The 123,686-nt window shown below is 47.9% G+C and overlaps 6 protein-coding genes, 2 long non-coding RNA genes and 1 pseudogene across 20 annotated transcripts; 7 read left to right on the top strand and 2 right to left on the bottom strand.

Moving 5' to 3' along the window:
• Window positions 1–3,410: 3,410 nt before the first annotated feature.
• Window positions 3,411–4,170, top strand: LOC129011508 (large ribosomal subunit protein uL30-like; annotated as a pseudogene).
• A 3,562-nt stretch (window positions 4,171–7,732) lies between these two features.
• On the top strand, window positions 7,733–19,219 carry GSTM4 (glutathione S-transferase mu 4). Of its 5 annotated transcripts, none has more exons than XR_010126203.1 (11): window positions 7,895–8,248; window positions 8,562–8,637; window positions 9,065–9,129; window positions 9,440–9,521; window positions 9,622–9,722; window positions 10,671–10,766; window positions 10,857–10,967; window positions 16,879–16,951; window positions 17,032–17,179; window positions 17,980–18,097; window positions 18,927–19,219. XR_010126203.1 is itself a non-coding variant. In XM_054471644.2 (8 exons), the coding sequence occupies exons 1-8, from the start codon at window positions 8,213–8,215 to the stop codon at window positions 13,107–13,109; spliced, it is 657 nt and encodes a 218-aa protein (XP_054327619.1). In that variant the 5' UTR covers window positions 7,733–8,212; the 3' UTR covers window positions 13,110–13,559. The 5 variants fall into 5 exon arrangements, 1 of the variants encoding a protein (XP_054327619.1); XR_008497093.2 differs by adding an exon at window positions 13,020–13,127 and having other exon boundaries at window positions 7,896–8,248; window positions 17,980–19,219; XR_010126205.1 differs by having other exon boundaries at window positions 7,873–8,248; window positions 17,980–19,219.
• A 706-nt stretch (window positions 19,220–19,925) lies between these two features.
• On the top strand, window positions 19,926–27,280 carry GSTM2 (glutathione S-transferase mu 2). The gene is given in 9 exon segments (XM_054471504.2): window positions 19,926–20,014; window positions 20,279–20,354; window positions 20,776–20,840; window positions 21,136–21,217; window positions 21,318–21,418; window positions 23,266–23,318; window positions 23,320–23,359; window positions 23,450–23,560; window positions 26,742–27,280. Coding segments are annotated over 9 exon segments (654 nt in total). The 5' UTR covers window positions 19,926–19,978; the 3' UTR covers window positions 26,832–27,280.
• A 10,669-nt stretch (window positions 27,281–37,949) lies between these two features.
• LOC129024124 (glutathione S-transferase Mu 1) lies at window positions 37,950–44,712 on the top strand. 5 transcript variants are annotated; one of them, XM_054471308.1, is made up of 9 exons: window positions 37,950–38,054; window positions 38,463–38,551; window positions 38,812–38,887; window positions 39,315–39,379; window positions 39,691–39,772; window positions 39,871–39,971; window positions 40,920–41,015; window positions 41,103–41,213; window positions 44,174–44,712. In XM_054471308.1, exons 2-9 carry the CDS (start codon window positions 38,516–38,518, stop codon window positions 44,261–44,263), a joined length of 657 nt encoding a protein of 218 aa, XP_054327283.1. In that variant the 5' UTR covers window positions 37,950–38,054; window positions 38,463–38,515; the 3' UTR covers window positions 44,264–44,712. The 5 variants fall into 5 exon arrangements, with proteins under 5 accessions (XP_054327283.1, XP_063520514.1, XP_054327036.1 ...); XM_063664444.1 differs by having other exon boundaries at window positions 37,973–38,034; XM_054471061.2 differs by having other exon boundaries at window positions 37,984–38,054; window positions 39,691–39,778.
• A 12,399-nt stretch (window positions 44,713–57,111) lies between these two features.
• Window positions 57,112–62,869, top strand: LOC129030288 (glutathione S-transferase Mu 5). Its single transcript, XM_054475469.2, has 8 exons — window positions 57,112–57,377; window positions 57,648–57,723; window positions 58,151–58,215; window positions 58,526–58,607; window positions 58,703–58,803; window positions 59,989–60,084; window positions 60,172–60,282; window positions 62,368–62,869. The coding sequence occupies exons 1-8, from the start codon at window positions 57,342–57,344 to the stop codon at window positions 62,455–62,457; spliced, it is 657 nt and encodes a 218-aa protein (XP_054331444.1). The 5' UTR covers window positions 57,112–57,341; the 3' UTR covers window positions 62,458–62,869.
• Window positions 62,870–70,399: 7,530 nt separating this feature from the next.
• Window positions 70,400–82,312, top strand: LOC129030277 (uncharacterized). 2 transcript variants are annotated; one of them, XR_008500602.1, is made up of 4 exons: window positions 70,400–70,853; window positions 73,328–73,468; window positions 80,582–80,620; window positions 81,708–81,745. It is a non-coding gene; the product is annotated as an uncharacterized LOC129030277 (long non-coding RNA). The 2 variants fall into 2 exon arrangements; XR_010126198.1 differs by having other exon boundaries at window positions 80,582–82,312.
• On the bottom strand, window positions 80,617–83,992 carry GSTM3 (glutathione S-transferase mu 3). The gene is made up of 8 exons (XM_054475438.1): window positions 83,852–83,992; window positions 83,470–83,545; window positions 83,066–83,130; window positions 81,926–82,007; window positions 81,732–81,832; window positions 81,296–81,391; window positions 81,097–81,207; window positions 80,617–80,811 (listed from the first exon to the last, which is right to left on the bottom strand). The coding sequence occupies exons 1-8, from the start codon at window positions 83,897–83,899 to the stop codon at window positions 80,713–80,715; spliced, it is 678 nt and encodes a 225-aa protein (XP_054331413.1). The 5' UTR covers window positions 83,900–83,992; the 3' UTR covers window positions 80,617–80,712.
• A 9,684-nt stretch (window positions 83,993–93,676) lies between these two features.
• On the bottom strand, window positions 93,677–107,507 carry EPS8L3 (EPS8 signaling adaptor L3). Of its 4 annotated transcripts, none has more exons than XM_054475402.1 (19): window positions 107,406–107,507; window positions 105,301–105,355; window positions 105,077–105,141; window positions 103,257–103,415; window positions 102,816–102,965; window positions 102,640–102,695; window positions 102,102–102,244; window positions 101,894–102,009; window positions 101,522–101,636; window positions 101,380–101,441; window positions 101,059–101,133; window positions 100,594–100,742; window positions 96,714–96,795; window positions 96,283–96,317; window positions 95,592–95,790; window positions 95,251–95,379; window positions 94,873–94,946; window positions 94,255–94,387; window positions 93,677–93,999 (listed from the first exon to the last, which is right to left on the bottom strand). In XM_054475402.1, exons 2-19 carry the CDS (start codon window positions 105,329–105,331, stop codon window positions 93,988–93,990), a joined length of 1,785 nt encoding a protein of 594 aa, XP_054331377.1. In that variant the 5' UTR covers window positions 105,332–105,355; window positions 107,406–107,507; the 3' UTR covers window positions 93,677–93,987. The 4 variants fall into 4 exon arrangements, with proteins under 4 accessions (XP_054331377.1, XP_054331386.1, XP_054331408.1 ...); XM_054475411.1 differs by having other exon boundaries at window positions 102,102–102,241; XM_054475433.1 differs by having other exon boundaries at window positions 95,592–95,700; window positions 102,102–102,241.
• A 9,931-nt stretch (window positions 107,508–117,438) lies between these two features.
• Window positions 117,439–119,668, top strand: LOC129030282 (uncharacterized). Its single transcript, XR_008500603.1, has 2 exons — window positions 117,439–118,538; window positions 118,703–119,668. It is a non-coding gene; the product is annotated as an uncharacterized LOC129030282 (long non-coding RNA).
• The last annotated feature ends 4,018 nt before the right edge of the window (window positions 119,669–123,686 follow it).

The following is a 123,686-nucleotide window of genomic DNA, read 5'->3' as shown; positions in this document are numbered from 1 at the left end:
AAAAAAAAAAAGGTAAACAAAGTGAGACAAACTCCCAACTGGTAACAAGTGCTGTTGAGGAGAAATTGGAACTTTTGTACACGGTTGGTGGGAATGTAAAATTGTGCAGCCACTATGGAAAACAATATAGAGGTTCATAAAAGAATTAAAAATAGAACTACCAAATGATCTAGCAATCTCACTTCTGGGTATATATCCAAAAGAATGGAAGGATCCCAAAGAGATATTAGCAGTCCTTTGTTCATTGTAGCATTATTCACAATATCCAAGAAATGAAAACGACCTAACAATGAGTGAATAAAGAAAATTTGGTATGTACATTCAGTGAAATATTAATCAGTCTTAAAAAGAAGGAAATTCTGCAATATATAACACTATGGATGAACCTGGAGGACATTATGCCAAGTGAAATTAGCTCATCACAGAAGAATAAATACTGCATGATTCCACTGACATGGGGTATCCAAAATAGGCCAACTCATACAAGCAAAGTAGAATGACGGTTTTCAGGGGATCGAGAGAGAAGGAAATTAAAACCAATCCAACTGTCCATAGACAGTTTTTTTTGTTTTGTTTTGGTTTGGTTTTTTTTTGAGACGGAGTCTCCCTCTGTCGCCCAGGCTGGAGTGCAGTGCCGCGATCTCGGCTCACTGCAAGCTCCGCCTCCCGGGTTCACGCCATTCTCCTGCCCCAGCCTCCCAAGTAGCTGGGACTACAGGCGCCCGCCACCATGCCCGGCTAATTTTTCGTGCTTTTAGTAGAGATGGGGTTTCACCGTGTTAGCCAGGATGGTCTTGATCTCCTGACCTCGTGATCCGCCCACCTCGGCCTCCCAAAGTGCTGGGATTACAGGCGTGAGCCACCGTGCCTGGCCATAGACAGTTTTTAAAAAATAAACTTAAAGCTTGAAACTCACCAGATCCAGACAATTAAATACCAGGCCTCTCAAAAGGTATCAAAGAACCGAAACTCACCAGATCATCACATCCAGGCAATGAGATGCCAGGCCCCTCATTCATCATGATTGCTTCCTTAGCCCTCCAGAATTCCTGTTTTCCCATACATAGTAACATTTTTTCTCTGCTATATAAACCCCTAATTTTAGCCAGTCAGGGAGATGGATTTGAGACTGATCTCTCATCTCCCCTACTGCAGCACTCTATTAAAGCCTTCTTCCTTGGCAGTAATCATCTCAGTGGCTGGCTATCTGTGCAGCAAACAGCAGGACTCAGACTGAATCCCTGGTGTTTCGGTAACAAAATGGAGAGTTGCTATTCAAGAGGTATAAAGTTTCAGTTATACAAGATAAACATATTCTAGATATCTGCTATACAACACTGTGCTCATAGTTAACAATACTGTGTACCTGTGTACTTAAAAATTTGTGAAGAGAGTATGAGGCAGGAGAATAGGGTCTGGAAGCAGGGAACCTAAGGCTGATTCACACTGAATTTCTAGAACTAAATCGAAAGGAAAATCCCAACTTTCCATGCCTAAGTAACAAAAGGACCAGAAGCTACTCCCTTTGCAAACCCCCTGCTTTTCTGCTCTGCAGATGGAAAATGGACAGTTCCTCTGATTGGTTGCTTTCTGCAGCCAATCACATATTTGCATAGAAGTGTAACTTTGTAACTTCACTTCAGCCTCTGATTGTGGACCACTATTCATTTGCATGGGGTGAACACCAAGTGGCCAATGGCAAACTTCTAGGAGGTATTTGGACCCCAGAAGATTCTGAATCCGGGCTCTTGAGCCCCTATGCTTGGCCTGCTCCCACCCTGTGGAGTGTACTTTCATTTTCAATAAACGAAAATTTGTTTGCTCCTTGCTTTGTTTGTGCGTTCTGTCCAGTTCTTTGTTCAAAATGCCAAGAACCTGAACGCCCTCCACTGGTAACAAGCAGATCTCATTTTAAGTGTTTTCATTACAACTTAAAAAAAAAAGCTTTGTTACCTATTTGTATATTTATATATCTGTGTATGCCTAAATGCATACAAATAAAAGAATATTAATAGAGCCTTTATTATAATCTCTTAGAAAATTATGTACCAAAGGAGTAAAATTAGGATTTGGCTCTGTCATGTAAAATGACTCGGTTGTTTTACACCCAGATTACTAGAGGTTCTTTTTTTCACCAAATTATTCTGTTAACTTTCAGTGTTTTTCACATGCTCTTACAACATCTTGTTAGAAATTCCCTTGGATAGCCCTTACCTTATTTTATTTGTTCATATTTTAAAATGCTATCACAGACCTAAATTCACCCTTCAAGTAGAGACCACTTCAGAAATTAAATCAGCTCCAATGACTGAAATAATTACCCGCATCTGGGTCTGCTGGCTGCTAAAGTGTAAAAGAGTAAGCATATACACTAATGGCAGATGCACTTTTGGGGAGTCTGTGAATTGGGCATGCTTTGGAAATGAAGAGTTTTCTAACCTCCACAAAAACCTGCAAAAATTGGATGACGGATTAAAAATAAAACTTTCAGCTGCTTTGCTGTTACCTAAGGAAATAGCTGTAATAAAAGTAGACCACCATTCAATGCACAAAGACCCAGAATTTCTAGTAATACTTTAGCCGGCCACCATGCTAACCCAAATAGCATCACCAAGATCAATGCTCCTGCAAATCACCCAGAAAAGAGGGGTCTTGGAGGATTCAAAGAGGCCATTTTTAACTGTCAGAGACAAACCCCTGATTCCCGAAAGCAGAAAAGTGAAAAAATCTGGAAGTGGGAAAAGTTTGGATGTTCATGGCAAAAGAGATTATTTGATGCTCTCAGGATAGCTGACACATAATGCCAAATGGTTTAAAGTTGAATTTCAGAAAAATGCTTTGTGATATTACTCATAATAGCAGGGATAAATTGGCAACAATACTTAACCAACATTGGTGGGAGTAATTTTAGAGGTATTTCCAAGGATATTTTAAAAACTTGTCCTACTGCCAACAATGCGATCCTAGTAAATGCAAAGGTGGGATATGAACAAGAACTAAGATCTCGAGGGCCTTTCAGACCTCCAATCACTTTATACAAATGCCTCCTGAAATGGACTATAAATATGTTCTGATTATTTTGGGTTTTTTTTTTCTCCTTCAAGATGGATTAAAGCTTTTCCTTGCTGGAGAGTTATGGCTGTTAAAACTGTGGCAAAAATTTCTGCTTGATTTTGTTTTCCAACCTGGGAATTTCCACTTATTTCTCTAATAATGACAATGACACTCATTTTACTGGTATTGTTATTAAGGAACTCTTTAAAGTTTGCCTTTTACCCAAAAACTTTGCTGTCCTTATCATCCACGGTCCTCAGGAAAAACAGAGAGAACTAATGAAATTTGACAGCTAAGATGAACAAAGCTCCCTTAAACTCCAATGGTCTAAAATCTTCTCTCTTCCGGCTGGAACCATGGAGGGTGTCGAAGAGAAGAAGAAGAAGGTTCCTGCTGTGCCAGAAACCCTTCAGAAAAAGAAATTTCGCAGAGCTGAAGATCAAGTACTTGAGAAATAAGTTTGCCCAAAAAATGCTTCAAAAGGCAAGGAGGAAACTTATCTGTGAAAAAGCAAATAGGCAGATGTACAGAACTGAAATTTGAATAGCGAGGGGGGCAAGAAAAGCTGGCAACTTCTATGTACGTGCAGAACCCAAATTGGCATTTGTCATCAGGATCAGAGGTATCAATGGTGTGAACCCAAAGGTCCAAAAGGTGTTGCAGCTTCTTCGCCTTTGTCAAATCTTCAATGGAACCTTTGTGAAGCTTAACAGGGCTTCAGTTAACATGCTGAGGATTGTAGAGCCATATATTGCATGGGGATACCCAAATCTGAAGTCAGTAAATGAACTAGTCTACAAGCGTGGTTATGGCAAAATCAATAAGAAGAGAATTGCTTTGACAGACAACGCTTTGATTGCTTGATCTCTTGGTAAATATGGCATCATCTGCATGGAGGATCTGATTCAAGAGATCTATACTGTTGGAAAAGTCTGCAAAAAAACAAATAACTTCCCGTGGCCCTTCAAATTATCTTATCCACGAGGTGGAATGAAGAAAAAGGCCACCCATTTTGTAGAAGGTGGAGATGCTGGCAACAGGGAGGACCAGATTGACAGGCTTATTAGAAGAATGAACTAAGGTGTCTTCCATGATTATTTTTCTAAGCTGGTCAGTTAATAAACAGTACCTGCTCTCAAACTGAAAAAATAAAAATAAAATCTTACCTCTAGCTTCAGTGTGTATAAGATCAGGCCCTTCTGGGACCCACAGGTTACCTCCTTATGAATTAATACAAGGCCAAGCTGGGTGCGGTGGCTCATGTCTATGGTTTTAGCTATTCAAGAGGCTGAGGTGGGAGATTGCTTGACGCCAAGAGTTTGAGGCTGTAGTGCACTATGATTGCACCTGTGAATAGCTACTGCACTCCAGCCTGGGCAACATAGCAACACCCTGTCTCTAAAAAAAAGAAAAAGAAAAATGGCCTGTCCATGTATTTGAAAATTTCACCACCAATCTTTGATTTGGTCCTATTACAAGTATGATGAAATATGATTAAGAATTGCAAGGGCGTCATAGAATACCTTCAGCTTTATCATCAACAGATATGATCTGCATTTCCAAACAACTCACCTATGATTCACAACAAGAGATTTAGTGTTCTGGAAAAGACCTGAGATTAACTGCCTTTGATCCTCGAGGAAATGGACCTTATCAGATACTTAACAACTGACCCAGCAGTAATATTCCAAAGTATGGATCCTTAGGTAAGTTATTTCCTAGCTCAAAAGACATACAATATTTCCTCCTGACTCTTGGACACCCATTCCACTGGAAATCTTAAACTGAGATTCTTAGGTATGCTCCAGAAGATGCTGACTTCAGAGGTGGATAGCTTCTGCCCAGCACTTTGGATAAGGATTAACATTCTGACTCAACACCCTTTCCTGGCTATTATTCTACTTTGAAGCCATCTAAAATATTAATGTTAGCTTCCTATTTTCATCCTATTACTTCTTTTTTTTATTTATTTTATTTTTTTTAAAGCCAGGGTCTCACTCTGTTGCTCAGGCTAGAGTGCAGTGGCACAATCATAGCTCACTGCAGCCTCAGACTCCTGGGCTCTAGTGATCCTCCCACCTCAGTTTCCCAAGTACCTGGTATGATGGGCACAAGCCACTGTACCTGGCCCCTCATCCTGTTACTTCTGACCTCTTATGTTCTCTATCTACCACTTAACACAAAACAAAATTTTCTTATACTTTTTTTCCCAGACCATTGCTGCCACTCTGAATCTAACAACCCTGCTGACAAAAATTTTATAGCTGTCCTTTTAAAAACTTCACAAGGCAACCTCCCTTTAACTGGCTCCTTATGGTAATTATGTTTCACTCACATCATTCATCCCAACCTTCAGTCTTGCAACAATTGTGCTTAGACTTCATGCCAACAAATTGCTTCTGCTGAGGCCATTACAAGGCCAATGGATCAGGACTAATATTGGGTCTATTCTGGCTACCATGGTTGTTTGCTTTCTTCAGAGACATCTGAGCCTGCTTTACAGAAACTATTTAATTCCACTCAAGGAATCTGTCCATCTTGAGGAACACAAAAGTGACTCATTCCTATTGTAATAAATGATACTTAATACCAGTATAATCAGTGCTCCACTAAAATCCTGTTTCTTACATGACATCAGGCTCATTCTGTCCACTGCATAGTAACTTACCCTGTGATTCCAATGAATTGTTAGAGATTGCCAGATATTTAAAACTACCATCCCACCAGGAAATCATGTTTTCTTAAAAAAGATATCCAGAAGTGCCCAGGCGCGTTGGCTCATGCCTGTAATCCCAGCACTTTGGGAGGCCGAGGGGGGCAGATCACCTGAGGTCGGAGTTCGAGACCAGCCTGACCAACATGGAGAAACAGTGTCTCTACCAAAAATACAAAATTAGCCGGGCATGGTGGCACATGCCTGTAATCTCAGCTACTCGGGAGGCTGAGGCAGGAGAATTGCTTGAACCCGGGAGGCAGAGGTGATGGTGAGCCGAGATCGCACCATTGCACTCCAGCCTGGGCAACAAGAGCGAAACTCCACCTCAAAAAAAAAGAAAAAAAAAAGAAAAGATACCCAGAAGCTTCTAAAATGAGGAAAGCACAGATAATCTGGTAGACCATCCAGGAAGGATAATTGATTTCTCTCATGCAAGATGCAATTCCCATAGTAGGAATAAAACAAGATATATGCAGCAAAATTTGACAGAATTGAAGGGAGAAATAGACAGTTCTACATTAACAATGGGAGGCTTTAAAACCCCTCTTTCAATTATGGAAAGGCTGAGACGGAAGGTAAGTAAGGAAATGCAGAATGTGAACGCACAATGAACAGGTTAGATCTCACAGACATGCAGAAAATGACCTGACAACAGCGTGCACATTCTTCCCCAGGGCACCACTTCCGCCTCCCTCATCCCCGCTGCTCCCGATCCCCGTCCACAGACCCACTCCCCCGCTGGTGTGATCCTCGTGGCCACTGTGGCCCCTACTTTGGGGATCCTGCTGGTCCAGTCCTTCCCGCCTTCCGCAGAGCCGTACTCCTCCTTCTGAAGAAGCCACCTGGGGCCTGGGCCCCGTCTTCCTGGCTCCTCAGAGTCCTTGCAACAGCAGGCACTGCTTCTCTCTCCTGCACTCAACCCCTCTCCCACTCCACTGCCTCTCAGTGTGCAAAAACACTAAGAAGTGTCCCGTATTTTCAAAATCTCTCCCCTGTAGTTCCCACCTGACTTCTAGTCGTAGGCGGCCAAAGTATAGTGTCTTTGAAGGATTGTTTTATTCCCAGTGCCTGGAATATGGTAGGATCTCAACAACTGTTGTTTCAATAAAGGAATGACCAAATGGGTGAATACTAATGTAACAATATCAGTTCTGTTTCTTTCATAATTATTATTCTCATGAGTGTTAGCTTTCTTAAAAAATCATTTTCACAATTGAACCTAGATATTTTCTCTTTTCCAGCTCAAGATGGATAAACTCAGAATGACAGGCCAGGCATCGCGGCTCATGCCTGTAATCCCAGCACTTTGGGAGGCGGAGGCGGGTGGATCACTTGAGACCAGGAGTTCAAGACCAGTCTGGTCAACACGATGAAACCCCATCTCTACAGAAAATACAAAAAAGTTAGCAGGGCGTCGTGGCGCTCGCCTGTAATCCCAGCTGCTCAGGAGGCTGAGGCAGGAGAATCGCTTGAGCCCGGGAGGCGGAGGTTGCAATGAGCCGAGATTGCACTACTGCACGCCAGCCTGGGCAACAGAGCGAGTCTCCGTTCTAAAAAAAAAAAAAAAAAAAAAAGACTCAGAATGACAAATTCTTAATGTCTTAATGTATAATGAGAAGTATAACTACTCAGAAGTCCAAGCACTTCTGTGTGCATGGTGCTATCGCCTTGCTGTAGGCAAACCTACATGGGAATCCACCTTGACACACAGGCCACTTCCTGAGCCTGGACCCAGTCTCAGAGCTGGGGAACTGGCCCAATGCAAAAGGGTCGGGAGCATCTGCAACAGAGACTGAGCTCTATCAGCTTCGGTGACATAGCCTCCATTCACGCTCCCCAACTCAGCAGAGAGAGCACACCATCAGACTTCTAAGACTTAGTAGCCAAGAAGTGTTGAATTAAACTCTCTGAGACCTCTCTTTGGTCTGACCCTGGCAGCTTCAGTCTCCCAGAGCCTGTGGGAACTCGGCAGCCGAGAGGCTGAAGGCTGGGCGACGTCCGGAGAAGAAGGAACGGGGGAAGAACTTTCCTCTTAGGATCTGGCTTGACTCTCACCCGCACAGTCAAGTCCCTGGGGACCCAGCAGAGGTCCGAAGCGAAGCGGGGCGGGGCGGGGCGGGGCTACGGAAGCTGGCGAGGCCGAGCCCCGCGTAGTGCTTCCTTGACCTTGCTCCTTGAACACTCGCATGTGGCGGTGGATCTTACTCCTTCCAGCCAGTGAGGATCCAGCAACCTGCTCCGTGCCTCCCGCGCCTGTTGGTTGGAAGTGACGACTTTGAAGATCGGCCGGTTGGAAGTGACGACCTTGAAGATCGGCGGGCGCAGCGGGGCTGAGGGGGCGGGTCTGGCGCTAGGTCCCGCCCCTGCGTGCCGGGAACCCCAGAGGAGGTCGCAGTTCAGCCCAGCTGAGGCCTGTCTGCAGAATCCACACCAAACAGCATCATGTCCATGACACTGGGATACTGGGACATCCGCGGGGTGAGTGACGGTCCGCTGCACGGTGGGACCGGGCGCCGTGGGCGGGGAAGTGCCGAGCGGCTGGGGACCGGCTCTAGGGACGGTTCCCTCTTTAGGGCTATCTCTCACGGGAGGGCCTGTGAATGCCTGTGTGTGTGTGTGTGTGTGTGTGTGTGTGTGTGTGTGTGTGTGTGTGTGTGTGCGCGTGTGCCGGGGTGGGGGGGGTGAGGGGGGGGTGCAGTGCAGTGTAGACTAGGGGCTCACCTGGTGCAGAGAAAGTCACCAAGTCAGGGACCCTCCATCTCTGACACGACCTGCGGGCCATCTCTCCCAGCTGGCCCACGCCATCCGCCTGCTCCTGGAATACACAGACTCAAGCTACGAGGAAAAGAAGTACACGATGGGGGACGGTAATAACACCCTTGTGTCCGGGCTCTGCCCACTCCCGCTGAGTTGGCACCAAGCAACCCATGGTGGCCACCTGTGGCTGCCTCTGCAGGCCTCCCCTGCTGGAGCTGCAGGTTGTCTTTTCCCTGAGCCCCGGTGAGGGAGCCCTCTGGCCTTGCAAGGCAGAATGCTGGGGCGGGATGCTGGGCCCCCTGTCTAATTGGATTGGGTATCCCTCAGAGCTTCCCTAAACCCTGGAAGCCTTAGCTGTGTGGGGTCCAGAGCCCTCAGCGGGATTCTTTTTCCCTGAACCCTGGGATGTGGGACTGAGTGGTCAGATTCTAGATCCACCTGTCTCAGGGGTCTTGCCACTGGCTCCTGGGGAGGGTCCCCGGGAAGGAGGGCTGGGCTCTGGGGAGGTTTGTTTTCACTTCTTCTTCCCCACCGCAGCTCCTGACTATGACAGAAGCCAGTGGCTGAATGAAAAATTCAAGCTGGGCCTGGACTTTCCCAATGTAGGTGCAGGGGAAGGGGCGGTTTTGGGGGAAAGTGCGACGTGTCTCAGACTGCATCTCCTCTCCCCAGCTTAGAAGTGTTAGGATCAAGAGTCTTCTGCCCAATTCCTCTCACTCCTGGCTGTCTACACAGCCCTTCCATGATGTTCTGTGTCCCAGCTCATTTGTTCATGTGACAGTATTTCTATCTCAGGCCTGCCATGAGCCGCCTCAGTGAGTGCCCGGTCTCCTCTCTGCCCTTGCATATGGGAAGGGGATGCTGGGGAGCCTGGTGGCCCAACTGAGCTTCCCCGGTTTCCCATCTATCCAGCTGCCCTACTTGATTGATGGGACTCACAAGATCACCCAGAGCAACGCCATCGTGCGCTACATTGCCCGCAAGCACAACCTGTGTGAGTGTGGGTGGCTGCAGTGTGTGGGAGGCAGGTGGCCTCCTCCTTGGCTGGATTGGGGTGCTATGCTCAGAGTGAGTCTGTGTTTTGTGGGTGGCAGGTGGGGAGACAGAAGAGGAGAATATTCGTGTGGACATTTTGGAGAACCAGGCTATGGACGTCTCCAATCAGCTGGCCAGAGTCTGCTACAGCCCTGACTTTGTGAGTCCCTCCCTGGTCTGGGCCAGAAGCCAGACTTCTTGTATTCCCATCTACTCTGGTCCTATTCACAATTTGAACTCCTCACTGCTATTGATCCTCTGAGGGTTCCCTGTACTGTAGCAGAGTGACTGTCATATCATTAAACTTATAAAATAAAAACTTGAAATCAGTCCCCACCAATCATAGGAAGTCCATACACCCCAAGCTAGAAATGCAGTTCCTAGACAATAAAGTCATGTGTTCAGAATTCCCTTCACCTCTGACCCCTGACCTCTGCCACGGGCCATCTAACCCAGCTGGTTCATGCCATCTGCCTGTTCGGGGAATATGCAGACTCACACTATGGGGTAAAGAAGTATGTAGTGGGATGTAATAGCACCCTCCTCTGTGGAATTCCGTGCTATTCTTTTCCTAGTGCTTCTCCCTGACATGCACAGGGATGAGTGCATTTTCCTAACAGGCAGCTCAGGGGCGGCCAGAGGGTCTTTGTTCCTCTGTCTCCTTCCACGCAGGCTGTCAAAATCTCATCTCTCCAAAAACTACTCAATGTCCATTGTATTATTCTGCCACTGCACTAGGAGGAACTTTCAACTTCTTTCCCTGAGCTCCTTTAGTTCTTTGTATCCTTGATTCTGCTTGTGTCTGGGTCCAGAGCCTGCCAGGTACTCAGGTGCTCCTGGGCTGACCCAGAGGAGGGTGGTTGGGAGGTCAGTGGGGACAGATTCGGGGATGGTGTTGCATTCCTCTCTGCCTTCTCATCACCACAAAAGCCTCCAGCTACCCATTTGGAGTGTAATAAATGCTGATATGTCCAACTGAAGCCATTTCCAGCTGTGGGGAAGATGGCTGCTTGCTCGTGGCCAGCTGGGGCCATACACAGCCCTGGGGAGGCCGCATCTGTGCAGGGAGCTTGTGTCTGAGGGTGGTGACAGCTGTTTTCTGCCTCAGGAGAAACTGAAGCCAGAATACTTGGAGGGACTTCCTACAATGATGCAGCACTTCTCACAGTTCCTGGGGAAGAGGCCATGGTTCGTTGGAGACAAGGTAATGGGGGCATGTGATGAGGACACTAGAGATTTGCCATTCATCCTATGTTACAGAGATTCCAGCCCACACATTCTTGGCCTTCTGCAGATCACCTTTGTAGATTTCCTCGCCTATGATGTCCTTGACCTCCACCGTATATTTGAGCCCAAGTGCTTGGACGCCTTCCCAAATCTGAAGGACTTCATCTCCCACTTTGAGGTGATGCCCCCATCCTCCTTTCTCTTTGATGCCCCTTGTTCCGTTACCTCCTTTCAGATGCTTTCCCAGTCCTGGGTCTGCATAAAGAATAACTTGCATTTATTGAGTGCTGGCTTCATGCCAGGAACCTTGCCCAGCACATTATACCTATCGGGTGGAATTTGAACTTTACAACGTTCCTACAGGGTGACAGAATTATCTTGCCCATTTAGAGATAAGAAAACTTAGAATGAGAGGGTCAGGCCTTTGCTCAGGGTCCCAGAGCCAGTGGAGGCTGTGCTGGGCTCCCTGTGAGCCTCTGGATCTATGGGTGGCAGTCAGGGCTCTCCCTTTTGTGACAAAAGAAAAAAGCCTCAGGCCTCATCCAGCCAGGATTTCACAGCCCAGGGCACTTTGGAAGAGGCAGAGAACCTTAGGAGCATGGATGCAGCTGGCAATAGTAGGACTGACACACCGTGGCATTGATGTCGAGTACGAAACCCACAGGCAGTATTCATAGCTATTCCCAGAAGCTTTGCATGATTGGACCCCCACGTGGGGAATCCTGAGAGCCAGAGCTGTGGCCAGAGCTGGATTAGGGTACATATGTGGGTGCCCCTGTTGAAGGAGTGTGTGTTGAAGTGCTCTGTGCTGGGGCACTCTCCTTCTTTATCTTTTTTCCTCTCTGTTTTCCCTCCAATGTTCCAAGTGTTCCCCCTGTGAGATGAGTAGCATACTGATTTTACTCCTATTCACCGACCTTCTCCTCTGCATGAGGCAGGGAGTGAGGCACAGTGGGAGATGCATAGATGACCGTCCCGTCCTGGAAATGAGTGCAGTGAGAGGCCTGCAGGCAGAGCAGCCTATGAGGTGTGTGGCACCACCTGGGTGCCAGGCCCGGGGCATGCCCCTCACTCACGGGGAACCATCCCTCACCTGTGCTGAATTTGTTTGAGAGCAGCAAATCCTACTTTAGTACAGATGTGAGAATTTGAGGCATTAGTCCAACAAGTTTTTCAGCCTAGAATTTGTTTTCCTTTCCCACTACCCATCAAGAGATCTGGTTACTCAGCTAGTTCCCATCAGCTCTGGCTCTGGTCTTGGCTGAGTGGCCTTGGGGTTACGTAAGAGGTAGTGGGAGGGGAGGAGAGCTGAGGGCTACAGCATATGGTCCACGTGGGCTTGGCCCTTTGGGAATAGGCAGCCCTGGATCTCTCTAAATCCTTAGAAATTACACAGCCATTTGATCCTGGGAAGATCGTGCAGAGCGCACCTGAGTGTCATACAGCCTGGTCTGAGGTAGTGGGGTTGGAGATGAGGTGGGTTGGGGCACAGTGGTATTTAGCTCAGGTACCAGGTGGGGAGGTTTAGACTTTCTGCTTTAAAAGGAATGATTAGAGCCTGGTCTGGCGTTTCTTTTGCTGGTCCAACACACCTTGTCCACTTTCATCCAGGTTTTGCCGGGTCGTGGGTGAGATCTGGGCTCTCTTCCAGGCTGCACAGACATTTTCAGAGGTCCTCTCTGTGTGTGCAAACCTAGGCAAGCCAGGAGCCTCCCTGTGAAACAGGAGAATGTTGTGTAGTCAGAGAGCGACAGGACCTCCTGAGGGATTTGGGGGAGGATGGGAATTTGACAGAAAGATGCCGGAACTGGAGAGAGACAGAACCAGGCTACGTTGCAGCTCTGTCCCCCTTACTAGCTATTTGAGTGTGAGGAAGTTACTGAACTTCTATTTCCCACATGAGAAATGATGATAATAGATTCGACCTTGCAGAGTAGTCGAGTGGATTTTCTAAGCCTGTGTTGTAATTTCTCTTGGATATAGAGCACCCAGCACAGTGTAGAATCTTCATAAGTGTTAGCTGTTATTATGGTATGACATTAGTTCAAGGAAGTTGGAAGAGTTAACTCCGCAGATCTGGGGACCCTAAGAGGCTGTATGATGCCTCAGCACTTGAGCCCACGTGGAAAGGCTGTGGCCAGGGCCCTGACCTGCTGTGTCTGCAGTGGGGTTGTCTCAGCCCTCATGGGCAGCTGACCTTGAGTTCTGGCCTTATTTTCCCCCCTCTCAGGGCTTGGAGAAGATCTCTGCCTACATGAAGTCCAGCCGCTTCCTCCCAAAACCTCTGTACACAAGGGTGGCTGTCTGGGGCAACAAGTAATGCCTTGAAGGCCAGGAGGTGAGAGTGAGGAGCCCATACTCAGCCTGCTGCCCAGACTGTGCAGCTCAGCTGGACTCTGCATCCCAGCACCTGCCTCCTCGTTCCTTTCTCCCGTTTAGTCCCATCTTTACCCCCAAGACTTCATTGTCCCTCTTCACTTCCACTAAACCCCTGTCCCATGCAGGCCCTTTGAAGCCTCAGCTACCCACTTTCCTTCATGAACATCCCCTCCCAACATTACCCTTCCCTGCACTAAAGCCAGCCTGACCTTCCTTCCTGTTAGTGGTTGTGTCTGCTTTGAAGGGCCTGCCTGGCCCCTCGCTTGTGGAGCTCAGCCCCGAGCTGTCCCCGTGCTGCATGAAAGAGCAGCATTGACTGGTTTACAGGCCCTGCTCCTGCAGCGTGGCCCCTGCCTTAGGCCTACCTGATCAAAATAAAGCCTCAGCCACATTTGCTATAGTCTTGTCTTATTTGCTCCTGGCTGCCCAGACTGTGTCTGTCACTGCCTCTTCCGAGGGACTGGCTGGTGACCCTGGCAGTAGCTGGGTTCATAGAGATTATGATGGGCTTAGTAAGGTGTTTCCAACTTTTTTTTTTTTTTTTTTTTTTTTTTTTGAAACAAGGTCTCCTGCTTCCCAAGGTGAAGGGCAGTGGCGGGATCATAGCTTACTGCAGCATCCAGTCCTGGGCTCAAGAATCCTCCCACTTCAGCCTCGCAAATAGCTGAGACTATAGGTGTGCCACCACACCTGGCCACATTAAAAAAATCTTTATAGAGATCGTGTCTCTTTATGTTGCCCAGGCTGGTCTGGAACTCCTGAGCTCAAGCGATCCTCTTACCTTGGCATCCCAAATTGCTGGGATTGCAGGTGTGAGCCACCACGCCTGGCCCTGTTTCCAACTTCTTGATCCCTTTTCTGACCACCTTAGAGCAGGAAGCGACATAAAGTGCTCTATAGAAAGGGTGCCTCTTTCTGGGCCTAGATCTTCATTTATTTATATTTATTCAGTGTTATTCAGTGCTTTCCATGGTTAGGCAGAACAAGGTCTCAGTGAGTACGTCTTAGATGCCCAGAGGTGGTGGAATTCCCATCACAGAGAACCAGGATCCTTCTGTCTTCCACACTGACTGACTCCATCACAGCTCTTAGATCTCTAGGACCCAAGCTCTACTGTGAGCTGCTTCACCGGAAGGTTTTCCCACTCAGCAGTTCCCAAGCTGTGTTACCACAAATAGTTGTTGATTTTTTGGGTCAGGAATTCGGGTAATGCTCAGCAGGGAGAACTTATTACAAATCCACAAAGGTCTCCTCTCCAAAAACTATATATCCAAAAATACAACCCATTAAAAAATGAGTCAAAACTTGAACAGGCATTTCCCAAAAATGAATATCCAAATTGCTAATAAGCTCATGAGAAGGTGCTCAACATCATTAGACAGCAGAAAGTTAAAAACCCATAAGATCCTACTGTATCCCCACTAGAATGGCTGACATTGAAAGGACTGACAATTGTTGGTGATTTATGGAGTAACTGGAACTGTCATGCATTGCTGGTGGGAAAGCCATTTTGGAATACTGGCACTGTCAACTAGAGCTAAACATACATCTACCCAGGACCCAGAAATCCCGCCCTATAGGAATGAGTCCTAGTGGATTCAAGAGCCAGGTATAATGATGCCAAAAGCAGCTTTATTTTAAATAGCCAATAACTGAAAACAATCCAAATTCCATGAATAGAAGAATGAACAAATAAACTGTGGTTTATCAACATAATTCCATCATTCATATAATGGAATACTTACTCTGCTATAATGAAAATAAACATGCTAATGCTATGTGCAAAAACATGGATGGGTCTCACAGACGTGTTGAGTAAAAGGATCCAGACAGGAGAAAGGACACACGACCTCATTCCATTTACACGAAAATCAGGAGAGGGAAATGAGTCCATGGTATCAGAGGTCAGATGATTGGTGACCTTGGTGAGAACTGGAAGGTTGCCTATTGAAGCGGCCTGGTGGAGTGCTGTAAGTTTCCTCTCTTTATCTGGGAGGTGATTCCAGAAGAGTATACAAGTGGAAAAGCTCACAGAGTAGCACACTTAAATGGCCTGTGCACTGTATGTATATTACACTTCAATGAAAAGCATGCTTGGCCAGGCGCGGTGGCTCACGCCTGTAATCCCAGCACTTTGGGAGGCCGAGGGGGGGTGGATCACGAGGTCAGGGGTTCGAGACCAGCCTGACCAACATGGAGAAATCCTGTCTCCACTAAAAATACAAAAATTAGCTGGGCATGGTGGCGGCGCCTGTAATCCCAGCTACTCAGGAGGCTGAGGCAGGAGAATTGCTTGAACCCGGGAGGTGGAGGTTGCAGTGAGCTGAGATCGCGCCATGCACACTCTGGCCTGGGTGACAGAGCGAGACTCCGTCTCAAAAAAAAAAAAAAAAAAGAAAAGCATGCATTAAGGCCTGTGCACTGCATGTGTATTACACTTCAATGAAAAGCATGCACATATGTCTTACATTATTTGTGTGCTTGTGTTGGTTTGCCTTCCCTCATAAGATGTCAACGTCCTCAGGACGTGTTTTTGTCTCTTCTTGTTCACTGATGTAACAGGTGTTTGCATATCACCTAGGACAGTCCCTGAACATAGTAGGTGCTCACTGAATAGTTATTAGGCAAATTATAGGCTCTATCTTAATGGTGTCATTTCAAATTCCCTTTAGATTTTTATTCATGCCTACTTCTTTGGATAGGTGAGATTGATGGGCACATACACTCTTAGGTTCTGCAGTTTTTTCTCTTTAACATTTTACCTAAGAATCTGTACATGTTGGCAGTCTATATGCATGCCTATTTCTAACATTTAATGGCTATCATTACTTTCTGTGGATAAATTATAGTTTGCCTAGTCATTCTTACCCTATTGGGCATGTGGATTTTTCTAATTTATTTATTTTTAGAACAGAGTGATCATGTTTAAACTAACTCCTTCTCTGGTTTTTGGGTACTTTATTTGAGTTGGTCCCCAAAGGCAATTACTAAAAGGCAAAAGGTGAGAATGGTGTTATGGTATTATCATAGATAAATTGATTGCTCTCCAGAGAGAATAGCTTTTTTTTTTTTTTTTGATATGGAGTCTTACTCTGTCACCCAGGCTGGAGTGCAGTGGCTCAATCTCAGCTCACTGCAACCTCCGCCTCCTGGGTTCCAGCAATTCTCCTGCCTCTGCCTTCCGAGTAGCTGGGATTACGGGCACATGCCACCACCCCTGGCTAATTTTTGTATTTTTAGTAGAGACGGGGTTTCACCATATTAGCCAGGCTGGTCTCGAACTCCTGACCTCAGGTGTTTTGCCTGCCTCAGCCTCCCAAAGTGCTAGGATTACAGGCGTGAGCCATCACGCCCGGCCCAGAGAGAATAACTTAATTCATGGTGCCACCTGCAAGGCACATGGATCTTTCTGCACTACCTTAGGTACTTGAGGGATTGCAGTTTCATCTTATGATATTTTTATAGGTTCATAAGAATACCTTCAAGTTTTCTACCTTCACCTTTTTTGTTTATTGTGTGTGTATGTTTCTGCCAATGAATCACAGTCTGTGAATCTACCTGTCCTTGAATCTCCTGTATAAAACTCTCTGTTTACCCATTCTCTACCTGTGGTTTAGTCAATTCCTGGAGAAAGGTTAAAGAATGATCTTGTGGCAGTCAAGACCTTCTTTCTAATAGGCACAATGTAATTAATTGTGATTCTGTTCTAGGTTTCCTGTGGCATAATGTGATGGTTAATTTTCTGCGTCAACTTGACTGGGCTACAGGATGCTCACATGGCAGGTAAAATTATTGTGTTTGTGAGGGTGTTTCCAGAAGAGATTTGCCTTTGAATCAGAAGATTGAGCAAATATTTCCTTCAGCAATGAAGGAAGTATCCACCAAACTGTCAGGGCCCAGACAGAAGAAAAACACAGGAAGGTTGAATTTGATCTTTCTGACTGGGACATCCATCTCTGCCTATCCTGGGACATCCACACTCCTGGTTCTCTGGCCTTCAGACTTGATCAGGTACTAACACCGTCACCTCCTACCCCCACCTTTGTTCTGAGGCCTTTAGACTCTGAATGATACCGCTGGCTTTCCCGCTTCTCTGTCCTGCAGTCGACAGATCATGGGACTTCACTCCAAAATTGTGTGAGCCAATTCCCATAATAGATAGATAAATTTATAAATAAACTCACAAATTTCCTACAGGCTTATCTTAGTGGCGTTACTTCAAATTTTGAAGAACCCTGACTAGTACACATAGCAAAAAACAACGACAACAACAACAAACAAAAACACACACACACAAACTCATCATCAATGAGTAAGTTTTAAAAAATCAAGCACAAGATAAAACGCTACAGCATATCTATTACCTGGGGGCTTTTCTATATGGAAAGCACTTTCTGAGATGCCTTGCAGTAAACTCCAAGGAGATTTTCAAGGAAGATACCCTCTTTTCTCCTGGTAAATCTCCCTGTTGATGATCATTATTTTAAAGGCTCCAAAGATCAAAACATCTGCTTGCACATTTTGCCAATTCATTTTGGGTGAGGGTCTCTGGCAGGCTTGGAAGGATGGGTGAACAGCGGGAAGGGGGCTGCCTCTGGTGACTAGCGTCACTCATATCCATGTCTGTGGCAGTCATCAGGTGCTTATTATATATTTGACTTTTGGCCACCCCTATGGGGGTGTTAAATGCAGGGAGAGTCCAGTCAAGTCATTGCAAATTGGCAGTGACTTTTGGGACCTTTCTACACACGATAGTCAGTCAGGTAGATACCTTCTTTTAAAATTTGACTTATTACTTTTTTTTGACACAGGGTCTCACTCTGTCACCCAGGCTGGAGGGCAGTGATGTGATCACGGCTCATTGCAGCCTCGACTTCTCAGGCTCCAATGATCCTCCCACCTCAGCCTCTCAAGTAGCTGGGACCACAGGTAAAGGGCCATCATGGCCAGCTAATTTTCATATATTTGGTAGACAATGTTTCACCATGCTTCCCAGGCTGGGTGGATACTTTTCAAAAATAAGTTCAGTTCATCCTGCCTAGCCTTGCTCCAGCAGCTCTAGAGGAATTACCCACTCTGGTGCTGGGCTCAGGCTGCCTGGCTCTGGAATAATGTGCTCAGAGCTGCAGGGGGTGCCTGCTGTCTGACTGGCAGAGAGAGTCCCATACTCCCTACCCTGTACCCTGGAAGACCAGGCTGCCCAGCCTGTCCACCTGGTAGACCATTTCCCTGCCCAGTTCTCCTTCTCTCATTCCTGATGTGCAGCTTGATGCCTGCAGGGACTGCGCCAGCTGAGATTGTCTCTAGGTCCTCGCTTCTGCCAGCTGGTGTCCAGGGAAGTGGGTCCTCTGGTCTCCTTCCTGCCACCAGAATTTTGAGGACCTTGTTTCTCCCACTGCAACTTTTGACCCATTCCTGGGTTTCTTTTTCTTTTTTTTTGAGATGGACTCTTACTCTGTTGCTCAGGCTGGAGTGCAGTGGTACAACCTCAGCTCACTACAACCTCCGCCTCCCTGGTTCAAGCGATTCTCCTGCCTCAGCCTCCTGAGTAGCTGGGATTACAGGCACCCGCCACCAGGCCTGGCTAATTTTTTTGCATTTTTAGTAGAGTCGGGATTTCACCACGTTGGCCAGGTTTTAGACTAGGGTTTCTTCACCTCAGCAGTACTGTCATTTTGGAGGGCAGAATTATTTGTTGTGGGGCGCTGTCCTGAGCATTGCAGGGTGTTCAGCATCCTACCCAAACTCTACACACTAGATGCCATGGGCGCTTCCCAGTGGTGACAATTAACAAAGTCTCCAGACAGACCTACATGTCCCCTGAGGGGCAAAGTTACCTCCACTTGAAGACCAGTGGTGTCCTGGATGGATACTAATATTAAAATAATAATAATAATAACAGAAATCATAATATAACTCATGTAGTTAAGGTAAGTCCTTTTTGATGGAACATTTGTTTCAGTTAATATTATTTGTGTATGTCTGTCCTGGTAGTTTTTTTTTTAACTTTTTATTTTGATTTAATATCAGAGTTTGAGAAATTTGCAAAAAGAATGAATACAAAGACCTCTGATTGCCCCAGATTCTAACGTTTCCACATGGGCTTTCTCCTCCCTCCCCGAGTCCCCCAGCCCCTGCTCCCCACCTTTCTGTCTCTCTCCTCACCCAGCAAGCTCCCTAAGAGCACAGCACCACTTATGACAAAAACATCATTTCTTTTCTCTGAGGCAGCATTCCTGACGTTTGGATTTAGGCTGATAAGTGACAGTGAGTTATAATCATCCTTGCCTGTGTTGTCCTTCCCATGTTAGGTCTGTCATGCCATGTATGTCCGCAGTTTATAACAATCTATATCATACATTGAAAAGTTTTGAAAACTTATCCAGTGAATCCCTGAGCACCAAATGTTCTTTTGTGTTATTTTTCTTTATCAGGCTATTATTACTTTATTCAGAATCTCTCTTTCTTTTAGAGAGAGCCTTTCTTTCTTGCCTAACCTAGAGTGCAGCGGCGCGATCATAGCTCAGTTCAGTCTTGAACACCTGGACTCAACCAGTTCTCCCCCGCCCTGGGCTTCTGGGCGTCCTGATCTCTCTCGTGAAACCCACGGGGCTGGGAGGTGGGAGGGGATCCTACTCCTTCTAGCCCCGTGAGCGCGCTCCGGGCCTCCAGATTGGCCCGTTTCGGGGGCAGGGCGGGCCGTGGGGCGGGGACGTAGCAAGGCTCCCCCTCTACCCTCTCTGGGCCTCTCACAAAGGCTGAGCCCCGCCCTGCTGAGGCCTGTCTGCAGAATCCACAGCAACCAGCACCATGCCCATAATATTGGGGTACTGGAACATCCGCGGGGTGAGCGAGGGTCCGCTGGGCGGTGGGACGGGTGGTGCGTGGAGACGGGGAAGTGTGGAGCAGCTGCGGGACGGGCTCTAGGGACGGTTCCTCTTCAGGGCTGTCCCTGACAGCAGGGTCTGTGCTTGCCGCGTGTGTGCGTGTGGCAGGGGTCAGGGGGGTGAGGCAGGAAGGAGAGGAGGAGACGGGGCTCCCCCTGTGCAGAGTCGTCACCAAGTCAGGGACCCTCCGTCTCTGACCCGAGCTGTGGGCCATCTCTCCCAGCTGGCCCACTCCATCCGCCTGCTCCTGGAATACACAGATTCAAGCTACGAGGAAAAGAAGTACATGATGGGGGATGGTAATGGCACCCTCGTGTCTGGGCTCTGCCCACTCACACTAGGTTGGCACCAAGCAACCGATGCTGGCCACCTGTGGCTGACTCTGCAGGCTTCCCTTGCTGGAGCTGCAGGCTGTCCCTTCCCTGAGCCCTGGTGAGGGAGCTCCTTGCAAGGCAGAATGCTGGGGTGGGATGCTGGGCCCCCTGTCTAATTGGGTTGGGTGTCCCTCTGGACTTGCCTAAACCCTGGAAGCCTTAGCCGTTGTGGGGTCCAGAGCCCTCACCGGGATTCTTCTCTCTGAACCCTGGGATGTGGGACTGAGTGGTCAGATTCTAGATCCACCTGTCTCAGGGATCTTGCCACTGGCTCTTTGGGAGGGTCCCCGGGAAGGAGGGCTGGGCTCTGGGGAGGTTTGTTTTCACTTCATCTTCCCCACCGCAGCTCCTGACTATGACAGAAGCCAGTGGCTGAATGAAAAATTCAAGCTGGGCCTGGACTTTCCCAATGTAGGTGCAAGGGAAGGGGGGGTTTTGGGGAAAAGTGCGACGTGTCTCAGACTGCATCTCCTCTCCCCAGTTTAGAGGTGTTCAGATCAGGAGTCTTCTGCCCAATTTCTCTCACTTTGGCTGTCTCCACAGCCCTTCCATGATGTTCTGTGTCCAACGTGACAATATTCTTATTTCAGGCCTGCCATGAGCAGGCACAGTGAGTGCCCGGTCTTCTCTCTGCCCTTGCTTATGGGAAGGGGATGCTGGGGAGCCTGGTGGCTCAACTGAGCTTCCCGGTTTCCCATCCATCCAGCTGCCCTACTTGATTGATGGGACTCACAAGATCACCCAGAGCAACGCCATCCTGCGGTACATTGCCCGCAAGCACAACCTGTGTGAGTGCGTTTGGCTGCAGGGTGTGGAGGGACCGTGGCCTACTCCTGGGCTTGGCTGGGCTGTGATGCTGAGAGTGAGTCTGTGTTTTGCGGGTGGTAGGTGGGGAGACAGAAAAGGAGAAGATTCAGGAAGACATTTTGGAGAACCAGCTTATGGACAACCGTATGCAGCTGGCCAGACTCTGCTATAACCCAGATTTTGTGAGTCCCCCCGAGTCCCCCCACACCACCCCACCCCACCCCCAGTGTCCCCTACCCCACTCCCAGTCTCCCCTTTCCCTGCAGAGTTTGTGTCCAAAATTGATTCCTTCTGGTGAGTTCTTGGTCTTGCTGACTGTAAGAATGAAGCCGCGGGCCTACGCGGTGAGTGGTAACAGTTCTTAAAGATGGTGTGTCCGGAGTTTGTTCCTTCAGATGTTCAGATGTGTCCGGAGTTTCTTCCTTCTGGTGGGTTTGTGGTCTTGCTGACTTCAGGAGTGAAGCCACAGACCTTCGCAGTAAGTGTTACAGCTCTTAAAGGTGGTGCGTCTGGAGTTGTTTATTCCTCCTGGTGGGTTCATGGTCTGGCTGGCTTCAGGAGTGAAGCTGCAGACCTTCATAGTGAATGTTACAGCTCATAAACGTAGTTCAAACCCAAAAAGTGAGCAACAGCAGGATTTATTGTGAAGACTGAAAGAAAATACACTTCTACAGCCTGGAAGACAACCTGAGCAGGTTGCTGCTGCTGGCTGGGGTGGCCTCCTTTTATTCCCTTATTTGGCCCCCACCCACATCATGCTGATTGATCCATTTTACAGAGAGCTGATTGGTCCATTTTACAGAGTACTGATTGGTCTGTTTTACAGAGTGCTGATTGGTCTGTTTTTACAGAGTGCTGATTGGTGCGTTTACAAACCTTTAGCTAGACACAGAGCGCTGATTGGTGCATTTACAATCCTTCAGCTAGACAGAAAAGTTCTCCAAGTCCCCTGATTAGCTAGACACAGAGCACTGATTGGTGTGTTTACAAACCTTTAGCTGGACACAGAGCACTGATTTGTGCATTTACAATCCTTTAGCTAGGCAGAAAAGTTCTCCAAGTCCCCACCTGACCCAGAAGCCCAGCCAGCTTCACCTCTCATTTTGATCAGGAGCCAAGACTGTGGTCCTGCCAAATACACGGGTCCTGTTTTCCATTTGAACTCTTTAGTGCTACTCATCCTTCAGGCTATTTCCTATACTGCCACCAGAGTGACCCTCAAACCCCAAAGTCGTGTCAAATAAAACCTCTAAATCAATTCCCCACCAATCTACTTACAGAATCCTGACTCCCCAGGGTATGAATTCACTCTCTAGACAGTAATGGTTACTTCCAGAATCCCCTCCATCTCTGACTCATGACCTGTGCTTTGGGTCATCTCTCCCAGTGGTTTATATCATCTGCCTGCTTTGGAATACACAAACTGTGAGGAAAACAAGTGCAAAACAAAGGAGTAATGGCACCTGCAATTTTGGTGTCTTCCGAGTGCTTTCTTGACATACACTGAGATCAGCGAATTTTCCTAACAGGCAGCTTAGGGGCAGCCAGAGGCTCTTTTTCCCCCTCCTTTCTTCCACTCATCCTTTGAATATCTCCTCATCTTTCCAGAAACCACTCAATGTCCATTGTATTCTTCTGCTGCCCTACTAGGAGAAACTTTCTACTTCTTTCTCGGAGCTCCTTTAGTTCTTTGCATCCTTGATTCTGCTCATATCTGGGTCCAGAGCCTACCAGGTGCTCAGGTGCTCCTGGGGCTGACCCAGAGGTTGTTGGGAGGTCAGTGGGGACAGATTTAGGGACAATGTCACATTCCGCTCTGCCATCTCATCACCTCAGAAAGACTCCAGCTACCCAGTTGGAGTCTAATAAATGCTGATGTATCCAGCTGAAGCCTGGGCACTGACCCAGTTCCAGCTGTGGGGAAGATGACTGCTTGCCTGCGGCCAGCTGGGGCCAGGCACAAAACTGGGAGGCCGCATCTGTGCAGGAAGCTTATGTCTGAGGGTGCTGACAGCTGTTTCTGCCTCAGGAGAAACTGAAACCAGAATACCTGGAGGGACTCCCTGAAATGCTGAAGCTCTACTCAGTTTCTGGGGAAGCAGCCATGGTTTCTTGGGGACAAGGTAATGGGGGTGTGTGATGGGGACACCACAGATTTGTCATACTTCCTATATTATGGAGGTTTCAGCCCACATATCCTTGGCCTTATCCAGATCACCTTTGTGGATTTCATCGCTTATGATGTCCTTGAGAGAAACCAAGTATTTGAGCCCAGCTGCCTGGATGCCTTCCCAAACCTGAAGGACTTCATCTCCCGATTTGAGGTGATGCCCCTGTCCTCCTTTCTTTTTATGTCCCTTATTCCTTTCCCTCCTTTGTGATGCTTTCCCAGTCCTGGAGCTACACAAAGAATAACTCACATTTATGGCCGTGCGCGGTGGCTCACGCCTATAATCTCAGCACTTTGGAGGCTGAGGGAGGCAGATCACCTGTGGTCAGGAGTTTGATACCTGCCTGCCCAACATGGCAAAACCCCATCTTTACTAAAAAAAAAATACAAAAATTAGCCAGGCGTGGTGGCGAGCACCTGTAATCCCAGCTACTTGGGAGGCTGAGGCAGGAGAATCACTTGAACCCGGGAGGTGGAAGTTGCAGTGAGCCAAGATCGTGCCACTGCATTCCAGCCTGGATGACAGAGTGTGACTCCATCTCAAGAAAAAAAAAAAAAAAAAAAAGGAGCCGGGCGCGGTGGCTCACACCTGTAATCCCAGCACTTTGGGAGGCCGAGGCGGGTGGATCACCTGAGGTCGGGAGTTCGAGACCAGCCTGACCAACATGGAGAGACCTCTGTCTCTACTAAAAATACAAAATTAGCCGGGCGTGGTGTCACATGCCTATAATCCCAGCTACTAGAGAGGCTGAGGCAGGAGAATCGCTTGAACCTGGGAGGCGGAGGTTGCCGTGAGCCAAGATCGTGCCATTGCACCCCAGCCTGGGCAACAAGAGTGAAACTCCATCTCAAAAAAAAAAAAAAAAAGAAAAGAATAACTTGCATTTATTGAGTGCTGGCTTCATGCCACGAACTGTGCCCAGCACATTATACCTATTGTGTTGAATTTGAAATTTACAACATTCCTACAGGGTGGTAGAATTATCTCCCCCATTTTAGAGACAAAGAAACTGAGAATGAGAGGGTGAGTCCTTTGCTCAGGGTCCCAGAGCCAGTGGAGGCTGTGCTGGGCTCCCTGTGAGCCTCTGGATCTATGGTCGGCAGTCAGGGCTCTCCCTTTTGTGACAAAAGAAAAGCCTCAGGCCTTGTCCAGCCTGGGTTTCATAGCCCAGGACACTTTGGAAGAGGCAGAGCACTTCAGGAGCACGGATGCAGCTGGCAATAGTAGGACTGACACACAGTAGCATTGATGTTCAATACTGAACCCACAGGCAGTATTCACAGCTACACCCAGAAGCTTTGCACAATTGAACCCCCATGTAGGGAATCCTGAGAGCCAGGGCTGTGGCTGGAGCTGGATTAGGGTACCTATGTGGGTGCCCCTATTGAAGGAGCTTATGCTGAAATGCCCTTTGCTGGAGCACTTTCCTTCTCTACCTCTCTTCCTCTTTTTTTTTTTTTTTTTTTTTTTGAGACGGAGTCTTGCTCTGTCACCCAGGCTGGAGCGCAGTGGAGCAATCTCGGCTCACTGCAACCTCTGTCTCCTGGGTTCAAGTGATTCTCCTGCCTCAGCCTCTTGAGTAGCTGGGATTACAGGTGTGCACCACCATGTCCGGCTAATTTTTATATTTTTAGTAGAGATGGGGTTTTGCTATGTTGGCCAGGCTGGTCTCAAACTCCTGACCTCAGGTGATCCACCCACCTCAGCCTCCCTAAGTGCTGGGATTACAGGCGTGAGCCACTGAGCCTGGCCTCTTCCTCTCTTTTTTCCCTCCAATGTTCCAAGTGTTCCCCCTGTGAGATGAGTAGCATGCTGATTTTACTCCTATTCACTGACGTTCTCCTCTGCATGAGGCAGGGTGTGAGGCACAGTGGGAGATGCATAAATGACAGCCCCATCCTGGAAATGAGTGCAGTGAGAGACTTACAGGCAGAGCAGCCTGTGAAGTGTGTGCTGAACTTGTTTGAGAGCAGCAAATCCTACATTACTACAGATTTGGGGATTTGAGGCATTAGCCCAACAGGCTTCTGAGCCTTGAATCTGTTTCCCTTTTCCACTCCCCATTAAGAGATTTGCTTGCTCAGTTAGTTTCCATCAGCTCTGGTTCTGTGGTTCTGGTCCAGGCTGAGTGGCCTTGGAGTTAGGTAAGAGGTGGTGGGAAGGGAGGGGTGGAGGAGAGCTGAGAGCTATGGCCCGTTATGTGCCAGGGTCAAGCCTGTCACCCAGGCTGGAGTGCAGTGGTGCGATCTCGGCTCACTGCAACCTCCGATTCCTGGATTCAAGCAATTCTCTGCCTCAGCCTACCGAGTAGCTGGGATTACAGGTGCCCGCCACCATGACCGGCTAATTTTTTTATTTTTAGTAGGGATGGGGTTTCACCATGTTGGCCAGACTGGTCTCCAACTCTTGACCTCAGGTGATCCACCCGCCTCGGCCTTCCAAAGTGCTGGGATTACAGGTGTGAGCCACCGCGCCCAGACGGATCTTTTTGAATACCTTATCTGGTCATTCAATCCTGGTAAGATTGTGCACAGCACATCTGAGTGTCATGTAGCCTGATCTGCAGCAGCAGGGCTGAAGATGCCATCGGTTAGGGCACAGTGAGATTTTGCTAAGATACTAGATGGAGAACGTTGGACATTCTGCTTTAAGAGGAATGATTAGAGCCTAGTCTCCCCTTTCATTTTCTTGTGCACTGCCACTCCCCATTCCACTTCCATCCAGGTTTTACTGAGACATTGGGTGAGTGTGTTCAGAGCCCCTTTGTTCTGCTGAAGGTCCCTTCTGTGTGTCTATACCCAGACAAGCCAAGAGCCTCCCTGTGGAAAAAGAGACTGTGCAGTCAAGGAGTGACAGGGCCTGGTGTGAGGGGTGGTGGGGCAGAAGAAGAAGAGAATTTGGCAGAAAGAGGCCAGAACTGGAGAGAGACAGAACCAGGCTACATTGCAGTTCTATCCCCCATACTAGCTATTTGAATGTGAGGTAGTTGCTGAACTTCTGTTTCCCACATGAGAAATGATGATAATAGATTCAGCCTTGCAGAGTAGTCAAGTGGATTTTCTAAGCTTATGTTGTAATTTCTCTTGGGTACAGAGCACCCAGCACAGTGTAGAATCTTCATAAGTGTTAGCTGTTAGTGTGGTACAACATTACTTAAAGGAAGTTAGAAGAGTTAACTCTGCAGATCTGGGGACCCTAAGAGGCTGTGTGATGCCTCAGCACTTGAGCCCACGTGGAAAGGCTGTGGCCAGGGCCCTGACCTGCTGTGTCTGCAGTGGGGTTGTCCTCATTGAGAGCTGACCTTGAGTTCTGGCCTTATTTTCCCCCCTCTCAGGGCTTGGAGAAGATCTCTGCCTACATGAAGTCCAGCCGCTTCCTCCCAAGACCTGTGTTCACAAAGATGGCTGTCTGGGGCAACAAGTAGGGCCTTGAAGGCCAGGAGGTGGGAGTGAGGAGCCCATACTCAGCCTGCTGCCCAGGCTGTGGAGTGCAGCTGGACTCTGCATCCCAGCGCTGCCTCCTGGTTCCTTTCTCCTGTTTATTCCCATCTTTACCCCCAAGACTTTATTGCCCCTCTTCACTTCCCCTAAACCCCTGTCCCATGCAGGCCCTTTGAAGCCTCAGCTACCCACTTTCCTACATGAACATCCCCTCCCAACATTACCCTTCCCTGCACTAAGGCCAGCCTGACCTTCCTTCCTGTTAGTGGTTGTGTCTGCTTTGAAGGGCCTGCCTGGTCCCTCGCCTGTGGAGCTCAGCCCCGAGCTGTCCCCACGTTGCATGAAAGAGCAGCATTGACTGGTTTACAGGCCCTGCTCCTGCAGCGTGGCCCCTGCCTTAGGCCTACCTGATGGAAGTAAAGCCTCAACCACATTTGCTGTGTGTCTTGTCTTATTTGCTCCTGGCCATCTACCCAGACTGTCTGTCTGTCTGTCACTGCCTCTTCCAAGGGACTGGCTGGTGATCCTGGCAGTGGCTGGGTTCTAAAAGATTCTGCTGGGCATAGTAAGGCACTTAGCAATTCTTGCTCCCATTTCTGAGAGACTCAGAGCAGGAAGCCCCATGAGGCACTGTGGAAAGGATGTCTCTTTTTGGGCCTGGATCTCTTGATTCCTTCATCCAGCCTTATTGAGTGCTTTCCATAATTGCACAGAGCTTGTGTCTCATTGAATCGGGACCGCAAGGGGGTGGAATCTCCATCAGAGAGAACCAGGGTCCCTTTTACCTTCTCCACTATATGACTGCATCACTTCTGTTAGGTCTCCAGGACCCAGTCTCTATTGTTTTTCTCAGGTGGCTCCCAGGTACCCTCTCCAGGCTTGCTGCACAGCTGTCATCAGGACGTTCTCTCTGGGTTTACTTCCTCTCTTTCCTGGGTACCTGTGAGAGAAATGTCTTTAGTCCTTGCATAACTGAAAGTGTCTTTACAGGCTTACTGAATACTCTGGCTGATGATTTAGTCTGTTCTCACACTGCTAATAAAGACATACCTGAGACTGGGTAATTGATAAAGGAAAGAGGTTTAGAGGTCTCACAGTTCCCCAGGGCCTGGGAGGCCTCATAACCATGGCAGAAGGCGAATGAGGAGCAAAGTCACGTCTTACATGGCAGCAGGCAAGAGGGCCTGTGCAGGGGAACTCCCACTTATAAAACCATCAGATCTTGTGAGATTATTCAGTACCATGAGAACAGTATGGGGGAAACTGCCCCCACGATTCAGTTTTGTCCACCTGGCCCCCACCCTTGACACCTGGGGATTATTACAATTCAAGGTAAGATGTGGGTGGGGACAAAGCCAAACCATATCAGCTGGGGATAGAATTCTATGATGAAAACCTTCAGACCTCTAATAGATTTACTCACTCTTTTCTAGAATTGAGCATTTCTGGTGAGTAGGTGGATGCCAGTTCTGACTGCATCCTTCGCTTTTTAAAAATTATCATTATTGCTATTATTTTGAGAGGGAGTATTACTCTGTTACCCAGGCTGGAGTGCAGTGGTGTGATCTCGTCTCACTGCAACCTCCCCTTCCCAGGTTCAAACGATTCTCCTTCCTCAGCCTCCCGAGTAGCTGGGACTACAGGCGCGCACCACTGTGCCCAGCTAATTTTTGTATTTTTTGTTTTAGAGACGGGTTTTGACCATGTTGGCCAGGCTGGTCTCGAACTCCTGACCTTGTGATCCACCCACCTCGGCTTCCCAAAGTGCTGGAATTACATGCGCAAGCCACTGCGCCTGGCTGTATCGTTTGCTTTTTTACTTAAGCTTTTTCTGTTTGTCATTCTGAGGTCTATAATTCCAAAGGCTGCTTGGGGATCTATAGGTTGATCTCTTCCTGACTCACATCCTTGCAGGAACATTCTAAGCATAGGCTTCCTCCACCCTGACAGCAATCTGCATTGCCTCTTCTTGAAGTAATTTAAAATCTCACTGGAGAGTGAACTGCTTCAGAGTAAGATTCCCATAGCTTAGCAGTTCCCAAGCTGTGATACCAGAAATAGTTGTTGAGTCTGTGGGTCAGGTATTCACGCAAGGCTCAGCAGGGAGATCTTGTTACAAATCAACAAAGATCTCTTCTCCAAAAACTATATATCCAAAAATACAACTCATTAAAAAATGAGTCAGAGTTTCAACAAGCATTTCCCAAAAGTGAATATCCAAATGGCCAATAAGCTCATGAGAAGGTGCTCAACATCATTAGACAGCAGAAAGTTAAAAACCCATAAGATCCTACTGTATCCTCACTAGAATGGCTGACATTGAAAGGACTGACAATTATTGGTGATTTATGGAGTAACTGGAACTGTCATGCATTGCTGGTGGGAAAGCCACTTTGGAATACTGGCAGTGTCAACTAGAGCTAAACATACATCTACCCAGAACCCAGAAATCCCGCCCTACAGGAATGAGTCCTAGTGGATTCCAAGAACCTGGTATAATGATGCCAAAAGCAGCTTTACTTTAAATAGCCAATAACTGAAAACAATCCAAATTCCATGAACAAATAAAGTGTGGTTTATCAACATAATTCCATCATTCGTATAATGGAATACTTACTCTGCTATAATGAAAATAAACGTGCTAACGCTATGTGCGAAAACATGGATGGGTCTCACAGACGTGTTGAGTAAAAGGATCCAGACAGGAGAAAGGACACACAATCTCATTCTACTTACACGAAAATCAGGAGAAGGAAATGAGTCCATGGTATCAGAGGTCAGATGATTGGTGACCTTGGTGAGAACTGGAAGGTTGCCTATTGAAGGGCCCTGGTGGAGTGCTGTAAGTTTTCTTTCTTTAGCTGGGAGGTGATTCCAGAAGAGTATACAAGTGGAAAAGCCCACAGAGTAGCACACTTAAGGCCTGTGCACTGTATGTATCTTACACTTCAATTAAAAGCATGCATTAAGGCCTGTGCACTGTATGTGTATTACACTTCAGTGAAAAGCATGCACATTATTTGTGTGCTTGTGTTTGTTTCCCTCTTAAGATATCAATGTCATAAGGGCATGTGTTTTTGTCTCTTCTTGTTCACTGATGTAACAGGCGTTTGCATATCACCTAGGACAGTCCCTGAGCATTGTAGGTGCTCACTGAATAATTATTAAGCAAATTATAGGTTCATCTTAATGGTGTCATTTCAAATTCTCTGTAGATTTTTATTCATGCCTACTTCTTCGGATAGGTGAGACTGGTGTGCATGTATACTCTTAGATTCTACAGTTTTTTCTCTTTAACATTTTACTTCTTTTTTTTGAGACAGAGTCTCACTCTGTTGCCCAGGCTGAAGCACAATGGCACAGTCTCAGCTCACTGCAACCTCCGCCTCCTGGGTTCAAGCGATTCTCGTGCCTCAGCCTCCTGAGTAGCTGGGACTACAGGCATACACCTGGCTAATTTTTGTATTTTTAGTAGAGATGAGATTTTGCCATGATGGCCAGGCTGGTCTCGAACTCCGGGCCTCAAGTTATCCACCCACTTCTACCCCTCAAAGTGCTGGGATTACAGGTGTGAGCCACCATGCCTGGCCTAACATTTTACTTAAAAATCTGTATATGGGCTGGGCGCAGTGGCTCATGAGTGTGATCCCAGCACTTTGGGAGGCCGAGGGGGCAGATCACGAGGTCAGGAGATCGAGAACATCCTGGCTAACATGGTGAGACCACATCTCTACTAAAAATACAAAAATTAGCCAGGTGTGGTGGAGCTTGCCTGTAGTCCCAGCTACTCAGGCGGCTGAGGCAGGACAATCGCTTGAACCCCGGAGGTGGAGGCTGCAGTGAGCCGAGATCATGCCACTCCTCTCCAGCCTGGACAACAGAACAAGACTCTGTCTCAAAAAAAAAAACAAAAAAAACAACTATACATGTTGGCAGTCTATATGCATGCCTACTTCTAATATTGATGGCTATCTCACATTAGTTCCTGTGGATAAACTATATTTTTCCTAGTCATTCTTATGCTATGGCATATGTAGATTTTTATAATTTATTTATTTGTTTTTAGAGCAGGGTGATCATGTTTCAACTAATTCTTTCCCGTTTTTGGTTACTTTGAGTAGATCCCCAAAGCACTTACTACAAGGTAAAGGTTGAGACTGGTTTAATCGTATTACAACAGATAATTTGATTGCTCTCCAGAGACAATAACTTAATTTATGGTGCCACCAGCAAGGTACACGGATCATTCTGCACTATTTTAGACACTTAGGAGATTGCAATTTCATCTTATGATTTTTTTAAAAATAAGAACACCTTCACATTTTCTGGCTGGGCGTGGTGGCTCATGCCTGTAATCCCAGCACTTTGGGAGGCCGAGGCGGGTGGATCACTTGAGATCAGGAGTTTGAGACCAGCCTAGCCAATATAGTGAAACCCTGTCTCTACTAAAAATACAAAAATTAGCTGGGCATGGTGGTGGGCACCTGTAATCCCAGCTATTCAGGAGGCTGAGGCACAAGAATGCTTCAATCTGGGAGGCAGAGGTTGCAGTGAGCCAAGATCGTGCCATTGTACACTGCACTGCAGCTTGGGGGACAGAGTGAGATTCCATCTCAAAAAAAGAAAAAAAGAATACCTTCAAGTTTTCTACCTTCACCTTTTTTGTTTATTGGTTGTGCATGTTTCTGCCAATGAATCACAGTTTATGAATCTACTTGTTCGTGAATCTCCTGTATAAAACTCTCTACCCATTCTCTACCAGTGGCGTAGTCAACTCCTGGAGAAAGGTTAAAGAACGATCTTGTGGCAGTCAAGGCTTTTTCTCCCACAGGCACAATGTAATTACTTGTGATTTTGTTCTTGGTTTCCTGTGGCATAATGTGATGGTTAGTTTTCTGCGTCAACTTGACTGTGCTAAGGGATGCTCAGATGGCTGGTAAAATTATTGTGTTTGAGAGGGTGTTTCCAGAAGTGATTCACCTTTGAATCAGAAGACTGAGCCAAGATTTCTCTCAGCAAATGAAGGAGGCATCCACCAAACTGTCAGGGCCCAGAGAGGAGAAAAAGACATAGGAAGAGTGCATTTGCTATCTCTGACTTGGACATCCATCTCTGCCTATCATGGGACATCCACACTCCTGGTTCTCTGGCCTTCAGACTTGATCAGTGACTAACACCATCGCCTCCCACCCCCACCTTTGTTCTGAGGCCTTTAGACTCACACTGAATGATACCGCTGGCCTTTCCCGCTTCTCTGTCCTGCAGCCAGCTGATCATGGGACTTCACTCCAAAATTGTATGAGCCAATTCCCGTAAGAGATACATAAATTTATAAATAAACACAGAAATTTCCTACAGGTTTATCTTAGTGGCGTCACTTCAAATTTTGAAGAAACTTGACTAGTACACATAGCAAAAAAAAAAAAAAAAAAAAAAAATACACAAGTGGGTCACCATCATCAATAAGTAAGTTTTAGAAAATCAAACACAAGATAAAATGCTGCAGCATATCTATTACCTGGGTTTTTTTTCTATATGGAAAGCATTGCCTGAGATGCCTTGCAGTAAACTCCAAGGAGATTTTGAGGGAAGATATTCTCTTTTCTCCTGGTAAATTTCTCTCTTGATGATCATTGTTTTAAAGTCTCCAAAGATGAAAACATCTGCTTGCACATTTTGCTGATTCATTTTGGGTGAAGGTCTCTGGCAGGCTTGGAAGGGTGGGTGAACAGTGGGAAGGGGGCTGCCTCTGGTGACTAGCATCACTCATATCCATGTCTGTGGCCGTCATCAAGGTGCTTATTATATATTCGACTTTTGGCCACCCCTCCGGGGGTGTTAAATGCAGGGAGGGTCTAGTCAAGCCATTATAAGTTGGCAGTGACTTGTAGCAACTTTCTACACACCCTTCGCAGTCAGGGTGGATACCTTTTGAAAATAAGTTCAGTTCATCCTGCCTAACTTTGCCCCAGCAGCTCTAAAAGAATTACCTCATGGTGCTGGGCTCAGGCTGCCTGGCTCTGGAACAATGTGCTCGGAGCTGCAGGGGAGGCCTGCTGTCTGACTGGCAGAGAGAGTCCCACCACTCCCTACCCTGTACCCTGGAAGACCAGGCTGCCCAGCCTGTCCACCTGGTAGTCCATTTCCCTGCCCAATTCTCCTTCTCTCATTCGTGATGTGCAGCTTGATGCCTGCAGGGACTGCGCCAGCTGAGATTGTCTCTAGGTCCTCGCTTCTGCCAGCTGGTGTCCAGGGAAGTGGGTCCTCTGGTCTGCTTCCTGCCAGCCAGAATTTCGCGGACCTTGTTTCTCCCACTGCAGCTTTTGACCCTGTCCTGAGTCATAGACTAGGGTTTCTTAAGCTCAGCCGTACAGAGATTTGGAGGCAGAATTCTTTGTTGTGGGGTGCTGTCCTGAGCATCACAGGGTGCTTAGCACCCTACCCATCCTCTACCCAGTAATACCTTGGGCATTTCCTGGTGTTTGCAATTAACAAAGTCTCCAGACAGAAGTACGTGTCCCCTGAGGGGCAAAATCACCTTCACTTGAATCACATCCAGTGGTGTGTTGGATGGATACTAGCACTAAAAAAAACAAGAATAAAAAGAATCATAATATAACTCATGTAGTTAAGTCCTTATTGATGCAACATTTATTTAAGTTAATAATATAAATATTATTACTTATTAATAATATAAATATTATTAATACTTATTAATAATATATGTATATGTAATTTTTTTTTACCTTTTATATTGATCTAGTGTCAGAGTTTGAGAAATTTGTAGAAAGATTAGAAACGACTCTGATTACCCTAGATACTAATGTTTCCACACGGGCTTTCTGCCCCCCACAGTACCCTCTGCCCCTCCTTCTCCTGCCCCCGCCTTTCTGTCTCTCTCCCCCCCAGCAAGCTCTCTATGAGCACAACTCCAATTACAAGAAAAACACCATTTTCTTTTCTCTGAGGTAGCATTCCTGACGTTTGGATTCAGGCTGATAAGTGACAGTGATTTATAATCATCCTTGCCCGTGTTGTCCTTCCCACGTTAGGTCATGTCTGTAGTTTATGACAATCTGTGTCATCCATGCCATTTTCAAAATATTTGAAAACATATCCAGCCTAATGCTGAGGATGAAATGCCCTTTTGTGTTGTTGTTTTTCTTTATCACGCTTTTATTACTTCATTCAGAATCTTTAACTCTTAACATGTTTTGGCCTGTTTGTGTTTCTTCCACTTGGTGGTAACATCAATTAACAGAGTTTAGAAAAAATATTTCCCTAATTTAAAAAATCACTTGTACTACATCTTCTTTCTTAGTTCTGATTTGTATTAACTTGTAATTTTATTTTTTGTTTTTGTTGTACTAATGCTTTCTTAATTAGCTAACTTTTAAGAGAATAAACTATTATGTATAACAAGCAAATTGGTTATAGTTTCAATATTTTTCTTAAGGTAACTTCTTGCTTCCACTTCTTTTTCCATCTCTAACTTTGTTCCTGTTCTATTTTCTTGAAATTCTAGTTTGTTTGCCTTATTTTTGGTATCACAGGCATGTTGGAAAAATGTTTTCTCAATTCAAATTTGGTAGCATCTTCAAATGGTGATTTTTATTTTCTTTTCAGATTGAAGAAAAGATTCTCTATATTTTGGATTTCCTAAGTTTACCCAAGCAATATTTAAGAGACTTTAATACATTTCCATGAAGTAGGATACATTTTATTTTGTCTGTCAGTGTTTGTTTCTAATAGATTGGTTTTCAAAATTCTGACAACATTTTAGGTAGATTTTCTGTTAATTTGCCTTGAGAATGTAAGAATGTTGTCAGAAGAGACAGAAGGAATTATGAAATCCAGTCCAGCGGTCCCATTCCAGGCCCTTGGTAAAATGGGACCCAGCGCATTTTGACTGTCTGGCACAGTGTTGTTTTAAAAATTAGAACTTGTCCACCTTTTGCAGTTCGGACAGCACATACAAATCCAGAAGTCCTGGCCCTATCGGGACTGAAGTTTGTGTGGTGACAACTGGCTACAACCCCTTCCTTCAGAACACTTGCAGCTTCCCTCATCCCTGCTGCTCCCGATCCCTGTCCACAGACCCACTCCCCCGCTGGTGTGATCCTCGTGGCCACTGTGGCCCCTACTTTGGGGATCCTGCTGGTCCAGTCCTTCCCGCCTTCCGCAGAGCCGTACTCCTCCTTCTGAAGGAGCCACCTGGGGCCTGGGCCCCGTCTTCCTGGCTCTTCAGAGTCCTTGCAACAGCAGGCACTGCTTCTCTCTCCTGCACTCAACCCCTCTCCCACTCCACTGCCTCTCAGTGTGCAAAAACACTAAGAAGTGTCCCGTATTTTCAAAATCTCTCTCCTGAAGTTCCCACCTGATATGTAGTTGGAGATGGGCAAAGTACAGTGTCCTTGAAGCATCATTTTATTCATAGTGCCTGAAATGTGGTAGGATCTCAACAACTGTTGTTTCAATAAAGGAATGACCAAATATATTAATACTGTAAAAAGTAAAGTAGAGGTTCCTCTTCAAAGAGACTTTCCTCCCCATCTAATTAAAAATAAATCATAACTTCTCTTAGAAGCAAAATTTATTCAAAGGCTTGTGGTAACATTCTGAAATATCTGCTAGCTGTAATAAAGAAATTAATGTACTTTATGTTCTTAGCTCCCACAATTTAGCCTAAATACTTACCCTGGCATGCTTATACTGATCCAAACAAGCATTAGGTCATAGCCTGTTCCTCTTCCTTATTTGAAGGTGTTTTTACCTTTCTCAGCATTCCACAAGTGACTTCCCCCTTCCTTTGTTCTCCTCTGCCTTTGCCTCTTTTAAAAAGTTCTAAGTTGCTAGCAAATTGAGACAAATACAGAATGTGAGATCCTGTTCCAGCCAATGGAAACCGGACACAGTAGTAGGGTGGACACGTCAAGTTATAAATGACCCTGTCTCCTTTGTTCAGTATACTCTTGTGGCAAAACTGCTGGTGATTGTGCCCTTTTTGCAGAACGTAAAAATGGCATTGCTGAGGAAATTAAATTTATGTTCAAGTGCCATTTCTTTATGGCACCGAGGAACAAGTATTTCAAACAATACTAATGTAACAGTACCGGTTCTATGTGTTTCAAAATTATTATTCTCATTAGTGTTAGCTTCTTTAAAAAATCATTGTTTTCAATTGGATCTAGACATTTTATCTTTCAGAGCTCAAGATGGATTAACTCAGAATCATAAACTCTTAATGCATAATGAGAAATATAATGATTCCTAGGGCCAGGCACTTGTGTCTGTGCTGGTGCTATTGCCTCAATGCAGGAAAATCTATGTAAGAATTCACTTTGAGGCCAAAACTGCTTCCTAAACATGGATACCTACCAGGTATCTGAGCTGGGAGTACTGCCCAGGTCTGGATGGGTGGGGAGTGTTTGCAACAAGGACTGTGCCTTGCCAGCCTCAGTGACACAGTGTCCAAGTGCCCCAACTTAGCAGCCACCTGCTGACCACCTGATTTCTGTGGCCTAATAGGGATGTGATGAAATCTACCTGTGCCACTCAACCCCAAACCACACATTATCCAGGTGGTTTGAAACTTTTTTGATATATCGGGTTCATCCTCTGTAGTCCTAACAATGTTTTAGCTAATTTACCAAAAAAAAAAAAAAAAGCAAAACTGCTTTTTTTTTTTTTTTGCAGCACAATAGCCTTGTCATTTACATTGTAAAACGATTTCTCCTTAAAGGTCTATCATCTGTTTTCATATATCCATTATTATTTGTAATATCCTTTTAAAAAAAGCAAAATCAACCCCAGGCTAACCCATTACACAACTCTTTTGAAAGTCTTCCTTCTACCTTGAAAGAAGAAAGTTGGCAGGTTGGACACTGTTCTTGTGGAGGTTGTACCATGGATCACATATCACAGTGTGACTACAAAGGCCACTGGAGCCACCGTCTCATACTGAAGAACACACATGGGTCAGGAGCCATGTCCAGGTCTGGAATGGTGGATCTGGAGAGGGGAGGGTCCCTGCCTGTGGTCCTGTGGAGAGCCCTCAGGCTCCTCTCTGGCCGGCATCCTCTGACTTCCCTCCTCAGCAGGACAGGGTTCTGGCTTCCCTGAGGGGACAGGTTCTGTGGCAAGCCAGGTCTCACTAACACAGGCCTCCATAACAACTGTTTCAGTACTGACTGAGTGGTGAAGTTAAATATTAAAAGCTAAAAAAGCCAGTACCTTTATACAAAGGCTGGATGTAACAAAAGCCCATCAAGAGTTTTGCTTAGGCCTTTCCTGGGCCTTAAAGCATGACAAAATAACGAAGGAATTCTTAACAGGACCCATTTAGAATTAAACAAGTTTTATTGTGAGTCTGAAGAAACTCCCCAGGCCTCCACAAACAAGTTTATTGGGCGTCTGAAGAAACTCCCCAAACCTCTGTGATTTGGCAGGAGACAAGATAAGGGTAATCACCCCCTGCACCTGGACCCATTTAGATTAAGTAAATAGACTGAGGCTCCAGAGTAAGGTCCTCAGGACCCAGACCTTAGTTATAGATTAAAGAAGTTAATCACTTATGTCTTTAGATGAATGCACACTTACTTGTAGACATATAGCTTAGAAGGTATATATGCTCTGGAAAACTTTGTAATATTGAGTTGGTCTGGTAGTAATTTCCAGGCCTTCTCCCTGTAATGGTTGCAGAAATAAAACCTCTCTTCCTCCCCAGTTGATCTGCATCTCGTTATTGGGCCTAGAGAAATAGCAGCCCCACCCTCAGTTTGGTCCGGGAAGTTCTGCCATCCTCCCTCGCCTGCTCTCTGTGGCCACTGCACTCACTGTTGCTGTTGCTGTTTTGGTCTCTGTGAGGTTCACCTAGTGGACTGGCTGGACATTTCTAGGGGGCACCTCAGATACCTCACCAACTTGCTGGGTCTGATCCTTTAGATTCATAAATTGTGCCAAAATACGAAGTGGCTAATTTACGTAGTACTTAGCCAGATGACCGAAGGACTCAGTACCCAAAGGCCCCTAAAAGAGAACACAGACCACATTTCCTTTACTCTGGCCCATTTCCTGGGGGTCCCTCCCACACCACTGACACTGTTCCTGTGTAGACGGGGCTAGAGGGGAGACTAAGCCCTCGGAGTAGCTTTCGGATCAGAGGAAGTCCTGCTCTTACAGTGACAGGTGCTGAATTAAATTCCCAGGTTGGGGCCACCACTTTTTAGTCTGACCCCTGCAGCGCGAGTCTCCCAAAGGCCTTGGGAACTCGGCAGCGGAGAGAAGGCTGAGGGATTCCGCGGGGAGGGAGGAGAAGGGAGAAGAGCTTTGCTCCGTTAGGATCTGGCTGGTGTCTCAAGCGCACAGCCAAGTCGCTGTGGACCTAGCAAGGGCTGGATGGACTCGTGGAGCCTCAGGGCGGGGTAGGGAAGCTGGCGAGGCCGAGCCCCGCTTTGGGCTTCTGGGCGCCCTGACTTCGCTCCCGGAACCCTCGGGCCTGGGAGGCGGGAGGCGCGCTCTCCGGGGCCTCCAGAATGGCGTTTTTCGGGTTGTGGCGGGCCGATGGGCGGGGTCTCAGCAAGGCCCCGCCTCTCCCCTCTCTGGCGCTCTTATAGTCTGAGCCCCTCTCGGTTGAGGCCTGTCTGCAGAATCCGCACCAACCGGCACCATGCCCATGACACTGGGATACTGGGACATCCGCGGGGTGAGCCAGGGTCCGCTGGACGGTGGGACGAGGGCGCGGGGGAGGGAAGTGCGGAGCAGCTGCGGGACGGGCTCTAGGAACCGTTCCTCTTGAGGGCGGCCCCCCTCAGAAGGGCCTGCGCATAACGCTATGTGTGTGTTGGGGGTGGGGGCGGGTAGAGGAGGCGACGTGTACGTGCAGTGTAAACTGGGGGCGTCCCTGGTGCAGACAAAGTCAGGGACCCTCCATCTCTGACGCGACCTGCGGGCCATCTCTCCCAGCTGGCCCACGCCATTCGCCTGCTCCTGGAATACACAGACTCAAGCTATGAGGAAAAGAAGTACACAATGGGGGACGGTAATGGCACCCTCGTGTCCGGGCCCTGCCCACTCACGCTGAGTTGGCACCAAGCAACCCATGGTGGCCACCTGTGGCTGCCTCTGCAGGCTTCCCCTGCTGGAGCTGCAGGCTGTCCCTTCCCTGAGCCCCGGTGAGGGAGCCCTCTGGCCTTGCAAGGCAGAATGCTGGGGTGCGATGCTGGGCCCCCTGTCTAACTGGGACGGGTGTCCCTCAGGGCTTGCCTAAACCCTGGAAGCCTTAGCCGTGTGGGGTCCAGAGCCCTCAGTGGGATTCTTTCTCCCTGAACCCTGGGATGTGGGACTGAGTGGTCAGATTCTAGATCCACCTGTCTCAGGGATCTTGCCACTGGCTCCTGGGGAGGGTCTCCGGGAAGGAGGGCTGGGCTCTGGGGAGGTTTGTTTTCACTTCTTCTTCCCCACCGCAGCTCCTGACTATGACAGAAGCCAGTGGCTGAATGAAAAATTCAAGCTGGGCCTGGACTTTCCCAATGTAGGTGCAGGGGAAGGGGCGGTTTTGGGGGGAAATTGCGTCGTGTCTCTGACTGCATCTCCTCTCCCCAGCTTAGAGGTGTTAAGATCAGGAGTCTTCTGCCCGATTCCTCTCACTCCTGGCTGTCTAAACAGTCCTTCCATGATGTTCTGTGTCCAACCGCATTCGTTCATGTGACAGTATTTCTATCTCAGGCCTGCCATGAGCAGGCACAGTGAGTGTCCGGTCTCCTCTCTGCCCTTGCTTATGAGAAGGGGATGCTGGGGAGCCTGGTGGCCCAACTGAGCTTCCCCGGTTACCCATTCATCCAGCTGCCCTACTTGATTGATGGGGCTCACAAGATCACCCAGAGCAACGCCATCCTGCGCTACATTGCCCGCAAGCACAACCTGTGTGAGTGTGAGTGGCCGCAATGTGTGGGGGGAAGGTGGCCTCCTCCTTGGCTGGATTGGGGTGTGATGCTCAGAGTGTCTGTGTTTTGTGGGTGGTAGGTGGGGAGACAGAAGAGGAGAAGATTCGTGTGGACATTTTGGAGAACCAGACCATGGACAACCATATGCAGCTGGGCATGATCTGCTACAACCCAGAATTTGTGAGTGTCCCCAGTGAGCTGCACCTGGCAGAGTTTGGATTTGGGGCCAGGACTCTTGCATTCCTGCACACACTGGTCTTAAGTCCTTGGTACCACTCATCCTGCAAGTGCTTTCCCATACTATCAACAGTTATTCTCATGACTCCAATGTCATGTCAACAAAAGCAGAGGCAATTCCCACCAACCTTAGGACACGATCCAGGCATCCCAGGGTAGCAATTCAATTGCTAGATGGTAAAATTTGTGTTCAGAATCTCCTTCATCTCCTCTGGACTCTGGCCTCTGTCATGTGTCATTTCTGTCAGCAGGTTCACATCACCTACCTGCTCCTAGAATATACAGACTCAAGTAGAAGACCGAGGAATGTAATGGCACCCTTGAATTGCATCTTCTCCTCGACAGTTTTCCAAGTGCTGTCATTGACATGCACAAGGATCTGCGCATTTTCATAACAGACAGCTCAGAGGCAGCCAGAGGGCCTTTATACCTCTCCCTCCTTCCTTTCAACTTGAACTTCTCATCTCCCTGGAAACTAGTCAATGTTCATTGTTTTCTTCTGCCACCCCATTAGAAGGAACTTTCTACTTTCCCTGAGCTCTCTTAGTTCTTTGCATCCTTGATTCCGCCTGTGTCTGGGTCCAGAGGCTGCCAGGTGCTCGGGCGCCCCTGGGGCTGACCCAGAGGCTATTGGGACGTCAGTGAGGACAGATTCAGGGACAGCATCTCATTCCTGTCTGCCTTCTGATCACTTTAGATAGGGTCTGGCACTCAGTCAGAGTCTAATAAATGCTGATGTATCCAACTGAGGCCTGGGCACTGCCCCAGTTCCAGCTGTGGGAAAGATTGCTACTTGCCCGTGGCCAGCCTGGGCCGTCCACAGCCCTGGGGAGGCCACGTCTGTGCAGGGAGCTTTTGTGTAAGGGTGGTGACAGCTGTTTTCTGCCTCAGGAGAAACTGAAGCCAAAGTACTTGGAGGAACTCCCTGAAAAGCTAAAGCTCTACTCAGAGTTTCTGGGGAAGCAGCCATGGTTTGCAGGAAACAAGGTAAAGGAGGAGTGATATGGGGAATGAGATCTGTTTTTCTTCACGTGTTATGGAGGTTCCAGCCCACATATTCTTGGCCTTCTGCAGATCACTTTTGCAGATTTCCTCGTATATGATGTCCTTGACCTCCACCGTATATTTGAGCCCAAGTGCTTGGACGCCTTCCCAAACCTGAAGGACTTCATCTCCCGCTTTGAGGTGATGCCCCCATCTTCCTTTCTCTTTGATGCCCCTTGTTCCTTTCCCTCCTTTCAGATGCTTTCCCAGTCCTGGAGCTACACATATAATAACTCGCACTTATTGACTACTGGCTTCATGCCACCAACCGTGCCCAGCACATTATACCTATTGTGTGGAATTTGAATTTTATACCATTCCTACAGGGCGACAGAATTATCTTGCCCATTTTAGAGATAAGGAAACTGAGAATGAGAGGGTCAGTCCTTTGCTCAGGGTCCCAGAGCCAGTGGAGGCTGTGCTGGGCTCCCTGTGAGCCTCTGTATCTATGGGGGGCAGTTAGCGTTCTCCCATTTGTGACAAAAGAAAAAGCCTTAGGCTTCTCCTAGCCTGGGTTTCACAGCCCAGGACACTTTGGAAGAGGCAGAGAACTTCATGACCACGGATGGAGCGGCAATAGTCGGTGGCATTGATGTCTAGTACTAAACCCATGGGCAATATTCATAGCTACCTCCAGAAGCTTTGTATGATTGGACCCCCATGTGGGGAATTCTGAGAGCCAGGGCTGTGGCTGGAGCTGGATTAGGGTACATATGTGGGTGCCCCTGTTGAAGGAGTTAATGTTGAAATGCCCAGTGCTGGGGCACTTTCTTACTCTACCACTCTTCCTTTTTTTTTTTGAGACGGAGACTTGCTCTGTCGCCAGGCTGGAGTGCAATGGAGTGATCTTGGCTTATTGTAACCTCCTCCACCTCCTGGGTTCAAGCGATTCTCCTGCCTCAGCCTCCCGAGTAGCTGGGATTACAGGTGTGCACCACCATGTCTGGCTAATTTTTGTATTTTTAGTAGAGACGGGGTTTTACCATGTTGGCCAGGCTGGTCTCGAACTCCTGACCTCAGGTGACCTGCCTGTTTTGGCCTCTCTAAGTGCCGGGATTACAGGCATGAGCCACTCCTCTTCCTCTCTTTTTTCCCTCCAATGTTCCATGTGTCCCCACTGTGAGATGAGTACCATGCTGATTTTACTCCTCTTCACTAATCTCCTCTGTATGAGGCAGGGAGTGAAGCACAGTGGGAGATGCATAGATGACCACCCCATCCTGGAAATGAGTGCAGTGAGAGGCCTGCAGGCAGAGCAGCCTGTGAAGTGTGTGTGGCACCATCTGGGTACTGTGCCCGGGGCCTGCCCCTCACTCATGGGGAACCATCCCTCACCCGTGCTGAATTTGTTTGAGAGCAGCAAATCCTACTTTAGTACAGATCTGGGAATTTGAGGCATTAGTCCAATGGGCTTCTGAGCTTAGAATCTGTTTCCCTTTCCCACTCCCCATCAAGAGATCTGCTTGCTCAGCTAGTTCCCATCAGCTTTGGTTCTGGTCCAGGCTTACTGGCCTTGGAATTATGTAAGAGGTGGTGGGAAGGGAGGGGTGGAGGAGAGCTGAGGTCTATGGCCTGTGACATGCCAGGGTCAATCAGTTTGAGAACAGGCAGTCCTGGATCTTTTTTTTTTTTTTTTTTTTTTTTGAGATTGTGTCTTACCGTTGCCCAGGCAGGAGTGCAGTTGTGTGATCTCGGCTTACTGCAACCTCCGCCTCCCGGGTTCAAACAGTTCTCTGCCTCAGCCTCCCGAGTAGCTGGGATTACAAGTGTTTACCACCATGCCCAGCTAATTTTTCTATTTTTAGTAGAGATGGGCTTTCACCATGTTGGCCAGGCTGGTCTGGAACTCCTGAGCTCAGGTGATCCACCCACCTCGGCTTCCCAATGTGCTGGGATTACAGGTGTGAGCCGGATGTTTTTGAATACCTTCTCTGGGCATTCAATCCTGGTAAGATTGTGTACAGCACATCTGAGTGTCACGTAGCCTGATCTGCAGCAGGGCTGGAGATGCTGTGGGTTAGGGCACAGTGAGATTTTGCTCAGGTATTAGATGGAGAACTTTAGACTTTCTGCTTTAAGGGGAATGATTAGAGCCTAGTCTCACCTTTCATTTTCTTGTACACTGCCATCCCCCATTCCACTTCCATCCAGGTTTTACTGAGACACTGGGTGTCTTCTGAGCCCCTTTGTTCTGCTGGAGGTCCCTTCTGTGTCTCTATACCCAGACAAGCCAAGAGCCTCCCTGTGGAAAAGGAGACTGTTTGTGCAGTCAAGGAGTGACAGGGCCTGGTGTGGGAAGTGGTGGGGCAGAAGAAGAAGAGTATTTGGCAGAAAGAGGCCAGAACTGGAGAGAGACAGAATCAGGCTACATTGTAGTCCTGTTCCCCTTACTAGGTATTTATTTATATATTTATATATTTATTTATTTATTTATTGAAACAGAGTCTTGCTCTGTCGCCCAGGCTGGAGTGCAGTGGCACGATCTGGGCTCACTGCAAGCTCTGCCTCCCGGATTCACACCATTCTCCTGCCTCAGCCTCCCAAGTAGCTGGGACTACAGGTGCCCGCCACCACGCCCAGCTAAGTTTTTTGTATTTTTATTAGAGACGGGGTTTCACCGTGTTAGCCAGGATGGTCTCAATCTCCCGACCTTGTGATCCGCCCGCCTCGGCCTCCCAAAGTGCTGGGATTATAGGCGTGAGCCACCGTGCCCGGCTCCCCTTACTAGGTATTTAAATGTGAGGTAGTTGCTGAACATCTGTTTCCCACATGAGAAATGGTGATAATAGATTCAGCCTTGCAGAGTAGTCAAGTGGATTTTCTAAGCTTATGTTGTAATTTCTCTTGGGTACAGAGTACCGAGCACCGTGTAGAATCTTCATAAGTGTTAGCTGTTACTGTGGTACAACATTACTTAAAGGAAGTTAGAAGAGTTAACTCTGCAGATCTGGGGACCCTAAGAGGCTGTGTGATGCCTCAGCACTTGAGCCCACGTGGAAAGGCTGTGGCCAGGGCCCTGACCTGCTGTGTCTGCAGTGGGGTTGTCTCAGCCCTCATGGGCAGCTGACCTTGAGTTCTGGCCTTATTTTCCCCCCTCTCAGGGCTTGGAGAAGATCTCTGCCTACATGAAGTCCAGTCGCTTCCTCCCAAGACCTGTGTTCACAAAGATGGCTGTCTGGGGCAACAAGTAGGGCCTTGAAGGCCAGGAGGTGGGAGTGAGGAGGCCATACTCAGCCTGCTGACCAGGCTGTGGAGCGCAGCTGAACTCTGCATCCCAGCGCTGCCTCCTCATTCCTTTCTCCTGTTTATTCCCATCTTTACCCCCAAGACTTTATTGCCCCTCTTCACTTCCCCTAAACCCCTGTCCCATGCAGGCCCTTTGAAGCCTCAGCTACCCACTTTCCTACATGAACATCCCCTCCCAACATTACCCTTCCCTGCACTAAAGCCAGCCTGACCTTCCTTCCTGTTAGTGGTTGTGTCTGCTTTGAAGGGCCTGCCTGGTCCCTCGCCTGTGGAGCTCAGCCCCGAGCTGTCCCCGCGCTGCATGAAAGAGCAGCATTGACTGGTTTACAGGCCCTGCTCCTGCAGCGTGGCCCCTGCCTTAGGCCTACCTGATGGAAGTAAAGCCTCAACCACATTTGCTGTGTGTCTTGTCTTATTTGCTCCTGGCCATCTACCCAGACTGTCTGTCTGTCTGTCACTGCCTCTTCCAAGGGACTGGCTGGTGATCCTGGCAGTGGCTGGGTTCTAAAAGATTCTGCTGGGCATAGTAAGGCACTTAGCAATTCTTGCTCCCATTTCTGAGAGACTCAGAGCAGGAAGCCCCATGAGGCACTGTGGAAAGGATGTCTCTTTTTGGGCCTGGATCTCTTGATTCCTTCATCCAGCCTTATTGAGTGCTTTCCATAATTGCACAGAGCTTGTGTCTCATTGAATCGGGACCGCAAGGGGGTGGAATCTCCATCAGAGAGAACCAGGGTCCCTTTTACCTTTTCCACTATATGACTGCATCACTTCTGTTAGGTCTCCAGGACCCAGTCTCTATTGTTTTTCTCAGGTGGCTCCCAGGTACCCTCTCCAGGCTTGCTGCACAGCTGTCATCAGGACGTTCTCTCTGGGTTTACTTCCTCTCTTTCCTGGGTACCTGTGAGAGAAATGTCTTTAGTCCTTGCATAACTGAAAGTGTCTTTACAGGCTTACTGAATACTCTGGCTGATGATTTAGTCTGTTCTCACACTGCTAATAAAGACATACCTGAGACTGGGTAATTGATAAAGGAAAGAGGTTTAGAGGTCTCACAGTTCCCCAGGGCCTGGGAGGCCTCATAACCATGGCAGAAGGCGAATGAGGAGCAAAGTCACGTCTTACATGGCAGCAGGCAAGAGGGCCTGTGCAGGGGAACTCCCACTTATAAAACCATCAGATCTTGTGAGATTATTCAGTACCATGAGAACAGTATGGGGGAAACTGCCCCCACGATTCAGTTTTGTCCACCTGGCCCCCACCCTTGACACCTGGGGATTATTACAATTCAAGGTAAGATGTGGGTGGGGACAAAGCCAAACCATATCAGCTGGGGATAGAATTCTATGATGAAAACCTTCAGACCTCTAATAGATTTACTCACTCTTTTCTAGAATTGAGCATTTCTGGTGAGTAGGTGGATGCCAGTTCTGACTGCATCCTTTGCTTTTTAAAAATTATTATTATTATTATTTTGAGAGGGAGTATTACTCTGTCACCCAGGCTGGAGTGCAGTGGTGTGATCTCGTCTCACTGCAACCTCCCCTTCCCAGGTTCAAACGATTCTCCTTCCTCAGCCTCCCTAGTAGCTGGAACTATATGCACGCACCACTGTGACCAGCTAATTTTTGTATTTTTGTTTTAGAGATGGGTTTTCACCATGTTGGCCAGGCTGATCTCGAACTCCTGACCTCGTGATCCACCCACCTAGGCCTCCCAAAGTGCTGGAATTACATGCGTGAGCCACTGCGCCTGGCTATATCGTTTGCTTTTTTACTTAAGCTTTTTCTGTTTGTCATTCTGAGGTCTATAATTCCAAAGGCTGTGTGGGGATCTACAGGTTCATCTCTTCCTGACTCACATCATTGCAGGAACATTCTAAGCATAGGCTTCCTCCACCCTGACAGCAATCCCATATCTTTATCTGCATTGCATCTTCTTGAAGTAATTTAAAATCTTACTGGAGAGTCAACTGATTCAGAGGAAGATTCTCATAGCTTAGCAGTTCCTAAGCTGTGATACCAGAAATAGTTGTTGAGTCTGTGGGTCAGGTATTCAACACAAGGCTCAGCAGGGAGCACTTGTTACAAATCAGGAAAGGTCTCTTCTCCAAAAACTATATATCCAAAAATACAACTCATTAAAAAATGAGTCAGAGTTTCAACAAGCATTTCCCAAAAGTGAATATCCAAATGGCCAATAAGCTCATGAGAAGGTGCTCAACATCATTAGACAGCAGAAAGTTAAAAACCCATAAGATCCTACTGTATCCCACTAGAATGGCTGACATTGAAAGGACTGACGATTGTTGGTGATTTATGGAGTAACTGGAATTGTCATGCATTGCTGGTGGGAAAGCCACTTTGGAATACTGGCACTGTCAACTAGAGCTAAACATACATCTACCCAGGACCCAGAAGTCCTACCCTGCAGGAATGAGTCCTAATGGATTCCAAGAACCAGGTATAATGATGCCGAAAGAAGTTTATTTTAAATAGCCAATAACTGAAAACAATCCAAATTCCATGAATACAAGAATGAACAAATGAACTGTGGTTTATCAACACAATTCCGTCATACGTATAATGGAATACTTACTCTGCTATAATGAAAATAAACGTGCTAACGCTATGTGCAAAAACATGGATGGGTCTCATAGATGTGTTGAGTAAAAGGATCCAGACAGGAGAAAGGACACACAATCTCATTCCACTTACATGAAAATCAGGAGAGGGAAATGAGTCCATGGTATCAGAGGTCAGATGATTGGTGACCTTGGTGAGAACCGGAAGGTTGCTTATTGAAGGGGCCTGGTGGAGTGCTGTAAGTTTTCTTTCTTTATCTGGGAGGTGATTCCAGAAGAGTACACAAGTGGAAAAGCCCACAGAGTAGCACACTTAAGGCCTGTGCACTGTATGTGTATTACACTTCAATGAAAAGCATGCACTTATGTCTTACATTATTTGTGAGCTTGTGTTGGTTTGCTTTCCCTCATAAGATGTCAATGTCATGAGGGCATGTGTTTTTGTCTCTTCTTGTTCACTGATGTTACAGGTGTTTGCATATCACCTAGGACAGTCCCTGAGCATAGTAGGTGCTCACTTAATAGTTATTAAGCAAATCATAGGATCATCTTAATGGTGTCATTTCAAATTCCCTTTAGATTTTTATTCATGCCTACTTCTTTGGATAGGTGAGACTGGTGTGCATGTATACTCTTAGATTCTCCAGTTTTTTCTCTTTAACATTTTACTTCTCTTTTTTTTGAGACAGAGTCTCACTCTGTTGCCCAGGCTGGAGCACAGTGGCGCAGTCTCAGCTCACTGCAACCTCCGCCTCCTGGGTTCAAGCGATTCTCGTGCCTCAGCCTCCTGAGTAGCTGGGACTACAGGCATACACCTGGCTAATTTTTGTATTTTTAGTAGAGATGAGATTTTGCCATGATGGCCAGGCTGGTCTCGAACTCCGGGCCTCAAGTTATCCACCCACTTCTACCCCTCAAAGTGCTGGGATTACAGGTGTGAGCCACCATGCCTGGCCTAACATTTTACTTAAAAATCTGTATATGGGCTGGGCGCAGTGGCTCATGAGTGTGATCCCAGCACTTTGGGAGGCCGAGGGGGCAGATCACGAGGTCAGGAGATCGAGAACATCCTGGCTAACATGGTGAGACCACATCTCTACTAAAAATACAAAAATTAGCCAGGTGTGGTGGAGCTTGCCTGTAGTCCCAGCTACTCAGGCGGCTGAGGCAGGACAATCGCTTGAACCTGGGAGGTGGAGGCTTCAGTGAGCCGAGATAGTGCCACTCCTCTCCAGTCTGGGCAACAGAACAAGACTCTGTCTCAAAAAAAAAAAAAAAAAAAAAAAAAATCTGTTTATGTTGGCAGTCTATATGCATGCCTACTTCTAATATTGATGGCTATCTCACATTAGTTCCTGTGGATAAACTATAGTTTGCCTAGTCATTCTTATGCTATGGGGTATGTGGATTTTTCTAACTTATTTATTTGTTTTTAGAGCAGGGTGATCATGTTTCGACTAATTCCTCCCCATTTTTGTTTACTTTGAGTAGATCCCCAAAGGCAATTACTATAAGGTAAAGGGTGAGACTGGTTTAATGGTATTATAACAGATAATTTGTTTGCTCTCCAGAGAGAATAACTTAATTTATGGTGCCACCAGCAAGATATAGTACACGGACCTTTCTGCACTATTTTAGACACTTAGGAGATCACAATTTCATCTTATGATTTTTTTTTTTATAAGAACACCTTCAAATATTCTGGCTGGGCATGGTGGCTCATGCCTGTAATCCCAGCACTTTGGGAGGCCGAAGCGGGTGGATCACTTGAGGTCAGGAGTTCGAGACCAGCTTAGCCAATGTGGTGAAACCCTGTCTCTACTGAAAATACAAAAATTAGCCAGGCGTGGTGGTGGGCACCTATAATCCCAGCTATTCAGGAGGCTGAGGCACAAGAATCACTTCAACCTGGGAGGCAGAGGTTGCACTGAGCCAAGATCGTGCCATTGCACACTGCACTGCAGCTTGGGGGACAGAGTGAGATTCCACCTCAAAAAACAAAAAAAACAAAAAAAACAAAAAAAAAACCTTAAATTTTCTACCTTTACCTTTTTTGTTTATAGGTTGTGCATGTTTCTGCCAATGAATCACAGTCTATGAATCTACTTGTTCGTGAATCTCCTGTATAAAACTCTCTGTTTACCCATTCTCTACCGGTGGCTTAGTCATCTCCAGGAGAAAGATTAAAGAATGATCTTGTGGCAGTCAAGGCTTTTTCTCCCATAGGCACAATGTAATTAATTGTGATTTTGTTCTTGGTTTCCTATGGCATAATGTGATGGTTAGTTTTCTGCATCAACTTGACTGGGTTAAGGGATGCTCAGATGGCTGGTAAAAGTATTGTGTTTGTGAGGGTGTTACCAGAAGAGATTTGCCTTTGAATCAGAAGACTGAGCCAAGATTTCTCTCAGTAAATGAAGGGGGCTTCCAACAAACTGTCAAGGTCCAGAGAGAGAAAAAAACAGAGGAAGGGTGAATTTGATCTGTCTTACTGAGACTTCCATCTCCGCCTATCCTGGGACATCCACACTCCTGGTTCTCTGGCCTTCAGACTTTATCAGGGGCTAACACCATCGCCTCCCACCCCCACCTTTGTTCTGAGGCCTTTAGACTCACACTGAATGATACCGCTGGCCTTTCCCGCTTCTCTGTCCTGCAGCCAGCTGATCATGGGACTTCACCCCAAAATTGTGTGAGCCAATTCCCACAAGAGATACATAAATTTATAAATAAACACAGAAATTTCCTACAGGTTTATCTTAGTGGCATCACTTCAAATTTTGAAGAACCTTGACTAGTACACATAGCAAAAAAAAAAACAAAACAAAACAAAAAAATACACAAGTGGGTCACCATCATCAATAAGTAAGTTTTAGAACATCAAACACAAGATAAAATGCTGCAGCATATCTATTACCTGGGTTTTTTTCTATATGGAAAGCATTGTCTGAGATGCCTCGCAGTAAACTCCAAGGAGATTTTGAGGGAAGATAGTCTCTTTTCTCCTGGTAAATCTCCCTGTTGATGATCATTGTTCTAAAGTCTCCAAAGATCAAAACATCTGCTTGCACATTTTGCCGATTCATTTTAGGTGAGGGTCTCTGGCAGGCTTGGAAGGGTGGGTGAACAGTGGGAAGGGGGCTGCCTCTGGTGACTAGCATCACTGATATCCACGTCTGTGGCAGTCATCAGGTGCTTATTATATATTCAACTTTTGACCACCCCTCTGGGGGTGTTAAATGCAGGGAGGGTCTAGTCAAGCCATTATAAGTTGGCAGTGACCTGTATCAATTTTCTACACACCCTTCTCAGTCAGGGTGGACACCTTTTGAAAATAAGTTTAATTCATCCTGCCTAGCTTTGCCCCAGCAGCTCTAGAATTACCCCATGGTGCTGGGCTCAGGCTGCCTGACTCTGGAACAATGTGCTCAGAGCTGCAGGGGAGGCCTGCTGTCTGACTGGCAGAGAGAGTCCCACCACTCCCTACCCTGTACCCTGGAAGACCAGGCTGCCCAGCCTGTCCACCTAGTAGACCGTTTGCCTGCCCAGTACTCCTTCTCTCATTCCTGATGTGCAGCTTGATGCCTGCAGGGACTGCGCCAGCTGAGATTGTCTCTAGGTCCTCCCTTCTGCCAGCTGGTGTCCAGCTGCCAGCCAGAATTTCGAGGACCTTGTTTCTCCTACTGCAGCTTTTGACCCTGTCCTGGGTCATAGACTAGGGTTTCTTAAGCTCAGCCGTACAGAGATTTGGAGGGCAGAATTCTTTGCTGTGGGGCGCTGTCCTGAGCATCACAGGGTGCTCAGCACCCTACCCATCCTCTACCCACTAATACCATGGGTGCTTCCTGGTGTTTACAATTAACAAAATGTCCAGACAGACCTACATGTCCCCTGAGGGGCAAAGTCACCTTCATTTGAATCACATCCAGTGGTGTGCTGGATGGATACTAGCATTAAAAATAATAATAATAATAAAAAGATTCATAATGTAGCTCATGTAGTTAAGTCCTTTTTGATGGAACATTTATTTAAGTTAATAAGTATCATTAATACCTAATAATATGGGTGTATATATATGTAATTTTTTTGTTTACCTTTTATATTGATCTAGTGTCAGAGTTTGAGAAATTGTAGAAAGATTAGAAACGACTCTGGTTACCCTAGATACTAATGTTTCCACATGGGCTTTCTGCCCCACAGAGTGCCCTCAGCCTCTTCTTCTCCCGCCCAGCCTTTCTGTCTCTCTCTCCCCCAGCAAGCTCCCTATGAGCACAACTCCAGTTATAAGAAAAACACCATTTTCTTTTCTCTGAGGTAGCATTCCTGATGTTTGGATTCAGGCTGATAAGTGACAGTGATTTATAATCATCCTTGCCTGTGTTGTCCTTCCCACGTTAGGTCATGCCTGTAGTTTATGACAATCTGTGTCATCCATGCCATTTTCAAAATTTTTGAAAACATATCCAGCCTAATGCTGAGGATAAAATGCCCTTTTGTGTTGTTATTTTTCTTTATCAGACTTTTATTACTTCATTCAGAATCTTTATCTCTTAACATGTTTTGGCCTGTTTGTGTTTCTTCCACTTGGTGGTATCATCAATTAACATAGAGTTTAGAAAAATGTTTCCCCAATTTAAAAAATCACTTGTACTACATCTTCTTTCTTAGTTCTGATTTGTATTAACTTATAATTATATTTTTTGTTTTTGTTGGACTAATGCTCTGTTAATTACCTAACTTTTTTTTTTTTTTTTTTTTTTTGAGACGGAGTCTTGCTCTTTCACCCAGGCCAGAGTGCAGTGGCACTATCTCGGCTCACTGCAAGCTCCGCCTCCCTTGTTCATGCCATTCTGCTGCCTCAGCCTCCCAAGTAGCTGGGACTACAGGTGCCCGCCACCACGCCTGGCTAATTTTTTGTATTTTTAGTAGAGACAGGGTTACACCATGTTAGCCATGATGGTCTCGATCTCCTGACCTCGTGATCTGCCCACCTTGGCCTCCCAAAGTGCTGGGATTACAGGCGTGTAATTACCTAACTTTTAAGAGAATGAACTATTACATATAACAAGCAAATTGGCTAAAGTTTCAATATTTCTCTTAAGGTAACTTCTTGCTTCCACTTCTTTTTCCATCTCTAACTTTGTTCCTGTTCTATTTTCTTGAAATTCTAGTTTATTTGCCTTATTTTTGGTATCACAGGCATGTTGGAAAAATGTTTTCTCAATTCAAATTTGGTAGCATCTTGGAAACGGTGATTTTTATTTTCTTCTTTTCAGATTGAAGAAAAGATTCTTTATATTTCGAATTTCCTAAGTTTACCCAAACAATATTTAAGACACTTTAACACATTTCCATGAATTAGGATACATTTTATTTTGTCTGTCAGTATTTGTTTCTAATAGATTAGTTTTTAAAATTCTGACAACATTTTAGGTAGATTTTCTGTTAATTTGCCTTGAGAATGTAAGAATGTTGTCAGAAGAGACAGAAGGAATTATGAAATCCAGTCCAGAGGTCCCATTCCAGGCCCTTGGTAAAGTGTACCCAGTGCATTTTGACTGTCTGGCACAGCATTGTTTAAAAAATTAGAACTTGTCCACCTTTTGCAGTTCGGACAGCACATACAAATCCAGAAGTCCTGGCCCTGTCAGGACTGAGTTTCTGTGTGGTGACAACTGGCTACAACCCCTTCCTTCAGAACACTTGCAGCTTCCCTCATCCCTGCTGCCTCTGATCCCCGTCCACAGACCCGCCTCCCCCGCTGGTGTGATCCTTGTGGCCACTATGGCAGCTACTTTGGAGAGCCGCTAGTCCAGTCCTTCCCACCTTCTGCAGAGCTGTACTCCTGCTTCTGAAGAAGCCACCTGGGGCCTGGCCTTCTTCCTGGCTCCTCAGAGTCCTTGCAACAGCAGGCACTACTTCTTTCTCTTGCACTCAAACCCTCTCCCACTCCACTGCCTCTCAGTGTGCAAAAACACTAAGATATGTCCTGATTTTCAAAATCTCTCCCCTGAAGTTCCCACCCGATATGTAGTTGGAGATGGGCAAAGTACAGTGTCCTTGAAGCACCATTTTATTCATAGTGCCTGGAATGTAGTAGGATCTCAACAACTGTTGTTTCAATAAAGGAATGACCAAATATATTAATACTGTAAAAAGTAAAGTAGAGGTTCCTCTTCAAAGAGACTTTTCTCCCCATCTAATTAAGAATAAGTCGTAACTTCTCTTAGAAGCAACATTTATTCAAAGACCTGTGCTAATATTCTGAAATATCTGCTAGCTGTAATAAAGAAATTAATGTACTTTATGTTCTTAACCCCCAACAATTTAGCCTAAATACTTGCCCTAGCATGCTTATACTGATCCAAACAAGCATTAGGTCATAGCCTGTTCCTCTTCCTTATTTGAAGGTGTTTTTACCTTTCTCAGCATTCCACAAGTGAGTTCCCCCTTCCTTTGTTCTCCTCTGTCTCTGCCTCTTTTAAAAAGTTCTAAGTTGCTAGCAAATTGGGACAAATACAGAATGTGAGGTCCCTTTCCAGCCAGTGGAAACCGGACACAGCAGTAGGGTGGATTTGTCAAGTTATAAATGACCCTTTCTCCTTTGTTCAGTGTACTCTTGTGGTAAAACTGCTGGCGAGTGTACCCTTTCTGCAGAAAGTAAAAATGACCTTTGTTGCAGGAATTCAGGGACCCTGAATGGAGGGACCGGCTGGAGCTGCAGCAGAGGAACATAAATTGCAAATATTTTATTTTAACATGGACATTTATCAATTCCCAAATTAATACTTTTATAATTTCTTATGCCTGTCTTACTTTAATCTCTTAATCCTGTTATCTTCATAAGCTGAGGATATAGGTCACCTCAGGACCACTGTGATAATTGTGTTAACTGTACAAATTGATTGTAAAACGTGTGTTTGAACAATATGAAATCAGTGCACCTTGAAAAAGAACAGAATAACAGCGATTTTTAGGGAACAAGGGAAGACAACCATAAGGTCTGACTGCCCGCAGGGTCGGGCAAAATACAGCCATATTTTTCTTCTTGCAGAGAGCCTATAAATCGACACGCAAGTAGGGAAGATATTGCTAAATTCTTTTCCTAGCAAGGAATATTAATATTAATACTCTGGGAAAGGAATGCATTTCTGGGGGGAGGTCTATAAACGGCTGCTCTGGGAATGTCTGTCCTATGCAGTTGAGATAAGGACTGAACTACGCCCTGGTCTCCTGCAGTACCCTCAGGCTTACTAGGGTGGGGAAAAACCTGGCCCTGGCAAATTTGTGGTCAGACCGGTTCTCTGCTCTTGAACCCTGTGTTCTGTTGTTTAAGATGTTTATCAAGACAATACGTGCACCGCTGAACATAGACCCTTATCAGGAGTTCTACTTTTGCCCTTGTCCTGTTTCCTCAGAAGCATGTGATCTTTGTTCTGCTTTTTGCCCTTTAAAGCATGTGATTTTCATACCTACCCCCTGTTCGTACACCCCCTCACCTTTTGCAATCCTTAATAAAAACTTGCTGGTTTTGAGGCTCAGGCGGGCATCATGGTCCTACCGATATGTGATGTCACCCCCAGTGGCCCAGCTGTAAAATTCCTCTCTTTGTACTCTTTCTCTTTATTTCTCAGCCGGCTGACACTTATGGAAAATAGAAAGAACCTATGTTGAAATATTGGGGGCGGGTTCCCCGATAGCCTTGCTGAGGAAATTAAATTTATGTTCAAGTGCTATTTCTTTATGGCACCGAGGAACAAGTATTTCAAACAATACTAATGTAACAGTACCAGTTCTATGTGTTTCAAAATTATTATTCTCATGAGTATTAGCTTTCTTAAAAAATCGTTTTTTTCAATTGGATCTAGACATTTTATCTTTCAAGCTCAAGATGGATTAACTCAGAATCATAAACTCTTAATGCATAATGAGAAATATAATGATTCCTAGGGCCAGGCACTTGTGTCTGTGCTGGTGCTATTGCCTCAATGCAGGAAAATCTATGTAAGAATTCACTTTGAGACCAAAACTGCTTCCTAAACATGGATACCTACCAGGTATCTGAGCTGGGAGTACTGCCCAGGTCTGGATGGGTGGGGAGTGTTTGCAACAAGGACTGTGCCTTACCAGCCTCAGTGACACAGTGTCCAAGTGCCCCAACTTAGCAGCCACCTACTGACCACCTGATTTCTGTGGCCTAATAGGGATGTGATGAAGTCTACCTGTGCCACTCAACCCCAAACCACACATCATCCAGGTGGTTTGAAGCTTTTTTGATATACTGGGTTCATCCTCTGTAGTCCTAACAACATTTTACCTAATTTACAAAAAAAAAAAAAAAATACTACTTTTTTTGCAGCACAATAGCCTTGTCATTTACATTGTAAAACGATTTCTCCTTAAAGGTCTATCATCTATTTTCATATATCCATTATTATTTGTAATATCCTTTAAACAAAGCAAAGTCAACCCCAGGCTAATCCATTGCACAACTCTTTTGAAAGTCTTCCTTTTACCTTGAAAGAAGAAATTCGGCAGGTTGGACATTGTTCTTGTGGAGGTTGTACCATGGGTCACATATCACAGTGTGACTACAAAGGCCGCTGGAGCCACCGTCTCATACTGAAGAACACACATGGGTCAGGAGCCATGTCCAGGTCTGGAATGGTGGATCTGGAGAGGGGAGGGTCCCTGCCTGTAGTCCTGTGGGGAGCCCTCAGGCTCCTCTCTGGCCACCATCCTCTGACCTCCCTCCTCAGCAGGACAGGGTTCTGGTTTCTCTGAGGGACAGGTTCTGTGGCAAACCAGGTCTCACTAACACAGGGCTCCATAACAACTGTTTCAGTACTGACTGAGTGGTGAAGTTAAATATTAAAAGCTAAAAAAGCCAGTACCTTTATACAAAGGCTGGATGTAACAAAAGCCCACCAAGAGTTTTGCTTAGGCCTTCCCTGGGCCTTAAAACATGACAAAATAACGAAGAAATTCTTAATAGGACCCAATTGGAATTAAACAAGTTTTATTGTGAGTCTGAAGAAACTCCCCAGGCCTCCACAAACAAGTTTATTGGGGGTCTGAAGAAACTCCCCAAACCTCCGTGATTTAGCAGGAGACAAGATAAGGGTAATCACCGCCGGCACCTGGACCCATTTAGATTAAGTAAATAGACTGAGGCTCCAGAGTAAGGTCCTCAGGACCCAGACCTTAGTTATAGATTAAAGAAGTTAATCACTTATGTCTTTAGATGAATGCACACTTACTTGTAGACATATAGCTTAGAAGGTATATATGCTCTGGAAAACTTTGTAATATTGAGTTGGTCTGGTAGTAATTTCCAGGCCTTCTCCCTGTAATCGTTGCAGAAATAAAACCTCTCTTCCTCCCCAGTTGATCTGCATCTCGTTATTGGGCCTAGAGAAATAGCAGCCCCACCCTCAGTTTGGTCCGGGAAGTTCTTCCACCTTCCCTCGCCTGCTCTCTGTGGCCACTGCACTCACTGTTGTTGTTGCTGTTTTGGTCTCTGTGAGGTTCACCTAGTGGACTGGCTGGACATTTCTAGGGGGCACCTCAGATACCTCACCAACTTGCTGGGTCTGATCCTTGGATTTAGATTCATAAATTGTGCCAAAATATGAAGTGGCTAATTTACACAGTACTTAGCCAGATGACCGAAGGACTCAGTACCCAAAGGCCCTGAACAGAGAACACAGACCACATTTCCTTTACTCTGGCCCATTTCCTGGGGGTCCTGCCCCGAACAGAGAACACAGACCACATTTCCTTTACTCTGGCCCATATCCTGGGGGTCCTTCCCGCACCACTGACACTGTTCCTGTGTAGACGGGGCTAGAGGGGAGACTAAGCCCTCGGAGTAGCTTTCGGATCAGAGGAAGTCCTGCTCTTACAGTGACAGGTGCTGAATTAAATTCCCAGGTTGGGGCCATCACTTTTTAGTCTGATCCCTGCAGCCGGAGTCTCCCAAAGCCCTTGGGAACTCGGCAGCGGAGAGAAGGCTGAGGGATTCCGCGGGCAGGGAGGAGAAGGGAGAAGAGCTTTGCTCCTTTAGGATCTGGTTGGTGTCTCAAGCGCACAGCCAAGTCGCTGTGGACCTAGCAAGGGCTGGATAGACTCGTGGAGCCTCAGGGCGGTTTGGGGAAGCTGTCGAGGCCGAGCCCCGCCTTGGGCTTCTGGGCGCTCTGACCTCGCTCCCGGAACCCTGGGGACTGGGAGGCGGGAGGGGCTTATTGATCCCACATCAATAAGGGGCTTATTGATCCCGGGCGCGTGCTCCGGGGCCTCCAGAATGGCGTGTTTCCGGGGCGTGGCGGGCCGAGGTGCGGGATCGCAGCAAGGCCCCTCCTCTCCGCTCCTGGTCCTCTCATAAAGTCTGAGTCCGGCTCCGCTGAGGCCTGTCTGCAGAATCCGCACCAACCGGCACCATGCCCATAACTCTGGGGTACTGGGACATCCGCGGGGTAAGCGAGGGTCCTCTGGTGGGTGGGGCGGGGGCGCGGGGGCGGGGAGGTGTGGAGTAGCTGCGGGACGGGCTCTAGGAACGGTTCCTCTTCAGAGCTGCCCGCCTCAGAAGGGCCTGTGCATGACGCTGTGTGTGTGTTTGGGGGTGGGGGCGGGTAGAGGAGGCGACGGGTACGTGCAGTGTAGACTAGGGGCTGGCCTGGTGCAGAGAAAGTCACTAAGTCAGGGACCCTCCATCTCTGACGCGACCTGCGGGCCATCTCTCCCAGCTGGCCCACGCCATCCGCCTGCTCCTGGAATACACAGACTCAAGCTATGAGGAAAAGAAGTACACGATGGGAGACGGTAATGGCACCCTCGTGTCCGGGCCCTGCCCACTCACGCTGAGTTGGCGCCAAGCAACCCATGGTGGCCACCTGTGGCTGCCTCTGCAGGTGTCCCCTGCTGGAGCTGCAGGTTGTCCCTTTCCTGAGCCCCCGTGAGAGAGCCCTCTGGCCTTGCAAGGCAGAATGCTGGGGCGGGATGCTGGGCCCCCTGTCTAATTGGGTTGGGTGTCTCCCAGGGCTTGCCTAAACCCTGGAAGCCTTAGTCGTGTGGGGTCCAGAGCCCTCACCGAGATTCTTTCTCCCTGAGCCCTGGGTTGTGGGACTGAGTGGTCAGATTCTAGATCCATCTGTCTTAGAGATCTTGCCACTGGTTCCTTGTGAGGGTCCCCGGGAAGGAGGGCTGGGCTCTGGGGAGGTTTGTTTTCACTTCATCTTCCCCACCACAGCTCCTGACTATGACAGAAGCCAGTGGCTGAATGAAAAATTCAAGCTGGGCCTGGACTTTCCCAATGTAGGTGAAGGGGAAGGGGCGGTTTTGGGGGAAAGTGCAACGTGTCTCTGACTGCATCTCCTCTCCCCAGCTTAGAGGTGTTAGGATCAGGAGTCTTCTGCCCAATTCCTCTCACTCCTGGCTGTCTACACAGCCCTTGCATGATGCTCTGTGTCCCAGCTCATTTATTAGTGTGACAGTATTTCTATCTCAGGCCTGCCATGAGCAGGCACGGTGAGTGCCCGGTCCCCTCTCTGCCTTTGCATATGGGAAGGGGATGCTGGGGAGCCTGGTGGCCCAAGTGAGCTTCCCCGGTTTCCCATTCATCCAGCTGCCCTACTTGATTGATGGGACTCATAAGATCACTCAGAGCAACGCCATCCTACGGTACATTTCCCGCAAGCACAACCTGTGTGAGTGTGGTTGGCTGCAGGGTGTGGGGGGATGGTGGCCTCCTCCTTGGCTGGGCTATGATGCTGAGATTGAATCTGTGTTTTGTGGGTGGCAGGTGGGGAGACAGAAGAGGAGAAGATTCGTGTGGACATGTTGGAGAACCAGCTTATGGACAGCCGCATGGAGCTGGTCAGACTCTGCAATGACCCAGATTTCGTGAGTCCCACACCCCACTCCCAGTCACCTCTTTCCCTGGCTTCCGGCCCAGACCAGGGAGGGACTTCCAAAGTCAGGCCTGTAGCAGACTCCAGCCAGCTGACTGGAGACGTCTATAGCCTGGTTCTCCAAAATGTCCACAACAAATCTTCTCCTCTTCTGAAGATTCTTGTGGACATTTTAGAGAACCAGACCACAGAGAACCGGATGCAACTGGTCATGGTCTGCTACAACCCAGAATTTGTGTGTTCCCAGTGAGCTGCACCTGGCAGAGTTTGGATTTGGGGCCAGGACTCTTGCATTCCTGCACACACTGGTCTTTTCTTAAGTCCCTGGTACCACTCATCCTCCAAGTGCTTTCCCATACTATCAACAGTTATTCTCACGACTCCAATGTCATGTCAACAAAAGCAGAGGCAATTCCCACCAACCTTAGGACACGATCCAGGCATCCCAGGGTAGCAATTCAATTCCTAGATGGTAAAATTTGTGTTCAGAATCTCCTTCATCTCCTCTGGCCTCTGGCCTCTGTCATGGGTCATTTCTGTCAGCAGGTTCACATCACCTACCTGCTCCTGGAATATACAGACTCAAGTAGAAGACCGAGGAATGTAATGGCACCCTCGAATTGCATCTTCTCCTTGACAGTTTTCCAAGTGCTGTCATTGACATGCACAGGGATCTGCGCATTTTCATAACAGACAGCTCAGAGGCAGCCAGAGGGCCTTTATACCTCTCCCTCCTTCCTTTCAACTTGAACTTCTCATCTCCCTGGAAACTAGTCAATGTTCATTGTTTTCTTCTGCCACCCCATTAGAAGGAACTTTCTACTTCTTTCCCTGAGCTCCTTTAGTTCTTTGCATCCTTGATTCTGCCCGGGTCTGGATCCAGAGGCTGCCAGATGCTCGGGCGCTCATGCGGCTAACCCAGAGGCTATTGGGAGGCTAGTGAGGACAGATTCAGGAAGAGCATCTCATTCTGATCACTTCAGATAGGCTCTAGCAGCCAGTCGGAGTCTAATAGATGCTGATGTATCCAATTGAAGCCTGGGCACTGACCCAATTTTAGTTGTGGGGAAGACAACTGCTTGCCTGTGGCCAGCCTGGGCCATCCACAGCCCTGGGGAGGCCATGTCTGTGCAGGGAGCTTTTGTCTGAGGGTGGTGACAGCTGTTTTCTGCCTCAGGAGAAACTGAAGCCAAAGTACTTGGAGGAACTCCCTGAAAAGCTAAAGCTCTACTCAGAGTTTCTGGGGAAGCGGCCATGGTTTGCAGGAGACAAGGTAAAGGAGGAGTGATATGGGGAATGAGATCTATTTTACTTCATGTGTTTCGGGGTTTTCAGCCCACACATTCTTGGCCTTCTTCAGATCACCTTTGTGGATTTCCTTGCCTATGATGTCCTTGACGTGAAGCGTATATTTGAGCCCAAGTGCTTGGATGCCTTCCCAAACTTGAAGGACTTCATCTCCCGCTTTGAGGTGATGCCCCCATCCTCCTTTCTCTTTGATGCCCCTTGTTCCTTTTCCTCCTTTGAGATGCTTTCCCAGTCCTGGAGCTATACAAAGAATAACTCACATGTATTGAGTACTGGGTTCATGCCAGGAATCGTGCCCAGCACATTATACCTATTGTGTGGAATTTGAACTTTACAACATTCCTACAGGGTGACAGAATTATCTTGCCCATTTTAGAGATAAGAAAACTTAGAATGAGAGGGTCAGTCCTTTGCTCAGGGTCCCAGAGCCAGTGGAGGCTGTGCTGGGCTCCCTGTGAGCCTCTGGATCTATGGGTGGCAGTGAGGGCTCTCCCATTTGTGACAAAAGGAGAAGCCTCAGGCCTCATCCAGCCTGGGTTTCACAGCCCAGAACACTTTGAAAGAGGCAGAGCACTTCAGGACCATGGATGCAGCTGGCAATAGTAGGACCGACACATAGTGGCATTAATGTCGAGTACTAAACCCGCAGGCAGTATTCATAGCTACCCCCAGAAGCTTTGCATGATCGGACCCCCATGTGGAAAATCCTGAGATCCAGAGCTGTGGCTGGAGCTGGATTAGGGTACATATGTGGGTGCCCCTGTTGAAGCAGTGTGTGTTGAAGTGCTCTGTGCTGGGGCACTCTCCTTCTTTTTCTTTCTTCCTCTCTGTTTTCCCTCCAATGTTCCATGTCTTCCCCCTGTGAGATGAGTAGCATACTGATTTTACTCCTATTCACTGACCTTGTCCTCTGCATGAGGCAGGGAGTGAGGCACAGTGGGAGATGCATAGATGACTGCCCCATCCTGGAAATGAGTGCAGTGAGAGGCCTGCAGGCAGAGCAGCCTGTGAGGTGTGTGGCACCACCTGAGTACCAGGCCCGGGGCATGCCCCTCACTCATGGGGAACCATCCCTCACCCGTGTTGAAGTTGTTTGAGAGCAGCAAATCCTACTTTAGTACAGATTTGGGGATTTGAGGCATTAGTCCAACAGGCTTCTGAGCCTAGAATCTGTTTCCCTTTCCCACTCCCCATCAAGAGATCTGCTTGCTCAGCTAGTTCCCATCAGCTCTGGTTCTGTTCCAGGCTGAGCAGCCTTGGGGTTATGCAAGAGGTGGTGGGAGGGGAGCAGTGGGGAACAGCTGAGGGCTGGGGCCTGGAGCCTGCCTGGGCCTGGCCCTGGCCCTTTGGGGAGACGGAACCCTTGATCTCTGAATTCTTTAGAAGTTACATGGTCATTGAATCCTGGTAAGATTGTGTGCAGCACACCTGAGTGTCATGTGCCTGGCTAGCAGTAGTAGGGCTGGAGATGTGGTGGGGGCACAGGGACACAGGGAGATTTAACTCAGGTACCAGGTGGAAAAGTTTGGACTTTGTGCTTTAATGGGAATGATTAGAGCCTGGTCTGGCCTTTCTTTGGTAGTTCACCCTTACCCTATTCAGTTTCATCCAGGTTTTGCTAAGTCATTGGGTGAGATCTGTGCTCTCCTTGGCTGCACAGGTGTGTTCTGAGCCCCTTTGTTCTGCTGGAGGTCCTTACTGTGTGTGCAATCCTAGGCAAGCCAAGAACCTCCCTGTGAAAAAGGAGAATGTTTGTGCAGGCAAGGAGTGACAGGATCTGGCATGGGGTGTGGCTGGGTGGAAGAGGAGGAGAATTTGGCAAAAACATGCTAGAACTGAAGACAGAACCAGGCTTTATTCCAGCCCTGTCCCACTTACTAGCTATTTGAGTGTGAGGAAGTTGCTGAACTTCTGTTCTTCTATATGGGAAATGGTGATAATAGAACTGACCTTGGAGAGTAGTCGAGTGGATTTTCTAAGCCTGTGTTGTAATTTTTCTTGGATATAAAGCACCAGCACAGTGTAGATCTTTCGTAAATGGTAGCTGTTACTATGGTATAACATTACTTAAAGGAAGTTGGAAGAGTTAACTTAGAAGAGCTGGGGACCCTAAGAGACTGTGTGATGCTCCAGCACTTGAGCCCACATGGAAAGGTTGTGGCCAGGGCCCTGACCTGCTGTGCCTGCAGCAAAGCTACTTGAGCCCTTCTAGACAGCAGACCTGGCTCTGGCCCCTTCCTGCCCTCAGGGTTTGAAGAAGATCTCTGCCTACATGAAGTCCAGCCAATTTTTCCGAGGTCTTTTGTTTGGAAAGTCAGCTACGTGGAACAGCAAATAGGGCCCCTTGATGCCAGAAGATGGGAGGGAGGAGCCGACCTTGCTGCCTGTGACCCTGGAGAACAGCCTGAATCCCTGGACCCGCCTTCTTCCTTTTCCCTTCTTTCTACTCTCTCCTCTTCCCCAAGGCCTCATTGGCTTCCTTTCTTCTAACATCATCCCTCCCCGCATCAAGGCTCTTTAAAGTTTCAGCTTCCCACTGTCCTCCATCAAAGTCCCCCTCCTAACATCTTCCTTTTCCTGCAGTAACGCCAACCTGACTGCTTTTCTTGTCAGTGCTTTTCTCTTCTTTGAGAAGCCAGACTGATCTCTGAGCTCCCTAGCACTGTCCTCAAAGACCATCTGTATGCCCTGCTCCCTTTGCTGGGTCCCTACCCCAGCTCTGTGTGATGCCCAGTAAAACCTGAACCATGCCTGCCTTGTCTTGTCTTATTCTCTGAGGCTCCCTTGACTCAGGACTGTGCTCGAATTGTGGGTGGTTTTTTGTCTTCTCTTGTCCACAGCCAGAGCTTAGTGGATGGGGGTGTGTGTGTGTGTGTGTGTGTGTGTGTGTGTGTGCGTGTATGTGCTGGGGGTGGTGATCAGGCAGGCTCATAAATTTCCTTGGTCATTTCTGCCCTCTAGCCACATCCCTCTGTTCCTCACTGTGGGGATTACTACAGAAAGGTGCTCTGTGCCAAGTTCCTTACTCATTCAGCGCTCCTGTAGGCCAAACTCAGTCATAAATTTATTGAAGAGAAAAGCCATGTCTTATTGAACTTTTTACCTCTAGTATCATTCACAGTTCCTGAAATATAGTAAATGTTTAATACATGGGAAAATTTGAAAGAATTCCCTCAAGGGAAGATTCTGCCAACGTGTACAGTCATTATTGGGATTTAGAGCTCTGGATATAGTTGTATTAACCAGAGAAGATATAGGATAACGTTCAGAAGATTTTACACGTACGTGTCTTAGAGAATGAGCCAGTAGCTCTCTGTAACTTCAGCTTTAATAGCTGCTAGCTGTCCTTTGAATAGCTTAACCTGAGATGGGGAAGCCTGTTTTGTTGGGTCACACAGTAGCAATCTGTGTGGTCAGCAGGTGTCAGTATTTTATATGAAGTCATCCACAAAGGAGCAGGACTCATTGGATAACCATCTGATGAGCAGGTTCCTCCAACAGTGGCTGGATAGTGGAGCTGGGCCTTGGTAAGGCCCAGCCTTGAGACGTAGCCCAGAACAGGGAGATTTTGAGGAGAGTCTTGTGGGGCTGTTGTCCAGATGATCACTGCCTGCAGCTGCACTTTAAAAGGGAGCAATAGGTGTAATGTTAAGGTCATTAAGAAGTAAATGACTAATTTGCTGGGCACAGTGGCTCACTCCTGTAATCAATCCCAGCACTTTGGGAGGCCCATGCTGGTGGATCACTTTAGCCTAGGAGTTCAAGACCAGCCTGGGCCACATGGCGAAACCCTAGCTCTACAAAAAATACAAAAATTAGCTGGGCATGGTGGTGCTCACCCAGTTACTCAGGAGGCTGAGGTGGGAGGATCGCTTGACCCCGGGAAGTCAAGGCTGCAGTGAGCCAAGATTGCACCACTGCACTCCAGCCTGGGCGACAGTGAGCCCTTGTTTCAAATAAAAAAAAATCTTTTTTGAGCAAAGTTAGAATCTTATGAAACTGGTAAGAAAAATTAGTTAAGCTAAATATTTATGAATGCTTAACTTCAATACAGAAGGGATAAAGTAAAAAGGAAAAAGTAACAGACGTTAGGAATTAATACTATGATAAAAGATAAGTAGATAGTATGAAAATATTAAATGAGTAAAATAGACATAGATCTAGAACAGACGTCAGCAAACACTTTTTGCAAAGGGCTGGTAGTGAACATTTTAGGCTTTGCAGGCCAATGGGCTCTGTCATAATGACTCAGCCTTATTATCATAGTGTAAAAGCAGTCATAGACAATACATAAATGAATGGTGGGACACTGCGTTCCAATGGAATTGTATTTACAAACACAGGTGACTGCAACAAAACAAAAACCGAACAACCTGATTCAAAAGTGGGCAAAGGATTTGAATAGACATTTCTCCAGAGAAGATATAAAAATGTCCACTAAGCACATGAAAAAATGCTCACTATCACTCATCATTAGAGAAATGCAAATCCAAACTATAACGAGATGCCACCTCGCACCTGTTAGGATGGTATCGAAAAGCAGAAAATCACAAGTTCTGGTGAGAATATGGAGATACTGGTGCACTGTTGTGCACTGTCAGTGAGAATGCAAAATGGTACAGCCACAGTGGAAAACAGTATGGCAGTTCTTCAAAAAATTAAACATAAAATTACTATGTGATGCAGCAATTCAGTTTCTGAGTACACACCCAAAAGAACTGAAAGCAAGCTCTTAGAGAGATACTTGTACACCCATGTTCACAATAGTATTACACAGCTAAAATGTGGAAGCAATCCAAGTGTGCATCAACAGATGAATGAATAAATGAAATATCATGTATACATGCAAAGGAACATTATTCAGCCTTCACAAAGAAAGGAAATTCTAACATATGCTACAACATGGGTGAGCCTTGAGGACATTATGCAAGGTGAAAGAATCCAGTCACAAAAGGACAAAAACTTTATGATCTCGCTTATGTTACATAGTCAAAAAACATCTAAAGAGAAAGTAAAAAGCTGATTGTCAGTGGCTGAGAGAATAGGAAAATATTATTTTAGGTGTATAGAGTTCCAGTTTTATAAGATGAAAGGAGTTATGGAGCTAGATAGCAGGGATAGTTGCATAACACTATGAATGCATTTAATGTCAGTGAATTGTTAACACGGTTAAGATGGTAATTTTATGTTATGTGTATTTTACCACAAAAAATAATAAAACCAAAACAGAACAAAAAACAGCAGGTGGTGGTAGTTTTCTGATTCCTGATTTAGAAGCTCAAATTAAAAGTGCATAGTTATATTAAAGGTAAAATATTACATTTGAGATTTGAAAGGTGATTATCAAAGAAAAACATTAGCTCAATCCTTTAAAAAGAGGGAAGATGTGGTAAACAAAGAGAATTGCAAATGAAAATGATTTTCTAAACATTGTGGTCAAAATTATAAAAGATAAAAACATACAAAATCAGAGACAGAAGTAGTATATAACCTATATACCTCACACTGAGCCACCAAAAAGGATAATCTAATGGTGGCTAGAACCTAGCAGAAGTCCTGGACCGTGAGATTGTTCAGTGCCTCGTGGCAGTGCTCATACAGTGTTCAGTGTGTCTCCCCCTTTTATTAACAGAATAGAATCAGAAAATGAGATGTGCTCAGAAAACACAGTGGCCTGTGTTGGTGGCTTCTGCATTGATCTGTAATCATCTGTTGGTAACTACAACTTCTATGCCTTATATGTACCCAGTACCCTTGTATTAGCAGAAAAAGATGAAGCTGAAAGAGACCCCAAGACAGCAGCTTATAGAAAACAGTTTATTCTCCTTTTGTGTAACAGTTCTACAGGGAAGACTCCAGGTTGTTGGGAAGCTGTCCTGCTCCGTGAAGTTACTCAGGGACTCGAGCTCCTTCCATCTCGTGCCTCTGTCATTCCTTAGGGTGCTTCCTTATCTCCTTGGTTGGCGCTGTATTGCCCAAGCCAAGGAAGCGACTTCCCATTATGCAAGTGAGGCCGAAGTTGCCCACATCACAACCATTCACATTCCATTGGTGAGATTCAGTTGTGTGGCTATATCTAGTTGCAAGGATAGATGCATATTATAATGGAACAATGGATTTTGGTAGCCAATTACATCTCTCCCACATCCAGAAAAGTAGAGATAAAGGTTAATTAAACCCAAGTTTAGGAGAAACCTTGGGTTTGAGCCAGTGTTTCAAAGCAAGTAGGATAGAGGCTAAGGTATTAAAGATAAGATCTTTATCGTCTGCTAGACCTGAGGTGGGTGGCATATCACTTAGAGTTCCTTGTTGCTAAAACAGCAAAAGAATTTATTAGTGATATCAGGTAGCTCACTGAATCCCCAGGAGGGCCAGGGAGTTGGCCTTGGAACCTGGGTAGCCAGGAAATATGCCTAATCATATGTGGGATTATTCTAGAGAAGGCACCACAGCCATTGCTGGGCACCAACACCAGAACCCCTACCCATGACATGTGGCACTGGATACCAGTCTCACCACTGCTGTCTCCAAAATCCTGATCCCTCCACCACTGCCCTTCTCATAAGAAAACAAAGAAGCAGGGCTTGCTTCTTTAACACTGAAGTCTTCCACCACTGTGTGCAATTAACAGAGTCTGGGGCAGAGGCCTTTGCCTCAGCCACAAGGGAGGCTGGAAAATCAAGTGGATTAGTTCACATTAAGTTCTGCTATATATAGCCAAATAATAGCAGTGGCTTAAATAGGACAGACTTCTATTTCTCATGTAAAAAGGTTTTTTGAGGTAGACAGTTAAGTGCTGGTAATGTCAGCTTCACAATGGCCTTAGTGACTTAGCTTCTTAACTTTATCTTCAGCATGTGGTTTCCCTTCTCCATGTCACCTCTTTGTCCAAAGTGGTTGCTAGAGTCCAACCATCACAGCTGCATTCCAAACAACAGGAGGGAAAAAAAAGGAATGGGAGTTGCACCTTCCCTTTTAGAGAAACTTCCTAGAAATAACATACGCCATTTCTGCTTATCATCATTGGTTAGAACTTAGTCACATTGGAAATGACATCTTTTGTCTGGGAAGTAATGTGCCTGGGAGAAATGAAGATTCTATGACAAAAGAAGATAGGGAGAATGGATATTGGGAAAGCAGTCTTCTACCTCAGGAAGGTGGGACTTCTAATGTGAGAAATTGCCCACCTATAGGAAGAGTGTTAAAAAGACGCAGATGAGAGATACCTGACAAAAACATTATTTTTCCATATGTACATTTCCATTTATTACCATAACAGTCACTACTATAAAATGCTCCTGCTTAACATATGCAACCATACCTTGTACAAATGAAAACACATTCACCCTCTTTCTCCTAAAACACAAACTAAGCAAAGTGTCATTTCCTGCATCCACTTACAAGTTTGGAATCTGGGGTAATGTTCATATTGATATTTTGAAAACGAAAGACTAAAGTGTAAAGTTAATAACCCCCAATTTGGGCAGGGTGTGGTGGTGCAGGCCTGCAGTCCCAACTACTCTAGAGGTTGAGGTGGGAGGATCACTTGAGGACAGAAGTGTGCAGTGAGCTATGATTGCACCTGTGTATAATCAGTGCACTCCAGCCTGGGCAACATAGCGAGACCTCATCTCTGGAAAAAAAAATAATAATAAAGGATGAAAGAAAGAGTAAAAACAAACCCCAATTCACCCTCTGTAAAATAACAAATGAAAAGGGAAGTGGAAAACACTTCCTATATGATACAGTAGAAAACAGGCTGCACTCAGATTTGCAAATAAGCTGTTTTGCATTTATTGACAATGCTTATAGAATGCACTTCTTTGGTGAAGGGACTCTGAAGAGACATTGTGTAATAAGACTTATATACTAAGCATTGGTATGAACAACCCAAAGTCACTCCTTGGATTGACTCTTGTCTCCATCCCTCTGTGACCCCACTCAGGTTTACTGTCATCCCACTTTGTTACCCTACATTTTTTTAGGCTCATGTGGCTTGTGTGGAATGGTGAGGGAAACTCTTACTGATGACAGAGACACAGAGACAGACTGGCCACTACCACATGGTAACCCGAGACTTGGAAGCAGTGAGCGAGAGTGGTCCATTCTGATGGGTTCCGGAACAACTCTCTCTGTAAATGTTAATTGTCATACTCCTTGTAAACAGATCTGGTTTTCCACAGAGGACTCCACCTTTTGGAATAGCCCCAACAAATCCTCTCAAAGCATATTGTGTCCAAAAGGCCCAACAGACACCCTACATTCCCTGCATACCTTTAGTTCTCTTCCCAGTTGAAACATAATTTTTTTTTTTTTTTTTTTTTAGACAAGATCTTGCTCTGTCGCCCAAGCTGGAGTGCAGTAGTGCAATCATGGCTCGCTGCAGCCTTGACTTCCTTGGGCTCAGGTGATCCTTCCACCTCAGCTTCCTGGGTTGCTGGGACTACAGGCACATGCCATCATGCCTGGCTAATTTTTTTTCCTGTATTTTGTAGAGATGGGGTTTTGCCATGTTGCCCAGGCTGGTCTTGAACTCCTGGGCTCAAGTGATTCGCCTGCCTCTGCCTCCCTCCACCTCCCAAAGTACTGGGATTACATGCATGAGCCACTGCGTGCGGCCTGAAACATAATTTTGGAAAGAAGCAGATAGGGTCTTGGTCACAGTTCAAAAAGAGTATCTGTTAATATAATTGAAAATGTTGTACTACAGAAGATAAAGTACAGGCCTATTTAATAATTCTAATTTTCCTTCAAACTTCCAATGCAACATGAACATTATTAGCTGGTGTGTTCTATTCCTATTATTTTGCATCATGGAAAACATCCCTGCGAACACTAGGTTGGCCCGCTGTCTCCAAGTCAGGCCACACATCAGCACCTATTCATTTAAAATTCAAATATACACACACCCATTTAATCTTTTCTTCTGGATTTAAGTGTCACGTGTCAGTTATCTGTAATTATTTCCATTGTAAACTCCATAAGAACATTAAGAGCCAATCCCTGTTAGTTTTCAGAAATGTTTCATTTCAATTTGGCTTAAGCAAGGAAGAAATAAGCCAGACCATGAACTTGTAAACCCAGAAAATCTGAGAGAGGTCCAAGTTAAATTAGAAAGTTTATTTTGCCAAGGTTGAGGATGTGCCCATGACACAGCCTCAGAAAGTCCTTGACAACATGTCCCCAAGATGGTCGGAGCACAGCTTGGTTTGTAAATATATATAAAAGCTATGGCTTATCAATATATGTAAAAAGTACATTGGTTCCATCCAGAAAGGCTGGACAACTTGAAGCAGGCGGGTGCTTCAAGTTGTCCCACCTTTCCAGACCAAACCAATGTAGTTCTTTACACATATTAATTGATGTTTCATGTCTCTCTAAAATGTATAAAATCAAGCTGTGCCCTGAACACCTGGGGCACGTGTTGTCAGGACATCCTGAGGCTGTGCCACCAATACTCATCCTCAACCTTGGCAAAACAAACTTTCTAAATTAACTGAGACCTGGCTGGGCACGGTGGCTCACGCCTGTAATCCCAGCACTTTGAAAGGCTGAGGCAGGCGGATCACCTGAGATGAGGAGTTCAAGACTAGTCTGGCTAACATGGCGAAACCTCGTCTCTATTAAAAATACAAAACTTAGCTGGGCATGGTGGCAGATGCCTGTAATCCCAGCTACTTGCTTGGTAGGCCGAGGCAGGAGAATCGCTTGAACCTGGGAGGTGGAGATTACAGTGAGCGAAGATTGTGCCATTGCACTCCAGACTGGGCAACAGAGCAAAACTCCCTCTAAAAATAAATAAATAAATAAATAAAGACAGACCTGGCTCGGATTTTCTGGAACTTGTCTCACATTTTCTGGGTTCACAGGAGGAATCTCAGATAAGACTATTTTAAAGCTGAGCTCAGCCATGGATTTGTGCCATCAAATACCTATGAGTTGGGTGATCCTCTCCCCTTGAGGTTCCAAAGTAAACTTGGGGCTCCTGGGCCTGTCAGAAAGTGACATTCTTTACCTACTACAGGTGGACAAAGCTGTGAGTCCAGTTTCCCAAGTGGCTTTATTGGCTCCATAAATCAAGTTTGATTCCTTAAAGGAAAGCATACCATTCAAGTTAATGCTTTGGTAAAATAACCAGTTTCTCCAATTGTGTCCTGTTACAAATGAAAACAGATTATTATTGTGTTGGAAATCGAAAGCCTGAGGGTTGTGACCCACTCAGCATTCCACTGGAGGCTATATGATCAAACAGCAAACTGTTTATCATGAATACAGAATGCGAGCAAACTTGCATCTGCGCCTGCCGCCAGAAGGTATGCTGAGGGTAGTCACTCCCTGGTGCTGTGCTCCTTGAGGTTATCTACTGGGACATCTGGAGCCTACTGTTCAAATAATGCAGTCATGCAGGCCTGCACTAAGTCAAGCAGCTGACCACAACCATCCCCTTCTCCCTATCTCCTTTACTCAATAAATATGAAGGACTCTAAAAGCTCAGGGCCCTTGCTCACTAGAAGCAAGGAGCCCCCTGACCCCCTTCTTCCAAACATACTCTTTAGTTTTGTCTTTATTCCCGCCTTGGTCCTCCTTTGTTCAGTCCAGCAAGGTCCACAGCAAAGTGGTGCCCGAAAACAGGGACTTGAGGACATGAATGAAGAAGGTCTGCTGGAGCAGAGGAAGTGAAATTGACCAGATGAACAGGGACCCTGGGATGAATCTGCTGGCAGTGGATATAAGGTCAGTGCTCTAAAGAAGTACTGGGAATGGGAATTTTCTGAATCAGGGTAACATGGGGAAGAATTTGTCTCTTGAAGAAAAACATTATGTGCAGTTGCTTAAAGTTCTGTTGAAACAGCCTGGAGCTCAAGTTAATTCGCAAACATTACCTAAGCTTCTGCAGGAGGTTATTATGCATAACCCATGGTTTCTGCAGGCAGGCACTCTTGATGTGGAAAATTGGGACAGAGTAGGAGAAGGATTGTAACAGGCTCATCAAAAAGGTCTTAAAGTAGACCCTTCTGTTTTTTCTGCTTGGGGTTTGGTTTGCACAATCCTACTGCTGCTGTCTCCCTCTAATTCTGTTGGACAACAGGAGTCAGGTTCTGAGTCTCAAGAATTAAAAAGATTATTTATTCCTCTGACAGCGCCTATTGAAAATAATGAGCAAGAGAAAGGGGAGGAGATTTGGCCACTTGCTAAGCAGGAAAAAGGATAGGAGAATTGGCCTTTGCCACCCCCTCCAATAACAGAAGTAGAAACCCCCATATAAAATAGAAGTAGAAACCATATAAAAAATTTTGTGTGCTGCTGCTATGGCTGGTGAACCTTTAGGACCTTGTGCTTTTCCTATTACTGTAAGGCCTGATCTGAATGACCCACAACATCTTTTACATGAACACAGTCTTATAGAGTTTAAATTATAAAAGAATGAAAAGCTAGTGTGGTTAATAATAGAGAGCAAAGCCCATTTACTATAGGACTGTTAGAATCGGTGTTTGGAGCCATGTGCCTTCCACCCTTTGATATAAAACATTTGGCTCACACTTGCTCATCTGCCAGTGCATATCCGACATGGAGTTTAAATTGGCAAGAAATGTGTGCAGACCAGGCTAGGCAGAATTGCACCGCTGGTCAAGGACACATTACAGAGGAAATGCTAACATGTAGTGGCCCCTTTTCAGATCTGGTATAACAATTAACACTCCCAGAGGCCACTTACCACCAGTCTGCCTTAGCCACCAAATGTGTTTGGAGTACAATTCCTGAAGAGAGAGTTCCAGTGCAGACTTTTCTACATGTTACACAGGGATCACGGGAGCCTTATGCACAATTTATCGTGTGGCTGCAAGAGGCAGTACAGTGTCAGAACAGGAGGACAGGGGATTGATCTCCCAAGGGAGGTCCCCCGATCCAAGTCACGGCACCAAATGTCATGCGCATCCATGTGAGGAGACCACCAAACAGGCTTTGTGTGAGCAATAAAGCTTTTTAATCGCCTGGGTGCAGGTGGGCTGAGTCTGAAAAGAGAGTCAGCAAAGGGAGTTAAGGGTGGGGCAGTTTTATAGGATTTGGGTAGGTAGTGGAAAATTACAGTCAAAGGGGGTTGTTCACTTGTAGGCAGGGGCAGGAGTCACAAGGTGCTCAGTGGGGGAGCTTCTGAGCCAGGAGAAGGAATTTCACAAGGTAATGTCATCAGTTGAGGCAGAAACCACCCATTTTCTCTTCTCTTGTGGTTCTTCAGTTGCCTCAGGCCATCTGGATGTATGTGTGCAGGCTTGGGCTCAGAGGCCTGACAGTTTAGATAGCTAAATGTACATCATAAGGTACAAATAGAATGTCTGGTGAGCTAGAGGGAAATTAAAAATGGATTTATTTGCCAACTGAACATAAAATTATAGAAATTTATCATTGGATTGTCTAAGGAGACCAATTTTATTTAGATAGGAACTACCTATTTTTTTAACTGGATCTCTGAGTTCTGGGCAGAACCCACAATGAATCCTGGGTCTCCAAAAATGAAGAATTATTATGAGGCTAGAACATGTGAAGCTTTTACAGTGCACTTAAAATTTTTTTTTTTAAATAAAGACATGTCTAAGTGTTTAAACTACATTCTTCCTTAACTCAAGAGTAGCCTCTGTTGCAATAAATATTTTAGTTAAAAAATCAGGTGAAAACAGAATTCAGTCAACTCAGAAGAAAAAAAAACTTTTGCTCAAAAAAATACAAGGTTCTAGAAGATAAAAACAAAAACAAAAAGGCCTTTTAAATACAAATATGCACTTATGCACACACACGTATCTTGGATGATAGCTTTTAATTAAGCTGACATTTAACCATTGAGCTCCTTTTTAAAAAAATATTTTTAAATCTCATTACTATATTTCAGCTAAGACAAATTGCTGCTATTTCAGAAGTACCAAGTATCAAACCAGCAAGGGCTTGATTTAGGAACCAAACGTGTCATAGTAGAAAAAAAGAAGACAGAACCTTAGCTATTGAACTGCAGTGTGGGGGTCAGACAATGCTTTCAATTTGGTCTGGATGGCAAAAAAGGTGGCCGTGTTACATAATAAAGTCCCTTTAATAGTCAAAATAAAAAATCTTTCCTCTTTTTTTGTTTCCTTTTCTCTTTCCTCTTTTTTTGTTTCCTTTTGCTGGCCATTTTTCTCCCCCAACCATACCATCTTTTTTTTTTTTTTCTTTTTGAGATGGAGCCTCGCTCTGTCACCAGACTGGAGTGCTGTGGCGTGATCACGGCTTACTGCAACCTCTGCCTCCCAGATTCAAGCAGTTCTCCTGTCTCAGCCTCCTGAGTAGCTAGGACTACAGGCGTGTGCCACCATACCCAGGTAATTTTTGTATTTTTAGAAGAGACGGGGGGGTCTCACCATGTTGGCCAGGATGGTCTTGATCTCTTGACCTCGTGATCTGCCTGCCTCGGCCTCCCAAAGTGCTGAGATTACAGGTGTGAGCCATCACACCCGGCCCATACCACCTTTTTTTGTGTGTGTGGATATTTTAGCCACTTCAGAGGCTTGTTACCCATAATTTAGAGTTCCGCTTCGGATTTGACCAAGTCAGGATGTGTGTTGGACCCAAAATGTGCTGCTTGCAGACCTAGCTTTTCAGGGCCGTTACACCCTGAACCAGTTTGGTCCACCTGTGTTGCAGCTACCTGGCACAGTGTGCCAGGGGCTCAAGGTGCGGGCGGAGCCAGCTCCTTATATTGCACCTGCTAGCTTATATTAGGCCCTAAGTATGTTCTCCTGAGGGGAAAACCTACTTAAAGCCGCTGCAGGTCTTAGGGAGCGGTCCTCCCAGACACCCTCACGTGATTCTGAGTCACCTGAGAATGCCCCTAAGGCTAAGGGGAGCAAGGTGCTCTTATTTCTTCAGAGTGGAAGATTCCACACTCATGAGGTACAGAGTTTGGAGTTGGTCAAATCTGGTAAGGAAAGGACGGAAACACACACACACAAAACCTAACAAGACAGAAACAAACAACAAAATAGTTAAGCAAAACTAACAATGATCACACAAATTATATGATTTCTGAATGCTCTGAGTGTAAGCAGAAATTAACACCAGCTGGTTGTTAATGCTAACTTTAGTCATTTAAAAATAATTTGCCAGACAGAATCCCAGACCAGTTTCTTACCTAGTGATGTGTCTCAGGCTGTAGACTGCTCTCTACAATTCTAGAAGCAGGAAAAAAAGACTCATCTTCCCTGTTAGAAGCTAGCTCGAACTCCATTAAGGAGTTTCCTGTCTTCCATCATCATGGAAGCAGGAAAACTTGCCTTCCTTGTTGGAAGCAAGTAAAATTCCGAAGAAAAGAGGAGTTGTACAGGAAAATAAATTTTAGATCTCAACCAAATTTTTGGAAATCAGGGATTCTCTGCAGGGGGTGCTCTCAGACCTCAGCAAATTGTCCTGTTGGTTTGAGCCATAAAGTTAGCTCATGCTGGTACCAAGCACCAATAGGAGATTTGTCAAAGGTCAGGGGCGTCTCCACCCAGAATCCCTTCATAGTTACCAAAATGTAAACCCAGAAAATCTGAGACAGGTCTCAGTTAATTTAGAAAGTCTATTTTGCCAAGGTTGAGGGCGTGTGTCTGTGACACAGTCCTGATGACATGTGCCCCAGGTGGTTGGGGCACAGCTTAGTTTTATACATTTTAGGGAGACACGAGACGTCAATCAATATATGTAAGTTGTACATTGGTTCCATCCAGAAAGGTGGGGGCAACTCAAAGCAGGGGGGAGGGGGTTGGGCTTCCAGGTCACAGGTAAGTGAGAGACAGATGGTTTCCTTCTTTTGAATTTCTGATAGGCCTTTCCAAAGGAGGCAATCAGAATATGCATCTATTTCAATGAGCAGAGGGATGGCTTTGAATAGAATGGGAGGTAGGTTTGTCCTGAGCAGTTTCCAGTTTGAATTTTCTTTTTAGCTTACTGATTTTGGGGGCTCAAGATATTTTCCTTTCACAAACTCATATAACCTACTCTCCAGCCTCAGTGCCTTGCTGATCCTCTGAGACCTCCCTGAACACGAACTTCAGTTCTGACTCCAGGTACTTCTACCTGAACTGTCTCTGTTTTAAGACAGGGCATTCTGTTTTTCTGGGTTCTGTCTCTCAGTCAAAACAAAGAGGAATTTTTTAAAGTTCCTTGAGGGCATTAGGCATTTACCTATCAAGCAAACTCTTCTTTTTTTCTTCCAATTCTCAGTGAATGACAGGAATCAGTGCACAGTTGTGAGTGCCTACTTTGTGTCAGGCTCTGTGCAAGCACTAAATATAAAATTTTGCATAAGACATAGTCTCTGCTCTCAGGCAACTTATAATTTAGCAGCAAAGACTAACATCTAAATGAACAACTGGAGTTGTATGTTAAGTCCTGATTGAGGAAAGCGTTGTACCCTGTGGGAACAAAAATTTAAAATATGTGCATTTAAATTAGCCTGTGGGAGGTAGAGAAATGTCAGTCAGGATAAACCAAATCCTAGTGGCTTAATACACGCTTATTTCTTACTTACCCTTCATGTCAGATGTGATCAACCGGGGCCCTGCTATTCGTAGTCCGTTAGAGACCTAGGCCAATGGAGGCTTTAACTTGGCACCTGCTCTGAGTCTAGACAACTGTGGTAGTCAGATACGGTGACTTACTCACTGGCTTTTAAAACTTCTGCCTGGAAAATGTGTGTAATTTCTACTTGTGTTTAATTGGCCAAACAAGTCAGGAGACCACATTTAAGTTAAAGAGTGTCATGAAGTTTTCCCAATGGGAAAACAATCAGAAATCTTTGGTGACCATCACCACAGGGATTATCAGATGTGACTTCAAATCTGATTTGAAGGCTAAGGGAGTTGGGGGAAAAGCAAGAGGCAGAGGGGACAGCATGTATTAAAGTGTGAAAATATAAAAGTGAATGTGGTACTTTTTGGCAATTTGTATTTATAAATTTATGAAACATTGATCTGTTTCAAGTGCTCTAAAATATTTTTTTTTTGGGACAGAGTCTCGCCGTGTCACCTAGGCTGGAGTGCAGTGGTGTGATGTCAGCTCACAGCAATCTCTGCCTCCCAGATTCAAGAGATTCCCTTGTCTCAGCCTCCCGAGTAGCTGGGATTACAGGCATGCATCACTATGCCTAGCTAATTTTTTAATTTTTAGTAGAGAAGGAGTTTTGCCATGTTGACCAGGCTGGACTTGAACCCCTGACCTCAAGTGATCCACCTGCCTCCATCTCCCAAAGTGCTGGGATTACAGGTGTGAGCTACCACACCTGGCCCAACTGCTCTAGAAATATTGACTTCATTCTCATTGTAGCAGGACGAGCCACAGACAAGAACCCCTCAGGCACCGAGTTGTGGAAGGAAAGGGCTTTATTCAGCTGGGAGCATCGGCGGACTCATGTCTCCAAAAACTGAGCTCCCCAAGAGAACAGTTTTTTGGGGCTTCCCTGTCCCTTTTAGGGGCTTACAACTGTAAGGGGGTTCGTGTGAGAGGGTCGTGATCGATTGAGCAAGCTGTGGGTATGTGACTGGGGGCTGCATGCACAGGTAATCAGAATGGAACAGAACAGGACAGGGATTTTCACAGTACTTCTCCATACAATGTCTGGAATCTATAGATAACAGAACCAGTTAGGTCCGGGGTTGCTCTTTAACTACCAGGCCTGGAATGCTGCACCGGGCTGTCTGACTACTGATTTCATTTCTGTCTTTTCTTTAACTCCTACTTTTTCTTTGAGGCAGAAATTGGGCATAAGACAATATGAGGGGTGGTCTCCTCCCTTATTCCCCCTCCTTTGAGAATCTCACTCATTAGTGGGAGTTCTCACTTTCATCCTCACTACCCATGTCTTCTTGCAAGACAGATGGATAGTGATTCATATAGTACACTTGTGCTGAAGCATTTTGGTGAACTAAGGTGGTGATGAAGCTTTTTATCATTTGAAGAAGTACAGGTAGCAAACAAGGGAGCAGTAAACAGGTTCCTATTACTATTACTATTAGGACTGTAGTGTTCCTTCTTCCAGGAGACTCCTTTACTAGCTTTGGTGAAATGGGTGGCCGTGTTGAGGAGACCCCTTTTGCAAGGAACAGAAGGTGGCTCTAGCTGACAGCCAATGAGAAATGGAGGGCCTCTGTCCCACAGGGAACAAAGAACTGATGCTATCAACAATTACACAAACTTGGAGGCAGATCCTTCTCCCACTGAGCCTGGGGATGAGATCAAAGCTCTGGATGACACACTGATTGCAGTTTTCAGATGAAACCCTGAGCAGAGGACCCAGTTCAGCTGTGCCCAGACTCCTAATCCACAAAACTTTGAGACCATAAACATGTATTGTTTTAGGCTGCTAAATTTGTGGGAATAGTGTAGAAGTCTTCCTTTGCCCCTGGAGTTTGACAAGGTTCAGGCTGTTGTCCCATGACCAGGAAAAATTAGGCACATGGACATGGAGAGTGAGTAGGGCAGAGTAGAATTTATTGGGAAAAAGGAAAGCTCTCAGCAAAGACAGGGGTCTTGAAAGCAGGTTGCCAGTAAGGCATCTGTGTTCTGTGTCTTTTATGTGGCAGAAGCTGGGAAGTCTTCTGTGGGTTTTGCCCAGATGAGAGAAGTAACATTTTCTTCTTGGGGTGCTAAAGCTGTGCATGCCTAAGGTTTGCCAAAGGGACTCCATCTTGGTTATTACCCATGAGTGCCTAAGCAAAACCCATGGGAGTGCTAAAACCACAATGCTAATGTCATGTTTAATGACATTACAATGAGCTGGTTAAATTAGGGACATTTAGGCTGATTTATTGTGCCTGCACCAAAGTTGGGATGGTCACTTCTGAGCAACATCCTAGCTTAAGGGTAACTTCTTACATTTTTCCTATTAACTGTAGAGGCAGCATAGGCGCTGTCTTGCCATTGTTCTTGTGAACATAGTTCCTTTCTATCCCTTCTCCTGAGACCCTCCCTCTCTATGTGCCTATCCATCCCTTAACTACCTCCTCTCTCAATAGTGTTACACAGCAATAAATAATGCATTCCCTTTTTGATTTCTGGTCATATCATCGATCTAGCCCCAGGGGCATCCTCAATTTCTCTGGCCTGCCTTAAATACACAAGGGTAGAGCATACCGCTCCCTCACACTATGGAAATTGTATCAGTAGTTATCAGACTGAAAAACTTCTGAGCTTTATACCTCTTCTGGCCAAAGGCTCCCCATGCCCAAATACTGGCCTGAACACCTAATCCCTGCTCACAGGAGGTGGCAAAACATGGCAGTTGAATTGTCTGCTTAGCACCTTCTGTCTGTACTATTCCTCCTGACATCACTGGGTATCCCTGCCATTTGGGCCCTCTGACCATCACTAGAGAGATCCTTGGCTTCTGGTCCATAGGGGATGGCAATCTGGCCCACAGGCCTGTCTCTGAAGACTATTCAAACTCTGCTCTGTGAAAGGAGAGTGGTGCCAAGTCATCTCCACAGGAGTCAGTGTTTCTTAAGTTTGCTTTCTTTTCTGAAAACTAGTTTCTACTACACAAGCAATGCATGAGTACATTCTCTTAGTTAGAAAAGCAAGTCTTAGCCTTAACTTGGAAATGCCCTTTAACTTCCACCATGGAGTCTTGGCCTTTATCCCACTTGCCTGCAGTAAGCCTGTTATGAGTTTGGTGTTTCTCTCCAGACTCTTCTCTATGCTTGGAGATCTTTTTTATTTTTTTAAGAGACAGGGTCTTGCTCAATCACCCAGGTTGGAGTGCAGTGGCAAGAACACAGCTCACTGCAGCTTCAAATTCCTGGGCTCAAGTGATCCTCCCACCTCAGCCTCCTGGGTAGCTGGGACTATGCATGAGCAACTGTGCCCAGCTAATTAAAAAAAATATTTTGGGAGACAGGGGTCTCACTGTGTTGCCCAGGCTGGTATTAAACTCCTGGCCTCAACTGATCCTCTCACCTCAGCCTCTGAAGGTGTTGTTATTACAACTGTGAGCAACCACACCTGGCCTGTTTTGGGGATCTTTGCATGTTAGTTCATGCAGTTCAGTCTCATTCTTCTGTTGCCACGTGGTACTCCATAGTATTGACAGGTATTTACATGGTTTCCACTTATTTGTCATTACAAACAATGCCACAGTGAACATCTTAGTATATGCCTCTTTGAATGAGTTTTGTTTTTTTTTGAGACAGAGTCTCGCCCTGTAGCCAGGCTGGAGTGCAGTGGCATGATCTCGGCTCACTGCAACCTCTGCCTCCCAGGTTCAAGCAATTCTCCTGCCTCAGCCTCCTGAGTAGCTGGGACTATAGGCACATGCCACCATGCCCAGCTAATTTTTGTATTTTTAGTAGAAACAGGGTTTCATCATGTTGGCCAGGATGGTCTCGATCTCTTGACCTCGTGATCTGCCCACCTCAGCCTCCCAAAGTGCTGGGATTACAGGCGTGAGCCACCAAGCCTGGCCATGGATGAGTTTTTATAGCATGGAATTGCTGGGTCATAGGATATGATTTAAATTTTAGAATTGTCCTCCAAAGTAGCTATACTAATTTACAAGTTGACCAGCAGGAAATGCATATCACTTTCCTAAGCCTTGCCAACACTTTAGAAACTTTTTACTCATCGGATAGAAGGAAATATGGTTTCTCACTGTTGTAATTTATAATTCCTTACCTTATAAACATCTTTTAGACATTTTTGGCCATATTTCTATTTTATAAATTGTTCGATTTTGTCCATTTTTAAAAACTCAGTTGTCTTAATGATTTATAGGTCTTTATATAATCTTTATACTAGTGCTTTTTGTCTCACTTGTCATTTATTTGTGGGTGCCTTAGGAAAAGTTGTAGAATTTGATCCTATTCAATTGGTAAATCTTTCCTTTGTGATTCTGTTATTATTTTAAAAAGTAAAAGAATAAAGAATGGCTACTCCACAGGCAGAGCAGCCTATGGTTTTTTCTTTTTACGTCTTTAAAGAAACTTCTCCTACCCTGTGGTCACAAAAATTCTTACATTTTCATCAATATTTCAACAGCTTTGTGTTTAATGTTGGGCCTTAAATTCCAGATTAATTTTAGTGAATAGTGTCAAGTGGGGCTGTATTATTTTTAATGAGTAAGCAATTGTCCCAACTCTATTGGCTAGCCCACCAGTCTGAAATACTGCCTTTATCACACTAAACTCCTATGTGTACACGGGACGGTTTCCGAACTCCAGTTAAGTCCATCAGTACCACAGTTTTGCTTGTGTTATCCTCACCCAGTCTTCACAGGGACTCCAGTCCCATTTAACACACCTGCTCTCTCCAACTGTGCAATCTCTTTTTTTCTAGTACCTACTCTCAGGGCTTGGGCATGAACCTACAGCCCTTGAACTCAGTTGGGGAGTAGGGAAATGCCAGTATCGCAGTGATTCAATTCATATCTTGATGATTCTCCACATATTCTTTTTCCCTTTTAGCCTTTATACCCAAGAGAAATTCAGCTGGACACCAGTAACGTAAGTGCTATTTATTGAAAAGAGCAAAGAAAGAGTGCTGACCCCTTAGGGACAGGATGAAACAAAACAAGCTCTGCAAGTCTGCCTCCTGCTCAGCATACAGGCTTGTTGCCCCACTGGGCCATCTTGTTGTTGATGGGCATCTTGAAGAACTGATCAGACTGTATGTAGGCAGCGATTTTCTCCAAAGCCTGAAAGGAAAATACACCAAATCTTATAAAGACCCCAACCCAGTCCAACAGATGCATACCAGAACAGCAACATTCACGTGTTGCCTGCGTCTACCTCCTCCATTTTTTGTAGACAGTGCCTTCAAGGTATAGAAGTCAGGCTCTTCCCAAGACTTAAAGGTTTAGAGGTGTCCAACCATTGATCCCTTTAGGCAAAAGCCGGGGAAGAATCCTCCACAATGGGATCCTGCAGGTCCCAGGGGAGCTGTGAGTGTTTTTATAAGAGAAAGGTGCAGGAAACGTCACCTCAAAACGGCACATGAAAGCCTTCAGGTTTGGGAACTCATCCAGGCACTTGGGGTCAAATATACGGTTCTGATCCAAGATATCATAGGTGAGAAAATCCACAAAGGTGAGCTAGAAGAAAAGCAATAAGATGCTTAGGTCTGAGGAGTAGTAGCCTGCAGAGATAGAGAGATATCCTCTTCTTTTCCCTTCTTCCTACCTTTTCCCCGGCAAACCATGAGAATTTCCCCAGAAACATGGAGAATTGTTTCAGTTGTCCAGGTAGCTCTTCCAAGTACTGAGGCTTCAGTTTTTCCTGAGAGGAAAAAACAGAATGAGAATAGTGGTGATCATCTTTGTAGTTAATCAGGGGCACAGGCCAGTGATGGACATTTAGTAGCCCCTTCTCTAGGTGGGTTCTCATTGCCTTCACTTGAGGATGGCAGGGTGGGGAAGGAGGAGTTTGGAAAGAAGAGGCACCAGCACCAGAATTACATGACAAAACAAACCAAAAAATATAAGTTCTGTTTCTTATTCTAACAATCTGGGTTGGTGGGAAGGTAGCAGCAGCAGAATGGAACAGAGATAACCCTTGGGTTCCTAAATACCCCTTTTTCTGATACTCCATTCAGCAGATGTGTGCTAAGGAAACTCACGTGGTCGGAGCTGTAACAGAGCCTTATCAGTTGTGTGCGGAAATCCATTACTTGGTTCTCTATGATGTCCACTCGAATCTTTTCTTCTTCAGTCTCACCACCTGTAGGCCAAATGACAACAAATCACCCTTGGCATCATCCACTCTCAGACAAACTACCAGCCTGGGGTCCCTCACCAGCCCTACCCCACTCACACATGTTGTGCTTGCGAGCGATGTAGCGCAAGATGGCATTGCTCTGGGTGATCTTGTTCTTCCCATCCAGGAGGTAGGGCAGCTGAAAGGAAAAGGACGGGACAAATGAACAACCTACCTCTCTCTTGATTCCCTACCTGTCTCTCCTGGGGAAAAGATCACTTGCAGGGCAGTGAACGAGAGAGAAGATGCTGTGTTAGGAGAAAAAAGAAAATAAGTAGAAGGTAGCAACTGGGTCCACAAGATTCTAGACAGCGGTTCTTAAATTGGTGTGTGTATGTGTGGGTGTATGTGCATGCCATGGACCTTTTCTCAGAATAAAGTTGTTAAATGCATGAAGCAAAATAGATAATTTACACAATTAAAAAATATTTTTAAAAATTCAAATAGAGTAGCATGTGCCTATTAGTGCATTAAATAGCAAGCAGATATAATGACTAACATAATCTCAAAGTAAATAACATATGTATATATTTACTTACATGTATATAAATATCACTTAAAATATCTGCAACGCATGTAACAGAATATGAAACTACCTGATTTCAGGCTGGGCACAGTGGCTCATGCCTGTAATCCCAACACTTTGGAAGGCCGAGGTGGGAGGATTGTTTGAGCCCAGAAGTTCAGGATCAGCCTGGGTAGCATGGCAAAACCCCGTCTCTAACAAAAATACAAAAATTAGCTGGCCACAGTGGTGTGTGCCTGTAGTCCCAGCTCCTTGGGAGGCTGAGGTGGGAGGACTGCTTGAGCCTGGGAGGTTGTGAGGCTGCAGTGAGCTGTGATTGCACCACTGCACTCCAGCCTGAGCGACAGAGTGAGACCCTGTCTCAAAACAAAAGAACAAGAAACACACAAAAAAGAAAATACCTGATTTCTACTAGTGACAAAGTGACAGACATGGCTAATAACCAATGTCACTTATTGTCTCTCTTCACAATAAAAGGAAATAACTTTTGCTAGTGGTTAATGGGAATGAAAATACATATCCATCCAGTTCAAGGACCCCTGAATTCTATTTATTCTATCCAGGTTAAGATCCCCTATTTTGCATCCTTCTGTACCAGGCAGGAGAGAAGCAAGGATGGATATACTTGAAGGCTTTCCCTTCTGCCCGCCACCTCTACTAAAGCCACTTACATTAGGAAAGTCCAGGTCTAGTTTGAATTTCACATCCAGCCATTGGCTTCGATCATAGTCAGGAGCTGTAAGAGACAGAATTACGTGGGACCCAACCTCCTTAATACCCCACCTGACAAGAGCAAAAGATCTAAAGAAATGACTTGGTCCCAATACCTCAAATTCCCAGGCCCCAAAAGCATAACCATTGAGCCTCTGAGCCCTATTTGGTTAAGCATTAAGACGGGTTTGGGCTATGTTAAAGAGAGAACCCCCAGTTCCAGATAAAGGATGTGTCTCTATTCATCCAGATTGGGGCAGACGTCCCACCCGGCCTTGGCGCGACGCCACCACCCTCTGGGCATAAGAAGACCAGGGCAGGTGGAGGGCCAGCTTGGCTGCACGGGCACGCGGAGCGGCATTACCTTCCCCGCACGTGTACCGTTTCTCCTCATAGGAGGTATCCGTGAACTCCAGGAGCAGGCGGATGGCGTGCGCCAGCTGGGGAAGACAGCGGTTCAGCGACTGCGCAGCTCCCACCCATTCCCAACCCCCGCCCGCTAACGTCCCCCGGCCCCGGGGCTGCCGAGTCCCTGCGTCCTGCCGGGGCGGTGGTTAAGCGGCCCCCAGGCCCGGCTCCGGCGTGGTCTCCTCCGCCCCTCCCCACAGGGCCCGCGATCCCAGAGGCTGGGCAGGGGTCGACATCCGTGGCTCGGCAGCTCGAAAAGGCTCCCGCGGACCCAGAGACCCGCCCTCTCCGCGTCAGTCTCTTTGACCGAGCGGCTCTACCGTTGAGACGGCACTCACCCCACGAATATCCCAGTACCCGAGAACCATAGACGACTCGCACGACATGGTGACAGACTTCGGAGCCTTCGAGGACTGGAGAAACTGTGAGCGGGAGGGGCTTTATACCCGACATAAGGGGGCGGGGCCCACGCGCGGGCGCCCTGACTCCGCCTCCGCCGGGTTCTCCGTCCCCTGCCTCCGCCCCGTTCTCCGTCCCCTCCCTCCGCGGCTCCACAGGGCCGTGCGCAGGCGCGACTTCTGCCGGCGTTGGGGTTCAGGGCCTGGCGACTCCGAGGCGGGACACGGGCAGGAGCGCTGCAGGCGAGCAAGAGACCCGAGGTTGAGGCTCCTGCCTTCCCCGCGGGTGGGAGCCAGACTTCATTCGTTAATGGTGCCAGTGAAGACGCGAAAAGCACCACTAGCCAGGCAGTGGGGACCCTAGTTACCCAGGGAGAGCGAGATTCGCGCTGTTTTTACCGATCCAGCCGGGGCTGGATGAGGGATAGGAAGACTGGGGCAAGGCCGGGGAGTCAGACCAGCTCTGACCACACAGAGCAGAAGATTCCCCACAGACCAGGCTCCCCTCTCTGTCAGTCAAGGACCTCTGCAACCTGACCCCAACATGCTTTTCCAGCCCTGTCTCTCCCTCAGCCCGTCACAACTTCATAAGCCAGCCCAACCCAACAATACTTGCATTTCCCACCTTCGAGTGTTTGCTCTGTGATCCTCCTGCCTGCATCCTAATTTCCACAGCCTATCCTTCCTCAGCAGCCTTGCTGAAATGTCTGCCTTCTCCTTGAAGCCTTCTCAGAGCCAACCTCTATCCTGGCCAGAAGAGGTCTCTTATCTTGAATGTTTCCTACCTTTGTTTTATGGGCTTAAGTAATTTATGGATTCCTTATTATAATTTCCTCCTCCAACCCCTCCCACTTCCTAATGCTCCCGCATTTAGGGAAATTAATCTTGCCTCTTTGTGTAGGATGGACTGGAGGAGGAAAGGTACTACCATTTTTCATTCACTCATTCATCTGTCCAAAAATGTTTAACATGCCTGTTATGGACAGGCACTGTTTTAGGTGCTGGGGATACAGAATTGAACTCAACAGACAAAATCCCTGCCCTCAGGAAGTTTACATTCTAATAGGGAAGAAATAAACGAATACATAGTAAATATCTAGTAAGTCAGATGGTGATACACATCCTATGGAGAGAAATAAAATCGAGAAGAGAGATGGGGGTCTCAGGGTGGGAACTGGGGGAGTCCCAGTAGGAAGGGGATTTGTGTTTTTAAAGGATATGTTCATAGAAGGCCTCATGGAGAAGTTAATCTTTAAACAAAGACCTGAAGGAGGTAAGAAATCAAGCCACTCTGCTGTGGGGGCCACCACGGGCTGATATAAATATAAAACAATAATTGCTGTTCCTTTTACAAGCATGTTTGCTCTGCTCCTGCCTGCACCCTAATGTCCATGGCCTAGCCTTCCTCAAGTAGCCTTGCTCAAATGCTCACTTCTTCCTTGAAGCCTTCTCAGAATCACCCTCTATCCTGGCCAGAAGAGTTCTCTCCCTCTCTTATCTTGAATCACTTCTTACCTGCAGGAGGCAGAGAGAACTCCAGGAAAAGGGAAACAACAAGTACAGGAGTGATCACTCTGTAGATTGTGTTTGGAACCAGAGACTAGATGAGATCACCATGGGAGCGCGAGTAGCAGAGATGAGGTCTAAGGGTTTGAGGTGCTCTGGCATATCAACATGTAAAGGTTAGGGAAAAATGAGAGCAAACCAGCAAAGTAGTCTGAAAAGGAGTGGCCAGGGAGGTAAGAGGAAAACAAAGGGTCCTGGAAGCCATGTGAAGATGTTTAAAGGGAGAAGTGATCAACTATGTCAAGTGTGGCTGATCAAGTAAGATGAAGATGGAGAATCAATGGTTGAATTTAGGAAAGTAGGGGTTTTGACCTTGACAGAGCAAGAGACCTGCCCGAGGACCCTATAGTCATGGGAAGAACTAAGCTTCTGAATTTCGGCAGGGCCCATGCAAATGAAAAGGGGCACAGATTTGCAACAGGGTCAACTCGGGAGGGATAGGATTCTAGTTGACTGTGGAGGAGTGACAGAGGAAGGAGTCTGGAGCTGCTCTGAGGGTTCTGGCCAGGCCTCCGCAGCACAGCCCTCAGGGCAGTCTGAGCGCCTAGATCCCCTAGCTCAGGTGTGGGAAATCACATTTGCCCATCAGTTCAACTGAAGCAAGGTTGGGACTTTTTAAAAGGGCAGTTTGCTAAACAGAAGAAAGGAAAAGAGTACAAACCACATGGACAGGTGAAATTTATAATGCCTGTGTCTCTCCTCCCAAGAAAGCAAAAGGCCAGTCACAAATTCACCTGAGGTATAAGATTAGCATTTATTAAGCACCTATCATATGCCAGGCAATATCTAAGTGTTTACGTATGTTAGCTAATTTATTCCAATTTAAGCTTCACAACAACTTTAGGAAATAGGTGTTATGCCCATTTTTTTTTTTTTTTGCAGTTTTTGCGTTACTTTCTTTTTTTTAAAATTTTATTATTATTACACTTTAAGTTTTAGGGTACATGTGCACAATGTGCAGGTTAGTTACATATGTATACATGTGCCATGTTGGTGTGCTGCACCCATTAACTCGTCATTTAACATTAGGTATATCTCCTAATGCTATCCCTCCCCCCTCCCCCCACCCCACAACAGTCCCCGGAGTGTGATGTTCCCCTTCCTGTGTCCATGTGTTCTCATTGTTCAATTCCCACCTATGAGTGAGAACATGCGGTGGTTGGTTTTTGGCCTTGTGATAGTTTGCTGAGAATGATGGTTTCCAGTTTCATCCATGTCCCTACAAAGGACATGAACTCATTATTTTTTATGGCTGCATAGTATTCCATGGTGTATATGTGCCACATTTTCTTAATCCAGTCTATCGTTGTTGGACATTTGGGTTGGTTCCAAGTCTTTGCTATTGTGAATGGTGCTGCAATAAACGTACGTGTGCATGTGTCTTTATAGCAGCATGATTTATAATCCTTTGGGTATATACTCAGTAATGGGATGGCTGGGTCAAATGGTATTTCTAGTTCTAGATCCCTGAGGAATTGCCACACTGACTTCCACAATGGTTGAACTAGTTTACACTACCACCAACAAAGTAAAAGTGTTCCTATTTCTCCACATCCTCTCCAGCACCTGTTGTTTCCTGACTTTTTAATGATCGCCATTCTAACTGGTGTGAGATGGTATCTCATTGTGGTTTTGATTTGCATTTCTCTGATGGCCAGTGACAATGAGCATTTTTTCATGTGTTTTTTGGCTGCATAAATGTCTTCTTTTGAGAAGTGTCTGTTCATATCCTTTGCCCACTTTTTGATGGAGTTATTTGTTTTTTTCTTGTAAATTTGTTTGAGTTCACTGTAGATTCTGGATATTAGCCCTTTGGCAGATGAGTAGGTTGTGAAAATTTTCTCCCATTTTCTAGGTTGCCTGTTCACTCTGATGGTAGTTTCTTTTGCTGTGCAGAAGCTCTTTAGTTTAATTAGATCCCATTTGTCAATTTTGGCTTTTGTTGCCATTGCTTTTGGTGTTTTAGACATGAAGTCTTTGCCCGTGCCTATGTCCTGAATGGTATTGCCTAGGTTTTCTTCTAGGGTTTTTATGGTTTTAGGTCTAACATGTAAGCCTTTAATCCATCTTGAATTAATTTTTGTATAAGGTGTAAGGAAGGGATCCAGTTTCAGCTTTCTACATATGGCTAGCCAGTTTTCCCAGCACCATTTATTAAATAGGGAATCCTTTCCCCATTGCTTGTTTTTGTCAGGTTTGTCAAAGATCAGATGGTTGTAGATATGCGCCATTATTTCTGAGGGCTCTGTTCTGTTCCATTGATCTGTATCTCTGTTTTGGTACCAGTACCATGCTGTTTTGGTTACTGTAGCCTTGCAGTATAGTTTGAAGTCAGGTAGCATGATGCCTCTGGCTTTGTTCTTTTGGCTTAGGATTGACTTGGCGATGCGGGCTCTTTTTTGGTTCCATATGAACTTTAAAGTAGTTTTTTCCAATTCTGTGAAGAAAGTCATTGGTAGCTTGATGGGGATGGCATTGAATCTATAAATTACCTTGGACAGTATGGCAATTTTCACGATATTGATTCTTCCTACCCATGAGCATGGAATGTTCTTCCATTTCTTTGTATCCTCTTTTATTTCATTGAGCAGTGGTTTATAGTTCTCCTTGAAGAGGTCCTTCACATCCCTTGTAAGTCGGATTCCTAGGTATTTTATTCTCTTTGAAGCAATTGTGAATGGGAGTTCACTCATGATTTGGCTCTCTGTTTGTCTGTTATTGGTGTATAAGAATGCTTGTGATTTTTGTACATTGATTTTGTATCCTGAGACTTTGCTGAAGTTGCTTATCAGCTTAAGGAGATTTTGGGCTGAGACAATGGGGTTTTCTAGATATAAAATCATGTCATCTGCAAACAGGGACAATTTGACTTCCTCTTTTCCTAATTGAATACCCTTTATTTCCTTCTCCTGCCTAATTGCCCTGGCCAGAACTTCCAACACTATGTTGAATAGGAGTGGTGAGAGAGGGCATCCCTGTCTTGTGCCAGTTTTCAAAGGAAATGCTTCCAGTTTTTGCCCATTCAGTATGATATTGGCTGTGGGTTTGTCATAGATAGCTCTTATTATTTTGAGATACGTCCCATCAATACCTAATTTATTGAGAGTTTTTAGCATGAAAGGTTGTTGAATTTTGTCAAAGGCCTTTTCTGCATCTATTGAGATAATCATGTGGTTTTTGTCTTTGGTTCTGTTTATATGCTGGATTGCATTTATTGATTTGTGAATGTTGAACCAGCCTTGCATCCCAGGGATGAAGCCCACTTGATCATGGTGGATAAGCTTTTTGATGTGCTGCTGGATTCGGTTTGCCAGTATTTTATTGAGGATTTTTGCATCAATGTTCATCAAGGATATTGGTCTAAAATTCTCTTTTTTGGTTGTGTCTCTGCCCGGCTTTGGTATCAGGATGATGCTGGCCTCATAAAATGAGTTAGGGAGGATTCCCTCTTTTTCTATTGATTGGAATAGTTTCAGAAGGAATGGTACCAGTTCCTCCTTGTACCTCTGGTAGAATTCGGCTGTGAATCCCTCTGGTCCTGGACTTTTTTTGGTTGGTAAGCTATTGACTATTGCCACAATTTCAGAGCCTGTTATTGGTCTATTCAGAGATTCAACTTCTTCCTGGTTTAGTCTTGGGAGGGTGTATGTGTCGAGGAATTTATCCATTTCTTCTAGATTTTCTAGTTTATTTGCGTAGAGGTGTTTGTAGTATTCTCTGATGGTAGTTTGTATTTCTGTGGGATCGGTGGTGATATCCCCTTTATCATTTTTTATTGCGTCTATTTGATTCTTCTCTCTTTTCTTCTTTATTAGTTTTGCTAGCGGTCTATCAATTTTGTTGATCTTTTCAAAAAACCAGCTCCTGGATTCATTAATTTTTTGAAGGGTTTTTTGTGTCTCTATTTCCTTCAGTTCTGCTCTGATTTTAGTTATTTCTTGCCTTCTGCTAGCTTTTGAATGTGTTTGCTCTTGCTTTTCTAGTTCTTTTAATTGTGATGTTAGGGTGTCAATTTTGGATCTTTCCTGCTTTCTCTTGTGGGCATTTAGTGCTATAAATTTCCCTCTACACACTGCTTTGAATGTGTCCCAGAGATTCTGGTATGTTGTGTCTTTGTTCTCGTTGGTTTCAAAGAACATCTTTATTTCTGCCTTCATTTTGTGATGTACCCAGTAGTCATTCAGGAGCAGGTTGTTCAGTTTCCATGTAGTTGAGCAGTTTTGAGTGAGTTTCTTAATCCTGAGTTCTAGTTTGATTGCACTGTGGTCTGAGAGACAGTTTGTTATAATTTCTGTTCTTTTACATTTGCTGAGGAGTGCTTTACTTCCAACTATGTGGTCAATTTTGGAATAGGTGTGGTGTGGTGCTGAAAAAAAATGTCTATTCTGTTGATTTGGGGTGGAGAGTTCGTAGATGTCTATTAGGTCACTTGGTGCAGAGCTGAGTTCAATTCCTGGGCATCCTTGTTAACTTTCTGTCTCATTGATCTGTCTAATGTTGACAGTGGTGTGTTAAAGTCTCCCATTATTATTGTGTGGGAGTCTAAGTCTCTTTGTAGGTCACTCAGGACTTGCTTTATGAATCTGGGTGCTCCTGTATTGGGTGCATATATATTTAGGATAGTTAGCTCTTCTTGTTGAATTAATCCCTTTACCATTACGTAATGGCCTTCTTTGTCTCTTTTGATCTTTGTTGGTTTAAAGTCTGTTTTATCAGAGACTAGGATTGCAACCCCTGCCTTTTTTTGTTTTCCATTTGCTTGGTAGATCTTCCTCCATCCCTTTGTTTTGAGCCTATGTGTGTCTCTGCATGTGAGATGGGTTTCCTGAATACAGCACACTGATGGGTCTTGACTCTTTATCCAATTTGCCAGTCTGTGTCTTTTAATTGGAGCATTTAGCCCATTTACATTTAAAGTTAATATTGTTATGTGTGAATTTGGTCCTGTCATTATGATGTTAGCTGGTTATTTTGCTCGTTAGTTGATGCAGTTTCTTCCTAGCCTTGATGGTCTTTACGTTTTGGCATGTTTTTGCAGTGGCTGGAACCGATTGTTCCTTTCCATGTTTAGTGCTTCCTTCAGGAGCTCTTTTAGGGCAGGGGTGGTGACAAAATCTCTCAGCATTTGCTTGTCTGTAAAGTATTTTATTTCTCCTTCACTTATGAAGCTTAGTTTGGCTGGATATGAAATTCTGGCTTGAAAATTCTTTTCTTTAAGAATGTTGAATGTTGGCCCCCACTCTCTTCTGGCTTGTAGAGTTTCTGCCGAGAGATCCGCTGTTAGTCTGATGGGCTTCCCTTTGTGGGTAACCCGACCTTTCTCTCTGGCTGCCCTTAACATTTTTTCCTTCATTTCAACTTTGGTGAATCTGACAATTATGTGTCTTGGAGTTGCTCTTCTCGAGGAGTATCTTTGTGGCGTTCTCTGTATTTCCTGAATCTGAATGTTGGCCTGCCTTGCTAGATTGGGGAAGTTCTCCTGGATAATATCCTGCAGAGTGTTTTCCAACTTGGTTCCATTCTCCCCGTCACTTTCAGGTACACCAGTCAGACGTAGATTTGGTCTTTTCACATAGTCCCATATTTCTTGGAGGCTTTGTTCGTTTCTTTTTATTCTTTTTTCTCTAAACTTCCCTTCTCGCTTCATTTCATTCATTTCGTCTTCCATCACTGATACCCTTTCTTCCAGTTGATTGCATCGGCTCCTGAGGCTTCTGCATTCCTCATGTAGTTCTCGAGCCTTAGTTTTCAGCTCCATCAGCTCCTTTAAGGACTTCTCTGCATTGGTTATTCTAGTTATCCATTCATCTAATTTTTTTTCAAAGTTTCTAACTTCCTTGCCATTGGTTTGAATTTCCTCCTGTAGCTCGGAGTAGTTTGATTGTCTGAAGCCTTCTTCTCTCAACTCGTCAAACTCATTCTCCGTCCAGCTTTGTTCCGTTGCTGGTGAGGAGCTGCGTTCCTTTGGAGGAGGAGAGGCGCTCTGCCTTTTAGAGTTTCCAGTTTTTCTGCTCTGTTTTTTCCCCATCTTTGTGGTTTTATCTACTTTTGGTCTTTGATGATGGTGATGTACAGATGGGTTTTTGGTGTGGATGTCCTTTCTATTTGTTAGTTTTCCTTCTAACAGACAGGACCCTCAGCTACAGGTCTGTTGGAGTTTGCTAGAGGTCCACTCCAGACGCTTTTTGCCTGGGTGTCAGCAGCGGTGGCTGCAGAACAGCGGTGGCTGTAGAACAGCGGATTTTGGTGACGCGCAAATGCTGCTGCCTGATCGTTCCTCTGGAAGTTTTGTCTCAGAGGAGTACCCGGCCGTGTGAGGTGTCAGTCTGCCCCTACTGTGGGGTGCCTCCCAGTTAGGCTGCTCCGGGGTCAGGGACCCACTTGAGGAGGCAGTCTGCCCGTTCTCAGATCTCCAGCTGCGTGCTGGGAGAACCACTACTCTCCTCAAAGCTGTCAGGGACATTTAAGTCTGCAGAGGTTACTGCTGTCTTTTTGTTTGTCTGTGCCCTGCCCCCAGAGGTGGAGCCTACAGAGGCAGGCAGGCCTCCTTGAGCTGTGGTGGGCTCCACCCATTTGGAGCTTCCCAGCTGCTTTGTTTACCTAATCAAGCCTGGGCAATGGCAGGCGCCCCTCCCCCAGCCTGGCTGCCGCCTTGCAGTTTGATCTCAGATTGCTGTGCTAGCAATCAGTGAGACTCCGTGGGCATAGGACCCTCTGAGCCAGGTGCGGGATATAATTTCCTGGTGTGCCATTTTTTAAGCCCGTTGGAAAAGCGCAGTATTAGGGTGGGAATGACCCGATTTTCCAGGTGCCGTCTGTCACCCCTTTCTTTGACTAGGAAAGGGAACTCCCTGACCCCTTGCGCTTCCCGAGTGAGGCAGTGCCTCGTCCTGCTTCAGCTCGTGCACGGTGCGCTACACCCTCTGCCCTGCACCCACTGTCTGGCACTCCCTAGTGAGAGGAACCCGGTACCTCAGATGGAAATGCAGAAATCACCCGTCTTCTGCGTCGCTCACACTGGGAGCTATAGACCGGAGCTGTTCCTATTCGGCCATCTTGGCTCCTGTGTTATGCCCATTTTCTAGAAGAAGAAACAGGCCTGGAGCAGTTAGGGGAGTTGCTCCTCTAAGCTTGAGGTCCCACAGATGGTCTGGGATTCAAACCTAGATCTGTCTAATAACGCAGTTGGTGTGGTTTTCCTGCACTTGGCCATCTGAACAGCCTCTTGCCACATGGCAGTCTTCTTGGGAAGTCTGGGGAACACCAGGTGAAAACACTTTTTTTGGATCCTGGATGGTTTCCCTGCTTCTAGGCTCCTTTAGCTCTGGGAGGCAACAGAGGGTGATGGGTTAATACCTCCTCCCCCATCCCAAGAAATCAACTTTTCTGGGTAACTTTTGCCCTTGACAAGTCACACCCAGCAAGGGTCTCACCTTTTCTCTCTTTTGTGAGGGAAAATTGTTGCTTTTCTATTCTGTTAACAGCTATGAGAGATGATTTTCTGAGGCCAGGAACTTAAGGGAATGACATAGGCTGTCTAAAAATAGGGCAGTCTGGGCCCAGACAATGTTAGGGTCATGGACACATTCAGCTAAGAGAGATTTAAGGGAACATCTTAAGAACCCTCAAATCCATAAGTACATTGGGCCTTATCTGTTGACTAAATCAATAAAAATATAGCTACTTGTATGTAGAGAGGGGACTCCATTGAGATTAAAGAAAGCTACTTGTACTAAAAAATATAAGAAGCTATGGACAGTCCAAACTCTTTGCTTAACCCTTGAGAAAACAGGGACCCAAAGAGTGGAATGACTTGCTGGAGTTCACCCAGCCAACTGGTGCAACTGACCAAAGCCTACAGCTGTCGGTCATGGTGCACTTTGCTACTGTGAAGTGGTGTGACTGCAACTGTGCTGGGTGCCTTGGAATGTACTGAGAGACGTGTGTGCGAAAAAGATGGTGAGCATAGCTTTATTTTGGAGTTTGTTTAGAAAGAGAGTCAGGAGAGCTTGGACTTTAATTCTCAAATTCTGATTCCCAGCTCCGGGTTGCTGTGTGAATGTCCACTCACATTCAAACAATCTGGCTCAGTGATGGATATAGGCTTGCTGCTGTTTTCATGCCAAATGTCCCAGCCCTTCCTGCCTCCCTGCCTTTGGTCTCCCTCAGGCCCAGAAGAAGCTGCGAGGGAGGCTCATGACAAGCTTGAAGATGCTTTTATTGAGAAGGAGAGGGACTGAACAGATTCTTGACAAGCCTAGGCATAAATGCTCCAGGTTTGGGAAAGAGGTAAAATAAATAGGTGGTTACTGGGGAGGCTCCAACACAGCCAGAAGGGGCACTGTTTGCTTCAGCCTCTGGGCCTGTCCATTGTTTTTGCTGTGTGAGCTGTGGTGTGGAGTTTGCTGCAAACTGGGATCCAGAAGAGGAATTCTCAGGGCTGTAATGGGTATCAGATCTGCCATCTTGCATCAGCGGGGCCTGGTTCTTGGAGGTGTCTAAGCTGGTGCCTAAGGGCTTATCTGAGGAAAGAAAAAGATTCAGATGAGGCTGGTGGCAGGTGAGGGATCTGCAGAGCTTATGCCACCAATAAGCTTGGAGCCTCAAGGTAAGCCTGAATGCATGAAGCTAAGCCCCTGGGGGAATATCCTGTGCCCAGCACCCGCCACACTCAGTTCTGCCCCAGGGCTGGGTCTGCAGGCTTGTCCAACTGGCACTCTCTCACCGAGGAGCACCAGACACTCCCAGTGGTTGTCAGGACCCCAGGGTGTCCTCACCCCCAGCATCCTTCTGACAGCCTCCAGCCGGGACAGGATTCGTGGGGCCTCCTGTGGACATAGCATCTGTAGCTCCCCAGGTCTTATGCGAAGTAGCTGGCTCCCCGTCAGGGACCCAAGTGTCCTCACCGTGCTGTGAACAAAACAGCAAAAGCCATCCGTGGTGGGCTGGAAGGACCCTGGGCCTGAGCATTTGGGTACAGACAGGGCTCTTTGGGCTCGGAGGTTGGGGTTACAGAAAAATTCATGGAGTAGGCTATCTGAGATTGAAGGAGTAAAGTCAGCATTTGGCTTCAGCCAATTTCAGAACTTCTAGATTTGAAAGAAGTGCTCTGGGAGAGAATCTTCTGGCTGGGGAGGGGTGGCTAAGCTGGCAGCTGGGGTTCTTCCCGAGTCCACTCCCCTGATCCTTGCTGCCTTTGCCACAGCAGGGCTCACCACTTAATCTCTAATCTAGGCTTGGACACGCCTCTGCTCTGTCCTCTAACTCAGCAGAGACGGTGCTGGATCGGGGTCATGTACAATGTAGGCCAGGTTGTATGTTCTGGGTCTCTGGGTTTCCTTGGTTAGCCCTTTACAAAGTTTCTCCCTCCACCTCCTGTAGGGCCAGGCACTCACGCAGTGGAGAAGTTCTCTGCCTGCAGCCAGTCTGTGACCTCTTCAGGCCTCGAGCTAAGTCGAAGCATTGGAACCTAGAATCAGGGGGAACCAGGGGTCAGAGTCCATCTCATCTCACAGCCAACCACAGCCCCTAATATCTGGGTCCCTTCTCCAGGTTCCCATCAAATCACTTCTCTTACTCTGTGGCTTTCTGGTCTGGCAGGGAGCTGGTCTTGTTCTCTGCTCTGGCCCCAGGATAAAGTTGGCACACACTAAGCATGCAATAATACGGTCTGAATCAAACCAAGACTATCTCCTCTGCTTGCCACTGAATCCTCCCCACCCCCACCTCCAACTCAAGACTTAGGGCTCTGGATAGTCCAGGCTGGGTAGTACCCGAGAGGGTGACTGGCCCTGGGTCCCAGGGGTCCCCGGCTGTAGGGGCTCCAGGATGTTGCTCGGAATGTAGCCGCTCTGTCCCGCCTCATTCTTCACCAGCCACCACCGCTTGCTGTGGTCCAGAACCTGCCAAGAGACACCACCTCGGTCCCCTGAGCCTCTGTCCAGCCAGCCTTCCCTCCCCACACAAGGCTTTCTCCCTCCGGCTCTTTCCTACCCTCCTTCTCCCTCTCTAGGCCACCCACCTTGGCAGCCCCATCCCTGGACCATCCACCCTTGGCTGCCTGTAGCTCCCACCAACCATCACCTCCTTTTCTAGCCTGTGGCCCAAGCCTCACCTCCAGCTCCTCTCCCTGGACCACAGTCAGTTCCCGTGGGTTCCTAGCTTCAAACTCGTACAAGACTTGCATTTTCAGGGCTGGCTGGACAGGTTTGGGGCTGGAGGGCCTGGAGTTGGGGTCCCCAGGCTGAGGGTCATGGTTGTGTGTCTTCTCCTGAGGAAAGTGTGAGGTGCTCCCTAACCTATGACTTCCCCCCCTAAGAAACAGAGTCAGAATGGCTGGAGAATGGGGCCTCAGAAATTGAGCCTATGTCCCAGCCCTGAGATTTCCCTCAGGTATCTCCGGCCTGCAGTCTGATGGTGACTTTTGGGTTTCTTTAGAGTTTGCTGACAGGTCAGTGTTAGGTGGGGCTTTCTGCAGGCAGGAGGGGTCTGAAATGTCATTGATTTCTGAAGACATTTCCGGGAGTGGAATTTTCTACATCTGAGTTCTGCCCTAAGCACTTTATACTTGAGTATGGGAAATCAGAAGCATGTGTGGGTAGTATCATGAGAAGAAGCGATGGGAGCCTAGGAGGGTAGAACACTGTTTTTCACCCAAGGTAGGAGAGGGATGTCCTCGTACATGTTTGTCTGGCTAAAAGAGACCCTCTTGGCTCTTTTAAGATGTAGAGAGCCAGAGATCCAAAGGAACAGCCCTGTCCCTCCCTCCCCAGGACCACACAGTCCCTATTAAGCCCAGAGCATACCAAAGGGAAACAGGGTCCTGGTATCCTAAGGGTGCCTGTAAGGGACAGAACAGAGAGTGAGTAAGAGCAGGAGGCAGCCAGCATGGTGGGAGGGAGCTGGGGTATCCGACCACAAGCATAAGCAGCTCACACACAGCTGCCTCCTATCCTCTTTCCTGCCTCCCCCAGTTTACAGATACAGGTACCCACATGAACCCACCCACCCACTACTTGGAGATGGGGCCTCAGAAATTGAGCCTATGTCCCAGCCCTTAGAGTCCCCCAAAATATCTCCTGTTTGCAGTCTGGTGGTGACTTTTGGGTTTCCATGGAATTTGCTGGCTTGCCAGTGTTAGGTCACACTAGTTGTATGACCATGGTTTGGATGGGGAGGGCAGAAACTAGCCAGGGACTAGGGCTGTGGGTAGGGCTCTGTGCCAAGCTCCCCTTACTTGGCTGGAGGGCTCTGGAAGTTGCCAGTCATCCGAGAATGTGGGTTGGTAGGGCAAGGGCTCATCGCCTGTCCAGTCGGCCCTGAAGAGAGAAACAAAGCTGAGTTCACATTCACTCTGTGAACTCTGATGCCAGGCTGTGGGATGCAGAGAGGGAGGGGACGACAGGGCCTAGCCTCAGGAATCTTTTGGCTAATAGGTGACATGGTCCATGTGCACAGATGAAAGGCCCCAGGACACCCACAAAGGAGCAAGCAGTTAAGCCTGGACACATCCCACGGTGCAGGTGTCTGGGGGCCAGCCCATGAGGTAAAGATACTCCACCTCTGTAAGAACATGATGGACACTTCATTGCCCTGATTGGGCGTTTGGATTAAAGTAGTAGAACTACAAGAGCTTTTGGGCTGGCCAACACCCCAGGGGTCTTGTGCAGTATTTTTCTAGGCTGTTTTTAGTTTGCCAGCAGCAGATCCTTTTCTTTCTAGCTAAATTGTCTATGGATTTCCACCTGGTGAAGTAGATGGCAGCTGAGCTGCTCCCGTTGATTGACTCTGGGATGGGCTGGTCCTTGCCTCTCAGCCTCCTCCTTGCCCATTGCACAGGGCCCAGGAGGACCATGCTGTTTGTGGCCTTCAGGCTTGCCCTGCTTGGAATATTTTCCACTTGTCTGCCCAGGGAATGCCCATTCATTTCCTTGAAGACGTTCCCCTCCTTGCTTCACTGGGGCAGAAGTAAATATTCTGCTGAACTTGGTACATCCCTGGGTATTGCTCTTCTCACACTGCATTGCTCATGATTCTTAGCTCTTTGTTTCTTACTATATATAGATTTCCTTGGGGGCTGTACCCCTAGTACAGTGGCTGATACATAGGGGGCAGCTATTAAGTGTTTATTCAATGGGAACAAAGGAATGATTCCCTCTTCTGAATCTTCTTAATTGTTTCCTTCTGTGCCTTAGAAACATGCTTGGGTCTTGACCCTAGTACTACTCCGTATAAGCTGTCATCCTATTACTTTCTTCTTACCAAATTTCTTGAGAATGTGCCTATATCCTCTGCCTATGTATTCTTGTCTCTGTTTCTTTCATTATTTTTGCAACCTGGTTTCTACCTCTGCCATTACTTTATTGAAACTAGTCCATTTAAAATCTTGATTGCCAAATCCAATGGCCTTGTATGGTCTCTGTCCTTCTGGATGACCACAACATTTAGTGTTACTTATAGCTTTGGGTCAATTTGCCAAAAATCAAGTTATCTAAATATAATTTGCCTGAAATTCAACTCTTTTGAGGGTTTTTACATTTCTTTAGGTATTCTATTTTCTATGTTTCTGTCTTTCATTTATTTCTGGTTATGTTAAGAAATTAAAAAACATCTAAGGGCACATCTGACAATATTACATTTAAAAGTATTTATCAATTGTACATCATTTTATGAATACTGAAGTTGTTTTGCATCTTCGTGGGTATTTAAAAAATGATATGTGCTAATCTGTTTTTCTAGGGACTCAAATTGTAGAAGTAAGGCTGGGTTTTGAAACACAGAATGGTGTATTCGACATGGTTATTCAATGTTAAAGTGGCTGAATGAAAGAATTTGAGGCCCTTTTATTTGAGTCTATTGTAGAACCTCTGTTTTCCTCTCCTGCTAGTGCTAGACAGATACCAGAGCTATTCCCACAGACAGTGGGAACCCAGCACAGCCCTAAGAGCTGTGAGACTGGCTTATTCAGGTACTCTTAGTCCCAGGGTTTTGGACAAGGGAACACTGGTATGAGATGGGAGGTCCAGAACTAATAAGTAATTTCATTTTAGTGACTGCACAGAGAGTGCATAAAAATAGATCGTTATGGGTGGAAACAACCCACCTGTCCATCAACAGATGAATAAACAAAATGTGTCATACCCATAACAACGGGATATTATCCAGCTATAAAAAGGAAGGGAGTTCTGATAGACACTATAACATGGATGAATCGTGAAGACATTAAGTGAAACAAGCCACATACGATAGGACGAATATTGTATGATTTCACTTACGTGAGGTTCCTAGAACAGGCAATGTATTCTCATAGAGACAGAAAGTAGAATAGAGGTTTCCAAGGATTGAGGAGTGGGTAATGGGGAATTATTGTTTAATGGGTACAGAGTTTCTGTTTGGGATGATGAAAAAGTTCTTGAAATACTGTAGATAATGGTGTTGGTGGCATACATAGTTAATGAACGTATTGCCATTGAATTATACACTTAAAATGGTTAAAATGATAAAAATGGTTAATTTCATGCTATGTATATTATACCATAATAAAAAATAGATAGTTTTGAACTATAATTCATGTCTTCAGACAAACTGGACACAAAATTTTGTAAATGGGGCTGAATTGAAAAGAACTGGTCATGGCGGGGTGCGGCAGCTCACGCCTGTAATCTCAGCGCTTTGGGAAGCTGAGGTGGGCGGATCCCTTGAGCTCAGGAGTCCAAGACCAGCCTGGGAAACATGGTGAAACCCCATCTGTACAAAAAAAAAAAACAAACAAAAAATAGCCAGACATGGTGATGGCACACAGGTGGCACACCTGTGGTCCCAGCTATTCAAGAAAGTGAGGTAGGAGGATCGCTGGAGCCAGGAGGTGGAGGCTGCAGTGAGGTGAGATCATCACGCCACTGCACTCCAGCCTGAGTGACAGAGCGAGACCTTATCTCAAACAAAACAAAAGTGGTTATTAGGCAAATAACTCCAAGAAAAGATTCATTTCCCTGTTGGCTTTTCTGCTTTTCTAAAGCCTTCTCTCTTGGTTTTCATCCCTTTGCTCTTCAGGTTCTCCTTAACTCTCTGGAATTATTCTCTGTCTTCTTAACCCTTTTTGCATTTGCCATGTAGAAGTTTGCCAAGGCCCTGGCCTCTTCTTTCATGGAATAGAGCAAACTATGCTTGTCAAGGTACATTCAGGGGCTCCCTCTGGAGTGCTGCTCAGTAGCTGTGCCTCTAGCCATCACTTCCGGGCATCCCCTCTCAGCTGCCCGGCCACCAGGCCTCTGTGGAATGTTCCAAGGTGGGCAGCTCAGCGTGCCCAAGCTGGTTCCTCCCACTCCCCGGCTCTCATCTGTTTGCTTTTTGTTTTGTTTTGTTTTTTGAGATGGAGTTTCGCTCCTGTTGCACACACTGGAGTGCAGTGGGGCGATCTCAGCTCACTACAGGATCAAGTGATTCCCCTGCCTCAGCCTCCCAAGTAGCTGGGTTTACAGGCATGCACCACTACACCCAGCTAATTTTGTATATTTAGAAGAGACAGGGTTTCACCGTGTTGGCCAGGATGGTCTCGAACTCCTGACCTCAGGTGATCCGCCAACCTCGGCCTCCCAGAGTGCTGGGATTACAGGTGTGAGCCACCACACTGGCCCCGTTAGGTTTTTTTGTCCAGCTGCCCATCTCACAGTTACCTCTGCAGGGAATATCTCTTTCTCTCTTAACCCCAGGCTCATTGGTTGCCAAGTCTTACTGATATTACATTTGCAGCGTCTCTTACGTCAGTAATTCTTAAATTTGGGGCTGGATTGAGACAAAGTTTTCACTTTGTCCTTGACAAAAATGAGAAAATATTTTAGTAGAAGGTTGCCATCTCCCTTTTCTTGGGAAAAACTGTTCTTTTTTCTGAGATAACATGTTTCAGTAGTGGGTGATGGCAAGTGTGCACTTTTCTTTTGTTAATAAACTGTTTGTGCTTAGCCAAATAAAAAGTTGGGAACTCTCTGTAGAGTCCCCCGAGTAGCTCTGAAATATTTCTGGTTTGTGACAACATAGAGCCTGGCCACCTCTGATGTCCTGCCTGATGCCTCCATGCCCCTCACCCCCGATTCAGTTCAGTCCTTGTCTTCACTCACCGGCTAGTGGTCCAGGCCGGGCCCAACCCCATCCAAAGGTTACTCTCAGGTGGGCTTAGACAGGACTGTAGCAGGTTGATGGCTTTAGGGGTGAGGAGGGGTGAGATCACTTGGGCTGCTAGGCCAGCCTCAGGGCACCTGGCCAGGATCTAGGGGAGAGATGGAAGGTGTCAGGAAGCCTAGGCTCCCACAGGGCCCAGTGAGGGTGGGAAAGGCCCAGAGTCCCTGGCTTCCCACTTTTGCAATGGTAGGATGTTACCTCCTGCAAGTGGCCCCATCTGCCTTGGGACTGCTGCTCCTTCCTGTCTCCCTTGGAGCCTTGGTGTCCTTGGCTCTGACCCCAGCTCATCTGGTTCCACCCTGGCCCCCGCTCCCCCGTCCCCCTCCACCAGCCTCCTTTCCTCCTTCTACTGCTTCTTGACTTCAGCCTGTCCCTCTTCACCAGCCTGTCGTCCCTTGACTCACGAAGTTCAGGGACTTGAAGAGGATGTGCACGAGCTCAGGAGCACTCGTCTCCTGCAGCCAGGTGGCCAGTCTTCCCTGGGGACACAGGGCAATGCCTGTCACCACCCTTCACCCCACCCCATCTTCACCAGGGCACCATAATTGTTTTATGCCTTGGCTGGAAGGCTGGCACTTCCCAAAAGTCCCAAGAGGGGAGGGGAGGTTCTAGGGGGAGTAGATGAAGAAGAAAAAGGCTTGGGATGGTTGAGTCCAGACAGCAGAGGATTACTGGGGAGGAAGGGGAAGAGGTGAGGCCTGGTGAACTTGTGGGGAGCCACCTACCAGGAGGTTGAAGCTGTACTTGATCTTCTGGAAGCAGTCAATGTACTGTGCCTGGGTGAGACCTGGGAGAAGGGGCCAAGGTGGTGGGCCAGAGATCACCCCGAGACACCCCTACTCCTCTTCCCTGGCCCTCAGTACTCACCTCCCTGGTCCTTGTTTTTTTTCCCAAATATCTTCTTCCTGCTGGTCTTTGCCTGGGCCTTCTCCAGCTTTCCCATGAATAGCTCAATGTCCCTTAGGACATGGTTCAGCACTTCCTGGGCCCCAAACAACCCATGGCCTTGAACGGGCAGTTGGGCCCACCCTAGAACTCCCCACACTGCCCCCCGCACCCCTCCCCACCACAAGCCCCAGCCTCAGGCCCAGCCTGGAGTATAAACAAGCCTCTCTGGCCTCCTCGCCCAGGCCCTGGCCATCCTGGGACCCTGGCCTCCTAAAAAAAGAGGGAGGGTTGGTGTCCTTCTTTTTCCCAGGCCCAGAAATCCTCAGCAAGCTCAAGACCATCCGCAGTTACCTCGTCCCTCTCTGGGTCCTCGGGGGAAGAGGACCGCCTTGGAGGAGGCAGAGTAAAGGCACTTGGTTCTCGGGCACTGGTGTGGCGTGGCAGGGGCCTTGGGGATGGCGGGAGGCCTGCAATGTAAGGGGACCATGGACCTAGATCTTAGATCTTTGACTTTTCATGGAAACCCTCTCCTCCACCTGCCCCCATGCCCCAAACTTACTATGCTCTAGGGTCCTCTGGTGGGGCTGTTCTGGAGTGACCCCTGGCTCCAGATAGCGTGCCTGCTCCATAGGGAGCGGCCTTTCCATAGGAGGCCCCCTCCATCTGTCCTGGCCTGGCTGAAGGCCTCCAAGTCGAGGTCTGCTGAGGACATGGTAGGGGCCACATCTTTGACAAGGTTCTTGGGAGAGAGGCCCTCCCCACACTTCTGTTCCAGGACCCAGGGGCACCACCACCTCTCTCCAGGAGTCCCACCCCCTGCTCCCTGGTCTCCTTCTGGACCCATCCCTGACTCCACCCTGCCTCATCTGCCTACCCTCTGGGCCCTCTTGGGTCCCATCTCAGTCTCTGAGGACAGTCTGTAGTGCCCCCTGGGCCCAGCCCCTTGCCTATGCCCACCTCTGTCCTGGCTCCTCCTCAGTCCAGGCCCAGGTTGGTTGGGCCACAACCTCCTGGGTTCCCCAAGATATGGGGTCAGGGTCTGGCCCCCGAGGCTGAGCTGGGAGGCCCCATAGGTGGGCTGGGCAGAGGCTGCCTACCTTTGCTCCAGCTCTTCCTCCAGAGCCTTCTGCAGGCTGGTCCTCAGTCGCTCTGCCTGGGAAGCAGCAGTCAGGCAGGCTAAGTGTGTGTGTGTGTGTGTGTGTGTGTGTGTGTGTGTGTGGTGGGGTGATGGTCGATGAATCCCACCCCTGACCAATCACCCCCGACCACTCACCCCCACTTCCTGGCACTGGAAGAGCAGAGTGCTAGTGCCTGGCAGGCCTGGCTCCTGCACGGTGATGGACAGGATGGAGTTGTAGGAACATGTGTTGAGTGCCACATTCATGCCTTGGATGCTGTCCAGGCGGTAAGAGTCCAGCTCCTCCTGGGCCAGGTGGAGAGGTCAACTGTGAGGCCACCAAGAGCCAGGTGTGGCTTCTGGGAGCTCCTGACCAGCTCGTCCTAGCCTTTTGGTGGCCTAGGGCTGAGGTGTCATCTACCTGACTCTTGTGCCTCTGTCCCCAGCCTCTGTCCCCTGTCTCTTCCTAGGCCTGGGTGTGTGTTGTATGTGGGGAGAGTGGCTGCCCTTTGGGGCATGGAGGGTGGAGTTCAAGAGCTGGTGCTTGCTTCCCCACAGCCCAGGCTGGCTATCACTGGGTTTGCTGGGAAGGCTGACCTTGGTCTCAATGTCCAGCAGCTGCAGCCAGCCATCCCTGACCTGCAGGATCAAGTCTTGGCTCCACACCCGGCCCTGCGCATCCATCTCGAACAGCTTCTGCAAGGCATCCTTGGGCCTCTGGACTCTCTGACTCCCCTGCTTGCATGTCATCAAGTGCTGCAGGGAGAAGGGGGAGTCCTAGGACTGGGAGAAAGCTCAGAGAGGGAGACCACAGGCGTGCTGGGTAGAGAAAAGCAGAAGAGGAAGAAGACATGTCCTCGGCCCCCTTGAGGTGGGAGGTTCCAGGCTTCAGATAAAGCAACTTTCTAGGGCCAATGTGAGGGATGGTGTCGAAGCACTGGGGCCAGGGATAGGGGCTCCAAGTCTGAGTCTGGGGGGCTGCAGGAGGAGTTTGAGGACTCTGGAGGAAGGACAGGCATGGCCTTTACTAGTCCAGGCCAGGTGAGGCAGCTGGGTGGTGGCGGATGTGGGCTCCAGCCACCCAACAAATAACTCCTCTGGAGGGGATACAGGACCCTCAGATTCTGTCCCTGGCTTCATTTGTTCCCTTTGGGAACTCAGTCCCAGCCCAGTCTTCCTCCTCACTCACCCAGCATTCCTGTCTCCTTCTCCCTGGTTCATGCCTGGAGATATCCATCGTGATCTGAGTCTCCGCTCAAGTCCTTGCCTACTGCTAGGCTGACCATTTAGGAGTTTTTTGCTGTTATCCACTCTCCTTCAGGAGCCCCCTCCCTTCTCCCAGCCAAACACTACCTTCATAAGGCCCCTTCCACCCAGGCTTCTTGTGGTAGGGAGATGCAGCCTGCCTCCTGCCCCTTGACCCCACACACCTGCCCAGGGCCCAGCTTTTCTCCCTGTGTTCGCACTGCCAGCATGTTCAGGGGACCCTGGCATCATGAGCAAACTCCATCCTCCTGAACATGTCTCCTCTTGCTCTGCCTGCTGGGCCTAAAAGAAGCCTGTTCCCAGCCTCCACCCTACAGAGAAGCTGAGTCCTCCTGGCGTCTCCTCGGCTGGCTGGGGGAGCCCTGCCTCTGCTGCCCTGTGGGACCTGCTGCCCTGTGCGACCTGCAGACCATCGCCCCAGCTCCCTCCCTGCTTGTTCTCCATTGGAGCCCTAACAAGTGGTGGCCAGGATAGGATGGCTTCTACCTCAGAGCTCCAGCCTGACCCTGTGCCTGCTCTCCCCACCACGCCCTTGTAGCCTGTGCTTCACCTTCACCTTGGTGTCGACAGTCCTTCAGGCACCTAAATCTTGCAGTGCCTGCGTCATCCTCCCTGGCAGAGCCAGAGACTCCATTCTAGCCTTGGAGCAGCCTTGGAGCTGCTCACACTCACCCTGGAGGCTTGGGGCTGGGTGCCTCCCCTCTCCAACAGTGGCCCTCTCAATCCCCGCCAGGGCCCAAAGACCCCACACACTCCCGCCTCCAGCCATGCGAGGTCTTGGGCAATGGAGCAGTGCCCTGGGGACTCGGGCAGCAGGGGGTTGGGAGACAGGCGAGGGTAGGTGGGTGGGTGTTTGCAGGTGCTTCTTATCCCATCCCGCTGCTACTTCTTCCTGTCTGGGGACAGGACACTCACCCGCTCAACCTCCAGCCAGGCCTGCTCTGCTCAATCTGACCACCCCTCCCGCTCCCTGACACTGAGCAGATGCTCCGGCAGGCTTGTTGGATCTGAGTCCATGGGACATGGTTGGGACAGGCTGTTGGCTTCTGGGGCAGGGACTTGTGTGAGGTGTCCATGTTCTGGCAGGGCGGTGGGCACATGGGAACACTTGGCTTTAGTTGGACACTGCCCGGGGCTGCAGAGGTACTCACCTCCACCCTGTGCTGCAGGAGGGTGGGCTCTGAGGTGAGGTTCTGGGAGTACTCCTTCCGTTGCACTACAGGGGCACACAGCAAGGGGCGGGAGGCGGGCAGAAGAGCGAGGTGAGACTCAGGCAACTGCTGGGGGCAGTTGGTGTGAGGAAGGGGGAGTGGAGGATGGGACATTCAAGGGGCTCAGTGGGAGGGCACAGGAGAGGGGCCTGCCAGGAGCTTACAGTAAATGGCTCTGCTGCTGGGCCTTGACATGTTGACGCTGCTGAGGATGGCTCCCTAGAACCCAAAGTGAACCAGAGGCAGCCATCAGAGCTGGGGAAAGGGGTACCAGGCACAGCAGGGCAGGACAGTTGCTCTTGCTCTTACTGGGGGCCTCTGGGACCAGACCCAAAGCCCCTGGCTCCAGGGGCCCTTTCCAGAACCATCTGCAGCCAGCGTCCTCCACTGAGGCGCCCTCCATCTTGGCTGGGCCTGGAGGCCCCAGGCTGAGGGAAGGGAGGGTCAGGGGGGCCACAGCATGGCTGGGCCTCAAGGAAGGCTCCAGGCCTCCCATTGTTTGGCCAATAAAGCTCATGCCAAGGAGCCCAGGAAACCTGGATGGACAGGGACCTGCGTTCAGATCCTATCTTGGGCCTGGGTATGAAAGATGCTGGATGAGCAGAGGGTTCTGTAGCCGACCCTGCTACAAGAGGAGGCCCTCTTGTTCAACCCTGTTTCAGTTCTGCAAACTGAGAGGATGCTGATGCTGGCTCTTCAGCTGTAGACCCTCTGGGAGGACTGCATGCATGTGTGTGTGTACTTATGGTGGCACTGCAGGACTCGCCAATGAGCTGACCTCCCCAAGTGTCTCCCCAGGCCTCCTGGCTCTTTGCTTTTTGTACTCTGTATCCTCTGCCCAGGTCCCTTCCTGACCCCAACCCTTTAAATTCCAGCTCAAAGATCACCCTCTTGGTGAAGCCCTCCTGGACCATCCAACCCCACCCTGCCCAGGGTACCCTCCTAATGCTGCACTGGACCTTGTACATTTCTCTCCAGCAACAATAGTCACAACAGCCACCACAGTGCTGTGAACCTGCTGCTGAGCCTCTTACCAACATCCCATCAGTTCCTCCTCACTGCCGTCCACTTGTACTTACTTGGCGCCATGTGCCTAGCACTGTTCTAACGGCGTTACCTTCAGTCACTCTAATCCTCAAAACAACCTCACAAGGCAGGTACTGGTGTTGTCCCCATTTACCATATGAGGACTTTGAGGCTCAAAGACGGTAACAGGCCTGAGGTCACAAATGAGTGCTTAATAGAGAGCAACCCGGATCTGTCCGATTGCAGGCTTCATGTTTTAATGGTTTATAAACATGCCTCTGCCACTGGGCTGTGCGCAGTCACAGAGGGAGTCTAGAGAACATACATGTTGAAATGGAGTGGAATTAAATGTGGTGTGTGTGTGCCGGGTGGGCGTGGTGTTAGTCTGTGCGGGTCAAGGGTGTGTGTTATCCGAATGAGGTTTGTGGGTATCCACATGTCTACATGGTACACCTCAGTTGTGCAGAAATACTGGACTACCCCGGGTAACATGTGAGAGAGCAACCCACACCCTTGTTTATTAGGACTGTTGTGAAAATGACGTAGGATCTGATAAGATGACTCAGTGTGGAAGGAAATAAACTGCCAGTGAACCATTAAGGGAATGTGGAAGGGACAGCTGGATCTCTGGTTTCCTTGTTTGGAAGGACCCCTTTTCTCTCCAGGGGTAAGGCGGGGCTAGAAGCCTGTTCCCCTTCCCCAGCCTCCCCCAACCCCCATTGTAACACTTCCTGCTTCTCCATGCTCTCCATGCGGAAGAGGAAGTGAGGTCTGCCCCTGGTCAGCCCCACTCCTCACTCCCTCAACACCAGGGTGGGCCCTGTAGGGCCCTCTGGGTAGGTAGGTCAAGGTGGGGAAACAGCTGCCGCCAAAGATTCCCTACCCCAGGAAGGGAAGAGGGGGCTGGCTTGGCCTGCCTTGCCCCTTAGGGGTAGGGGAACTATGACAGCCCAGTTTTCCCCTTTAAGCCCTAGATATAGGGGTTTGGAGCAGGGAAGGCCATCACCTCACAGACCCTGGGGCAAGCATCCCAGAGGCCCTTCCGGAGCCTGGACCTCACTCTGCTTTCCAGCCCACCAGCCAGCTGCTGAGTCCCAAGCCCCTCCTTGGGCTTGATCCCATGGGCTGCAGCTGGGAACAGGCTGGAGACCTGACCTGGGAAGCCACTGAGTTGCCCCCACCCGCCCTGGGATCCCCTGTGACTGGGCTGGGCCCCGATCTTCCCTGGGGGCCAGGCCCTTACCTGGGTGCCAGTGAAGGCTGGGTGCCTGGTCCCCCCAGGGGGCTGGTCTTGGAGCAGGTGGTCCGGTGCTGGTGGTGGAAGGACAGCGGCTTCTCTGCTAGTGGCCACAGGCAGAGCCTGTCTTTGATGAGGTTACAGAGGCAGCCACGCCTGTGCTCTTTGGACTCTGGTGGGTGGGGAGGCTTCCTGGCCACTAACCACTCAACATCAACCTGGACCTGCGGCAGTGTCTGTGCTGACAGGCGTCCCCAGCTTAGCTAGAGGCCCCTGCTTCCCTGTTTCCCCCACTGCTAGCCTTGGGGTGTGGCCCCCTCTTCCCTCTGCCTTTTAGGTACCTACTCTGGGGAACAGGTCAGCATCAGGCACGGGGCTGGGACCAGAAGGAGAGAGCACGCGTGGCCCAGAGTCTGGGTTCTGTGATGAGGGCACAGGTCGGCTGGAGGTGGACTCCAGGCTTGGGGGAAGTTGTGGGCTGGTGTGTGTGCCATGCCTGTGCGTGGGTGGCACCCATAGGTGTGTGATCCTGTGTGCCTGGGTGGTGCCTGTGAGCAGGACATGGATCTTGTCACAGAAGATGGGGACTGAGGCACAGAGCCACATGAGGCATTACATGCAGGGCTGAGATTCCCTCTGGCAGGGCCCTCATTCTGTCCCTACTGCTGTCCCTTCCAGCAGGAGCCCCTTTACCGGCCCATTCTCGCTCTTCCACTCTCTTTCCTTCTGTACCCCATCTTGTGCCCAGACCCCTGGTGGATGCCTGGCCAGCTTCAGCAAAGATGGGAAACGGAGGCCTGCATCTATCTCTAGTCATAAACCTACCCACTTCCCGCACTCCATGGTATCGAAAAATCTTTCTTGGCACTCAGAGTGGGCCAGGCTCCCCTGCCCTCTGGGAACTCACAGTCTAACCAGCGAGGCCAGGTATAAACAGAAACCAGGGAGCAGGGCATGAGGGGAGGCGGGGGCAGAGGAGTGCCAGTGAGCCTCGGACCCTTGTGGGCGGTGTGCAGGGCCCCGATGCTGGGCCCTGTGATGGAGTGTGCTGTGGAGTCTGAGGGCTGGAGCACTCCCATCTTTAGCTTCCCTGGAACTATCCCAGGATATCTCAGCCTTCTCTCCCATCACCACCCAAACAATGCTGCCCTGGATGGCCTGGAGTCCACGGGTCAGATCCTAGGGAGGTGCCTTCCCTGTCTGGGCTATGTGTGTCCCTGGGAGAGTCCAGTGGGCAGCCAGCTGCTGGAGCCCAGGGATCAGGTGCCTGTGAGGCCAGCACCCAGCCACAGCCCCATGGGAAGCAGTCCTGGGATTGTGTTCCCTGGGTCGCCATCTTGTGGCCCTTCAGCTTCTTTTGGGATAGCACAGCCTGTCCCCTCATTGCCTCCCCCAACTCCATGAAGGCCACAGTCATATTTCACCCCAGCCCTGGCTTGAGGCTCAGGCAACACCTCATTTCTGCCCAGCTCAGGCCAGGCCCGTCCTTCCCACAGGACCCTCCCCAAGTCAGTGTGAGCACAGCAGGGACTCCCGGGGGGGCTCTGGGGCAAGGTGGGCAGGGGCAGAGAAACAATGAGTGGCATTCGCAGCACCTCGCCCTCTGCAGCGCCCTTTAGGGGTGCCCCTGGGAGCAGTGTGGGTCTCCTCAGACATAAAGCCTTTGTGGCCTGGGTGGGTCTGGGGCCAGGTATTGGGGACATCTGCTTCTGTGGAGCCCCCTCAGGGAAGAGGGACATCAGGAAAGAGGGAGAGGCCAAGCTTCCCATACCTGGGGACTTGGGGCCATAACTGAAGCTTCTGCACAAAGCTCCGGGTGCCACAGCAGTTCTTCTGCAAAGGAGTTCGGCTAAGGCACCAGGAGCTGGGACTTAGGTTGGAGGGGAAGGAAGCAGGACTCGAAGGGCATCTCCTTGAAATTGTGGGGTTAAAAGCCTGTGGGACCACATTCATTCATTCATTCCACAGCTTCCTGTAGAATTGAGGGCTTCCTGCCTGCTAGGCACTGTGAGAGGTGCTAGGATCCCTCTGGAGGGCTTACAGACACCTTGGAATTCAAGCTGAGTCCATTATTTCTCAGCAAACCATCTCCCCTATCATGCTCCCATCTCAGGGAAGGCATCAGTCCCCAACTGTGTGTTCCAGCAGGAAGGAGAGTCCTCCCTGAGTCCTCCCTCAATCTTCACACCCGATGGACTACCCTTCCTGCAGTCCCAGCTCTGTGGCAAGTCCTAAGAGTCCCCCCTCCTCTCCACCCCACTGCGACTGTCTTCCTCAGACCCCATCACACCTTCTGTCTTTGACCCTGCGGCTGTCTCCTCACCCACGTCCTCGCCTCACTCTTATTCTCATTGATCCTTACTGGTTGCTGGTAGGGAAGCTTTCTTAACTGGAGATTTGATTGTCCACTCCTCTGCCTAAAACCCCTCACTGACTTCCCACTGCTCACAGGACAAAACCCAAACTCCTTCTCAGGGCAGTTGAAGTCCTTGATGAACTCAAGTCTCCTGCTTCTGAGTCTGGCCTTATCTTCCCCCCAACTCCCTGCCCCTTGTACTTTATACTCAGCTTGGGGCATGGCTTGTAATTCCTTGAAGAGTCACGCCCTGGTACCAGGCTGGCTGCTGTTCTCTATCTGGAATGCCCCGTGGAAACACTATGGCTTTATGTCTCCAGTAAGCCTCCTTCAGAAGCCTTCCCACTGCCCAGGGCTAGTGGGGCTCTGGCCCGTGGCTTCCAGACACCTTGTACATGTGTCTCTCTGTTACTGCATTTATCACATTGAGGGGGATACCCCCATGACTAGGGTCCCTGTGGGGAAAAGAAAGAGAGATCAGACTGTTACTGTGTCTATGTAGAAAAAGAAGACAAAAGAAACTCCATTTTGATCTGTACAAAGAAAAATTGTTCTGCTTTGAGATGCTGTTAATCTGTAACTTTAGCCCCAACCCTGTGCTCACAGAAACATGTGCTATATTGAATCAAGTTTTAAGGGATTTAGGGCTGTGCAGGATGCTCCTTGTTAACAATATGTTTACAGGCAGTATGCTTGGTAAAAGTCATCGCCATTCTCCATTCTCTGTTAACCAGGGACACGATGCTCTGCGGAAAGCCGCAGGGACCTCTGCCCAAGAAAGCCTGGGTATTGTCCAAGGTTTCCCCCCACTGAGACAGCCTGAGATATGGCCTCATGGGAAGGGAAAGACCTAACCATCCCTCAGCCCGACACCCGTAAAGGGTCTGTGCTGAGGAGGATTAGTAAAAGAGGAAGGCCTCTTTGCAGTTGAGATGAGGAAGGCCTCTGTTTCCCGCATGTCCCTGGGAACAGAATGTCTCGGTGTAAAGCCGACTATTTGTTCTATTCTGAGATAGGAGAAAACCGCCCTGTGGCTGGAGGCAAGATACGCTGGCAGCAATACTGCTCTGTTACTCTTTGCTACACTGAGATATTTGGGTAAAGAGAAACATAAATCTAGCCTACGTGCACATCTGGGCACAGTACCCTCCCTTGAACTTATTTATGAACAGATTCTTTTACTCACATGTTTTCCTGCTGACCTTCTCCCCATCATCACCCTGTTCACCCTGTTCTCCTGCCACACTCCCCTTGCCGAGATAGTGAAAATAGTAATCAATAAATACTGAGAAAACTCGGAGACCGGCGCTCGTGCAGGTCTTCGCATGCTGAGTGTGCTGGTCCCCTGGGCCCACTGTTCTTTCTCTATACTTTGTCTGTGTCTTCTTTTCTCAGTCTCTCATCCCACCTGATGAGAAATACCCACAGGTGTGGAGGGGCAGGCCCCCTTCAGGTCTCTGAGGACCCAGATTGTTTTCTGCCACTGTCTAGAGGAGAGAAGGCTTGTAAACAAATGCACTGTAGTATGCAGGCATAAAGAACCCTACTCAGCTTGGGGGTGTCAGGGAGGACTTCTCAGATGAGGGAATGCAAGGGCCGGCCCTTCAAGGACACACAGGAGTTCAGCCAAGAGGTGAAGTGGGCAGGGAATTGCAGGCAGAGGGATTGCAGTCCTACTGGATGAAGCAGCCTGGGGAGAAGATGGGTATGGCGTGAACTGTGTGTGTGCACGCATGTGTGTGCATGTGTATGTGTGTGTGGTGGGGAGGTGGTGGCAGATGACAGCATATGTGTGCCGTCATCACCTGGTGGTGAGTAGAGCCATTGAATGGTTTTGCATGGAGATGCAACAAGAAGGCTGCTGGGTCTTCTGTCTTCTGGAAGACCCTGCTGCTTGCTGGTTCTCAGCATATAGAGACCCAGAGGCACAGGCTTTAGGCTGAGGGGCCAAGGAGCCCCTCCCACCATCCTGGCCTGGGCCAGGAAGCAGGGTGGGTTCCTTGGAAGCTCCAGAGCAGGCCCTGGTCAGAGCTGGGAAACTCTGGAGGGCTCTGGGGAAAAGAGCTCTGTGTTCATAGTAGGGCAGGGCCCTGGCATTCAGAGGTGAATGGGTGCTGCCTCACCTTCAGAACCAGACCCCAGAGCAGGGTCCAGCCAGCACCTCTTGCTGGTGGACTGTGTGGATGAGGCGCAGCCTCAATGTCAATCAGGGGCTGATTGACAACTCATCTTCTCCCCAGGCCGCTTCATCCAGTAGGACTGCAATCCCTCTGCCTGCAATTCCCTGCCCACTTCACCCCTTGGCTGAACTCCTGTGTGTCCTTTAAGGGCCAGCCCTTGCATGCCCTGAGTCATGGTGGTCCTGTCCAGGGGCTGACACCTGGCCCTGGGGCTGCTGGGGAGTCACAGAGACAGCCCCCATCCCTGCCCCTGCTTTCCTCAGCCCTGGCACAGGGGTAAGTGGCTTCTACGAGCCAGGTGGAGAATAAACAAGAGAGATGATGTCCCTCCCTTGGAACTAACCTGCCAAGGTAGAAGAAACAAATGCATCTGAAGATAATCAAGGTCCTGACAAGTGACAAGAGAGAAATAAAGAGAGTGAAGTGGATGATGGCATGGGGGTGGGAGGGTGTTTGGAAGCATGACGTCGGAGAAGGCTTCTCTGAGGAGGGGAGCTTCAAGCTAAGCCAGGGATGGGAAGGAGCCTGGGAGAGGGGGCCAGCAATGTGAAGGACTTGCAGCTGGGAAAGAACGAGCTGGCGGAGAGGTGACCGAGATGGGGAGGACAGGGGCCAGAACACACAGGGCTCCATAGACCATGGCCAGGAGCCTGGCTTTTATTCCAAGGGCAGTTGGAAGACACGGAGGGGTTTTAAACGGAGGAGTGGCATGATTGGATTTATGTTCTAGTCACAACTCTGGCTGGGGTGGGGAGAATGGGCTGTGATGGGAGTTGGGGCGGACTCAGGGAGACCACAAGCAGCTGCTGCAGGGAGGGTGGTGAGGCCTGGACAAGGGAGGGCGGTGAGGCCTGGACACGGCAGGGCAGTGAGGATGGAGACTTAGGCTGCAGGTGGAACGGACGGGACATGCTATGGATTAGAATGGGGGTTGAGAGGGGAAAGAGGACCTATTAGGACTCAGGTTTTTGGCTTGGACAACTGGGAGGGTTATAGTGACATCTGGTGAGATGGGGAAACCCAAGAGAAGAGGGATTGGGAGGCGGGGGGAGATGAAGAGTTTCTGTTCCATTCTGGATGGCCTCAGTTTGAGAGGTGTTTTGAACTTCTGAGTGGAAGTAGCAGGAAGGCAGGGGCAGGTGTGAGTCAGAAGCTCAGCAGAGCAGGATGACCACATGCAGGCATTCAGAAGCATGTGGAGAAAGATGATTCAATGATGTGGGGAACGTTTGCAGTGTAGAAAACGGTAGATACTTGGCAGCTGTAAATACATGAATAACATTCAGAGACCTAAGACTCGCGAGACCACATGGGGGAAAGTGTATAGATAAAGAGAAGTGGGCTCACGACTCAACCCAGGCGCTCCAACATTAACAGATTGGGAAGGATGAGGGGAGACTAAGGGGCTGCCAGTGAGCAGCAAGGAGAGCTGGGAAGAGAGTGTTTCAGGAAGGAGGGGTGGACACCTGGGCCAGTTGCTGCTGGGAGGTGGAGGAAAGGCTACCATTTGTGTGTTTGTGGTAGGGGCTGGAGCCAGCTGGGGATGGCTGAAGAGTGTGAGGGTGAGGAGGTGGGCTGTGAGTCCCCAAGTGTAGACAATGGGCAAGGGAGGCTCTGCTGGGGATGGCATGGTGGGCCAGGGATGAGATACCAGAAACTGGTTCAGATGTGTTCAGGGTGGAAGACTTGGCATAATGGCTAGTGGGAACACGCTACTGCAGAGACAGATGAGACAACAGAGATCCTGGGCACATGGCAGGAGGGCGGTCTCTGTGGGAGGGCAGAGGAGAAGGTGGGCTTGTCTCTGGAGCCTCTGGTCAGGCCTGGGCTAGACTCTGCCATGCTGCCCACCCCTCCACCTGCCTGCCCTCCCCGATAAAGGCAGACAAAGGGTGAGTGTGTGATTTGAAGGCAGGTGGATGATTTGTAGCCCCACAATTACAAGAGGCCCAGTGGCTTGAGTTTTCGGGAAAGAAGGCCAGGCCTGATGTGCTTCCAGAAGCTGCTCTGTCCGGGGATGGACTGGGATTGGGATCTCAGGCCCACCCCCATTTTCCTAAGCTCTCCTGGGTGCCTCCGTTTGTTTAAACCCCAAATCTAAAGCCAGTGCTCAGGGCTATGAATTCTCCTGCCTTTTCCTCATTGCCCTGGCAGCTGATATCGGTCCAGATGTTTCTCAGTTCCCGATTCTGGGCCTTGGTTCTGCACATCCCCAGCCCTGGATCCCCTGGGTGACTCCTACACATGCCCCCTCCTTCTTTCCCTCTCTTCTGCATCCCATCCCATCCAGGTAGGCAGTCCCAGGAGCCTGGATTACCCTGGCCCCACTGCCCTGACAGCCCTGGAGGAAGGGACCTCAGGGACATCTGGAAAGCCCTTCACCAGAGGCCAGCCTTGGACTGCGCTTAAGAACAGGCTTCTCAGGAGAGCTGGGCTGGAGAGGAGGAGAGGAACCCAGGGCCAGGCTGGGAGATGGCTGCTGAGGAAAGAGCAGCCTCCGGGAAAGGCAAGCCCTCGGGGATCTCAGGGGAGGGGCTTGGTTGGGCCCAGCTCAGTCTATGCGGCAGCTGGGGAGAGACAGGGAGAGGCGGTCCTATCACCATGCAGGACATGCCTTGGGCCCCCTTCCAGGAGCTGGCGGCACTGAGGCTTCTTCCTGGGCCGGGCCTGGCCAGCAGCCACAGGTATGGAGGGGAGAGGGCCTGACCAACGCTGCCCGCTCCCTCAGACACTTCTGCTCCTGCCCCCACTTTAAACCACTGCCCAAGACCAACACAGTTCGGCCATTCAGATTCATGTGGTGAAGGGATATTCAGTGATGTGGAAAAGTTCCCCATTAGCCTTAGATGAAAAAGACAAGTTACAAAATGTAGATCTTAGTTTTGTGAAACAAGCAAACACACAAACAAATAGGTAAATTGAAATCACATAAATTGAAACAGAAAAATCTAAATGAAACCTGTAATCATAGACATCTAAACAGGAAACATTGCAATTATGTAAATACCCAAACATAGAAATGTTCATGATGTAGTATATGGTGAAAAAAGCTTCTTACAAGTTGGTAATATTCAATTTTGTTAAGAAAAGTTGTAATGAAAATCTAAACAAAAAATGTCTTGAAGAAGAGACATGAGAAGAAAGAATGTTAGTTATCTTTAGATGTGTGTCTGTATTGGGATGAGGGGACTTCTTTGTGGTTTTACTTTCTTTGTGCTTTTCTATATTTTCCAACTCCTCCCCAAAGAACGTGTTATGTTATTTTTGTAATCAGTGCATCTCCACTCCCACGTCACCCCACACAAAATAAATGGTAATTTTTAAAGTAAGACAACAAGACAAAAATGTCCCAGAAAGGGACTCCTTCTGCAGCCCTGGGACTCTGTCCTGCTCCTGAGGGGTTGTCAAAGGGTAAGAACAGTGGCCCCGGGACTGGGAAGGCCAGTAGGAGGGCTCAGCTCCCCTCTGTCTGATGTGTGGCCCCTTTGTGGTCCCAGAGGCTCTAGGGTATGTCCCTGAGGAATTCCTAGGTTTCAGGCCAGAGCCAGGCCTCATCCCAGTTGGCACTGAGTGGTCCTAGCCTTCCTGAGCTTTGGGGAGGTGTGCGTCTGTGTGTGTGTGTGCGTGGATGTGTGTGTGTGCGTTTGTGTGTGTAGGTGTGTGCACCGAGCCAGCATGGAGGAGTCTGGGAGCCCCTCCTTGGTTTCTTGGCACCACACCCCACACATATTCCCAGGTCAGCACAAAGCAAGACTTCCCCTCCAGGATTCAGCTGCCGAGGAACCCTGCTAGGGACCAGAAGCTCATCACCTCCCCAGCAATGCGGGCCATGGAGGGTGCTCTCCATCGCACAGAGGAAGTGGTTCAGCATCAGGAACACTGGGTGTGAATCCTATCTCTGGCTCTTAGCCATGTGGCCTTGGAACCTGAGTTCTCTGAACTTCGAGTTCATCATTTGTCAAAAGGGATGATGATGACTGCATGGTTTACATAAGACAACTTGGTCACATGTCTGGAGCAGGGGAGGGGCTCTATAAACAGGCTTCTGAAAGTCGACCTCCCTGTAAAGCCTTCCTCTGCTGCTAGCCATCCCTGTGATGCCACCCAGAATAGATCTGATCCCTCTGAGGCACCTCTTCCCCAGGCAGGCTTTCCCCAGCTCTTCTGCCACCCTGGATAGCAGGCTGCCCAGGCTCGCTGCATCTTCATCTCTCTAGAGTAGTTTCTCAAATGCCTGGCTCCATGGGACTGCCTGGGAAACCTGGTTAAGAATGCAAAGTTCTAGACTCTATCCATGGAGAGTCTGATTTAGGAGTTCCAGGAAGGAGCCCCAGAATCTAAATATTTATAATCTCCCAGTGGTTCTAATGGGAGCCCGTGCTCTACCCGCTTCCAATTGGCAATGTCCTGCCTTAAGTGTCACCCAGAAGTGACCAGTGCCAGGCTGCCGCCCTACCAGCTTAAACCTGAGAAGTCATCCCTCCAGCTGCCCCTGCTCTCCCCACCCAGCCTCCTGGGTGCCCCGGGGGTGTGCTGTGCCACAGCCAGGCAGTGCCACTCCAGAAACTCTTGCTCTACAGTGCTCTCCCTGAAATTGGGCAGCAGCTGGAGCCAGAATCCCTAGCCTCCCCAACTCTGCCCCTCAGTGGATTCTGTGTCAGGAATATTTGTCCATATAGAGACCTGTGCAGACAGCCCAAAGGGCTCCCAGAAGGAGCTGGTGAGCTTGGCCTGTGGCTCTGCTGACCTTCCCATCAGGCTGAAGGGGTCCCGCCCTGCAAAGAACATAGGCCACCAAACATCTTGCCCTGAGAGGCCTACCGAGAATTCCAGAACCGTCCCCAGTGGAAGTAGGCAGCTGTGGAACAGTGGGTAGGGGACCGCCCCTCCACCAGTGATCTAAGATCCAGAGGCCCTCAGAGAAAATGCCGGGCCTCTCCAGCCCCGAGGCAGCTGGGAGACCATGGGGAGGACGGTGAACTCTTTGATTCAAGGCAGGCATCCACTGTGTCTGGCCCTTCAGTCCTCTCAGAATGTGGCCCTCTGGACTGGACGGGGCCGAGGGAGACCCACCATCCCTCAATTCCCGACTCCCTGAGGCCATCCCTCAGACAGGGTGCTCAGAGCCAGCCAAGGCAGGCCCTGTCTCAACTGGCCAGCTCTGACCATTAGAACATTCTTCCTTAGGCCAAGCTCAGACCTGCATTCCTGGAGCGTCCCTGCAATGTGCCCCTCTCTGATGGCAAGCCCTTCAGATATTTAGAGATGGTATCACGCCCTCCTGGAGCTGCCCAGAGGACCATCAGAGCCAGAGCCCCTGGGTTCAAATTAAACTCTTGGAACCTCAGTTTCCTCATCTATGAAATGGAGACAACTATGGCCTCTATTTATGGAATGCATGCCCTGGCCAGGCATTGCACTAAGCATGTCACATGCCTAGCACATAGACATTTATTAAGGCTTCCAGATCCTTGGCCAGACCAGTGGCACTGGTTCCTGGCTGTCTGCGGAGAGGTGCGGGCTCCCTCTGCTGGAAATAGTGAATCACAGTCAGGACGGGAGAGGACAACATAGAACTGCACTCTGGGTGGGAAGGACCTCAGAGATGACCTGCCCAACCTGGTGTTTTACAGATGAGAAAACTGAGGCCAAGGGTGGCCACCTCACTGGATGACCTCTTTGAAGTTTGCCTGTGTGTGTCCCAGATTGGGGCACTCTCTCCCGCCCCCCAACCACGTGCTGCAGAGAGGAGCTGGGCAGTTTGGTTCTAATGGGCTCCCTGACTTCTGAACCTCACTTTCCATTCCAGCCCACCTCATCCCTCTGGGACTACTCAGTGGAGTGGTGGTAAGGGCACCGCCAGGATGCAGGCACAGGGCAGGGGCAGGGGCTCCAGCTGTGCACTTCCTTCCCCCAGCAAACTGCAGTTCCAGGGAAGGTCCTGAGGGCAAGGCAGGAGGTCAGGAGGGCAGGGGGTCAGGAGGGCTGGGCTGTGGCATCCACCCACCCACACCATGCCTGGGAAGGACAGAGGCCACAGAGCTGGGGTCTCCCAGCCGGTGCCACTCAGGGAAGCAAAAGGGAGCTGCACAGACATCTAGGTCCAGCCTGCATTTGCTCATCCAGCTGGTAATATGACTGATGGGTAGAGAGGTCCAAAGGGACTTCCAGTGGGGACACTGGCAGACTTGGAAGATTCTGGAAACTTGTAGCTTCTCTGTGCTTGCTGTTCATGGTACTAGCTCTCTGCTAGGAGCTATGTGATGTGCTTTATGGTTATTATTTTTGTTTTCTTTTTTGAGACGGCATCTCGCTCTGTCACCCAGGCTGGAGTGCAGTGACGTGATCACGGCTCACTGCAGCCTCCAACTCCTGGGCTCAAGTGATCCTTCCACCTCAGCTTCCTGAGTAGTTAGGACTAGTAGGCTGTACCACCACACCCAGCTAATTTTAAACTTTTTTTGTAGAGACAGGATCTTGCTATGTTGCCTAGGCTAGTCTTGAACTCCTGGCCTCAAATGATCCTCCTGCCTTGGCCTCCCAAACTGCTGGCATGACAGGCATGAGTCACTGTTCCCAGCCTCTTTTCAATAATACTACAAGGTAGGTATTATTAGGTCCATTTCATGAATGGGGAAACTGAGGCTTGGAGATGTAAAGAAATGGTCAGGTATCTAGAAGAGCTGGCATGAACCCATGTCCTCTGACGTGAATGCCTTTTCACTAACTGCATTGCCTCTCGTCTGTTCTTGTCTCTGTACCCTCAGTGAATAGCCATGGAGCTCCTAAAAAGAATGAGACCCTTCACTTGGCCTGCCTTCTCTCCCTTGCACTCCCTGAGCGAGTGCTTCGGCTACAGTCTGGGAGCCGAAGATGCCTGTGTTTGATGCCTCCAGCACCCTGTCTCTGCATCTCTAATCCAGCCATGTGACCATCTCTTGCCCACCTTTGGCCAATGTCCCTGAGACATTTCAGGTGCATCATGCTGCAGACTGGGGCTGCTGTCTCCACAATACCGCGCTTCCCCCGTGTCCCCATCTCAGTCTTTGGTCCCACTATCCACTCCCCACATGCAGCCGTTAAGTCCTCTGTTTTTCTTCCTTAAATCTCCAGAATCTGCTGACAGTTTTACTTCTCTGTTGTTATTGCTTTAATTCAGACCCCTCCGCCCTGGCCACAATCCTTTACCCCTTATTCCCCCACACCCTCCCGAGCCTTTCCTGCCATCTCCTTTCCAGGGGATACTCCCTTCTGAGTTCTCTCCAGCTCTGCCCAACAGAGTTTTCTAAAATTCCGATCTGCACACGTCACTCCCTGGCTTATAAATCCTTCAGCTGCTCCCATGCTTTAAAAGAAAATCATACACCTTGACTTTGCACATGGCATTTGAGCTCTGCCTCTGCTGGTTACCAGGTCTCACCCTTCTGCTGCAAACCCAGATGCAAAGACAACCCAAAGCTCCCTGAAGGCACCTGTAGCACTTTGCCTCCCCACACCTTGCTGCTGCGTCAGCCTCCCTGCTTTCTTTGTTTGGCCAAAGCCTCATCTTCCTTCCCATCTCACCTCAAACATCTCTGCCTCTGGAAGGCTCCCTGGACTCCCCTCACCCCTCAACTGGTTTGGGGGTTGTGATCTGAGATAGCACACCTCTTCTTATATCTCTGTCCAAAATCTTAATGTAAGACATTGGTGAATACTTTAATTTTCTCTTCCACTAAATGATGTTACTTTGAGCAGGTTTTATGTCTTTTTTGTGTGATACCCACAGTCAGGCCAGTGCCTGGCATCTAATAGGTGATTGCCGAGTGAGTGAACAAGTAAACAAATGAATGAAGAAGGTAGAAAGGAAACAGAAATTAGGAGATCAGAAGTGGCTGGGAATGGAGACAGTGGCCTGGAAACCTCCTGGAGGAGGGGTCAGCATCCCTTGGTCACAAATTTCTCTCCTACCTGGCTGCACATTAGGGGGACTCTGCACTCTTTCCTGCCTCTCTCTGGCAGACTAGTGACTCCTGGACACCGGTACTGGGAGGGCAAGGGGCCTGGAGGCTAGTCAGAGACCCACACAGAGACCATCCTTCTCCCTTCTCAAGGGACGCTGCCAGCCTCTGCAAGAAGACTACCCAAAGGCTGGTGGATGGCATGGAAACATGAGTGCTGGAATGCGATAGCCTTTCCCGCCCAGCACTGATTATGCACCAACTGTGTTCTGGGTCCTGTGCTGAAACTCTGAGCTTGTGCACATTCAAATGTGACACCATCCTTTGGCTTAGTTTCAGGTGAGACTAGGGCGGGCACAAGCCATAGGTGGCAGGATTGAGCTCTGGGCAATGAGTGCCAGGGGACAAAGGTGAGGATGCCGGGGCTGCACAGTCAGCAAGGAGGTGGAATTTGGACTGGGTCTTGAAGCAGAGTGGAAAGGCAAGGGCATTGCTGGCAGGACGGATAGCCTTTGTAGAGGCTGGAGGTCAGGACACACAGGGACAAAGAACAGCTGGTTTACCTGGGCCTAAGGCTTTGGGATGGAGTGGTAGGAAGTAAATTTGGAAAGAAGCATTGGAACCAGGTCCTGGAGGAATTTGCTAGGCTAAAGAGTTTGAACTCGAACCAGAAAGATGAAATGTGAGGCTGGGGTGGATCCCACGGGGCCAGCCAGGTAGCCCCTAGCTGCTTCTTTCCCGCCTTTCCAGTTAAGGAGCCATTCCCCGCACTGGCCAGCAGGGGGCAGAACAAGCTCACGTTCCCTTAGCCCAGGCCTTCCCGTCAGGGCTCAGTGTCCAGGGAGAGACCTGGGGTGGGTGTCCCTTGGAGAGTGGGGAGGAGCACCAGGCACAGAGGAAACAGGCCAGCTGTGCATAGATGGGGGACCCAGGGAGGCTGGCTAGTCTGTGGCCATTGAAGCTGCGTGGTCTGGTGACCTGACCTGGACAGCCCTGGGGTGAGCATCCACGCTTCCTGGGCCTAGGCTCCCTGGCACTGGCGCAGCTTTCCAACAGTGCCCCCTTGTCTTTGCTTTCCCCAGCCCCTCCTTCCCAGTAGAAGAACTCTCGTTCCCATGAGGTGTCTGAATTGGGCCTCCCGGCACCCCAGCTCCTTTAGAATCAAACCAAATCCAGGAATGTGGCTAAAGAGAGTCTCTGTCCTCTGCTCAGTCCCTTCCCTAGAGAGGATGAGGGAAGGTTTTCAGGCTGATGACAAGGTATGCCTGTGGGTATTTGACTAGCATTATTCAGCAGCTCCTGTGCTAAGGACAGGGACACGAAGACAGAAGTGCATTAGGCCAAGGCACCATTACACTCAGGGTCCCCAGCCCACAGCGTAAACAACTCTGTGACTCAGCTGGCAACGGCTGGAAGGTGCTATGAACACAGTGCCGTGGACGCCCCAAGGAGGAGGGAACACCCCTGCGCCGTGAGGGCTGCAGAAGCTTTGGCAAAGCTGCTACTGGATCTAGGCCTTCAAATATGGGTAGGATTTTACCAGATGCGGAAGAAGAAGTGGCGTCTCCATGCAGGAACCAGCATGAGCAAAGGCACAGGAGCGGGGCTGTGTTTAAACAATATCAGTGAACAGATACAGTTCTATATGCTTTTCCGTGACCACTTGTTATATGACAAACATTGTGCTATGATATTTATATTATTTCCAATTTTCAAATCAACCTTTAAGGTTCTATGATCCCCTCTTTACAGATAAAGCATCTGAGGGTCAGAGAAGTGGCATGAGAGCCCCGGTAAGGAGCATAGGAGCTGACATGCTAGTCCCGGTCCCTGTGACTCCACCCTGCCTCTGTAAGATGGAAGTTAAGGAGTGTGCATGGCAGGGGTGGGTGGGAAGGGCTGATGGTGCCACAAAGACCAGCAAAGTCCTTCTCTCCCAGGGGACGCTACCCTTGGCCCCAGCATCTCTGGCCAGGCTGTAAGATCCTCTGGTCAGAAACCTTTTCTCAAACAACTATTTGCCTTTTCACTTTTAGGAAGAAGTTCTTGTGCAAATTTCATTCTTGCGGGTCAGAGATTTTGTCTGGGCCCAGGTCACAGACAGAGAAGGAGGGGCCCTGAAATAGGGTGAAAGGAGGAGGGGCTGGGCCAGATCCCCAGGGGGCATCAACCTGCCTTTGCAAGCCTTGTGCTGCTATTTAAAGGTTGGCTTCTGGCCAGGTGCAAAGGCTTACGCCTATAATCCCAGCATTTTGGGAGGCTGAGGCAGGAGGATTGTTTGAGGTCAAGAGTTTGAGACCAGCCTGGGCAACAAAGTGAGACCCCGTATCTACAAAAAGAAGAAAAATTAGCCAGACGTGGTGGCGCGTGCTTGTAGTCCCAGCTACTCAGGACGGTGAGGTGGGAGGATCGCTTGAGCCCAGGAGTTTGAGGCTGCAGTGAGCTGTGATCATGCCACTGCACTCTAGCCTGGGGGACAGCAAAAGACCCTGTCTCTAAAACAAATACATAAATAAAAACAAAGTTTGGCTTCTTTTCCCAGTCTCCATTTGTCTCCTCTGTCTGGGTGGGATGGAGTAGCTGAGAGGGCAGACCTCCTGCCGTGAACTTCCTCTTCCAGATGGAAGAGAGGCCTGCTCCTCCAGGGCTCCCCTCCTCTGAACCACCTCCCTTCCTTTTCTCAGTAAAGCCATTCCCACATCTTCCAGTGGTCCCTGAGTTAGTCTGTTCAGGCTGCTATAGCAAAATAGCGTAGACTGGGTAGTATATAAACAACAGAAATTTGTTTCTCACAGTTCTGGAGGCTGGGAGGTCCAAAATGAAGATATCTATAGATCTGGAGTCTGGTGGGGGCCTACTATCTAGTTCATAGAAGGCACCTTCTCACTGTGTCCTCACATGGTAGAAGGGCAACACAGCTCTCTGGCATCTCTTTTATAAGGGCACTAATCCATTTTATCAGAGCACTTACTCACCTTACAAAGGTCCCATCCCTAATACCATCGCCTTGGGGTTAAGGTTTTTTTTTTTTTTTGAGACGGAGTCTTGCTCTGTCGCCCAGGCTGGAGTGCAGTGGGGCGATCTCAGCTCACTGCAAGCTCCGCCTCCCGGGTTCCCGCCATTCTCCTGCCTCAGCCTCCTGAGTAGCTGGGACTACAGGTGCCCACCACCACACCCGACTAATAGAGATGGGGTTTCACCGTGTTAGCCAGGATGGGGGGTTAAGGTTTTAACATATGAATTTTAACATATGAATTTAACATATGAATTCAGACCATAGCCTTCTGCCTTGGCCCGCCAAAATTTATGTCCTTCTCACATGCAAAGTATATTGATTTCATTTCAATAGTCCCAAATGTCTTAACTCATTCTAGCATCAACTTTAAAGTTTAAATCCAAAGTCTCATGTAACTATCAAATAAAACAGATATAAGTGAGACTCAAGGTATGATTCATCCCGAGGCAAATTTCTCTCCGGCTATGAACCTGTGAAATCAAGCGAGTTATGTGCACTCAAAATACAATGGTGGAGACAGGTGGAGGATAGACATTCCCATTCCGAAAGGGAGCAATAGGAAGGAAAGAAGGGATACCAGGTCCCAACCAAATCCAAAACCCAACAGGGCAAACAACATGAAATCTCAAGGCTGGAGAATACTCTCTGGCTGATGCTCTGCCCTCTGGACACTGGGGTGGGGGTTGGGCCCTCAGAGCTCCAGGTGGCCCTGCCCCCATAGCTTTGCTGGGCACTGCCTATGTTCCATCTCTCACAGGTTGTAGTTGGGTGCCTGTGGCTCTCTCAGGCTGGAAT

The sequence above is a fragment of the Pongo pygmaeus genome, chromosome 1, assembly GCF_028885625.2.
Source record: "Pongo pygmaeus isolate AG05252 chromosome 1, NHGRI_mPonPyg2-v2.0_pri, whole genome shotgun sequence".
In the NCBI taxonomy this organism is placed as follows: domain Eukaryota; kingdom Metazoa; phylum Chordata; class Mammalia; order Primates; family Hominidae; genus Pongo; species Pongo pygmaeus.
This window is presented reverse-complemented; position numbering and strand designations above follow the sequence as displayed.

Bases quoted from the DNA above. Each gene is read 5' to 3' on its own strand.
- GSTM4 (XM_054471644.2), top strand. From the start codon at position 8,213: ATGTCCATGACACTGGGATACTGGGACATCCGCGGG. The intron at 8,249-8,561 runs GTGAGTGACGGT...CATCTCTCCCAG, and splicing joins GATACTGGGACATCCGCGGG to CTGGCCCACGCCATCCGCCT. The intron at 9,130-9,439 runs GTAGGTGCAGGG...CCATCTATCCAG, and splicing joins TGGGCCTGGACTTTCCCAAT to CTGCCCTACTTGATTGATGG.
- LOC129024124 (XM_054471061.2), top strand. From the start codon at position 38,516: ATGCCCATGACACTGGGATACTGGGACATCCGCGGG. The intron at 39,779-39,870 runs GTGAGTGGCCGC...TGTGGGTGGTAG, and splicing joins CAAGCACAACCTGTGTGAGT to GTGGGGAGACAGAAGAGGAG. The intron at 39,972-40,919 runs GTGAGTGTCCCC...TTTCTGCCTCAG, and splicing joins TCTGCTACAACCCAGAATTT to GAGAAACTGAAGCCAAAGTA.
- LOC129030288 (XM_054475469.2), top strand. From the start codon at position 57,342: ATGCCCATAACTCTGGGGTACTGGGACATCCGCGGG. The intron at 58,608-58,702 runs GTGAGTGTGGTT...TGTGGGTGGCAG, and splicing joins TTCCCGCAAGCACAACCTGT to GTGGGGAGACAGAAGAGGAG. The intron at 60,283-62,367 runs GTGATGCCCCCA...TCCTGCCCTCAG, and splicing joins ACTTCATCTCCCGCTTTGAG to GGTTTGAAGAAGATCTCTGC.
- GSTM3 (XM_054475438.1), bottom strand. From the start codon at position 83,899: ATGTCGTGCGAGTCGTCTATGGTTCTCGGGTACTGGGATATTCGTGGG. The intron at 81,392-81,731 runs GTGAGTTTCCTT...TTTTCCTCTCAG, and splicing joins TCTGTTACAGCTCCGACCAC to GAAAAACTGAAGCCTCAGTA. The intron at 81,208-81,295 runs GTAGGAAGAAGG...CTTTTCTTCTAG, and splicing joins CATGGTTTGCCGGGGAAAAG to CTCACCTTTGTGGATTTTCT.
- EPS8L3 (XM_054475402.1), bottom strand. From the start codon at position 105,331: ATGTCAAGGCCCAGCAGCAGAGCCATTTACT. The intron at 94,947-95,250 runs GTACTACCCAGC...CCCTGATTCTAG, and splicing joins AGGGCCAGTCACCCTCTCGG to GTTCCAATGCTTCGACTTAG. The intron at 94,388-94,872 runs GTGAGTGCCTGG...TTTTGTTCACAG, and splicing joins GCAGAGAACTTCTCCACTGC to CACGGTGAGGACACTTGGGT.